Source organism: Pseudomassariella vexata (genome assembly GCF_002105095.1).
Source record: "Pseudomassariella vexata strain CBS 129021 chromosome Unknown BCR38scaffold_11, whole genome shotgun sequence".
In the NCBI taxonomy this organism is placed as follows: domain Eukaryota; kingdom Fungi; phylum Ascomycota; class Sordariomycetes; order Amphisphaeriales; family Pseudomassariaceae; genus Pseudomassariella; species Pseudomassariella vexata.
Genome location: NW_024467966.1, coordinates 228,270 through 362,587, shown reverse-complemented (window position 1 = coordinate 362,587; position 134,318 = coordinate 228,270). Strand labels below are relative to the sequence as shown.

General features: G+C 51.0%; 31 protein-coding genes and 2 non-coding genes across 33 annotated transcripts; 18 read left to right on the top strand and 15 right to left on the bottom strand.

Moving 5' to 3' along the window:
* Window positions 1-2,769: 2,769 nt before the first annotated feature.
* On the bottom strand, window positions 2,770-3,167 carry BCR38DRAFT_349458 (uncharacterized protein; the record flags this gene model as incomplete). Its single annotated transcript, XM_040856493.1, has 2 exons — window positions 2,770-2,978; window positions 3,044-3,167. The coding sequence occupies 2 exons, from the start codon at window positions 3,165-3,167 to the stop codon at window positions 2,770-2,772; spliced, it is 333 nt and encodes a 110-aa protein (XP_040712827.1).
* A 1,984-nt stretch (window positions 3,168-5,151) lies between these two features.
* BCR38DRAFT_42561 (uncharacterized protein) lies at window positions 5,152-6,154 on the top strand. Its single transcript, XM_040859724.1, has one exon. It carries the CDS (start codon window positions 5,358-5,360, stop codon window positions 5,862-5,864), a length of 507 nt encoding a protein of 168 aa, XP_040712826.1. The 5' UTR covers window positions 5,152-5,357; the 3' UTR covers window positions 5,865-6,154.
* Window positions 6,155-9,666: 3,512 nt separating this feature from the next.
* Window positions 9,667-10,427, top strand: BCR38DRAFT_441651 (uncharacterized protein). Its single transcript, XM_040860778.1, has one exon. The coding sequence runs from the start codon at window positions 9,676-9,678 to the stop codon at window positions 10,039-10,041; it is 366 nt and encodes a 121-aa protein (XP_040712825.1). The 5' UTR covers window positions 9,667-9,675; the 3' UTR covers window positions 10,042-10,427.
* Window positions 10,428-12,558: 2,131 nt separating this feature from the next.
* Window positions 12,559-13,811, top strand: BCR38DRAFT_459644 (acyl-CoA thioesterase II; the record flags this gene model as incomplete). The annotated part of the gene is made up of 5 exons (XM_040862314.1): window positions 12,559-12,663; window positions 12,727-12,813; window positions 12,864-13,501; window positions 13,561-13,711; window positions 13,770-13,811. 5 exons carry the CDS (start codon window positions 12,559-12,561, stop codon window positions 13,809-13,811), a joined length of 1,023 nt encoding a protein of 340 aa, XP_040712824.1.
* Window positions 13,812-18,710: 4,899 nt separating this feature from the next.
* On the top strand, window positions 18,711-19,890 carry BCR38DRAFT_349843 (uncharacterized protein; the record flags this gene model as incomplete). The annotated part of the gene is made up of 2 exons (XM_040856521.1): window positions 18,711-19,054; window positions 19,128-19,890. The coding sequence occupies 2 exons, from the start codon at window positions 18,711-18,713 to the stop codon at window positions 19,888-19,890; spliced, it is 1,107 nt and encodes a 368-aa protein (XP_040712823.1).
* Window positions 19,891-24,398: 4,508 nt separating this feature from the next.
* Window positions 24,399-27,241, bottom strand: BCR38DRAFT_349233 (glycoside hydrolase superfamily; the record flags this gene model as incomplete). The annotated part of the gene is made up of 3 exons (XM_040856476.1): window positions 24,399-26,825; window positions 26,903-26,971; window positions 27,185-27,241. The coding sequence occupies 3 exons, from the start codon at window positions 27,239-27,241 to the stop codon at window positions 24,399-24,401; spliced, it is 2,553 nt and encodes an 850-aa protein (XP_040712822.1).
* A 1,103-nt stretch (window positions 27,242-28,344) lies between these two features.
* Window positions 28,345-32,361, bottom strand: BCR38DRAFT_459641 (Oxysterol-binding protein-domain-containing protein; the record flags this gene model as incomplete). Its single annotated transcript, XM_040862313.1, has 3 exons — window positions 28,345-29,538; window positions 29,591-32,177; window positions 32,342-32,361. 3 exons carry the CDS (start codon window positions 32,359-32,361, stop codon window positions 28,345-28,347), a joined length of 3,801 nt encoding a protein of 1,266 aa, XP_040712821.1.
* A 1,435-nt stretch (window positions 32,362-33,796) lies between these two features.
* BCR38DRAFT_526191 (fibronectin-binding protein A N-terminus-domain-containing protein) lies at window positions 33,797-37,382 on the top strand (the record flags this gene model as incomplete). Its single annotated transcript, XM_040865345.1, has 2 exons — window positions 33,797-34,137; window positions 34,200-37,382. The coding sequence occupies exons 1-2, from the start codon at window positions 34,105-34,107 to the stop codon at window positions 37,380-37,382; spliced, it is 3,216 nt and encodes a 1,071-aa protein (XP_040712820.1). The 5' UTR covers window positions 33,797-34,104.
* Window positions 37,383-40,314: 2,932 nt separating this feature from the next.
* Window positions 40,315-43,150, bottom strand: BCR38DRAFT_459639 (uncharacterized protein; the record flags this gene model as incomplete). Its single annotated transcript, XM_040862312.1, has 4 exons — window positions 40,315-40,460; window positions 40,517-41,230; window positions 41,716-42,813; window positions 42,886-43,150. 4 exons carry the CDS (start codon window positions 43,148-43,150, stop codon window positions 40,315-40,317), a joined length of 2,223 nt encoding a protein of 740 aa, XP_040712819.1.
* Window positions 43,151-51,750: 8,600 nt separating this feature from the next.
* Window positions 51,751-52,817, bottom strand: BCR38DRAFT_495944 (uncharacterized protein; the record flags this gene model as incomplete). The annotated part of the gene is made up of 1 exon (XM_040864746.1): window positions 51,751-52,817. A coding segment is annotated over one exon (867 nt), but the record flags the coding sequence as incomplete, so codon positions are not given.
* Window positions 52,818-59,162: 6,345 nt separating this feature from the next.
* On the top strand, window positions 59,163-60,023 carry BCR38DRAFT_411734 (uncharacterized protein; the record flags this gene model as incomplete). Its single annotated transcript, XM_040858606.1, has 3 exons — window positions 59,163-59,202; window positions 59,383-59,408; window positions 59,619-60,023. The coding sequence occupies 3 exons, from the start codon at window positions 59,163-59,165 to the stop codon at window positions 60,021-60,023; spliced, it is 471 nt and encodes a 156-aa protein (XP_040712817.1).
* Window positions 60,024-60,633: 610 nt separating this feature from the next.
* On the bottom strand, window positions 60,634-63,430 carry BCR38DRAFT_411733 (uncharacterized protein; the record flags this gene model as incomplete). The annotated part of the gene is made up of 2 exons (XM_040858605.1): window positions 60,634-60,926; window positions 60,985-63,430. The coding sequence occupies 2 exons, from the start codon at window positions 63,428-63,430 to the stop codon at window positions 60,634-60,636; spliced, it is 2,739 nt and encodes a 912-aa protein (XP_040712816.1).
* Window positions 63,431-70,153: 6,723 nt separating this feature from the next.
* Window positions 70,154-71,781, bottom strand: BCR38DRAFT_459638 (peptidase C1-like family protein; the record flags this gene model as incomplete). Its single annotated transcript, XM_040862311.1, has 3 exons — window positions 70,154-71,085; window positions 71,144-71,511; window positions 71,591-71,781. The coding sequence occupies 3 exons, from the start codon at window positions 71,779-71,781 to the stop codon at window positions 70,154-70,156; spliced, it is 1,491 nt and encodes a 496-aa protein (XP_040712815.1).
* A 794-nt stretch (window positions 71,782-72,575) lies between these two features.
* BCR38DRAFT_348622 (uncharacterized protein) lies at window positions 72,576-74,460 on the bottom strand (the record flags this gene model as incomplete). The annotated part of the gene is made up of 4 exons (XM_040856439.1): window positions 72,576-73,198; window positions 73,290-73,434; window positions 73,579-73,824; window positions 74,155-74,460. Coding segments are annotated over 4 exons (1,320 nt in total), but the record flags the coding sequence as incomplete, so codon positions are not given.
* A 4,908-nt stretch (window positions 74,461-79,368) lies between these two features.
* On the top strand, window positions 79,369-82,764 carry BCR38DRAFT_526185 (uncharacterized protein). The gene is made up of 4 exons (XM_040865344.1): window positions 79,369-79,453; window positions 79,531-81,354; window positions 81,422-82,131; window positions 82,219-82,764. Exons 2-4 carry the CDS (start codon window positions 79,728-79,730, stop codon window positions 82,276-82,278), a joined length of 2,397 nt encoding a protein of 798 aa, XP_040712813.1. The 5' UTR covers window positions 79,369-79,453; window positions 79,531-79,727; the 3' UTR covers window positions 82,279-82,764.
* A 1,493-nt stretch (window positions 82,765-84,257) lies between these two features.
* Window positions 84,258-85,496, bottom strand: BCR38DRAFT_349277 (uncharacterized protein; the record flags this gene model as incomplete). Its single annotated transcript, XM_040856479.1, has 2 exons — window positions 84,258-85,112; window positions 85,191-85,496. The coding sequence occupies 2 exons, from the start codon at window positions 85,494-85,496 to the stop codon at window positions 84,258-84,260; spliced, it is 1,161 nt and encodes a 386-aa protein (XP_040712812.1).
* A 342-nt stretch (window positions 85,497-85,838) lies between these two features.
* Window positions 85,839-86,246, bottom strand: BCR38DRAFT_411728 (uncharacterized protein; the record flags this gene model as incomplete). The annotated part of the gene is made up of 1 exon (XM_040858604.1): window positions 85,839-86,246. One exon carries the CDS (start codon window positions 86,244-86,246, stop codon window positions 85,839-85,841), a length of 408 nt encoding a protein of 135 aa, XP_040712811.1.
* Window positions 86,247-88,819: 2,573 nt separating this feature from the next.
* BCR38DRAFT_459635 (S-adenosyl-L-methionine-dependent methyltransferase) lies at window positions 88,820-89,993 on the top strand (the record flags this gene model as incomplete). Its single annotated transcript, XM_040862310.1, has 3 exons — window positions 88,820-89,177; window positions 89,239-89,443; window positions 89,504-89,993. The coding sequence occupies 3 exons, from the start codon at window positions 88,820-88,822 to the stop codon at window positions 89,991-89,993; spliced, it is 1,053 nt and encodes a 350-aa protein (XP_040712810.1).
* Window positions 89,994-93,143: 3,150 nt separating this feature from the next.
* On the top strand, window positions 93,144-94,815 carry BCR38DRAFT_348777 (O-methyltransferase; the record flags this gene model as incomplete). Its single annotated transcript, XM_040856449.1, has 4 exons — window positions 93,144-93,386; window positions 93,549-93,594; window positions 93,650-94,587; window positions 94,672-94,815. 4 exons carry the CDS (start codon window positions 93,144-93,146, stop codon window positions 94,813-94,815), a joined length of 1,371 nt encoding a protein of 456 aa, XP_040712809.1.
* A 1,005-nt stretch (window positions 94,816-95,820) lies between these two features.
* BCR38DRAFT_476517 (uncharacterized protein) lies at window positions 95,821-97,343 on the bottom strand (the record flags this gene model as incomplete). Its single annotated transcript, XM_040863041.1, has 2 exons — window positions 96,239-97,343; window positions 95,821-96,165 (listed from the first exon to the last, which is right to left on the bottom strand). The coding sequence occupies exons 1-2, from the start codon at window positions 97,292-97,294 to the stop codon at window positions 95,821-95,823; spliced, it is 1,401 nt and encodes a 466-aa protein (XP_040712808.1). The 5' UTR covers window positions 97,295-97,343.
* Window positions 97,344-99,275: 1,932 nt separating this feature from the next.
* Window positions 99,276-101,073, top strand: BCR38DRAFT_441518 (uncharacterized protein). The gene is made up of 2 exons (XM_040860777.1): window positions 99,276-99,533; window positions 99,599-101,073. The coding sequence occupies exons 1-2, from the start codon at window positions 99,301-99,303 to the stop codon at window positions 100,674-100,676; spliced, it is 1,311 nt and encodes a 436-aa protein (XP_040712807.1). The 5' UTR covers window positions 99,276-99,300; the 3' UTR covers window positions 100,677-101,073.
* A 1,288-nt stretch (window positions 101,074-102,361) lies between these two features.
* BCR38DRAFT_487639 (S-adenosyl-L-methionine-dependent methyltransferase) lies at window positions 102,362-104,343 on the top strand (the record flags this gene model as incomplete). The annotated part of the gene is made up of 3 exons (XM_040864180.1): window positions 102,362-103,606; window positions 103,666-104,071; window positions 104,135-104,343. The coding sequence occupies 3 exons, from the start codon at window positions 102,362-102,364 to the stop codon at window positions 104,341-104,343; spliced, it is 1,860 nt and encodes a 619-aa protein (XP_040712806.1).
* A 439-nt stretch (window positions 104,344-104,782) lies between these two features.
* Window positions 104,783-106,072, bottom strand: BCR38DRAFT_348984 (pectin methylesterase family protein; the record flags this gene model as incomplete). Its single annotated transcript, XM_040856459.1, has 2 exons — window positions 104,783-105,355; window positions 105,413-106,072. The coding sequence occupies 2 exons, from the start codon at window positions 106,070-106,072 to the stop codon at window positions 104,783-104,785; spliced, it is 1,233 nt and encodes a 410-aa protein (XP_040712805.1).
* Window positions 106,073-107,459: 1,387 nt separating this feature from the next.
* Window positions 107,460-108,978, top strand: BCR38DRAFT_495924 (glycoside hydrolase family 28 protein; the record flags this gene model as incomplete). The annotated part of the gene is made up of 4 exons (XM_040864745.1): window positions 107,460-108,011; window positions 108,094-108,603; window positions 108,699-108,800; window positions 108,856-108,978. The coding sequence occupies 4 exons, from the start codon at window positions 107,460-107,462 to the stop codon at window positions 108,976-108,978; spliced, it is 1,287 nt and encodes a 428-aa protein (XP_040712804.1).
* A 285-nt stretch (window positions 108,979-109,263) lies between these two features.
* Window positions 109,264-109,981, top strand: BCR38DRAFT_374064 (glutathione-dependent formaldehyde-activating GFA; the record flags this gene model as incomplete). The annotated part of the gene is made up of 2 exons (XM_040857320.1): window positions 109,264-109,520; window positions 109,643-109,981. Coding segments are annotated over exons 1-2 (453 nt in total), but the record flags the coding sequence as incomplete, so codon positions are not given.
* Window positions 109,982-110,228: 247 nt separating this feature from the next.
* On the bottom strand, window positions 110,229-110,299 carry BCR38DRAFT_t252. The gene has a single exon. It is a non-coding gene; the product is annotated as a tRNA-Gly (tRNA).
* A 1,968-nt stretch (window positions 110,300-112,267) lies between these two features.
* On the bottom strand, window positions 112,268-112,370 carry BCR38DRAFT_t251. The gene has a single exon. It is a non-coding gene; the product is annotated as a tRNA-Thr (tRNA).
* A 921-nt stretch (window positions 112,371-113,291) lies between these two features.
* BCR38DRAFT_41633 (uncharacterized protein) lies at window positions 113,292-114,349 on the top strand. Its single transcript, XM_040859094.1, has 5 exons — window positions 113,292-113,765; window positions 113,823-113,851; window positions 113,905-114,081; window positions 114,138-114,200; window positions 114,281-114,349. The coding sequence occupies exons 1-5, from the start codon at window positions 113,588-113,590 to the stop codon at window positions 114,311-114,313; spliced, it is 480 nt and encodes a 159-aa protein (XP_040712802.1). The 5' UTR covers window positions 113,292-113,587; the 3' UTR covers window positions 114,314-114,349.
* A 1,187-nt stretch (window positions 114,350-115,536) lies between these two features.
* BCR38DRAFT_487635 (uncharacterized protein) lies at window positions 115,537-116,473 on the top strand (the record flags this gene model as incomplete). Its single annotated transcript, XM_040864179.1, has 2 exons — window positions 115,537-115,732; window positions 115,773-116,473. The coding sequence occupies 2 exons, from the start codon at window positions 115,537-115,539 to the stop codon at window positions 116,471-116,473; spliced, it is 897 nt and encodes a 298-aa protein (XP_040712801.1).
* A 1,863-nt stretch (window positions 116,474-118,336) lies between these two features.
* On the top strand, window positions 118,337-121,090 carry BCR38DRAFT_374061 (glycoside hydrolase superfamily; the record flags this gene model as incomplete). The annotated part of the gene is made up of 5 exons (XM_040857319.1): window positions 118,337-118,705; window positions 118,762-119,209; window positions 119,313-119,741; window positions 119,878-120,640; window positions 120,974-121,090. Coding segments are annotated over exons 1-5 (1,842 nt in total), but the record flags the coding sequence as incomplete, so codon positions are not given.
* A 1,695-nt stretch (window positions 121,091-122,785) lies between these two features.
* Window positions 122,786-125,902, bottom strand: BCR38DRAFT_298527 (amidophosphoribosyltransferase; the record flags this gene model as incomplete). Its single annotated transcript, XM_040854525.1, has 14 exons — window positions 122,786-122,950; window positions 123,115-123,194; window positions 123,264-123,377; window positions 123,471-123,569; window positions 123,736-123,981; window positions 124,051-124,064; window positions 124,221-124,509; window positions 124,568-124,627; window positions 124,707-124,873; window positions 124,987-125,015; window positions 125,182-125,254; window positions 125,396-125,453; window positions 125,679-125,693; window positions 125,812-125,902. Coding segments are annotated over 14 exons (1,500 nt in total), but the record flags the coding sequence as incomplete, so codon positions are not given.
* A 2,098-nt stretch (window positions 125,903-128,000) lies between these two features.
* BCR38DRAFT_459628 (RmlC-like cupin domain-containing protein) lies at window positions 128,001-128,734 on the top strand (the record flags this gene model as incomplete). The annotated part of the gene is made up of 4 exons (XM_040862309.1): window positions 128,001-128,041; window positions 128,077-128,383; window positions 128,420-128,597; window positions 128,634-128,734. 4 exons carry the CDS (start codon window positions 128,001-128,003, stop codon window positions 128,732-128,734), a joined length of 627 nt encoding a protein of 208 aa, XP_040712798.1.
* Window positions 128,735-130,643: 1,909 nt separating this feature from the next.
* On the top strand, window positions 130,644-131,588 carry BCR38DRAFT_312429 (DNA glycosylase; the record flags this gene model as incomplete). The annotated part of the gene is made up of 1 exon (XM_040854665.1): window positions 130,644-131,588. A coding segment is annotated over one exon (945 nt), but the record flags the coding sequence as incomplete, so codon positions are not given.
* Between the last annotated feature and the right edge of the window lie 2,730 nt (window positions 131,589-134,318).

Genomic DNA, 134,318 nt, shown 5'->3' with positions numbered 1-134,318 from the left:
CTATCTATCTTCGAGATGAGATTCTGGGGGTCTCTGGATTGGGGAAAGCTGAGGGGAAATCGTTTGTGTCTCGTCATAGTTGATAAGTCACTCACCAATCAACCGTGTTTCGCTGGGCCTGGGCGGCGGACAGAAAACGATCCGCCGGCGGCAACTTGCAACCTGCGGCCCATCTTATTCTTTCCGCTCACCGACGCGGTAGCTCGAGCGCCATTGCCACGGCACCCTCGTCAGAAGGCCAGCTTGGCTAGACAAGGCAGCGTGATCAAGTTGCAGGGTCTTCCCTAGAAGGGTTCCTAGAAAGGGGAATACAGTTAGTTCACGCCGTGTCACATCGAGGTCTTTTCTGGGGGCTGAAGTGTGTGAGAGTTGCGAAGTGTTGGAGATGTAATTGGGGCGTGGGTGCGTGGGGTGTGGCTGGCTGGCAGGCCCCTTCCCTCCGGTTTATCAGATTGTTTCTTCCCGACGCCAAATCACTCCAATGCCCGCACGCTATCTTGTCACGATATGTCGCTGTTTATCTCTCGTAAAAGTGTTGGCTTAGCTGCTATCCTCGTTTCCTCGGGCCCTCCTCTTGCTTTGGTGGTTGTTCCCCTTATCGTGGCGAAGAAGACAAGCCGAAAGTCGGTGAACAAGGGAATTTGGAATACGATGGATGATGCCCCGTCTCCAACGTGCTACACGGCGCAGCAGTCCCTAACAGAAACGACGGAGCGCGGCTTATCAGCATGGAATCGTCAGCAATAGAGACCCGATAATATGTCCGAGTTGCCCTGTCTGCTTCTGCGCTTTGCCACGGCTTTCATGCGATAACCCTGGATCTGTAGATTGATCTCCTGGCGTTTAGATAGCGTGGGATTGGTTCACTGATTCAGACCCTTCTTTGGAAACAGGGGTCTCGGCACCGCCCAGCCCACCAGAGAACGCATCGACTCTACGACGTCCCATCTTGCCCAGCCATCGTTTTCTCACACGAGATGCTGAGCGCCTTGTCGGGGGGAATGTTTGCGGACTGCCTCTTTGAACGCTGACCATCTTTTGAGATGCTACCTCGAGCTACCCCTATAATACACTGCCAAACAACGCCAGACAGACAGACCCTGGTGGATGAATGATAAGACACCACAAAACATTGGAAGGAAATAGAATTATACGCCATCAAAATGTGGCCGCTGTTCCGCCATATGAGTCACCATTTGTGCCTAGAAGCTCTGGACTCGTTTCCTAAACAAACTCCGCTGTAATGCAGTATATGCCAATGCTTGCCTCAACACCCGGATACGTACCCTTCCAACACACGGCCCTTCGCCCACGCAATGATACTCCTCCTCTAATCTCTTTCTTTTATAATGATGAACATATCATGACTTTGACAAAAGCTTTTATGTATCCGCTGTAAAACCGTCCTGTATAGAACTTTCCGGTCGAAAAAGGTGATTGCGTCTCTGTAAACGTATTATGACATATTCTGAGCGATAGGAACCCATTCATCGCCGTGAGCGCGTCTCGCCATCTCGTTCGAGAAGTAGGGTTAGTTGGCTTTTCGAGCGGCCCAAGGGAACGGTCGGTGTAGTGCTAGGTTGTGTAGGTGTGAACTGGGCACTGCCAAAGGAATTCAGTGGCCGCTGGACGCATTGCTCGGCCTCATCATCCTGTTGTGCCCTCAGGGCACTCGTGACCGCATTCGCCGGGGCATTTTCGTCGAATTCGATTATAGTTCCTTGAGCAGCCACATTCGACGTTGTCGTAGTGGTTGATGATATCAAGCCTTGCGTCTGACGGGGACGAAACTGGCCAGAAACATCTTGAGTCCTAAACCGAGGAGCGCCGCCTATGTCAGACCTTGAACGAGTCATAGGAGGTGCAGCGTTTGGCGCCGCGTGATCCTGTACATCTTCTCGGCGGTGCGACGTTGCTGCGTGCAATTCTTTTATCCGACTGGACTCGTAGGTCGGCTTCTTCCCCTTCTTGTCCGAAGCGGTCTTAAGTGGTTGCGCAGTTGCGACGACGTCCTCCGGCGCTGTCCCGACTTGAGCTCGTGAGCTGGCACTTTGCGAAGCTGACGACTTGGTGGCACTAGATTTGTCACTTGACGAGCGTACAACGGCTAGCCGCTTTCCAGTAGCCTTCGCACTAGGCTGTGCGCCAACTCCATCCGACTTCGTATCCGCTATTTTGCTAGGTCTCTCTGCTATTGGAGACACGAGCCGATTTGATCCAAGGTGCTTGGTCCCCATGGAGGAGTTCCCTTCCTTGGAGCCAACGTCGGAACCACCAGCAGAAGATTGAGAGCTCTGACGGCGAGGCATGGCGGGTCGACGCTTGGATGCGGTGGATGCGACGAAAGTTGCCGTCTTCTTCTTGGAAGTACTGGTGGAAGACCTCTTCTTGTCTTCTTTCGAGGCAGAGCTGCCTGGTGGCTTCGTGTCCAAGCCGGAGTTCGCCGCTGTGCTACTCGAGGAGGCAACCTCGCCATCCCGGTTGCCATCCTCTACTTCAGAACCGGCTGGCGACACGAAGCGAGCCTTGTTGGGCCGGGATCCAATTGCTGAGGGTCGACTAGGCTTCTTCAGGATTGGGTGTGGCGGAGTGGGCCTGGAAGAAGACGACTGGCTAGGCTTCAAGGGCTCCTTTCCCTTGGACTGCGATCCCTCATCCCCGCGTCGTGAAGCTGCGGGCTGGCCAACCGAGGCAGCAACGATAGCGGCAGCACCTTGCGGCTGCGGCGAAGGCTGCAAACGCTCATTAGCCTCGACGAGGTACTCCAGTTCAGATACATACCGGAGACGAGGGCCCCTCGTATCGATTCGCTGAAGACCGCAAAGGAACAAAGGCAGGCCCCTTGGAGATATCCTCGAAAAGCCTTGCAAGTGTGGGACCGGGAAGAAGACGGCGATCGCTACCCATGACATGCCACCAGAAGTTCTCAAGTCGGTTGGCCGTAGGATCGATGAGTTTCCGAAAAGTGGTGGTGTAGACTAAGGGTGGAATTAGTTTGGTGGTCAAGAAGCCGAGGAGCCGGGTGGGTTTGTCGTGTAAATACCCTTCCAGTACTGAATTATCTTTTCCGGTGGGACAACCGGATAGCTAGCCACCTCCTTGTAGATGTAGTCGGTGTTTGTGACTATGCCCTTGGGCAGGATCATGGGCATTGGTGGTGCCGCCATGCTGGGCCACAGTCAAATTGTATCTCGTCGGTTCCAGCCAAGGCTAAAGGCGTATTGCAATGCCTCCGGTGCAGACCTGACGACTCATAGCTAAGAAAATGGGACCCGGACTAATGTGCAGAATATTGCATTAATATGGTGACCGAGAAAGAGCAAGGTAATAAGTGAGTGTGGACGTTAATACGGCTGAACCATCATGGCCTTCATCCAGTTGTAGGCGTCTCAAAACGCGAGTGCCCGTATAAGAACGAGTCTAATAAGTGGTGGTGGTGGTGATGGTGGCGGTTGGAACGTGGTTTAGCTACGATGATATGACATGGAAGACCAGAAGTGCTGACCTTAAGACTTTAAGGTAAAAGGTACTTGGGGCAGTAATGGAAAACAGCAGGCGCGTTCACAAGCCAACAAATTTTCTGCGCTACAGGATCTCCCCGCTAAAGCAACTTCCCAGTGCTCCAGCTGTGCGGTTGCGGGCCACAACTGCCACTTTCGGGTGAAGCAGAGCTTGCAGAACTTGCAAGAAGCTGTGAGGGCGCTAGTTAACCTGGGGCTCACCCCCCCCCCCCCCCCCCCCCAAGAATGCTGCAAGGAAGGCTGGACCTCGTGCTGCAGCTCCAACCCTAGGGGCACTGTCGCCATATAAGTACTTCTATATTGCAATATCAGGTAATTATAAGGGCGACAAGGGAACCTCTTCTGATCGGCTTTGCTAACTTTGAAGTGATAAGTACAAGTAACATTCGTCGATGAGGGCCCCGCTGTCTCCACACTGTCAGAAGCTTCAGGGTGCTGGCCTGGACTGCTGGTCGCTGCAACCTACCTACTTTACTCGAAGGTTGTGAGAAGCTAGACCTCGCTCGAGATTCGGCAACTCGCCATTTCCGAATGGACTCCATCCCCCTGCTCAAGACTCACGACCAGGTGGGTTGAGAGACGGGCCAGGCCTTTTTTTGTACGAAGTGCACAGCTGCAAGCGCTGACTCGGTTACGGCACTTAAATACGGAGGCCGAGCCCCTCGCCTTTTCCTGTCTTGAGCATCAAGGTCTCATCAGACCTCAGAGTCGAGGCTCATCTGTGGGCACCGAAAAGCGGCTCATTCGAAACTTCCAAACTCTGCCTTCAAGCCGTGTGGGGCCGTCCCAAGATTAAGACCTGCTAACAGAACTCTAGCTGGTTGACAGCTGCTTTACATGTGGAATGTAGTCGGTTTCCCTCTCCGTAGCGGGTCAACAAACAGGGAAATTAACAAGCCAAGCACACAAGTCGAAGATGCAATACGGAGCTGACGACATGCTGACTTTGACGACTGCACGTCCTTACGGTGAAGGCAAGGAGACGTTTTTTGTTTGTTTGTTTTTTTGGAGGGGGGGCTCAAGCAAGAACCCTTGGCTAACAATGTTTGTCCCCCACATCTATTTTTCTTGGGCTGCCTTGATGGATTCCATGTCTGTTCTAGAATGGTTCGTTGGGATCATCTGGGAGCAAGGATATCGGATCAATACTTTCAGTTCCCCAGGAACTCCGCTTTATTGCCATGTGGCCTCGGGATCCGACTCAAGGTCTCAAGTCTTCACCTCAACTTAGTAACTCGTAGTCGACGTTTCGTCCTGTGTTCAAAACGGGACATGGCGCACAAATGTTTGATTCAAATAGTCTGCTCGCCACTGAGATTAACAGCACACGCTCCGTACCATCGACAACGCCGGGCCCTTCTCTTCGCTCGAACTCGTCAGCATGACTTCATTGCATCCGACCCCCAAACCTGCAATGGCACATAACATCGTGGACGTCTGCTGATTGTTGAGCTTGAGTACAGTCGCCCCAACTCGGCGAGGCCTTGCGGTCGACAACAAGGTCACTTTCAGCTTCGTGTGCCATCCACCACTATCTTGTGACCAGGGTATCATTTCCAAGCATTTGTTGCCTGGTTTCTTATAGCTCAAGGAGCCTGAACGGACATTTTTGGCCGGCGGACAACAGAGATGGTGCTCTAACCAAACGAATTGGTAATATGGTACGTAAGGAACCCAGCGAGCTTCCCAGGGCTAGGTTTCCAACCCCCGGCCCAATGGCGTTGCAAACATTGGTTTCTTTGCCTCCAAATCGTCGTTTTCTCCTCATTTGAGAGATCCTATGATCTAGCCCTTGCGGGGGCACTGGGACGTTGTGTGACCGCTTTTAATCCCGGTATGATGCTCGGACATAACTATTCGCCATTGGCTGAAATCATGGCAGCAAGCAGGCAAAAGTATTGTTGTCGAGACTCGAGGATGAGCAGGCCTTTGCAGTTCACAAGGCCAGTGACACGCTTCAAACTGAAGGAAACCTGTGCAGATTGGTCAGAATCAAGTCATGCATTCCTTTGTGTTGTTAGAGTCACAAATGATGTTGGGAGGTGGTATTCTGTCGAATCCCGCCTTTTGCCGATATCGTACCATTCATCGCCATGCACAGCTTGCCATTGGCGGATTGGACAATGTCAGTTTGGTGCCTTCTTTGGCAAGTTACACACGTCTACGCTGGGCCACACCGACTCCCCTGTGTGCGGAGCTGAACCGTCATATGACCAGACAGGCGCCTCCACGCTGCTACTTAGTACTATTCATTATTTCCCCACGATTTGGGGGCTTCCCCGGCCACTAATGTCAGCAGGAGCGCCACTATCCCAAGTTGATGGCCTGCCACCTCGCCCTTGAGAGTTTTTCCAAAACCCCCCATGCTATTTCGGATATAGTTGGTCATCATTCACACGATTGTTTGCTGCTCAAAGGTGTTATCAAACACACACTGGAGAACTTCCTTTTTGGGGATTTCCCCCTCCTTTCGCCTGACACTTACATTTATGTACATACCAGGCTTCAATAAACACTTCAACATGTTTCAAAGGGGGTTCGTCGGTTCGTCGGTTATTTCCCAGTATGCGAGGGATTTTTCATCAGGTGGTCGGCGGACTCAGAGGCAAACAAGCCTCTGGTTAGTTGTCTTGTTCACTTCTCAACCCTCACAGAATATAAATTGTGTCTCGTCCTCATCAGCCAATATCCGCCCAGCCTCGATGCTTACCAACCGTGAGCTTACCCTACCTAACTACGGCGCATTTTAGATTGCGTTTATATGAGCAACACTCCAACTTCTCTGCAGGAACGTAGTTGCCGTGCTCAGCTGACCCTCTGACCCGTCATTTAAGGCTTTCCACCTATACGGACCGGTGAGAGGATGGCGCACCAGTTGACCGGTTCAACGGTGTCTCTGACTTGTCAGCTTTTGCTTCAGATACTTTTTGATCCAAGGCGCCCGCCCTCCCACCACCACGACGGCCCGCTCGAGGTTGCATGTATAAGGCTCGCTAGCCTGGGATATATGCAACCTTGCCCACACCACCAGGGCGGCGCACTCCAACTCCAATAGTTTCTACTCCCACCTAATCGCATATGTACTTTATCGATCTCCGGTCATCAACAGGAACTTCTAAGTGGGGCGGATCCGGACTGTCCTCCGGGAACTAGAAGCTTAGGGCCAAAACTGACGGACCTCTCCGTCTTTGCATCCGAAGTTTCATGCGATGACAATTATAAGGCCACGTAAGATGGTGGAGGGATTCATTCCCCCCTGCTTCTAACCACACTTTCAGTTGCTCTGGTCCGCGGGATGGGGCTCAAGGCACCGCTTGCAACCACTGTTCGTCCCATCGCGACGCCCCGCCCGCTGCTAAGTACTCAAGTGAGGAATACTTCTCTAGTTCAAAGGATCTCATGTACGCAGACGTATCAGGCATCGCATGAACGAGCCAAGCCCTCTGGTGCTGCTTTGGACTTTGCTAGCTTCGCAGGAAGCTTCCGCAGCTACCATGATGAATGCAAGCAAGACCTGCCAGAGTTGAAAAAAAACAATCGGTCTAAAACATGCAAAATTCACACACGAGTAGGGAGATAGGCTCTGTCACATGTAAGCAACGGGCGCAGTCTAATGCAGTGAAACCTCAACTTTTGAGGCGGTTGGCTGGCTAGACAAGCACGCGATCTGGCTTTGGCTTTTAGTGAAGCCAATTCATCATTTCCAGATGTTAGTCCTATGGGCATGTGTTCCTAAGGTTAAACCCGATTGAAGAGGGGCCTTCTCACAAGTTCGGCTTATATCATCAATCGGATGCAAAGAAGACTACATTCGACATCACGACGATATTGTATCATAGCTACGCGTATGTGCATACTAGAGCGCGAGGTGTGGCGTAGGCCAGGTGTTCTGGCAGACTCTGTACGTCGTTGAGAGTTGACAGGATGATTACTGTCTCATTCCATCAATACTTACATGATTACATACTTGTTGCTCAGGGTGGAAATTTTCAATTAGCTAGCTCGAGACTGTTCCTTCCGAAGCGGTAGCTACTTCAGCTATTGGACTCCGGCTGCCGTATATCTGCATAGTGCCTGGGAAGTGATTCAGAAGGGTATCAAAGGATGTTGAGTATGAACACTTCTCGAATATTACTAGCTGTATATCATCCTCTACCAAGTGAACCTCAACCTCTGTTATTGGTATCAAGTTTCGACTTTCAGACGGAGGGTAGGTTCTTCATGGCGCACCAATTAGACACAAGTAACATGGGCCTTTAACCCATGCTAGAGACAAAGCTATATTGTTGATGTATCATCCAGCAATTGTTTGACTGTAAGAGCTCTCGATACTAATTTCAGGTCTACCAGGACATTTATCACTAAGCCAACATGATGATTTTAAACATGTAACTAAAGCACACATGCATTCAGGGGCTCCCAAGTATACCCAAGTATACCGCGAAGGTCCTGCCCTTGCCATTATTTCGCCTTCGGGCATGAAGATAAGTGTAACAACGATGGTATCGCCGATTCGCTTAGCGTTGCCACCTCGCCTCCATTATAATTGGGTTGGTTATCTGTATCCATCGGTTCACGGTTCGAGCCAAGTGTGTATATGAAATATGTAATTTCTTGCACCTTTTCTTCTCATTTCTGAGACACTCTTATGTATTATGCCATGGGACTTTGAGTCAAGTTACATTTCTGGAATTCAGGAAGCTCCCCAACCCCACTCCGCCTCCTCTTCTCACCTTTTCTCCCCCTTTTGTCGTTTCTTTTTTACATATTCCGGTTGGAGAGCGCATGGGCTACGTCTCAGCGGTGGGCAGTGAGGCACGGGATGGAGTTCGCTCCTGACAAGAGTGAGCTAATGCACTTTACTAGGGCCCGAGAGCCCTTGCCGCAAAGTATTCGCCTTGGGGACGCCACAGTGTCGCCGGTAGTCTCAGCGAGGTTCCTAGGAGTCTGGTTCGACCGCAAACTGACGTGGCACGCCCATGTTGAGCGTGTTAAAACAAAAATGGCAACTCAAAAGCTAGCCCTGACAAAGCTAGTCAATATGTCGTGGGGCTGCGATCTTATACGGGCGAGGTTGTTATATACGGTGGTTATCCGTAGCGCGATCGCCTTCGGGGCGACTGCGTGGCATACTATAAGTGAGGAACCGGCAGGGCCAGCTAAGAGCCTGATGGGGATACAGAACGAGTGCCTCCGGGTAGTCTGTGGCGCCCACAAAGCGACGCCGGTTCGCCACCTGGAAGCAGAAGCAGCAATCCCGCCACTAGACCTCTATCTTAGTTCCCGGGCTGCTAAGTTTGAAGAACGGCTACGGCTTAGCGGGAAGAGAAATCTGCTTCGCAGCGCGAGCGCTAAAGCGTCACATATACTCCGGCAGGATAGGCCGGCGAAGAGGAAGCAGGCGTCGCAGCTACTCCGACCGGCAGGGTACACTATGGAGAAGGAGGCCCGGGGCTCCGAGTGGATGAGTGAGGAAAAGGAGGTCCCGGCTGCCCTCCTCGGCCACTGGAGGAAGAGATGGCTCACCGGAGCAGAGCATCACGATCGCCAGCGACGCGCCATCGCTGAGGAATCGGAGGGCCCTTCGATGCAGATACCGAAAGGGGGTAAGTATTTCGGCCTGAACTGACTGGAAGCGTCTACGCTGTGCCAGATCAGGACGGAAAAAATAGGACTAGCAGCCTTCTTATTCAAGACAGGGGCTTTTGGCGTGTACTCGCCGCTATGCCGCTGTGGCGACGCCCCTGAGACGGCAGAGCACGTAATCCTCTTCTGCGGGCTGTTGGAAGGACCGAGGGAACGATTACGGGCCGCTATCGCACCACGGCCACTATACTCTCGCAGAGACCTCGCAACGGCAACAGGAGAACCAGTAGTTAGTGGGACTATTGTAAGGTGGCTGCTAGGGACGGGTCGGACAGCTTCAAGGCCCAGATAGCATCGATCTTCTCAGGGGGGACTTTGTTGGTAGGTTGAGAACCAACGTAGTATAGTAGTGAACGCAACGCAGTCGCCAATAGGGCGAACCGACGACGCAGCGTATGTATTTAGTCCAGCCATTAGGGCACGGTTTGACATACGGGAGTACTAGTAGAGGTACCGGGGGCTTCGAGCCTACGGCGTATTTAATAATAATAATTTTTACGTATTATGCATGTCAATATCAGCCCAATTGCAAATGGGATATCGTCCTGAGGTCCACGAAATATTTGGAATTGCCAAATACACCCTCGCCGGCCCCGAGATTACAGCTTATTGCTTACTCACGAATATGGCCACAGATTCTGCTCGTTACATTCATCGCTTCGTTAGTCCAATCCTTCATCATCAACTTGGACATTCGTCACATCTTCGCAACCACTTCCCCAGACATGATCACATTCGTTACCTCCACCAACAAACACATCAGTCCTTCTTCTCCCGGAACCGCTTAAGCAACATCTCGCATGCGTCTTCTCTTTCAAAGAAGGTAGCCTTAACACCATCCCCTCTGTTCTCCAGAATGAGAGTAGTATGGTAAGTGCTGTGCTTCTCCGCCAGCTGCGTGGTTCTCGTAAACAAAACCTTCAGAAACTCGACGACTCGTTTCAGATTTGCCTGATTACATACCTCCCAGCTGGCTAACCGCATTGACAACCTTTTTGCATGCACCTCCATTTTACAGGGTCTAACTGAATCAACCTAAATACTTCGTCCAAATTATTTATATACAGAACATACTTAATTTAAGTGTCCGAAGACTTAGATATATTCTTTCGAGCCCTCTTTTTAGGAGGGACCCTTCCTTCGAGAAAAGTATCAATTTCTAACTGCTTATCCGGTAAAATAGGCCGTATTCACTTATTTCGCTTGTCCTGGGCTGTTCGGATCGCTGATAAGTTAATGAATACTTTATTCGGGTCTGGCTCGACGGGCTGGCGTATATCTGGAGCGTATTTATCGAGTTCTTTATATAGTTGCTCGTTTTCGATACGTAATTTGGCATTCTCGGCGGCCTGGAGTGTAAGGGCCTTGCCCGCCTTGCCTACTAGGGTACGAATCTTACGAGATACCCCGCCCTCGGCTTTCTCTATCGACTGTAGTTGGCTAGATAGTTGCTGCGCTTTCTGAGGAGTAAAAGCAACTAAGGGTGGTGATATATGAGGCGGAGGATCTGGTGTATGAGGCTCCGGAGGATCACAAGATACGTCGACTAGTCCTTCAGAGCCTAGGGGCCATATACCAGTCTTCCGCCAGCCAGATTTAATATTTTCCGTAGTAAAGGCTCTCTCCGAGGCACGTAGATATGCTTCTAGTATACGTTGCTTGGAAATTGGGGCTGTAGCCTTGTAGGAAGCGTAAGCCCTGAACTCTTGGCGGTAGTAGGTCTTCAAAGGTGAGAACGGCCCGACATCGCACGGCTGGAGATCGTCACTGCAGTGTGAGGGTAAATACAGCACGGCGACTCTATTCGAGTAGGCTTTCCACATAAATTCGGCATGAATATGTGTCTGGTGGCCGTCGAGGATAAGGAGTCGCCATTCGGTACCCCTGGGCTTCGTCTCGGGGAGAAAAACCTGATCTAACCACCTACTTGCGATAACTTTATTACTCCAGCCCTTACTCGTCGCGGTGTATTCCCACTCAGGGATATTTTGGTCTGGGAACCACTGTGCTTGGACTCTCTTGCCGGAAAATACGCAGATAGGTGTACCCCGTTGGGTATGCGAAATGTACTCTAACCAGGAGCACCACGACGAAGCGTCCGACTTTGATACGCGTACCCGGCGTGAATTAGACGTCCCAATAACCGTACCATGCCCAGATTCCCCCTCTTGAACACCTGTCTCATCCATATTATACTCGTTGTCGGGTTTGATACGATACTTCGTACGTAAGCGTTCGAGGAGGGTGTAGAAGTCTCGGATCTTGTTTGAATCGGACGCTCTAACTCGGCTAGCATCTACGACGCGCCCAATTTTGGTACGTATCTGTGGATGGCGGCTAACGAAGCGATCCACCCAGTGTTGGCCAAGTGTATTGTTATCCCCTTGAGCAAGGAGGATTTCGGCAGCGAAGTCGGCCACATAACGCTTGCTAGGAGCCCGTCCACACACTTCTTCGTGTAGGATCCAGTTCACGATAACCTCCTCTTGCTCTGGAGTCAACTTTTGTTGCCTGGAGGCGGCGTCGCGATGCGAATTACCGTGACGAATACGGTAGGACAGTGTAGTCCCCTTGATACCGTACCGATGAGCTGCTACGGCCTGGGAAGAGCCCTGACGGACAAGCTCTTTAGCGCGTTCGATTCGCTGCTCAAAATCGTCCAGACTATTCTCCACTGGATTAGCCATTTTGTACGTAGATAGGGAGCAATTGCGAGGTAGATTAGAGACGTCGTGTTGTTGAGGCGTAGAAATTCCCTGCAAAATGGGGGTGCATGCAAAAAGGTGGTCAATGCGGTTAGTAGTTTCCGTAAGAAGTCAATGTCCGAAACCCACCATTCCTATGAAAATACCTCAATATACACATCATGTGTGGAATGACCGTGGCAAGCAAAGGACTTACGGACGTTACTCACCACCTCGTTTTGCGCTAGTAAAACTGGGTTCTTTTCCTGTTCAAGTACGAGATTCACAGTTGCTCTCACGAGCCGATGATGATGACCAATGGAGGAAGCTTCGACGCCATTTCCCACCCTAGTTGATGTTGCGAAATTTAAGAAATGGTCGGCGAGAGTCAAACTCCTGTAGCGTCGCCGCATGATGAGCCAAAACGGCGGCGGCGAATGCCGTCCACCCCTTTTTTTTTTTTTGAAAGCTCCGTCGACAAGTGAGCAAGGGCTTGGCAAGGCCGAGCCTCGGCAAAATTTCACTTCAGCTGCCTACGACGTATTTCATCAAAAGACACGACTCTGTTACCAGAATTGCGTGAAAACCTGACTTGACTGCTTGCAAGCCTACCCGCCGCTTACTGCTCATCATCCGCGCTGACTGTGAATTTGTGTCTTAGCACCGGGTTACTGATCGGTCGCTCACCCGGCGTCGCGTCACCCACCATGGCCGACCACCGCCCGACTCTCATCAGGGCGCCACCGGAGGACCCCACTAAGTCGCTGGTCGAGAATTGTCTCGAATTGACAGAATTGGGGATCATTGCGCCTGTGAGACGCCTCCCGCAGTAGCATGAGAATGCTTGCAGCAACTCATCTAACGCTGTCTCGTAGGACCTCTTCACGAATACGCGCGAACTATGGCACCCGCCAGGCGCTAGGGGCATCTACGGCGGCGCTGTCATCGCACAAACCCTGGCCGTAAGCTCGACTGACATGAACACCAAGACCACAGACTGACAGGACTTCAGGCAGCCCAGCGCACCGTGCCGCCAGACTTCGTGGTGCACTCTTTCCACTGCTACTTCGTCCTGGCTGGGGACTCCTCCACGCCCATCCTCTACCACGTGGAGCGGGTGCGCGAAGGCCGCTCCTTCTGCACGCGCACTGTGCAAGCCCGGCAGCGCGGGAAAGCCATCTTCACCGTGACCATGTCCTTCACGAAGGAGGATTCAGGCGGCCCCGAGCAAGTCCGCCACGCTGTGCCCATGCCCGAGGACGTGTCGCCCCCTCCCGAGGACTATGAGGAGGACTTACCGGGCGGCATCACCTCGCCTTTTGATACCTACCGCATGCAGATCACCGACAGGGACGGCCCGCCCGAGCGCAAGAAGACGTGCCATTGGGTCCGAGCCAAGGGCAAGATTAGCGAGAGTGGTGGCCATCAGGCCCATTTGAGCGCGTTGGCGTATGTAAGTGACAGCTACTTTATTGGGACGGTGAGCAGGATCCACCAGCTTTGGCGATTTCCGTTCAGGTTTGAAGAGATGGAGAATTTGCCTGAGGAGGTTCGGGGGCATGTTACCAAGTTGAATGACTGGGAAGGGTTAGGTGATCTGGAGAGTATGAGGGGGAGGCCGCAGGTTGGCATGATGGTTTCTCTCGATCAGTAAGTTCCGACCCCGATTCCACCTCGAGGATGCAGCGATGCTGATGGATAATTCGCAGCACCATCTACTTCCACAATCCTAAGAAGGTGCGTGCCGATGAGTGGATGTACACAGAGATGGATTCTCCGTGGTCAGGAGACGGCCGGGGCGTCGTCACGCAGAGGATTTTTAGCAAGGACGGTACCTTGCTGGCAACGTGTTTTCAGGAGGTCAGTCTGGCGTATCACATGTTTACGGTCATGGGCAGCTAATCTTTTTTTTGCATAGGGAGTGGTTAGACTGAAGCAAGAGCCAGCCGCAAAGTTGTGATTGGAAACATGGGGTCTCGCTCGGAAAGATCCCGTAATACTCTAGGAAAAAGCATATGGAGTTGGCAGAGAACATGAAGATCTCGGAGCATATCAAGTTTCTTCAAGGGGATGGGCGTTCTTGGCGAACAAGAGAGGGTAAGACATACGTTTCCTGACGTCGTTATAGATTGTATCATGTGTAACTGTATAGCGATGTACGATCGTGTATGAGTCGTGGCTCTTTTCCCCAGCACCGCCAATCGATCACATTACAGTTGTTGGCCCTCAAGTTCGGTGAGTATAGCCTGTCAGCACGGGGTTCTAGCAGTGGATAAGTGGGATGGTTTCATATTGAGACTGGGAAATACAACGTCGATCTTTCAAGCAGTCTGGTTGACCTTGCAGGCACAGCAGGACTGCTACCTGTCTACCTAGATACCATCGACAGGTTGGTGGGCCAAGTCGGTGGTCGGGTCGCTTTCTTATCTCGTAGAGCGACTCAGATAATTGATCGTCGATTTCGTAACTGTCTTGATACCCCGTCTTCTTCATTGAGTCGTGCTGTCGTGCCATCGTGCCATGTTTGCCGTGAAACCTGTTCTGACACTTGACAACAGGCCAATTTGGGGTTGGTTGTGAAAAGGGATTAAACGCCTGAGGTGGAAATGCTGGAGTAGTTGGGGGGGGGGCTTTGTTGGGGCTAGCAGGCTTGGGAACGAGTCAGTTGCAGAGATGTGCCCTATACTCTGCCCTCCAAACGGCGATGGGTTTCCGGGAACATAGCCAACAGCTAATTTGCACTGCCTTGACGGTTACCACAGTTGTAAGAGGATATTAGTCCAATTTCTGTGGGAACATCATTGGACGACACAGGGCGTTGGCAGCTCGATAGAGTGCCAAGCCGGGTTGAGCCCTATTTCCCTGTCGTCCTCTGGGTCGGGAGAGGAGGCCAGGTGAAGTGTATCTTCAGGTCCATGCTACATGCTGGGTCCGGGGCTGTTAGTTCGTGACAGCTGGTTTGGAGAAGTCGATCCCACTATCTGCCAGGGGCCTGCTCAGCGTTCGTTCCTGACGCGATCGCCGAAGGCTAGACCCTACAACAAATCTTCATCAGTGATCGGGCGCGCATCGGATAATGTGGACGACAGCCGGTCGTGTGTAGCTCCCAAAAATACGTTTTCAGGGGGATGCAAGCGCAGACATTAATTCAAGGACGCTAAACTCTAAATCGCCCTTCCCCCCACCCCCCATTTTAACTGACCAAGTTACCAGTCGGGAAGGGTTTAAGACGTATTGCGCTCGCCGTTCGATGTTAGGACGGCGTTTAAAACGGTCTGGGGAGACCAAGCAAACGCCGAGCATTCGGCGATTGAGGCAGGAGGAGACACGAATACTTTATTGCGACAAGTGCGAGAGCTTCAGCTTCGGCGAACACAGCCTTTGGTGTTCGCGCGTCTGACATGCAGGGAGGTCCTATCAAGCATTTGTGGTAAACACTTCATGATGCATTTTAGCCGAACCCTATTACGGTGTTGCATGCGCAGGCCGTGGCCGCATCATTGAATGTCTCATATGAAGAGACGAGCAGCGGCAGTGCGGGTATTCATGTCACCAGCAAAGCTAATTGAGACTAGGGCCAGTTTACCAAGATCCGCCCGTTGCTCAGAGCGCGAGGTTGGCCCGCTCCCGAGCTGAGTCTCATTGTGCCCCCTGCTCCCAAACACCCGCAGTCAAATCAGCCACGATGTTTGCCCAGTTTCTTCTCCACTTTGTCTTTGTCCGCTTGTGGAATATGGAATTGGGAGGAATCTCGATATGTCCCATCGCACCAAGCTCTCTTTCATTGCTTTCCCCATATCGGATCAGGCTCTGACCATGACTAGTACGATATGGAGACAAGCAAGCTCCTTCTGTTCAAGACTGTGGCTTGGTCTCGCTTGAGGGGGGGCTCCGCTTGGGTGCATTTATGCTTCTGTATGAGCTGTCGCGAAATGACTTCCTCACGGAGAAATTACAAGACTTGACCGCCCAGATTTGCCACATTAACTTTCATGAGAAAGGCTCAGCGTGATCTTGTCTGTACTCGACTTCGTACCCGTCTTGTCGCCCATCGGATGGGATAAGATGAGATGAGAGGAGATGAGATGAGATGCTCGATGTTGTTGTGGGTGAAAGTGGGATGATTCGCAGTGGAAATTGCCTGTGCATGCGGCGAAATGGGATGCCCGCATCGGTTCCGATACGGCAGTCTTATCTTACGTACATATTGCCTCTGACGGTCATCGACCTGCTGCTTCTAGAAACCTTGGAAGGAATTGGTGGCGTTCCAGTGTAGTTCCAGTGTAGTTCCAGCGCAGCTGAGCGCTGATCCCCCTCACCCTCCAATCGAGGCATAGCTGACATTTGAAATCATCTGCTTCATTGCTCTTATCGATTACTTTTTGGGCCTGTCAATTTCCCAAAAGGGAAATGCTCTTTTTTCCTTTCCCCTCGACTCGGGCCCGGTCTGAAATGTGGCGGTACACTTTAGGATTCTGACGGTTTTCATAGCATAGCTATTAGGGGCAGCTACACGTAAAGAAGTACCGCGATCGTTCTCCACCAGTCTTGAGATCACTTTTCACGAGTCACGATGCTAGTTTATCTATGGAACATGATCTCATCATTATTTCGCGTAGGAAACCTGCCAACTCCTCAAGATGATGGTGTAGATGCTACTGCACCTTGTCAGCTACTGCACCTTGTCAGCCACCCCGGTCAAATCCAGGTTCGCTTGGCAAGATGGTGCCAGTCTGATGGGATTCTTCCATCACATTCAGGTTAGTAAGACTACTATAATGACTCACGACCCAGGATTAAGCGACTGCCAGTGACTCCACTGCCGAGATCCGCAGCATAGGAACGGATGGCGATGTGAGTCGAAAATGGAGTGTTCAGTTGGTTCAAATTCCGTACGATCTGATACTAAGTAGTCTCTTTCCCAGCGGCGGTTGGCTTTGCAATCAAAGAAGTTTTCTGCCTTCTAAAGCCTTTTCCCTTCTCGTGAACTCAAATTAAGCCAAGATGTTGACTCACGCTTGGCTTGCTCTTGTAATCGTGACAGATCAAGGAAGTTTCCTAGACCTAGCGCCACCATGTTAGCCTGTCCTTTAAAGCATCGAGGTTGACACAAGAGCGTTGAAACAAGGTCCAACCTGGCTTCTTAACAGTCTGCCCTATCTAATGGGCCACAACAGAATGCGAGCTCTTACCAAACAAATTTGCAGCCCATGAAGCCAATTTGCCTCTCAAGACTCCAAGCTACGAGTTGGGTGACGTGCGGGCTACCTTGACGTAATGGATGCAAGCAATCAAAGCAATCGGGAAAGCGAATCGCAACTCGTTGCTCCACGATGCAGCAGCGTGTTGACGGCATTTTACACGGCAACGCAGCCACGGTGACAATGCCGTCAGAGGGTTTTCAGTGCAGCCCGCTTTTTACAGTTCGCGTCGAGCGCTCGCAATGGCTGCATCCCGAATACATGGACCGCTTGGAAATAAAATAGAGTGGCATCTCGCGATGATGAATTCGCGATCGCGAGGGAGTGGGGAAGCTTTGAACAATGGATAGAAAGTCGGACGGGTGGGTTCCGTTCTTCAGAGTTGTGCAACTAGCTGCGAGGATATCTCGGCATTGGGGACTCGGCGTCAGGGCTGGGTCAGGGGGGGTTGCAGGCAGAGTGGGAGAAGTTATGCTCCAGCAGGAGGATGCCATCCAATGGCGCAACAGCACCCAAGCGTAATACAGGCATATTCACAAATGAGCGTCAGTGCTCTGGCGTCGACAACGTTTTGCTCCATTTTGTCCATGTCACTTGAGCGTTGTCGCAGGCCCCTCGGGGAGTTTCCAGAAGCCCGCGGCTGCAGGGCTTACTGACCGACAAGCCCAATCACTCGGTTGATGGACTGGCCATCTCGACTCCGATGTAGCAGCATGTACCCAGCGGTACCGACTGCGGATGCCCAGACAGAACCCGCACCCGCCAATACACTATTGTCCTGGCAAATGCATCATAATGGCATGGCACTCAACACGTCCACTGTCAGACATGTTTCCCAGTATGCCAGGAGGGGGAGATATAAGTTGGGGCGAAACGCATCATCACATGAAGCTGTCATGAACACCTGAGTTGTCACATCCTCTCTTCCCTCTCTCTCTCTGCGAACTCGGCCACTCTATTTACTCGCAGTTCCCATTCCATCGTGCTCGATCGATAGCCTGGCACCCGTGATCGAGTACTCTCTGACTTGTCACTATACGTTCAACATAGACGTAGCCACGATTCCCCATTTCTCAGCCCAGTACAACAACATCAAACCACTCTTGAGGGCGGGTGGATAATCTGCAGCCTGTGACATTGGAATTGATAATCGACGCTGCTCGCATCCACCAAGCTCGAGATTCTCCCGGAGACTTGCAGAGACTTGCTGGGATCGACGAACCGTCAGCACCAGCAACTGACCAGCCTTCGGATATAAAGCGCGGCCGACCGTTTTACGCCCACCACCCTGCTTCCTGCTCTGCTTTCCTCTTCCGTGCAAGGGTTGAGCTATGAACAATAAAAGCGCCGGCATCATCACATAATCCTTCCGCTTTTCTGAGCTCAAACCGCATTATTAATGCGCATCGGTCGTCTCTCATAGTCAACGGGGGTCCTATTAGGTGCCCTTCAAAAACGTTTCCAACCCTCATCCATCTCTCGGCTTGATTATACTCTCACCCTGAACCTCTTCAATAATACGCCGGTGACCAATTACACACACACACCCGCCCGCGCGCACCAACCAACATACTCGGAGTTGGCACTTACATCACCCCGTCCAACTTTGCTGCTACCCCTACACTCGGTCCAGCTCACGCTACCACTGGTTGCTCAAAATGGAAAGAGGAATACCCACACCTCCCACGGAGGACAATATGAAGTCATCTTCGGGTCCCCGAAGAAACCCCAGCTCCAGTAACAAAGTTGTAAAACCGATACATCGCAATTCGAAACGATCCGCCAGCCACGCTTCGCATTCTCCCGTTCACGACCATGCACCTCCGTCACCACATAGCGCCGGTGCCGACCGACACAAGCGGGTATGGAAAGCCTGCGAACGGTGTAGGATGAAGAAGACGAAGTGCGACGGCGAATTTCCCTGCAAGCGGTGTAAGGACGACGGGCTTGTCTGCACGGCAGGGACGAGAAAAAAGACGGAATATAAGCAACTACCCAGAGGGTGAGTAGAACCCATTGCACGCCAACTTTGTGTGACCTACGATCGATAGATAAGCTAACGCTCCCCATCATAGCTATGCCGAAGTCTTGGAAAATACTCAATTTGCCTTAATTGCTACGGTTCACAAGCTATACCACATGGTTAGGAACGGGCAACAATGGGAGCTTGGCGAACCCGAGCTCAATGACAGAGGTCAACCGATAATTCATAACATCGCCACAAAATTGGGATGCATCCGACCCAACGCGGACGCCGACCTCCCTCCCCACTCCGTCTTCCCTGAAGACGAAGCCGGCTTGGCGAAACTAGCCACGGAGCTAGAGGCGCAACAACGCGAAAGAGACTCTCACGCCGCGGAGCACAAGTCGGAAACAGAATCGACTTGCAATAGAACAGATCGATCTGGCTCATCCGACGTCGAGCACTCCGATTTTGAGCAAGACTACCGAAAAGTGTTGATGGCAGGCCAAAACCCAAGAGAAGTGCAACAGACCATGTCGCCGCAGAGCTTCACATCCTACAACGACTTCGACACGACCAGCATGGCCAACGACATCGACCCAGCTACGACGCTATTCCCTCTGCTGTCGCCGCCAGGGCCGGGGTCCTACCAACCGTGGCATATGGCGAGGCCGGCGTCACTGGAGATGCCGCCGCATTATTTGCAGCACATGGATATCAACATGGCGGACATGATGCTGAGCCAGGGGCTCGTAGAATCGGAATTCGGCACCATCAAGCCGCATATGCTTTCATGCCCCAACCCGGAGGTTATGCTGGGAGTCGGGGACCCGATGATTTACTCCGGGTACAACATGGAATCAATGCGATCTTGATGAGATGGCGGAGCAGGTACGCGAGCGTACGCAATCGAGCGCAACGAATCAAAGGGGGGAGTTCCGGTACGGCAATGGAGTTAACAGGCATGTCAGGCACGCCATGACAGGAGGAATTTTGATATTCTTATGCTCACAATACGAGCCCGGGGGGATGGGCCAGGGATGCCCGGGAGGGGGGAAAGGCGGGCAACGGGCTACAGGGACTCGAACTATGCATGATTGATTCAACCATCATCGTTGGTTGTTTACTATTACTGCAGCACACACAAGCTGCTTAGAGAAAGGATACGCATTGCAGGTGTTGGCCGCTATATACCACCCTCTCAACTATTTGACCTGCGAGTATTTTTCTGTTGCATGAAAGGCATTATTGGTTAAACGAACATAGATAAGATACAAATCAAAGCCAGCTAAGCTACACACACACGTGCGCGCGCACACACACACAAGGGACAAGTTGCACAAATACGTGATGTCTTGGGCGACAGAAGAATCTCGGAGCTTATTCATAGCCGGCCCTGCCAGCTCCGATGCCCGGGCCTCGTGCATATGGCCAAAGAGTGGTTTATATTCGAGGAGGTAACACAGCTGTTGCAGAAATAGCTGTTTTCCGTAGTAGGCAAAATAGCCAGAGCATAAATTTGCTGACGCGGGCCATCGTAACAAATTAAGAACAATTAAGAAAGAACCACGCCGACATGTATGGATCTTACCTGCTTCTGGTGCTACCTGAGTTGGCAGCTAAGGATCATATCATGTACGGCACGGCTTCATGGTCATCAAGCGGAGAGTCTGGGTACCCCGCCGTCAGACTGGCTGACCGCGCTGTAAACCAACCGACCTGGGCCAACCCTGGATTTGCAGAAACGACGTGTCCAAGTCACTCTGCCGGCCGGGTGGGGGAGAGGGGACAAGAGGAGGGAGAAGAAAAGCAAGCAGAATTACATGGAACCAATAATCCAAATTCCACCACCAACCTTCTAATCATCTGCGCGTCGCTCTCGCATCTGGCTACCAACGTCCCGAACTGGGTAAGATCTGATAGAGGGAGCGGATAGCCTCAGCTCCACCATCCTACAAGGGCAGTACAGTGTCTTTGCCGGTGACAAATGCTCTCGCCGCCAGCACATGGCTCAGCCGCCAAACAGGACCAACGAACGATGGAGGAACGTTCCATGTGTGCGTGCCAATTCCCATCATCCCAGAATCGTGCCATGACCGTTCACCGTGCTCCGTCGCAAAGAGAGGGAAGTTTGTGTGGATCGCATCGCTGCGCCCAGTTGGCCCAAGCCAAGGGGGAAAGATGGGGAATCTACAGAACAGCCACAGTAACTAACGGCAAAACGGATTCATGACGATCTGCATGTTTCGTTCCTGGCCGAGCTCGACCTCGATCGCAAAGTAGATGATGAAAGCACGTGCAGGCTCAGTGCTGAGCAATACGCCGCACGTCATCGTCCGTCCGTGTCAGCAACGACCGAACCGTATCCCAATCGGGCGGAGCTGGATAATGAAGAACGAGCGTCGGACGGGAGACACTCGACGCTGTGACGGGTTGATTGATGGCAAACGGAAGAAGTGCTATGGGAAGTGCGCATATACTAGAAATGGATCCGAAACAGCACATTTCCAGAGTAACACGACGCTAGCCGAACGCGGGCAATGGTGACAGGTACAGTAGTCGGTCTGCCTTGCCTCTCCTCCCCGCCGCCCCGGGGTAAAGAAGGTTAGCGCAGTATAGGGTAAAGCCAATTCTCTCCTAGGGCTTTGATGTTGATCAACAGCCACGCTACTGTCGAAAATTGCGCGCAGGACACTGACTAACGTAACTCGACGCCTGGCGCCACGCTAGTAACCATTACCCTGGGGGGTTGTACCAATACCGGAGCCTGGCGGGGATGGGGAAGGGGGAAATGCCCCTCATCCATTTTAAGGGATGCGAGGAACCCGAGTTGAGGAGGGGCGGGGGCTCGCACTCGCGATTTCTGGTTGTTACAGGTTACGCGTACTCAGTGCTCCGTAATCACCAACCACACGTTTCAACGCCAGTTCACGGTCGAACATGGATGTTCAGAGCGTCCGTCGAAGACGCCCTTGTTTGGTGTTTCCTGGAAGCCCAGGAAGGTGGAGACGACTGGATCGATCCGCCTCCTATATTTTTCCTTTTTCTGATTGCGCGATTGGTTCTTGCTTGTGGCCGCGTAGATGATGCATCAACTGCATTCCCGCTCTACTGCGGTGAGCTCGGCTTCGGTGTTTACAAGGCTCCTAATTCCACGCATGTCACCAATCCTGCTTGCTGTTGGCTGGTACCTGAACACGCTCGATGGCTGCCTGTGGAGAGAGTAGGAGTGCCTTCGGGATCTATGTGGGTAAGGTGAATGACGGCCAGCGATTGTGATAGCGTGGGGTAGGGGTCATCGTATTTCGTAAATCTGAACCGCAGCGCTGGAATCTCGAACTCCACAGCCGTTCCCGACCCCATCGACGACTACATACGTAGTAGTGCGCGGTAGTTTATTTTGTGAAAGTTCAGGGATGGCGTTTACCCGGGAGGACTGCTGTCATTTGCTGTCATCGCGGCTCACGTTGGCCAAGCCAGCATCCGTGGTGCTTCTCTTGGTAATCGAACCATCCATTACTCCAATTGGTCTCTAATAAAACCGGTGTCTAATTTTGTCCGAGCCAGCGCACACTATCCTCAAAATGTGCCCCCCCCCTTGGGTATCGAATCAGTAGCGCTGTCCTCTCACATGCCTAGAACATCAGCTTCCAAAATCTATTTTCAGGGTCCGGTGCTTGTCCTCCAGGGGAGAAAGGCACCACCCGTTGATAGACGGCGGCTTTCACTTCCTGACCGCTTACCGAGATTGCAAAACGCATGGGAAAGCTGCCACAAACCTACCGGGGCGGAGGGTCGTTTGTTCCCACTCTCGTGGGAGAGTGTGCGTGCTTGGCAGCGAGCGGAGGAATTTTGACAGGTACTTAGGGTACTTCGGGTACTTTGGGCAACATCTCGAGCTATGGGTATGCTGGTCCCACGGTATATATAGCATATGTGCCAGTTGGCCTTTAGAGTTTGGCTGGTCCTGCTGGACATTGCGAATACGCTGCCTTGGTTTGGAGAACTCGCAAACTCAAGGGGTTACATCTTGGCAATGGGGGCGATGCTTTGTCGGTACCCAAGAGACACAGAGATACTGCACTGCACTACCGCCAATGACATGCCCAGCAGTCCGATGCTGTCCAATGCCAGTGCTGAATTCATCGCAGCTAGCTGGGTTGACAGAGATCTGCGGCAAGCTTTCTGTTACTCGCCATAGCAACCGATGTTAAGCATTCCAAGTCGTTCCCATCACCAGCTTCCCAAACTCAAAGGCTCGCGACAGTGCGTTCTCCCCATTACCCTCAGCTTGTTTCGAACCCTGTCCAGGTTATAGAGATCTGCAATTATTAAATCTTATCCAGGCATCTCAGAAACACGAAGCATGCGTTGGAAAGACCGTTCCCGCCCCTTACTGACGCCGCCAAGCCTTTCTGATCGTGTCAATATGTACGCAGCAGATCTCTCGCCGAGTGGGCTGTATCCCCGAAAGGACGGACGGTCGGTCGGTCGGCTCTAACGGACATACGGGGTATGCAGAAGAACCAACACCGTATTTGTCAGCGTGCGAATATGCACTCAAATCCGTGTTGTAGTCAAAGGAACGGCGGAGCGAGCTGGCGGCATAGTACCGTAGCAATTGACGCAGGTGGCAATGTGAACGGGGGATTGCTGACTTCTATGGCTTGTGTTGGGAAACACAGTCAACCCTAGAAGATTGTCCCTCAAATACGGCTACCTCGGGGTACCACAACCTCGAAGATTATCATGTTCACTTATAGAAGGTGAGCTGTATCTTGCTTGGCCCCCTTTGAAGTGAATCACAACGGACGCAGGCTCAGCCAAGAGGATTGTCCCTCAGGCTGTAGAAAGGGCAACCCGTATAATATGTAGTGTCATCTCACTTAGAGTACCTCTATGCGGCTTATTCTTCTTACAATATTTGATTTGGAGAAGTGATAGGCCCATTACATGGATAACTCGTCTTGCTGCAGCAGTGCTGTAAGATTGCCTTGTGGGATGTCAGGGTGCTGTATTTTCAATTCCCATGGACGCCAACCAAACAAACAATACGCCCCGCCCCCTTGCATCCGTTCGTTTCGAGAAAGCCTTGTTGATGGTGGGGTGACTGCGTAACTGCGTGCTTAGTTGTTGGGATCGAGCTCCGGGTACGGGTTACTGCCTCCGCATACCGGCGATGATGATAAGCCGACGCTTAAATCAGAAGCCCGAATTTTCAAACACTGCACCCTCATCCAACATGTCTCTTCGCTATGAGATCTAACTCGTCAGGACACAAGCAACCATGACCGGATGCCTTCCTCTGTCCGTGTTCAAACGTAATCTCGTAAATTCACAACACTCTATGCACACTTGCACACTTGAGTCCTCAGCACAATATCTAGGCAGCAAAGGCCAGCTCCTCCTCGACCGTCACCGTTACCGTCTGCAAAACATCCATAGCCGACTCTCCCAAGGAGAAGTCATATTGCCCCTTCTCGACAACCCACTTCCCCCTCGCCTCATTGTAGAAGCCCAGATCCCGCACCGCAGCAGATAATTGCACCTCCCGCCTCTCACCAGGCTGCAACCTGACCTTCTCAAAAGCGGCAAGGCCCTTCACGGGGTGCTTCTCGTCCTTCTCCTTCCTCCCAACATACACCTGCACCAACACCCCACCAGCCACATCCCCCGTATTCGTCACCTCGACCGTGACCTGATATGCATCATCCCCAGATCTTCCGCCATTGCTGACCTTCATCGCCGCAAACGCAAAAGTGGAGTACGACAACCCGTATCCAAAAGGAAAATTAACCTTGTCCCTGCCCACACGATCATAGTGTCTATACCCGACAAACACACCCTCCTTGTACTCCACCCTCAACTTGCTCTTCCCATCCCCATCCCTATCCTCGACGTACGCCCCGGGGAAATTTCCATAAGCCGGCGTGTCCTCGATCCTAGCCGGGAAACTAACCGGCATCCGGCCCTCAGGGTTCACCGCTCCCGTCAACACATCCGCGATGGAATTCCCACACTCCTGGCCGGGGAACCACGCCTGCACCAACCCCTTTATGTTGTCCAACCACGGCATCGCCACCGCGACGCCCGTCGAGTTGACCACGATCGTGTTCTTATTAGCCCCTGCGACGGCCTCAACCAGCTTATCCTGCGACCCGTCCCGCGGCAAGTTGAAAGAAACCTGATCCTGCCCCTCGGTCTCCCACTGCGGATCGTGCCCCGTAAATACGACCGCATAGTCTGCTCCCCTCGCCACATCTGCCGCCTCGCCCAGCAAATTCGCGTCGTGCTCCGCTTCCAGCATGAAGCCAACCCGCAATCCGGCCTTGCCCTCGAGGATTTCTAGTCCGGTGGCTTTGGTGCAAGGCTGCGTGCGCACTCGTAGCCGGTAGGCTTTGCCCTCCTTGAAAGAAAACGTGAATTTATCCTCGGACGTAGCCCCGAATAGGAACCCCATGGCGTCGGGCGTGGGATCCTTTTGCTCGTAGACGAGTTTCTCGTCGATGAAGAGCTGCGTAGGACCTAGGCCGCTGCAGGCTAGGTAGTGCTTTCCCGATTCCGAAGGGGTAAAGTCACCTTCGTACTCGACGGTACGCTCGCGGACGCTGGCGCCGCCAATGGGGGAGAGGCTGCACTCGGCATTGCCATGCTGCGTTGAGACGAGCTCCTGGGTGTCCATGTTGAACTGCTTGACTGTGAATCCCGGTCGCCCGTCGAGGCCGACTACCTTGCCGCTTTCGTTGCTGTCGCACACTGGGGGAAGTAGACGCAGGACGTGCCCCCCCTTCGCGTAGACGATGTCAACTTCGTCGCCTAGCGTAGCTTGCATTGCGTCCCACGGACTGATCTTGTAATGCGTGGTCACGCTTGCAGATCCGCCGCCGTGGGCGAGGGGCGTCTTGGCCAGCCCGATGAGGGCGATTTTCTTACCCCTGACTTTGTGCTTGGAAAGGGGCAAGACACCATCCTCATTCTTCAACAAAACACATCCCCGCGCCCCGGCCTCCCGGATGAGCGCCCGGTGCTCGGGCTTATCAATAGCCTGCTCCGGAGGTATCGTCGCGTCCTCGAACGCCTTCAGCCGGTTCAGAAACTCGAGCACATGCCTAGCCCTGTCATCAATAACACTCTCCGCCACTTTATCCGCCTTGACTGCCGCCACGACATCAGGCACCTTCCGCTTCAGCGTCGGACCGGGCATTTCAAGATCCAGCCCCGCGACCAGCGACTCCGCCGTCGAGTTGGTCCCGCCCCAGTCGCTCATCACCAGGCCATCCCACCCCCAGTCCCCCCTCAACACCTTCTTCAGCAGAAATTCGTTCATATCCGCATGCGTCCCATTGATAGAGTTATAACTCGTCATCACCGCCCACGGGCCCCTTTCCTCCTTGACGGCAATCTCAAACGGCCTGAGATAAACCTCCCGGAGCGCCCGTTCGCTGATGACTTCATCCACCGTCATACGGTCCGTTTCCTGCTCGTTGGCCGCAAAGTGCTTGATTGTCGCCGCCACCCCCTTGGACTGCACACCCTGGATCACCTGCGAGGCCAGTTTCCCTGCTAGGAATGGGTCTTCGGAGAAGGACTCAAAGTTGCGGCCACCTAGGGGGTGCCGGTGGATGCACGTCGTTGGTGCGAGAAGGCATCGCGCTCCTTTGCTCAGCGCTTCTTCGGCGAGCGCAGCCCCCACGCGCCGCGCGAGGGTGACGTCGAAGGTGGCGGCTACGCTGCAGGCGGCTGGGAAGCAGGCTGCTGGTGTGCCGCCTGTGAAGTCTGCGCCTCGGGCTCCGTTGGGGCCGTCGGTTGTCTGTAATTATTGGTAAGTCTGTTCTGGTTCTCCTCCACCTCGATGGGAGTGCAGAGGGTGGAAGTTCCTGGACGAACCTTGATACAAGGCACCTTGCCGGGAACAGGGACCGTTTCCCAAAAGTTCTGGCCTGCTAGAAGGGATATCTTGAGGACTTATTAGCAATGACTCGGACAATGAGTGAGAGATGTTGTCATATGAACTTCCAGACCCCTTCCCGCTGGAGTGGTAAGTTGCCTGGCAAAGCTGGATACTAGGTGTTGAACCAACTCAATGGCTCCGAAAGGGTAGGATCAGATTCGAGGGGCGACACTGATCTTCGTCGAACAAAGAAAGAAAGCCCCACGTCTATACCATACCTTCTCCTCCAAAGTCAGCGACTTCAACACCGTCACCAGGTCCACCTTAGATGCCATGCTTTCTTTCCAGCTGCTTCAAGATATTGTCTTCGGTATCAAAAGTTCAAAGGCCAAGATTCAAAGTCCTCCTCACCGACTATGACAACAAGAGAAAGGAAGTGGCTGCAAGCAGGGCAGCGGCATATTTAAACACAGCATAGCCAGAAACACCACTTCCACCCCTTTCCTCCCCAAGACATCCCTCCCAAGAACTCCGCACCGCAACCCCTCGGCGAGACAGGCAAAAGGTGGACAGAGGTGGGTAGTCGGTTGACCGCTCAGAAAGACTAGTATCCACCTTCTGTATCCCGGGCACAACCCGGGGGCCTCTTTACTGCACCTCTCCAGACACGCAGACTGTTAGCGGATGAAATACCCCATTGTAAACGAGTGATCATCGCATTCAAGTCGTGTGAAAGGTCAAGTACTGGTTTGTTTGGACAAGGGTACCGTTACCCTTGAAAGCACTGAAAACGAGGGGAAGACCAAGCATTATGGGGGTTGTAATACGCTAACAATCCCCATGCCTGGAGAGCTGCATGTAGCCCAAACCGGTCACCTCCATCCAATCATGGCTCTCTTCTGACCCGGTGATATACCGTCTGACCCGAATAAATACCGAGCGCCCTATGAAGTTTGTCCCGGTGGGTATGCTGCGTCAGTTGATATAGGTCTGACTCCAAGGTTTATCTGTCGTCTGGTCTGGTACTTGCTCGTCTTTGGCTGGCTGGAAGGATGGATGGATGAGTCCATCAGTTTTCTTCTATCCACATGGGAGATGGGAGAACATGAGAGGCCATGGGAGTGAGAATTTGATACCTAACGAGTACAATGTGAGCCATCGGGGTCCTTCCTGTGCATGTTTTCTCTGAAAGTAGTACATCGGGACTCGACCACAATCATAAACGTGCTGAGCTGAACTCTGTATCAAATGAGAAAATCCTGTTGTTTTCCGATAACGCAATACCTCCCGCCCCTCCCCCAGGCATACCGTCATTCCAAGCCTATCCCCACATGTTCATTCAACTCCCTTACTTGGATATTCAAGCAAGACGTACCCGCCAACCTCCCGCACGACATATTTTGTTGCCCTCGCGATCCTGCTCCCATTGCTCATCACATCATGAATCCTGTTGAGGCACGAAAAGGGGCTCCAGCCCATCCCAGGCGTGTTGATCCCCGCTGCCGTACTTCTCCCGCTGCTCCCAGTACTTGCCTGTGAACTTCCAGTACTCCTCACCCGTCGTAGGGCACTTGGCCTTCTCGAACCAGGCGGGAGTAAAATGCTCCCCGTGCTCTTCGCGGACCCTCCTCCGCTTGCGCTGGTCGTTTTCGAGACGATCCTTCTCTGCAGCTGCGGTGTCGTACTCGCCATCCTCCATGGCACGTTGGTCTGGGCGGTACCGAGAGTCGGTTGGTGCGATCCATTGCCGCAGATTCTCGTCGAGGTGATTGAATGTCAAGACGAAGGGCGTCAAGTTGAATGGAATGCCTTCTGGTCGCTCGTGGGCTTGCCAAAGGAGGAACGCCTTTTGAGAATCACTGATGCTCCCGCGGAGAATCGATCCTCCATCTGTGGGCTCCTCGACGGTAGCTTCATATCCAGGCGTGTAGCGAGCGTAAAGCTTCGAATTCCAGCGGCCTCCCAAGCTGAAGCGTGGTCTACCATCGGAATCCATAATCTTTCCGTTGAGGTGGTAGGCACTTGAAGCTTTCCAGCCGCGAGGCTTGAATTCGAGTTTGCATTCTTCGCCGGTTGTCCAGTTCTTGATTTCCATAGGGCCATAGTTGTCGACAGCTGGGTTTCCAGTTATGATTCCAACAACGCAAGAGGTGGGTTTCTTCCAGGTGTAGAAGTCGGGTTTGCCACCGTTCGTAGGCCGTAATTCCAGGAACCATGTGCCAAGATGCTGAATATCGAACGTTCTGCCCAAAAATTTGGACTTGACGTTGGCTTCGCCGTAGTATGTCCACTTGGCGGATTCGGCGAAGGCTGCACCGATCGGAGGATGATGGCTGACCTGCTCAATGAAGAAGCGGTAGCCCTTGTCCGGTCTTGCATACTCAAAAGTCTCGCCCAGGAGCGGATTGAACGGCTTTGCAACACGTCCGATGGTCGACGCAAATTCACTTGCTGCAAAAGCCGCCACGTACAAGAGTCGCTCAATGGAATCTGAACGGTCTGCTGCGAGGTCGAGGAGATCCGCGTACTCCATATCTTCACCAGTACGATATAATAACGATGTGGGTTCGTTGAAGGAAACCGGAAGCGTCATCTTGGTCATGTCTTTGCCAATCATTGACTTCAAAATACCCTAGTGTCCACGTTAGCACCCATTTCCGACAGGAGGGTTTGCATTTACGTACCCATAAGCCAACCTTGGGTCGGTTATCACTATCCAGCTTGAGCCTTGTCCTTACGCCATTTTCGTAACCCTTGTAGGTGCTGCTGACATCCAGCCCGCCCGAGACGACTACTGCCTGTTCGGCATTACCCAGGTTTGCCGATTCAGATGGAGGTAGTTCTTCGACATCGACCTCGCCAGCATCCACTGCGTCGAAGAACTCCTCCTGCTCAGATTCCGAGTCCTCTGAGATGTCGACCACCTGAGAGAGCGCAGTCGGGCGCCGAAGAATACTTTTCGTCGACGGTGACTTCCTCCCTTCAGTGACTTCCTCTTCCGTTACGCCAGTCGATTCGGCGGGGACGGCGGGGACGGCAGGGGCTGCGCTGTAGCTGCTACCAGGGCGTCCGCCATCATGGCTACTTTCCATAACCTCCCGGAGGGCACGCTTGGTAATCTTGCGTTTGTGTTCAGCTTCTCCAATTCGAGCCTCGAGGATTTCTTGCTCCTTTGCGACCTTTGCCATGCTTTCCTCCCACATTTGTCGCATCTCGATCTCTTGGTCCAGACGGTACTGCCAATGCGCGTCACGGTCTTTGGATATCCTTAGGAGATCACCCATAAGACCCTTCAAACTCTTGATAGCGGCGTCATATGTCGCAAGTGCCTGCGCTGCTTTGGGATCGGCCATCGACATGCCTGGGTTTCTGTTTGCCTCCGCCTGTAGTGCCGCGCTGACCTGGGCCAATGTATCGAGCTGCAGCTTTGCCGACTGTGCGGTGATGTTGAAAGCGTCTTTGGTGGCGGTGGGCCTCTCTCCACCGCTCGACTCCTCGTCATCGTCCTCATCATCATCGTCGTTGTCGTCACCAGGGACTGTTGGGGCGCCGTTGCTATGAGCTCGCGACAAGTCATCGGCCCCTCCAGTTTCGGCAAACTCATCGTCAATACTTCCTGTGGTACTAGCGTGTGACAGTCCAGTTCGAGAAGTGGACAGCTTGGTCGAGGGAAACCTGGACAACTGGACGCTACTCCGCGCTTCCCCCACACTGGCAGCCTCACTCGGGTCATTGATAGAAGCCTCAGCTGACTTGGAGGTCAGTTGGTCCTTCGCCTGACGGAGGTACTCGGCGGTCTGCGCCTTTTGCTTCTGCTCCTCTTTGGCTTGGTCTTTCATCCACTGGATTGCGTTGTTCAGAGCCCAGAACCATCGCTTCGCCTCGACCTCGTGATTGGCCTTGAGAGTATATTTGACCGAGGACTTCCCAATGATTTCAAATTTGGTCTTCTCGTCCGGGCTCATATTAAGCTTCGCAATGCGCATGCTAATAGCACCGCGGCAAGCATTTTCCGCGTCGTCTTGGTGTTTGTAGTAACTCAAGACGCCATTCTCGAGGACGAACCATCGTAATTGGTAACCCTTGCGGTAGTTTGTCCACTTCTTGAGGTAACCCTTCATGGTCTGCTCGCGGCCACCGAGGGGATCGGCGGCAGTAGGCACAGCCCCACCTTGCGACGCAGCATGCCCGAGCACGGCTTTCTCCTGGATGCCCCGTTGCGCCGCGACTGCGGCAGGGGACTTCTTCAGCATGGCGCGGGTCAAATCGTCTTTAGTCACATCCTGAGGCAGTTTGCCTCTGCGGTCTCGTTGGAATGGGTCTGCGCCATGTAGAAGCAAGGCTTGGATGAGCTTCGTGTCCTTTCTGCGAGCGGCCTCGTGCAGTAGGGTACCTCCTGCTTGCACTGTGATAATATCAGAAGGCAGCTCGTTACTGTTGATATCCAGAATGGTCTTGACTCGAGGCTCCTCTAGCACCTGACCGAGAGTGTCGTAGTCCTGACGTCTAACGAGGTCCTGTACGTGCTTGACTTTGTCCTGAACAAACAACGTCCGGGAAAGTTGCAGTTGTTGGAAGATGTCGGGGTTTCGTGCGACGTCCAGAGGCAACTTTCCTTGGTTGTTCGCAATCGCATCGTTTATATCTTTTTGCTCCAGGAGCAGCCGGACTATGGGCCCACGACCCTGAGCTGCGGCTATGTGTAGTGGAACATTGCCATCTTTGTCACGAGCATTTACGTCGATATACCCGGCACCATCTGACATTACGTATTCGACAACATCGAACTCGGCGCATTGTATGGCAAGGTGGAGCACTGTGGTGTCCTCGAGTGGAGCAATATTTGTCGCATTGATCGAAGAGGTGCTGATTCTCGTGGGGTTCTCTGAGGTCTCACGGATCGCTTTAGAGATTGCTGCTGTGTTGCCGCTCCGCAAGGCTTCCACGATTCTAAACTTGCGAACCGACTGTTCGATAGTGGTTGCGCCTCTATCACCGATGTTGAGGCTCGCTCGAGAAACCGCCTGCGGGTTGGCGGCCGGCTGAGAGGAGACACGGCCAAGGGACATTCTGGAGTTGTGTCCTTTGACCGACTGCTGATGGACGGGTATCGAGGTGGGGGACTGGGCCGTTGTTGGACGAGAAGTGAGACCCAAAGTCGCATGCGACACAACGTCTTCGGATGGACTGTTGTCGTCGTGGCGGACGTCTTTGTCCTTGCGACGCAGCAGAGAAAGTGCCGCCGAGGATCTTGACCGCTTGTGTTGACTGCTTACAGAGCGTGTCTCGATTAGCTACCGCGGAGAAGACGACGCGTTCATGGTATTGACAAGCACAGGCGCACACAGGAAGCTGTTGAGTGGGCAATAGACGGGGCGCACGCCAGCAAGTGGTAAAGCTTGATGGTTCACGTTTGTTTAGATGTGGCTACTCACCTATCCCCTGTGTCGGGCATGTCGAGCAGATTCCACCGAGAGTCAGAGTTTATTCACTGTAATTGTGGAGAGGAGGGGAGATGGCCATGGATAGGCCGACTTTTAGGAGTGCGTTTAGAACTGTAGACGTGGGACGGGTGACGGGATGAAAAGCGATCGTGGCTCTTGAGGTATTCCCCCTTCTGCAGGATACAGGATCGTCTCGAAATGACGTCTGGGTTGATGACGCACGGACTCTGACCATGTCCTAATCCGGCCCGGCAGCCCAGGATTAGCTTTTGCTGTGGACTGGGAATGCTCACAAACAAGGAAACATGTACATGTGAGTTGTTCATTGTAGTCGAGTCCATTTCTTCAAGATACGGTGACATAACGTGCGGGATCGAGAACACCTTGCGTGTTACGTGGTGATAAGCCTCGAGCTCTTAATGCCCCCAAATATACCGTCGCTAGCGGGTCAGGGAGCACATGAGAGGAAGTCTTTAATCCAACCACCTTCGGGGTGTCTCAATATAAGGCCGACCACTGTACAGAGCGAAACAAATCAAGTGGATTCTGGGTTATACCAATAGCTATGGTTACATGCCATGTTCGTGCTTGCGGCTACTCAACCAACAGAGGGAATTTTGGCCGTTAGAATCAGTATTCTTTGGCAGGATGACAGGGTGGCAGGGTATGGCAGGGTATGGCTGAGTGTATATAAACCGATTTCCAAGCTGTCTTTCCATTGGCCGGAATGTTGATGTCCTATTCTGCAACAAACAGTGAGTATAAGGGAGTTGACTGATCGACATGATCAGTTCGTAGCCTTACTTCGACTGCCTGACCATGGACATTGTTCCAGGAACTCATCCTGAGCCATGATATAAGTCGGCAATAAGCTTATGGCCAGCTCTAGATGTGTCACCTGTGATGAGGAACACCTTGTCTTGTTGGTGCGGGAGATAGCTCTCTGTACAGGAGAAAAGGTCTGGGCTCAAATGTTCACAGTTCCTGTTTGCTGTCCCGGGCTTGGAAGAGATAGTAATGCTAATGCTAGAAGCAATTGGGCAATTCGAAAATGAAAGAAGTACCTTAACTTTAGCTTTCACATAGATAGCTGGGTAAACACTTGCTTGCGCCCCAAAGCACATGGTGCTCAATCGAACAATCATATGCCGCCAATAACTCGAGGCTGAAGTGATGGTTTTATTGTGATTGTCAGTATTGGCGTTTTCAAGCACACATCTTTCGCCGAGGATAGTCATTGTTGGTGTCAACAGCCAACGTACGGTTTGACGTGACAAGCCAGGTAGTAAACGCCGCCATGAGGCTCTGATTATGAAGCTCAGAAGCTCAGAAGCTCAGAGCAAGGTCGACTTCTGAATAATGGAGGGCACTCACTTCGAGCCTTAGGCGACGTCATCAGCCAATAATGCCCCACGGGCTTGTGTCATTTTAGCCCCATCTAATGGGAGAAAGTATGGTGCTCCGGCTGAGTCAGCAGACCGTCGTTGAGAAAAATTATAATACTATTCATTCAACCGAGAAACAATGAAAGCTGCACTAGCTAAGTCAATACGTATTCGTTCCCGAGGGAGGTTTGTAGAACAAAGTCGTGATACATACACAGCATGGTGGTCAGCCCCATTCCGAAGCGCCGATTCCTTACCATTTACCCCGCCAAATCTCCATACCTGCCGAGAAATCCTCATTGAATCAACTGAAGCGTATAGTCGGAGCTTCATGCCAGAAGCCATACAATATTAACTTTAAGTCGCAACATGAAGCAACGCTTCTCCTCCCTAGATGTCAAGGTTAGCTTCCATAGTCCCTACGGATCTTGGGTCGTCGTCGAGCTGACTCGAACGCTTCGCAGGTCATAACCCATGAGCTCTCTTCGAGCTTAGTTTCCTTGCGACTGTCCAATATCTACGATCTGTCCTCCAAGATCCTTCTGCTCAAGTTTGCGAAACCAGACAACAAGAAGCAGCTCCTCATCGACTCGGGCTTCCGATGCCACCTTAGCGACTTCGCGCGCACCACGGCTGCGGCTCCCTCTGTCTTCGTCCAGAAGCTCCGCAAAGCCCTCAAGACCCGCCGGCTCACTGCAGTGTCGCAAATCGGCACCGATCGAATCATCGAGTTCCAGTTCAGTGAGGGCCAGTACAGGCTGTACCTGGAGTTCTTCGCCGGCGGCAATGTCATCCTTACCGATAACGAGCTCAGGATTCTCACTCTGCTGCGCCATGTGCCCGAAGGAGAAGGTCAAGAGCCCCAGCGGCCTGGCCTGATGTATTCGTTGGAGAACAGGCAGAACTATAGAGGCGTACCTCCGTTGACCAAGGAGCGAGTGCGTACTGCTCTGACCACGGCTGTCGAGAAAGCCGCTGCTGCAGCTGCGTCGGCCGCAACTGCGGGCAAGAAAATCAAGAAGAAGCCCGGAGACGAGTTGATAAAAGGCTTGGCCACCACCATGCCAGAGTTCCCGCCCATGCTGGTTGACCATGTCTTCAAAGTGACCGAATTTGACTCCACCACACCGCCAGCAGCTGTGTTAGGAAAGGAAGAGCTGTTGGATCACCTACTTCGCTCCCTCGAGGAAGCTCAGAAGATTGTTGGTGACATCACAAGGTCAGGGACGTGTAAAGGTTTCATTCTCGCCAAGAAGAAGCCTGACTCGGCCAGCGATGACACCAATGAGTCCGATCAGGGCCGGCCTTCGAACCTGCTCTATGAGGACTTCCATCCATTTCTACCTCGGCAATTCCAGGACGACCCAGCTTACACGGTCGTCACTTTCGACAATTTCAATAAAACGGTAGATGACTTCTTCTCGTCCATTGAAGGACAGAAACTGGAATCAAAACTATCAGAAAGAGAGGTTGCAGCCAAGAGAAAGCTCGAGGCGGCTAGAAAGGATCAAGCGAAAAGGATAGAAGGCCTGCAAGAAACTCAACAGCTCAACATTCGGAAAGCGGGCGCTATACAGGCTAACGTTGAACGTGTCGAAGAAGCTATGGAAGCCGTCAATGGCCTCATAGCGCAGGGCATGGACTGGGTAAACATCGAAAAGCTTATCGAGAGGGAGCGTATGCGGAATAATCCAGTTGCTGCTCTGATATCACTGCCTCTGAAGCTGTCTGAGAACAGCATTACTCTTCTGCTAGGAGAAGCGGAGGATGTAGAGGATGACGTGGAGGCGTACGAGACCGATTCCTCCGAATCTGACAGCGGCTATGCAGGCACAGAAGCCTCGAAACAAAAAGCTCCAGACAGACGATTGGCAGTTGAAATCAATCTGGGGCTGTCGCCATGGGCGAATGCAAGAGAATACTATGACGAGAAGAAACAAGCTGCTGTGAAGGAACAGAAGACGGCACAACAGACAGCGATGGCCCTGAAAAATGCAGAACAGAAGATCGCTGCAGAGCTCAAGAAGGGGTTGAAGAAGGAGAAACCAATTCTCCAACCCCTCCGACGCCAAATGTGGTTCGAGAAGTTCGCCTGGTTTATATCTTCCGATGGTTACCTTGTCCTTGGCGGCAAAGATGCGATGCAGAACGAATTCATATATCGCCGCCATCTCAAGAAAGGAGACATATATGTGCACGCTGATCTTCACGGTGCACCAAGCGTCATAATCAAGAACAATCCAAGAACGCCTAATGCTCCAATACCGCCTTCGACTCTATCTCAAGCCGGCGCCCTGTCTGTTTGTTCCTCCTCTGCGTGGGACTCGAAAGCCGTCATGCCGGCGTACTGGGTCAACGCTGACCAAGTGTCCAAGTCGACGGAGACTGGAGAGTTTCTGCCCACCGGTAGTTTTATGATTCGTGGGAAAAAGAACTTTCTGCCTCCAACACCACTTCTGCTTGGTTTCGGGTTGATGTTCCGAATCAGCGAAGAGAGCAAGGCCAAGCACGTAAAGCATCGGCTCCACGACACGGACGAGGTATCGGTACCGGTGGCGATGTCTTCGACTGCTCAGGCCAGCGAAGAAGCTGATTCGTTAATCGACGACAACGATACCCTCGTAGACGGCGAAACCGTACCGGCTAGTGACTCGGAGCCCGACGTCGGCGACGCTGAAGGCAATGCTTCTGAGCAAAGACAAAATCCGTTGCAGTCATCTAGATGTCAAGAGAACGAGGATGAAAGTGTGGATATGGAAGAACCTTTACTCTCAGAAGACATGCAAGGCCTCAAAATCTCCGAAACTTCTGGGCCAGGCGATGCTGAACATGAGAGTCAAGATGCACATCAAGAAGATGAGGGAGATGATTCCGATTCTGAACCCCCTGTCGCCAATGTCACGACTCAGTCTGGGAAACCAGTGCCGCAACCCCAAGTGCCGAAGAAGCAACAAGCGAAGCGCGGTCAACGCGGCAAGGCCAAGAAAATAGCAGCCAAATACCGCGATCAGGATGACGAAGACCGTGCTGCCATCGAAACTTTGATAGGCGCCACCGCTGGCCAGAAGAAGGCCGAAGCAGAGGCGCAAGCAAAAGCAGAGCGCGAAGCCGCCCAAGCCGCAGCCAAAGAACGCCGCCAGGCCCAGCATCAGCGCCAGCAGCGTGAGACGGCTAAGCACGAAGAAGTGCGCAGGCTGATGCTCGAGGAGGGCATTGAAACGCTAGACGACGACGACGAGGCAGACCAGACCACATCGTTAGACAGCCTCATCGGCACGCCACTCCCGGGCGACGAGATTCTCGAGGCGATACCCGTCTGCGCGCCGTACGTGGTCATTGGCAAGCTGAAATACAAGGCCAAGCTGCAGCCGGGGAGTCAGAAGAAGGGCAAGGCGGTCAAGGAGATTTTTGACATCTGGCGCAGGGCTGCGGAGAATAAGGGCGTCGTGGATGAGAACAGTCAGGATTCAGAACGCATGTGGCCGCGCGAGGTGGAGCTCATTAGGGGGATGAAGCCAGAGGAGGCGATCAATTCGGTGCCGGTAAGGCTGCTAAGGGTTATGGTGAGTGGTGGTGGAGGCGGCCATGGGAATGGAGGGGCTAGTAAGGGGAAGGCAAAGGGGGGGCAGAGGGGGAAGAAGAGGTAGGCTCTTAATTGAGCATAACCAGAGTCAGACATCGAGGTTATTACCCAGTTGTCACATCAGGTGCTACTGGAAAAGACGATAGTCCATCTGTGCGACGGTACCGACCAGCAGAAGACTGTGTAGAGATATAATGCAAGGACATCTATACTTGGCAGCAGCATAGTCTCCTAGTATATAGACTTGATGATATAAATATTGCTTGGTAAACAGCTGGTATAAATGGATAGAAGCTGAATGTACTTAGTCACTCCACGAGTTGCGATCTGACATGACCGTAGTTGACGTATCCGACAGCACCAGGTAGGGAGGATTTGTTACTTGACCCAGTTGTGAATTTATCACCGATTGATATTCTTAAATTGGACTGTTACTCTGGGAATCAAATTCAATCCAAGGTACTGTGCTCAGCTACTTGGTGTCGCAACATAATCATGTATGGAAACAGAGTATCCTGGAGTGGAGCAACCCCTTGTGAGTCTAAGAGGAATACCCTATCCTGCTTCATCCGTCGCTTCTGCACCTGTGATACGAGGAGTAGCACCTAAGTAAGCAGAAATACTATACCTGGTGTGATTAAACACGTGAAGACACATGCGACGATGGGCAATATCACAAAGATATGTACATGGCCATTTTCTATCTTACAAAGCATGTATGATAGGCAAGGCCATCTCTATCGAAATACACACAAATATCAACCACTGTTCATGTTGTGAAGATCATGTTTCACATCAGGCCTAGAGAAGCATGGTTCTTTTCGCTCTCAAATTTATCAACAGGCCAGAGAACCCAGCATCATACTGGAAAGTCAACATACGTATGAGCAGTAAGTTGATCTCTTTCGAAGCTTCAGTGACTAAAAAGCCAAGTCATCGAGAGCATCACCTACCCCATAGCACACGTCAGCAGAAATGTAAAGCTTTGGATAAGGAGAGTCCTATAGTAGCTATTCAATCTGACATATTCCCCTTCACCCAGATTGCACTGCCATCCTGTCGACGGAACCAACATCTTCAAGCCTGTGACGTTTCTGATTTGAGTCCCCCCCCCTTCCCAACGAATCCAAGGCTTAGCTCGTGTGAGAGAAGGGCAAGTAGGTAGATAGGCGTTTCGCCTTTCGCATTCAAAGTATCGAACGCCGACCTCTCTCCCAAGACAACGGCTTGTAGATACCGTGAGAGCCAAGAGACTAACTTCCCACTAGACCAACGTCGTAATCTAACGGCATGGGAAAACGGTAGTGAAGTTATCACAATATGAGCCATATCGAGAAGAACAAGACTACTACTTACATTATACATGCCCCGACACCACGCTACACAAACTTGACGAGTCAAGTGATGATAATCCACCGAACATGTAGGGCATGGGTGGGTAGCTTAACTAATAGAATTCAAGTTTCAAGAACCATGAAGCCTTCATACTTTAGTAAAGTACCGCCTAACCACCTACCTGTCCACCTATCGGGATGCATGTTGTGACACAACTCTACCCTACCCTACCCTACCCTATTGCAACTAAACAAGCATAATATTAAGGTTTTGGGGCAGCACTCGGTTCCTCCCGCATCCCACAATGCACTTGTAAAGTTGTTGTTGTTGTTGTTGTTATTGTTGCTGTCGTAGATTCATCCATCTCTAGAGCTGGCTCCAGCCGTCTATCCTTATCCTTACCTTTACTCTGACCCAAGAACCCTGCCAACCTAATCAACACAATAAGCCCTCGTGAACCGCGCCTAACTCTTCTTACTACCAGATGCCAACTTGTCAACTTGTCAAATATGCAGTGGGTGGTAGGCATGTGGTGAACCGATAGGCCTCGTGCCGTCTGGCCACATCTTGCATTGTGCGGCCGCTTGGCAGGCCCGCAGCTGCGAGCGAACCTACACCACACAACCTTACTGGCAAATGAATGCTTCAGTTGAAATGCAGATCTGGACAAGCCACGCCACAGGCAGGAGTAGGCCCTCACGCAACCCCAACCGGTGAGACTAAAGTAGGTATTGTGGTCCCCTCGTCTCGAATAAAGCCAAGCTGCGAATCGTTGAATGGCTTTCCAATCGTTCCTTTGGCAGGCACACCCTGGAACATCTAACTAGCTTTAATGGGAACGGACTAATGTCAACGATGACGTTCCCATGCGCCGATGCAAGACATCGGCACTGGGATCGACGTAACAGAGACCGGCCTCCAAACCAACACTGAAAGAGCGTGTGAACAGTTTTCAGGGCAACCAGAATATATTAAGAATGCAATCGGTGAGGTATAGGAGCTTGGTCCCCCCCTGGTAAGCACAACGTAGTATAGAAACAGCGCAATGCCAAACGTGTCTATCCCCTGGTACAGTGTGACTCGAAGACTCCTACATAACATCCTGTGGTATCTCCTCCTTGAGCTCACTTGGTCTCGTTTTTTCTCTTTGCAAACCGGTCCAAAGGGCAAACAAAAATCGTCTATTTTGAGGGTTGAGACCTTGCGCAAGCAAATCAAATATGCAAAGCCCAAGCCAGCTCGTCGCTCTGCTTAGGTAGTACCTCGTAACCGGCCAATTCGGGAAACACAAAAATCAAAAACAAGCAGACTGATAAAAGGCAGTCCAAATCGAAGATTCGTAAATTTGCCTGCCTACCCTGGCAAGTTGCAAACGTAACCTGTTTGCCGTATATCGAGGAGTCGTCTGACCATCATGTCGTCGTTGACTGCCAAAGTGGACCTTCAGCCGTCTATTTTTGTACGATTATGGTACAATGCGCGCGGGCGCACTCGAGTTGAACACTAAAACAGTGCAAGACAACGCGTGGGTTTCTGGTGGTCCGAGAAATTCATCGAAACAAGGAGCGTAATCAACGCAAAATTGGTTCCAAGAGAACAGGAAGCAGACTGGTGATATGAGGGACGGGGGATTACACAGCTCATCACAGCGAGCCCACTGATCACTCATCATCACGTTTCTCTCCACGTCGCATGCGTTCGCCCCAGCGTCTCTTGCCGATTCGAGTTTCGTAGTGAGGCGCCGCCGTCTTCACATCTTGCATCATGGTCTCGATGGCGCTGCGAGTTTTGTTGCGATAACAATCCACTAGTACGATTAGTTTGGTCCATGAGAATAGTCAGGAAAGGATTTCGGTGTCTTACGGGCTCTTTGCAGGAAAATGGTGCGACCTGCAAACACACGACTCTGCAACCACGCCATGCGGTAGCCCAGGTCGTTCAACCGAACCTCTCTGCCACGTGTGCCCTTACGAGTTCGGGGGATAGCAACCTCGGCGTCGGAGCCGTCGGCAGTAGGGATCTTGACCATGATACGATCTCGACTATTGTTGCCTCTTGATCGTCCAGTCCGGCCACCTTCGACCTCTACATCGTCGTCGCTCATATCGTCTTGGAAAAACCGACTTCCCGTAGCGCTGGGTGGCGGGCTCTGCATCTCACGCGGGAAGTAGCTGCGAGGGAACACGGATGAGCTTTTACGGAAAGAGTCTGGAATCTCCTTTGTGTCGACACTTTCTAAGGTGACGCGAACCCGCAGGCGGCAGCCTCGCTTGTTGTCTTCGACAAGAATGAACTTGCGTTTCTTAGCTTCAGGGATATCCGGAAACAAGCCTGAAGGGTTCTCGTCGTCCTCTCTGCTGTGGCGGTGGTTGGCGGCGATGGCATTCTGATGAGAAGAGCCGCTGATGCCGTCGTGGACCGGCGGCATGGACGATCCGGAAGCCGAGGTGCTGGGATACTGCTGGGGGTAGCCGGCGAAGACCTGGGCGGGACGAACGTCGTCCGAGCTGCCAGAGCCGGGCCCAGCCGGGGCTTGGTGGTGGTGATGATGAGCCTCATCCATATATTCTCCGTCCCCTATCCGAGAGAATCGGGTTAGCATGCCGATTTTGACCAAGAGGCTGTGGCAGGAGGTTTGGAAATCAGAAATCAGTGGCGACAGGACTCGTAGAAGCAACGTGACAACTTGCAATGACAGTGAAGGGGTTGCTGTGCAAAAACAGGCAATGACATGGTGATGTATGTGCCAAAGGTTTTGTGTGCAGTGGGATATGCAGACCAATGCCATGCAACTTTCGCCAGCAGACAGACGACTGGGGCGCCTTGAACCAGCAAAGGTCTAAAAGTGCAAGACAAGGCAACTAGATAATATACAGAACAGTGCCAATATCCCCGAGGATTCCCATGCGCGCCTGCGGCTATGTGCCGCTATATAAACAAAACATCCAAAAATACCAGACAAAAGCCACTAGGTATAATGATAAAAGGTATCATGTAGTAATAGCACAACAATGACAACGACAACAATAATGCATCAATCAATCACATCGAGTGAAACATACCGACTTCGTCTCCTCCACCCTGGGCGTTTCCTTCGTGCGCGTGGTGGTGGTGCATCTGCGGACCCATGTTGCTCATTCCAGGCTTCCCCATGGCTGGTCCCCCACCAGGGCCCATGGAGCCAGGGGCGGGGATCCCTGCCGGACCACTGGGGCCGGACATGTGCGAGGGATGGGGGGTCTGAACCGCCTTGCGATTATTCATCTTCGCCATGCGACGAACCCGGCGACTTCGCAGCCGCGGATCTTGATTGCTGTTGCGCCAGCTGTCAACTGCGCGCTGGATCAGTCCTCGCTTGCCGCGAAGAGAAGGGTTGAGCTGTGCCAAGGCCCACCCAACCGTGTTGCACTCTGTCTCATACTGCAGACGGTTGCCTCGATACTGATCCTTGGCGCAACACGCACGCGGGTAAACGCAGTTTTCGGTCTTGAACTCAGCCGAAAGCTCGTCCGTGTTCACCGATTCTACGTCGCAACGAATCGTGTACTCCATCTTGACGCGATCCCGAGAATACTCAAAGGCAATCCACTGGACACCATTGTTGTCCTGCCGCACCACGAGCGGCGTTGTCGCCGGAATAGGACCCGGAGCAGCGTTATTGTTAACGCCCGGAGTAGATCCCGTCGGCGTGGACAACGGCCCTTGGCCGTTCTGGCTGTGCTGTTGCGGCGTACCAAGAGGACCAGAGGCCGGTCTTTGCAGTTGCGGTGGTACTTGCGACTCCATCTTGGCGTGTCGCGGGCTACCCGTCATTCCAGACTGCGCGTGCTGACTCGCATGTTGGGTCATCTGATGCGGTTGTCCACCGTGCGACATCATCATGTTAGGTTGCGATGTCATGGACTGGTGCGGTTGCTGGGCGTGTTGTTGGTATGGAGAGGGAGCAGGTTGTGCCGGCATCGACGAGTACTGAGGCTGCTGCGCGCCATAGTACATGGATTGCTGTTGGAGTTGCGAAGGCGGCTGGCCGTAGATGCTGCGGTGCTGGTCGTGACCAGAAGGCGACGCGACGGAAGCTGGAGAATTGGATTGAGGCGTGTGATATGACATTGGCGGGTAGGGTCTGGGCATTTGTGCGGCGGCCATCATGTCGGAGGTATCTGTATTTGCCTATCAGTACGCGATTCGGCGCGTCGCCCATGCGCGAAGCCAAGTTGGTGTTGAAAACTCACCTGCGGATGTGTATCCGCTGGTCGTACCTGGAGTGCTATAAGGGCTCTGGTGAGCGTAGTACGGCAAATCCTGCGCGTGCTGAGCACTGGGAGGTTGACCCGCGGGTTGATAGGACGAGTACGCGGATGGAAGCTGCGGCTGCGGTGGAGGCGCCTGATGGTGTTGTTGGTGAACAATGCTTGAGGGTCGAGGATGCTGTAAGTGCTGGGGAGGCGCCGGACCCTGCGAGTGGTGGGGGTGGTGCTGCATAGAGGAGACAACCATTAGTTCTGAACTCTGAAGTGTCAAAGCCAAACAGAGACAACCATGGAAAGTCAAGAAAGTAAGAACGCGTCGATATTTTATTTTTTCGACACTGTCAAGGTCTGGGGAGCTTTAAACATCCCCTGGTGACGAGGTTCAACGGGTGAGGCGTGCCTGGGACAAGGGGCAGCAGGTGGATATATGACCAGGGCTCTGCCTACTACAGCAGGAGATAAAAGGAAGGAAAAGCGGTACCAGGTAATAACCACTCTGCAGAAGTTCTCGCTCCGCTCCTTGAAAGGAGCGAGTGGATATAGGTCGGAAGCGGAATCCGAGGGCCAAAAGGTTGATCAACTAGGTACTCCTCCAAGCTTATTTGGGACGCGACAATAACAATGCTTCGAGCTGACCGGAAAAGTAACAAGATGGGGCCGACAGGGGAGCACGAAGGACAAAAAAAAAGTGACCAGAGATTTGGAGATCGGAGCGAGGATTTTAGAATGTGACTGTGAAGGGGGCAGGGTCGGTGATATTTGAGGTATGGGAAGCGGGTTTGGGTAGGGAGTGAATTGGGGCCACGGTATGGGGGTTTTCTTGTTGTACCAGAGTACAAAGTACGTCCCAAGAGACCGTCCCGAGATATAGCAGGAACGATATGGATGCTTGCTTGGTACAAGACCAGTACGGGTGCAATGCCTGCGGCGAAAGCAGATTTGTTGGACGGGGGCAGACGGGGGTGGTGTGGTAGTGTGGGACAGCGCATGGAAGAAACGTGACAGGGGGCCGGGGGGAAGGCTGCATTTTAGATGAAATGGCCAATGGCGGCAGACCTTAGAGAGCCCGAGGAGTACGTCTTTACCCAATAGGGCAGCTTTGCCCCGGTGCTAGCCAACGGAGCAGGGGGAGCTCTTTTGGCGAGCCCTCATGGATCCAGGCGGTGTGTGAGAGGCCGAGTGCAAAGTACTTGGGTAGTCTATGCAGTCCTGCGGGGACATCAAGGTATTCCTCAAGTACTCGGAACGAAAGCATGGCATGTCAACGCCTCCTTGATTCCATCGAGGAATAGGTAGCGCAGGATATCTTTGAGTCTTCGCTGCAAACGCATTGCACTACTTTGCTTGCGATGTGTATTTGCTCTGCACAATCGCCTTCCCTTCCCTCCCCAAACAACTGTTGGGTCGGTGTCTTGCTGGAAGTCTGAATCAAAATGTCCCCCGCAGTGTGGGCTGGCCGGCTTGTGCGATTGCTGAAAGGTCGCTGTGATTGGAGAATGATGAAGGCCCCACTGGAGACCCCCACCACCGTCACCCACTAGGTACTCAAAAGTCTTTCTCCAGGTGGGTTTGGTAGACGCGTCGACAACTTTTCAGACCGTCAAGCTTCTTCTTGCCGATGCCCGACTGCTGTCTCCCTTCCATCCGTCCATCTATGTGAAGCGGCCCTTCAGTCAATGCCCGACGTCGACGGGTCGGTCAGCGTGCTTAGGCGCTCAGAGACATGGAGAGACAGCTTTTTTGTTTTTGGTTCTTTTCGGGTTGAAGATTTTGCTGACGTCGTGTGTCGCAACTGATTCATCGGGGCTTTTCCACCACACGGGACCGTTTTCAACTAGTCTCTCAATTTCCTCACCCGCCACGCAGGTTTCGCACTCGCGTCATGTTCGAAATTTCCTTTTCGGCTGTCAAATTGAGGATTCCGCGCCCTCGAAGATTGCACTGTGGCTAGTGCACCGCATAGCAATGACGAATCCCCAAAGACTCCAAATGTCCCGCATCTGCAGCAGCACACTGCACCAATCCATGCCCACTTGAGCTCGGACGTTGCAGTCACGTAAGCTTCCAGCAAGGGGTGGAGCCAAACATTTGCATCGCTGCCCTTGACGGTGGAAGCTAACGCAGCCCACACACGCGCTGTTCCAGAAGAGTCCCCCGGTCTCTTGTGAAACTGAGATCGCCCCTGCAATTCCCTCCATGGAGTCCGTACCTGGTCAAGCTTGCGACAGGCCTGCGATCTTCTGGGAGCGATAGGAATCGGTGCATGCTGTTGTGTGATCCCATGAAGCCCACCCAAGCACTACATGGGTACCCTGAGCCAAGGCATATCCTCGACACTCTTGAGGCTGATTGCCCTGGGCCCACGACCTCGAAGCAGAGAGCCGCTTGAACTACATCTGACGAGCAGGCCCGAAGAATGCTCAGACTTATCTGCGAGTACCGTGACAAGTGTTGAAATGCATACAACGCGTTGAAAAGTGACTACAGCAAAAACCTCAACTCACCGGATCGTTTGATTGCTCCTCCTTAACGTACGGGCCTGGAGCCTGCCGACGCTGGGCCATTTCCAAGAGCATCTGCGCGTGCCGCGTATGAGCCCTTATGCGATCTGTGACGAAAGTTACTATAAGTCAGCTGAAAGACCCAGCCGTTAGAGACAACGATAATCCATGACTCGGAAAGGCTTCTTCTCCACATGGCTCATCTCGGGTCCGCCGTTGGCAATGCCACGAGTTGGAGTTTTGGAGAAGTATGGCCAGTGGCTGACCGGCAGACAAGAAAATAGCCCTTGTCATCCAGGAATTCCCGGCTTCAGGTTGCCTGTGCGTAAAGGCACTCGACGACACTTTCGGCATGGATTGTGGGATTATGCTTCGATGGTGCCAAGGGAGGAAAACTCACATGACAGCCAATAATCCCAGTCCGGCTTTCCGTGATCGTGGGTACCAAACTGATGGTTGGTGTTTTTCCCTTCTTCCTTGGCTAGTGATCAGATGTGAAACGACAGCTGCGCTTGTTTCTTCTATTGACGATGTCAGTTTCGAAGAAGAATATTATGGAGTCGACTGAGACTCAGCGGAGTCAAGTATCTCAATGCACACAAATCATGGTAGTTCAATAAATACCACTTCTATGAATCGAACAAGAGACAAGCCTGAAGAATGAATTGTGGTAAACAAGTCATGCGGCACGATTCACTCTCATTTATCTTGGGAAGAAGGGTGCAGGGGGGTTGGATGGACACATTCCCATTGATATTAGGCACTCCAATAGTCGACAAGAAGTCAAACAATCAGCAGGCCTTACGATGGTGATAACATATTCAGATCATGGGATGACAATAACCGCGCTTTGCAGACATACCTTAAAGAAGAAAATTATGGCTGGGATTTACCAGGTCTGGATACCGTTAGTTGCGTGTTTGGTGAGGCCGGTTGAGTGCGTAAGAATCCGGTGTACGAAGGGCTAGACAAACCCGAGTTGCTGGATATGGCGGCGCGTCTTGGTCGCTCTTTTTGTTCGTGGTTTACAAGGTTGGACCCTTTCAGGTGATGTCTCGAAGTTGGAACTGCGTCGCAAAGACTCGGAATCGGAATTATGCTTTGATATACCCTTGCAGACAAGCGTCCATTCAGAAAAGATAATGAATCTGTCGTGCCGGGGCTGAGGATTTGGGTTTGGGTACTGTGTCGCTGAATTAGTCCATGCATGCCAACCTGGTCTAGGCTGCAAACGTCAAAAGAGGAATCAACAGGGATAGTAAACATTGTCCAAAATACAGGATGAGATGCGGCTTGGCAGGGAAATGTATAGAGCATGCAGAGACCAGGGTGGTTTTGGTAGGGGCTGCTCAATGACGCAATGCGCATCAAGTCGAGGCTTGTGCGGCCGCGTGCTGCTAGAGGTAGGAAGACGGTTGGGTATGGCGCAACTGGCACCAGACGTTCAAGGTCGTGTTCGGGATTTCATGTACAGGCATCAAAGTAGTGACGGACCATGCAGAGAACGGATGCTGATAGACCACTGGGTCCATTTGTGAAGAGAGAACGTATGGTGAAAGAAAGGTGCTGGGCAAGGGTGATGGCTAACTTGTAAGTTCCCTGCCTGCGAGACCTGGAAATAAGACGCCGCGTAAATAGTGCAAGCAGGGGGTGACAGTGGGCTTTAAGAATCCGAGATATCTCAGGCTTGGGAACAAATTATTTGACTTTTGAGAAGCCACAGCCACTGTCCCAGTATGCCTTTCACATTGCAGAGGGAGGTAAAATTTGACTTACGGATTGTTTCATGCGTTAGGATATTTTGTTGATAGTTTCCGCGAGCAGTGAGTAACAGAATACTTGGCTAGTGGGCCGTTACTTGTCGCTGCTATCTCTCATTAGTCCAGGGTTGCGGACAATGTGTGGGCATGACTCTCTCATACTCACTCTCATTTGTGTTGGGTCTACAACCCGGTGAGCCCTGTTAAGCTTGAGAATCGATATATGCTGAAAATGGCCTGCTGGCAACAGGAACGAGCTTTGTGTTACGCTGATGGCTGTGAATAGTCTAACTCAGCCACTTGTAAGCTCGATCGTCGTTCCAATAGCTTGACAAAACGCGGAGAAGGTCGACGGCGACCTGCAGTGAAATGAATTGGGCTGAAGTCGGGACGACGCTGCGACCTGATTGGACCCGGTCCGCGCTGTGCGATCTGCTTCTCACTCAGATATATACGCACCTACCCGTCGTGTGGTGTCGCCAAATATAACTTATGTAAGTCGCAACTTGTCGATCAAGAAGCTTGCCACTTGTGATTCTCGACTGTAGCAGGCTGGGAAGACTCGGGATGACGTGTGCTAGGTATTTCCTCCTTCGGATATCAGATAGTCAATCGACTTGGTTGCGGGTCGCGGTGAAGAAGAAATCTTTGAGCTGGCTGCTCAGGGGGGCTAGGCCCAGGGTACGGGAAGGTTGCAGGGATAACCGTAGTCGGTCAAAAACCTAGTCGAGACAACAACAGCTGCTGGGTGTCAGAAGGTGACTAAACATTTTAAAGTTGTGGAAGCTAGAAGGAAGGTACATAGCATATATGCGACGGGGTGGACAGAGATGGGAACAGAGATAGGACCACAGCATGACACCACTGCATGTACCAGAACACGCTGCCATTCGACATCTCGCAGGGTAACTCGACACACATTGTGTTGCTTGCTCTGACCAGGGAACGTGCAGGGGCGTTTATGCGAACAAAGCCAAGATCCGACGTAAAAGTGAAGGCGCGCGTCGCTGGCGCGTGCCGCCCACGCGCAATTGACTCAGGTTTGTCCGCTTCAATGCAGACGGGATCATGAAGAGAAACGAGGGACATGAATATTGCAAATCAGAAAGAGTTTGTTATTTCGTACATACCTGTAGAACGCAGTGGACTCAAATCTGACAGAGACCTGGTATGGATAACGGTCGTCCTAGGATCTGCTGCTGTGTAGAAAGTGTCGTGCACCTCCAAAAGTCGAGATGGTTTGACTGCAGGTACTCGATGCGTAGTACGATACAACTTGGGACAGCAGCGCCGCGTTTTGTCGCAATCTGCGTGTTGAAAGTCAGAATATCGGAATGTAACAATGGTGGCTGGCGCTGGGCAGAAAGAGAAAACGCGAACTCGGGCGTTAATGCGAGCAATTGCCTCTGGAGCTGAACAACTCGTAATCTGGAAGATTTTGAAGTCATCACAGGAGGTTATATTCGAGCGGGGGGCGCGACGCTTTCCCATGGCTGTGACGTCGGAAGCGTGCAGGGATTCAGATAGAGGTAGAACTTACGGTTCAGTGTCTTGTCAGCCGTCGAAAATACTCATCAAAGTGTCAAAGGATTGACGGAGCGACAATGAGGTTGGTTGGTACGATGTCGTTGCTTAAGTTGAGCAAGCGTGATGGCTGGCAGTTGTGGCAGGCGCAGAGAGAAGACGAGTGCGCTGGGCAGGTGCGCAAAAACTTGTCAGGCTGCTTGAATCACGTCAATGCCCTGTAGTGAGGAGAGAAACAGGCGATTTGCAAGCTCCCTTAGCAAAGATTAAAGTCATAGAAATGGGAAACTGAGTACGTACCTGAGATACCAGACGATGAGATTTGATCGGAAGTTGTCTTGTAATTTTCAGGTTTGAATTGCAACCTCAAAACTTTGACCAGGGTCGTGAGAACGGGCGACAAGGGACCGTGGTCAGTGGAGTGTGCACCGGTAGCCGTTGAAGCGGTTCAACGGCGGCTGGTAGACGTGCTATGTCAGGGGGGCCCACGACAACACCCAGGCAGTGCAGACGACAGGACTTCAAGAACCTTGGAAGAAGCAGGGGGGATTAAGGTCCCGCCAGTGCAGGAACCCTTGCAGGGTAGGTGGTCCAGTGAGCTGAGCTTGCGATGCGACAGGCACTGAACTGAGATCTCACGAAGTCATTCGTTCGGCCTGATGGATGCGACTTGATTCAGTAGAACGGGTTTGAACTGCACGGGCGTATATGTCGCTCACGCACGCGGGATAGGGCTGAGATGCCAGAAAGATTCAACGGCTTCCACTGTTGAGTGCTGTCAAAGTTTTGGCGTCCACTGGGTCGGGTGGTTCATGGGTTGCTAGTGAATTCTACCGGGTAGCGTCGAGTCTCGACATCAAAAAAGCTTCGAGGTCAGCACAGGGATTCATCAGACGGGGCGATAGGAAACGACTAATAACGCACGAATGCACGAGTTTGACAGGCAGGAGCGAGGTCAGTTTCAGGGTCAAGGGTGGAAGGAACAGCCTAGACTTTAATATGGATATCCTTTACCACTTACTTGCCTTGCAACTCGAATATGAATTAGCAATGCAAGTACTTCGTACTTATGTAGGATTCCAGCAGCTCGGGTACGGGGCAGCGCAGCACGACATATCAATCACACTTGGCCTCGACGCCTGGTGCCTTAATGCTGTCAACACCAGCTCCAATCAATATATCTCTACAAGCCCACCTAGCCCACCACAAAATGGTAATGTGATGCAGATGGCGGCGCCTCCTTGGCCTGCCTGGCAAGGCGCGGCTCGTCGGGAACGCCAAAAAAGAGTTGGAACGGGCGGTGATTGAAGAGGAACAAGGAGTGCGCCGCCAGGCTCCACCTAGGGAACTACTTCGGACAGGAGGGCCAAAAAGCGACACTCGGGCACATGAACGCGGGAAGAAATCAAATCGCTGGTGGTCTGAAGTCTTGCGGTGTTGGAGGGATCAGTGTGCCGTGCGAATGAATGCCTTATCTAGTATACGGTACCCGCGATGTCGCCCTTGTATTTCCCCGCGTGCAGGTCAATACCAATAGTCGCGACCTTCCAGGGTACTGTATACGTGTTGGAAGATACCTAGTGTCACGGCTGCGTTCTTCCACACAGTCCAGCAGCGGTATCTCCGTGGTCAAAATACGTTCTGTGAGGTTACGCAGCATCAGTTGCGGAAGGAGGGTCCCACCGACCCGGTCTCCACGGTTGGGAGATGTTACAATTTGACACATGCAAACATTGAATCGTGGCATTCTTTGCTTTTGACATTGCTATAACAAGTCTCTGGAAGTCCAAGCGCTTGTTTCTGTTTGAGACAGGCTTATGAGCCGTGCCTCTCCCTACCGCGCGTCTTTGAAGAAAACAAATGTCGTTACAGTCGGCATCGCTCGCTCTCTCCGCTTGGTAATTCCCGCGTGCATGCCATTAGCCATGCTAAGGACCAAATGGGAAGTTGTCGCCGCTGCGACAATCTCGTCTTGGGTCTATTTTTAAAGTCGCCCGTCTCTCCGGTACCTTGCTGTGTGAGTGTCCCAATCACGCACAAGCCATCTTCTTCCCATTGAGGGCGGTCCAATCACGACGGCCAGCGTCCCGAAGTAGACACGAAGTTGCCTGCACATCCCGTCGGTTTGTTGGAATTAGATATATGCACAGGGTTGGGGGCTGATCAGAAGCCAGCAAGCAGACCGATCCAAGGGTGTATACAACATTATTAGGTACGAATCATGCAGAGCCGGAAAGCAGATTCCGCATTGGTGTCGATGCGCCCGAAAATGATAAGTGGAAATTTCATTGCAAATTGAAGTCTATTGCTGCGTAATCTCGATCATAAATGCTATGCAGGTTTTGCTGAGGTGAATACGTAAGTCTTCACACGGCCTGGAGTCGCTGTCATCACCTCTGACGACCTTCCGCCTTGGGTAACGCCCCTAGAGTAGCTGCTCTAGGCCACCTTTTGGCAGAAGTGATGAGCAGGCAGCTTGTCAAATCTCTGGCGGTCGTATAATGCACTAACTTCAATTGCAGACAGGGCTCGTGTTTGATAAACATGATGCTATTTATACGTAGGCGATTCCCATCTTGACTCCCACCTGCATGATTACTAAGAATCATGACCGGGACATTACGTTGGCTGTTCTCAATGCTCAGCGCTCAGACTATGCACTCTGCTCCTTGTGCCGAGCAAGCCCTGGCTGGAGCCTGGCGGTTCATGATAGTAAATAAGTGTAGGTAATGACAAGCTGCCTTGCATCGAACAGCTGCATCAAAGCTGGCTGCATCAACCCATGGCCGGCAGATCTCTGTTCCTTGACGTCTGCCCACCGAGTGCCTGGCTCGCCTGGGCCATGGAGTCATCGAGTTCGCTCTAGGTGAGGTGCGGCCCGGTTGGGCACGCAAGGTTCTGACGCCCGTGGGACGAACGTCAAGTGCCTGACAAGCCTGGTGTGTTTGGTACCCTGTCGATTGGATCGCAAGGTGAAGCTGGTCGACAACTCGGAGATTTTGCCGACCTTGCACATTTCTTGTTCCCGTTGTTCGGAGGCTTATTGTTCAATTGAGTTCGTCGTAGCAAATCCCAGCAAAAACTTCAAGCCACACAACAGCCCGTCCCAAAGTTGAAATGGCAAGGACGGACAGTTGAACCCTGACGATTTGACAGATCTGACTTGGAGCATGGCATGGCACCTCCAAGATTCTAGCTACCAACCAACTCCCCCAACTTCGCCAAGCCTATCCTAGTAGTTCCCAGAAAACCAATCCTTACCTCAACACACCCTCAGGGGATCGGTTCTAATTGGCGGCTGGTATGCCACCACGGTCGCGTTGGTCGATTGAAGGCACGAGTATCCCGCCTTGAATCGAATGCATCGAGCATTCTTGTTTGCGACATTTGAAGGATGCTCACGCACAAGAAGGCGCATGAGCAAGTAAACGGTCTTGCAGATTTTTCGCTGTTGGTTTGAGGACGCGTCGAGCACCCAATGGCAGCACGCCGATTCTAGAGCTCCGGTCTCAACTGCATCTAATGACGCTTCGATTGCTCTCCAACTTGCACCACCTGCAAGCCCTGCACCATCTGCACCGGAATCCTCGCCAATAACACTCCCCTGTCCACCCACAGACAGTCGGTCAAGGATCATGCAGAGTGAGACATCAGGTTTTTCGTCCAGGATACGAATTACTACTCCCAACTGCACTAGCACGATACCACGGAGCAACATCAGGGATGGGTTACCCCCCATCCGCGACCAGGTGCAAGGTGTGAGTGGACTCCTGCTCCTGGCCGGCGTGGGAGTGTCGACGCTACACCATTTCGCAATGCAGCCATGATGATGCATGGCTTCCATCATGCCTGTCGCCCACCCTGGACCGTTGCTCACGCCACGGTCGCGATCCAGGTCGCTGAATCTCAGACCCACGAGCCACAATATCAACTGCTGAGCATATGTGAGCCCAACTGCCAGAAGCCGTTGGAGGCATGAGACACACCAGCCGCAATGTAGAAGAACAGGGTTCGACATTTGACGATGACCTTGCGATATGCAAAGCCCGGCTATCGTGGACTGCCTTTGCAACTGGGTAAGCCCAGACAATAGCCACGCCAAACGTGCAGAAGGTGCTTGCAACGCGCTACGGACAGCGTATGTGGTATAGCATCTGCCGCCGAATCTTGGACATGACCGGCCCCAAGATTTAAGCTCCTGCCCCAGCTACGCTCGAGTAGGGATGGGGCCTGTCAGATGTATACACGGTAACGGTGCTGGCAGGCAGCTATCACACTCACTGTGGTGTAATTACACTGACTCTGCGTCCAATGTGACCCTGTCTCCCGCACCGCACGCATCCGACGATGTCTGCCACTATGGATATTTCTTCGAGCAGTGTGCCGCTAGCTAGCTCGTTTCTCACACGACCGAATACATTCAAGTCACGATTAGCAATCCACTCGGGTATGATCTTCTGTTCTGAAAACAATATTTGTGTTGGCGTCAAGGCGTTATGATTCAGCCTTTCCTGATTCTGACAGCTTCGCCGCCCCTAAGATCGAAAAGAGGCATCATCTCCTTGTTTCAAGGAATCGTCGATTTCGCGGCAAGTTGCCGGTCGACCCAATGCGCACCACTTTATCATTATATTCGTTTTCTCCAACAGCTCTCTATCCAACACGGGCACCGCGACGGGAAATGGTCTATCCGCGATGATCGTGGCCCATCTTGTCACGGGTGGACCTTGACGCCAAGGTGATAACGATGCCGTTTGCTCGTTTCACTGCAATCGCGCTGGTAAACTCCACATTTCTCCTGCAGCTCGTCGCATTGACAGTTTGACGAGATTATGAGTAGGAGGTTCGTCGTGCTCACTCTACAATGCTAAACTTTATTGGCCAAGGAACTCGATCAACCATCCAGATTTCCGTGCCGTCGGAGCTTGCAGCGGCTGATAGGAGCCCAAGACGTGTCATGGTACGAGTGTGAGGATCTGGGAAGAGCCGCGTCAAGATACCAACTGGATGGTTGAGGAAATGATGACAGCACCACTACCCTCAGAAATGTTACGACTAGCGCATGATGTTCCACTCCGAATTTTCATTGAGATTAACAATCGTGCATTACAGAGTCTCATAGGATGCTAAGTTGACATGACAGCAGTCGTCTGGGGTTGTTCCACGGTTCGGGCATGTGGGCTTGGACTCGATGAGTTGAGCCAAGGTTGTTGGATTTTTGTCTTTTGGTTTTCAGGTCAATTTCAAATTCCCGATTCTCTTTTTTGGAGGTGGTGTTGAAAAGTCGATCCATGGGAATAACCACCAACCTGGAGAATCCCTGATTGGCATCCGCTCATCAGGAATGCCTGCTTCCAGCCCTACAGAGCCTGTTCTGAGGATCTCGCGAACCATGCCGTACCATGTAGGTTTCTGAGAAGTCCTGGCAAGCCTGGCTGTCGAATCCCGGGCGGTTTACTGGGCATCGACAACCTCCCTGGACGTCACTAACTAGGGTCAGCCCACTCTCCCTGCTGTGGCTGGAGAGGTGGCCAAGGGCTGTATTATAGTCTGGGGCCCCTATATTAACTCCGCAACAACACTTACCCCAAGGAATCGCAGAAGTCAGAACCATCACAACATCTTCAGTTGACATTCGTCCATAACGAGGTTGCCGAGTGGCCGTTCTCAATCATGCCCGTGGCCTAGCAGATCTTCAACGGCCATGGGCACTGAAAGCCACAACGGTGCTCATGAGCTGTTCTGCCTTGTGATTGGAGCGTTAACTAAATACAAAAGAAGCAAACTTTGTCCATCTTGCTCTGGGGGAATACGAGACAGTCAACGTGGCAAGCGTGGGTGAAGTGGCCTCTTTGTTTTGTGGCGCGAGAAGATAACCACCCGCAGACGGCTCAAGTCAGCTGCATACGGCCCCGCTCCGCTGCCGATGCCGGGAGACGACGCAGTAATTAGTCGAGCTTATCACTGGTCGAAGAAGTCACATCCGCCGGCTCATCCTGCTATCTCGGGCGTGCAACACAGCATTCAAGCCCCGTGGTGGCATGTGACCAACCAGCCGACCTAGGTGCGTCTAACACGTGCAGCCACTTTGATTCGATAAAATCCAGCCTTTTGAAGGCCTCGCCTCTGCCGAGTCAGCCGTGGTCTGATGAGTGTTGAAAGCAGCAGATGCTGAACTTGGAGGTAAGCCTCATACCCTCGTATGTGGTGGCGACTGTCAAGTGCCAGCCTACTGCTCTCGCAACCCACACACATCATGATGGAGACAACGCCATTGGACAAGCTTTAAGAATATGCACTAGAAAGCTGGTTTGGGCGTTGGGGGCCAACATGCTGTGCATGTGTTTTTGATATCGTCAGTACTACGCAGGGCGAGGTCAGCAATTGGCAGTCCTACCTGTAGCCCATCTATTCTTCGGACCGAAGATGGAAGGTGGTCACGAGTTGGATGATATGCTGATACTCATTCAGTACGAGGACGGAAACTGTCTACCTAATATGGACTGAAGAAGTACAAGATACTTCAACAAGTGCTGGAGTGTTGAAGAGTGCCCATACTAGAAGCTGTCGATGACAAAGCTGCACGGTGAACACACTACACTAGTATAATGCTCGTAGTGATCCATGTCAACTTTATTCAATACTCTACAACTTACTCGTAGAGCTCTCAAAGAAGTGTGGCGCTGGCCTATCGTAACCAGCACAAGCGGCTGTTCGGAACCACCCCTTGGGTCGAGTCAATGGATACCTATCACGTACGAAATAGATTAAAACCCAGCGCCGAGTCTGTGATGGTGTTACCGTTTTCTGAGGAGCCTCGAGAGCAAATCAACGTTTGGTTCTTCTATCCACAACCTCGGGGCTGTCTTTGGCACACTGTGTGGATCGGTGGATGTTGGATGTGGACTTTCAAGTCAAGTCCGCCGGTAACTCCTGTCGGTTGATAATCATGATTACGATTACGAAGTACTCGTGCAAGTCTCACTGTCTAACATCAGTCTTCATTAGTCAGTTGTTCCACCACAAACTCACCACAAACTCAAAATATCGAGGACTTGTTCGCACTTCTCGTTGCGATAACGAATTTGTTTCATCTTCAGAATGTGGCTCGTTGCGTACCAGACTTGTCGAGTTCATGGTTCAGCATGGGGGAGGCTCAAGTCTGCAATGTAGGTACGGAGTACTACTCCCTCCCACCCAAATCGTCCCCTGGTCATATTTCAAGGGCAAGGGAGAAACGCAGCACCAGCCTCCCACGCATCATCTTATTAGCCAGCACAGGGCACAGGGGAAGAAGGGGAGGAGGGGAAGGACGAGGGCCTCGCAACGTAAGCGCGGGGAAACCCATCCCAGCAGTCCAAAGGGAGATCCTCCTGAACCTTGCATGTGAAGTTGGAGTATGAGAGAGAAGGCAGCGGCGAGAAGGTGGGAGGGAGAGAAATGTTCGCGAGGAGAGAGCTCTCTCCAAGCTTGATGTTACAGTACGGCTCAGCAAGGCTACGGTACCATGTCGCTGCTTGAGTGCTGATGGATGGGCTGGCTGCCGCTACCAACAGCGAGAGACCAAAAGAGAATACAGTGCTCCCTTCGGCTCCTCTTTGCCGATTTTGTGACAATCCATGTTTCCACTGACGTTCCACCATCCTGAATGCTCCTCAATCTATTTTCTAAACAGAACGGCCATGTGTGCGTACGTGCCTGCATGTGCCTATCATATTCCTTGAGAAAGAAGCCCTCCGGTCACTGGCTCGTGGCCGCAATCTCCCTTCTCGCCCCCCCTCTCTCTCCATTCGGAGAGAGTTTTACGAAAGGTGTTCAAAAGGTACATACATACATGTGTACATCATATTCATCATATGGCAACTAATGAGAAGCTTGGTGGAAAAATCATCCCGATATTATGCATACTCAGCCGGCGCTTTTGCAGATGGACATCCATCACTTGGACGGCCATACTTCACCTGTACCTCGTTTTCTCCGACATCCAGGCCTTCTGCGCCACGACGCGTTGAATTGCGCATGACGCGTCGTCGAACGGCGGCCCCCGGGTGTTGCATTCGGGAAACACTGTTCCTGCATCGTGGGCAAGGTCCAAGAAGCACCCTTGAGTGCATCTATTTCCCTTTTGTTCATTCCACAAACATCGTCTGTAGGTACTGCTTTCGGTACTATGCCTGCTGCTGCCGTTTTGCTAGGTCTTTGCTTTCCTAGGCGCACCAACAACCCACGCACCCACGGTTCGTTCCAAGGATGCTTTCCTCATGGGTTTGGGCTGGTCCTGGGCTTGTCAGGTTTAAAATTGGGGTTTGGTTCTTGCATTTCACAGGGGAGGGGACAGTGGAGACGTCAAACGGAATCGGGAGTAATTTCAGGGGGTCAGAGATGCAGGACAAGGGGACAGAGCAGAGCAGGGTAAAAAGGGTGGGAGCCAGGGTGCCACCGCGGGCATTCTGACGTTGTGGGTAAATATGGCGCTACGTACGAACTCAACAGGGGACGGGGGAGTCGCGTGCTTTTCCCTGGCGAGCGCGAAGTACAACGTGTGTGCTTTTTCTTGAAAAAAGAGGATCCTGCAATCCAGGAAGACAGAAGCCGGTGCCGAGATGAGAAGAAAAGTATTGTAGAATACTGAATAGGTCATAGTGTATATACATCCCATGCAAGTCTAGGCGAGCCTTATTATAGGTGGAACACGCAGATAACTTTCAAAGCAAACGCCGCCAAGACTTCCAATAGTCTCAAGGAGGTCAAGCCAACGCTCACCTCCAATGGGATAGACAGTCGACCGTGTCCTTTTCAGTAACTCAATCGTGTGAGACCCGGCGCGTTGGGAGTTGACGTGTTGCAACCTCGTGCCTAGGCCGGTCAATATGGTTGGTGTGTTGTTGTGTCAACGTCACACAGGAGTTTCAACTTATCAACTTGATGTTGACAATGGCTTTGAGTGCTTCCGAGCTGTGCTCAAGCAGCGCAGGTCATTGCAAGTAAGAATCGAGGAAGGCAGCATTGTTCTCGTCCAGTGCCACAGTGCCAAGCCCCTATTTCACGACGCATCCAACGTGTCTGAGTTGATAGTGTTTCCAAAGTGTCTGATGTACTTTGTAGACGTTGTTTGATGGCAGGTTGGAAATGCTTGAACCAGCTGTGATAGTGTTCGCAGAGAAGAGAGCATGACGTCAATCAGAGTGACAAAATATTCAGAAACTCGCACTGCTTCCCTTTGAGTTGTACTTCGATGCGGTTGGAGAGTAAGCTTGCTTTCCCTCGAGTGGATGTGACTCAACCATGCTGTACACCATCAGACGACTTATAGATTGTCAAGCCAGCAGTTCGCAACCATTCAAGAACAAAGGAGACCAAGTATCCATTTCCCAATCCAACCGCAGGCCATGTGTAAAACTTCCCCATCATCAACCATCTCCCTTCGCCTCTTGATACTCTCAAGCGAACAAGGACCATAACTCCTTGCCAATCCCTCGTCTCAGATCCTATCATTCCTAGAAAATGCCGCAGATCCTCCCTGCCGCCCACTTCCCCAACCGCTTCTCGCCCTTCCAAGCGTGCAGACTACCAACGGTCTGTTCACCAGGCTGCGAGAACCACGGAATCTCTGTGACCGACAACTAGATCCGGCACAGTCCTCATCTTCATCGATGATACTGAGATCGCGGGCCGTCAAACGCTCCATGAAGGTCTTCTGTTCCCCTTCGGTAAACATGAACTGCAGCCCTATAGTTGGCTTGACAGGGTCTGCAGCTGATGGGGACGGCACTCAAAATGTGGCTTTCATTTAGTTGTCGACACCGGTTGCGAGGGATAGGGAGACGGGCTCGAGTGACAGAGATGTCATTTTGAAGGGATGGGTGGCTGGGAAGGGAGAAGAACCGAAGTAATCGGTTTTATATGTGTACTAGTGGCTACTACAACGAGTGACAAAAGAAATCGAAGTTATCAGTCATTAGTTGGCGGGTGAAGAGTGGCAATAAGTATTTTTGTGCTGTTGCAGATTCGTTGATATCTCAACTAAAGTTGACTTGGTACTAAAACACTTTAGCCCGTAGCTAATCAGTGTCTTCAGTAGCTTGTAGAAAGCAATGTGAGATAAGCCTTGCTACTAAAGAGAAACCTCGGGCTAGTTAACTCTGTGTGTCGTGAGCTTCTAGTTCATAAGTAGAGTACATCATAGTGGAATTAGCTTCTGTCTACACAAATTATACAGTAAATACTTACGCAACCAAATTGACTAGTCTCCGCCGTGAATATATAAACATCGAGTTCGCTGGTTATACTGACAGCATGACCACAGTTAGAATCATTTGCCTACTTTATGGTTCATGGGTCAACAATACAACAGCTTGATGTTGAACTGGGGGTTTATTTGGTCAGGGTGTACTGGTGCTGATATTCAACCTCGTCTCCAACCACACCTCTGTGAGTCGAAAGGCACAGCAGGTTCCTAGCCGTTCTCTCCGATATGTCAGGAAGCCGTTGTCCGACTGTTAATAGCTCGAAAGGTACGTGAAGGTTTAATTAGAGCTTCCTTAAAAACGACGACACCAGATAAATACAAGACCAAGTCTAAAACTAAACTGAACGATATAGTTAGACACACTCCAGCTCCTCGAAGCAGTTACACGAGTCCCTAGAAGTAATTAGACTGTCAACTAGATATTAGATATTATCAAGGGATATAGCTAATCCAACACATCAGTCTACTGAGGTATATGAGCCAGTACACAATCGAGCACTATTTATGTTAGCAAGTGTTCAGGACAAATGGAGGCACTACCTGCGTAACCTGGAACTTTAATACGTATCAACTGCAACATTTACTACAAGGCGTATCGTCTTGAGTAACTATCAACAAGCAGTCAACTACCCAAATATGCATCTCAACTATACTCTCTATGACTAACGAACCAAACCAAAGGCCTTGGGTGCCAACAGTCTGAACGTGCAACATACGGGCACAGCTCCAACATTATCTCGCTACCCGGTTGCTGTCCTCCTACTGGGCGGCTTGCCCAACGAACAAGAAACCATCAACCACAACGCAGTCCCCGAGCAAGTCGAGATAAACCCCACAAAGGAACCTCTAATCTGTTGGCTTCTGCTCAAACAACCCACTGGACCAAAGTGCCCTCGTAATCGTCACCGTCGGGCATCCAACCACGACAGTCGCCACCCAACTTCGCCACTAGCGGCTGGACACAGACACAGAGCAGCAACATACATTCTTCGCCTTCTGCCAGCGTGGAGCAAAGCAACGTTGCCACGAGCATGGCGGATTGTTGGAAAACATCGAGAAGACCGTGCCAGTGCCAGTGCCAGATAGTTTCTACGCGTCGATGACTAGGTGTATCTAATTACTTGGGTTTGCGGCGGTCGGAAGAGGCTCATAGCACCGCCCAGGTACGATTCTACCCCTCCTCTCGTCTATACATACATGCGTACACACTATCCCACTATCCCACTTTTGATAAGTACGAATTCCAGCTCGACCTCTCTATAGCTTCCTTCTCCATCAGTAATCCCACAGAAGAAACCCCAAAGGCCGGCGAGCTGGGCTGTGGTTAGAACAACACATTCATGTGGAGTAAGAATATGGAACGATGTAACCACGACGTAAACAGCACATCACACATAAACGACATTACAACCGAAAGACATATCATAGAAATATCAAATAAACCTAGACAGCCAAAACCCTTCAGAAACCTTAGCCACTCGACTTGTTAGGTTGTCAGATATACAAAACTTTACTCAGTCACACATACGCCCTTAGTACATGTTCTTTGGTATATCCTAACAAACAAACAAACAAACAAAAAAGCGAAAAACCAAAAATCTTTCGCCAGATCGCTCCAAATGCATCAAATGTCATCGTATATGGCTGCACCTCTTCATCTCTTCTCGTCGACTCTATTCACCATGTAACCTCGGAATTAGTCTCTATCCCGATGCGAATGCGAGCGAGTATGGTGACTACCATGATCAAGGTAGTCATCCGCCGACCTTCGCTCCTCTTCCTCGACATCCGCGTCATATTTGTGGCGACGGGTGCGACCCCCACGATCACGGTCGTAATCTCTGTCCCGGTCTTTGCGATCATCGTCCTCCTCGCCACGCTCGCGGCGGTGACGGTGTCGTCTCCTGCGCTCCTCTTCGTCATCACCACGATCTCGGTCATCATAGCTCCGACCCTCATTCTCCCTCTCATACTCCCTTCTTCGCTTTTCTGTGATATGTCAGCAACGGGCAACGGCTGGTAGCCTCATACTGATGATTTTGCTCACCTCTAATTTGTGCAGTTGCAGTTGCATATCCTTGAATCTCTTCCTTGCTCAGGACACGCAGAACGATGACAAAGTCGTCGCGGACCTCATAACGTTCCTTACCAATGGTTAAGGCTTCCGGGTTGACCATCTTACGACTGATCTTGGTCCAGCGTGCGTCGGGCGGGACGTCTTTCTTTTTTTCGTCATTTTTATGAGGCGCAACGCCCTCACGGACGGGGTAGGGCTCTTCAGGGAACTGTTCCTTGGGCTGCTTCAGGATGCCCTTAATGGGTTTCTGCTCTGACTTGTCCCGAGGTGGCGATACAACCCGGACTTGCTTTTGTTGATCGAAGTCGACAGGCGCCAATTCACGTCCTCGAGACTCGTCGTCTCTCCCACGAGGTCGCGAGGCGGCCGATTGTCTCTCGGAGCTCGAGGATACAATGGTGTCGACATCAGTAGCGCGATCACGCTCACGCGCTGATAGCCTCTCCTTCTCCTTGGGCTTCTCAGGGCCGTCAATGGCGGCTAATTCGGCCTTCAGATCCATTATACCTCTCGTGTCAGTGGGGTTGAATGGGGCAGCCGAAGACGCACGACGCCGTCGTTGAGGAGCCATAGCAGGGTCCTCAGTTATGGGCGAGCTGTCTCTGGTGTTGAGAGGACCGCTCAACCTCGCTTCGGTCTCGCGCCGGTAGCTATCTCGCTCGAGGGTCCTCTCACGCTCCCTCTCATGCGAATTGCGGTCGCGTGAGCCGTCGGTACTTGAACCGTCACGAGGATCGGTTCTTTCCTTTCTGGCTTCTCGTTTCTGCTCCACAATGGTGGGATCCTCACGGGGAGAGGATTTCCGCTCGACCACGTCCGTCTCACGAGGCTTGTACCTTGCGGCAGCGTGGGCACCGACGGGCTCCAGGTCTTCTTCAGATGCTCTGGGTCGACGAGGAGACCCCCTGCCGTCCCTCGGGTCTTCCTCTTCTTTGGATGCTACAGCGCCAAGACCAATAGCTGCGGCAGCGGCGCCCAGGCCAGCAGCTACTTTGTCGCGAATCTTGCTATCCGTGTTGTCTTTCCGGTCCCTGCTCTCCTCCATACGGGGCCTGAACTCTATGCCCTTACGCTCATCGGGCCCACGAGCTCTGTCCAGGTCATCATCAGACCGGTGTCTTGGCTCGGCGTCCTCATGCTCCCTACGGAAGCGGCGGTCATCGTACTCTCGTCGATCCGCAGTTTCAACGTGGCGACGGTGATCTGGCTGCGGCGGCTCAACAAGTTCTGGACGAAGTCCAAACCCACGCGAAGCTACCACATCATCGCGGAAGAACTCATCACTACGTTCCCGGTGATCTCTGTGTGCGCGCTCATCGTCACGCGCACGATACAGCTCATCTGGCTGCGACATCCGAGGAGCCGCATCTTGATAAAGCGAGACAGGCCTTGCTCGCCCTGCACTCCATCGATCGACCGTCGGGCTTGCGGCGGCATCAGGGAGGCCAGACCGACGAGCAGCATCAACCGGCGGAGGGGGTAGCGCAGGTGGTAGAGAAGGCAGGGTGACGGTTGGACGATCATAGATGCCGGCGGAAGCGGCAGCGGCAGCAGCAGCACTGCGGTTGTACCGGTCGATGGCGGAGGACGTGGGTGGTGGACCCCTACGTTCAGGGCGACTGACTTCACTGCTGACCACACTGACAGATGGCCGATAGTAGTTCCGATCAATGCTCTCACGCCGGCTGGCACGAGTTCTGGATTGGTCATGATCCAGATCGTATCTTGCGAGTTCACTCGGCTTCGTATATTCGTATCCATCGACTGGATTGAAGTCTACCAGCGAGGTGCTGTTCCGTGGTGTGTTCACGTACATGGACTGACGACTGTGCGGGTGGTAGGGGTCGGCTCCAGTCCCGATGCTAGGGCGAGGCGCCCGGAGTCTTTCATCGCCCTGCCGCTCCCACAGTCGGTAGAACTCATCATTATCCATAGTCGCACTCGAGCTGTGGTGACGGTTATGGCTCCGCGAGCGAATCGAGGATGCCGGCTGAGCATAGTAGGTTTCGTCAACGCTGCGATGCGCATCTCGCGTAGGACTGCTCGCTCTGGCGGTGGCGGACGAAGCGTGCGACGATGGATTGCTAGATCGGCTAGGCGGATGGTTTGTGGTGACGATGATGGGTTTGACGTGTGGCGCGGCGTCGACAGTCGAAGGACGATGACGGTTGCGGCTGTGATCGCGAACACTTGAGCTTCGCGTCACGGGATCCTTAGTAACATTGTAAGTCGTTATTGTCGTTGTGCCGCCCTGCCTTCGTGGGACACTCGAGTCATAGCGAGCAGTGGGGATCGCATGTATATCCCCGCCATACGGGGAACTATACCCAACGCTGAGGGGCAAAGATGCCCGCGCCGGGTTGAATGTAGGGGAACGTCGGCCCGAGGCCGAGTATCTGTAATGCGGTTCGGCCATGACGTAGCTTACGGAAGCTTCTTGGTGCCAAATTTGTGGCGACGGCGTCCACGTAGCTAAGAAGCAGTGGCTGTTTAATCGCGCTTTTCTCAATTTCAATTGTCCGAGGAGGAGGGGCTTCGACGGATAGCGTCAGCGCGCAAATGAACTTCCCAGCGCGGGATGGACGAAACGTCACCAATCCCGCACGTGAGGTAGCGTAATTGATTATGCCGCAGTTCGAAGTGCTATCGGTGGAAGGTTGCGGTCAGGGACAAAACGTTGGCAAGTCGGTTGCAGTCCGTTGAGTCATATGGATGGGGCTCTCTGGCACTAGTTAAGGCCCGTCAGTAAGGGTAAAGGAAAAGTGCAGCTGGGGATGTCGGCCGCGCAAAGTCGTCGTAGACTTTTAGTAGTTTGAAGTTTCCGGCTCACATACCCAAAGTTAGCCAGACACCCAATAGGGTGATAAGGGTCCAGACTATGGTGGTGTATCGCGGGGTAAAATAATGGTGTCGGCGCCGTCGAGATGTCCGTTGATCTGCAGACAGCGGGACGAGGAGACCAGCGGTGAGGTTTGGGCCACTAACAACCAGAACCTCGAGTTTGCTTGGATCCAATTGGAGGCTTAAGCCGCGTTGACGAAGGAAGGGGAATTGCCGCTGCTCCCGCCGTGTATCGTTGAAGAACGAGGTGGATTCGGATATGGGCTGGATGATCAAATGACTGGGCGTGTTGAATCAGATGGAGGTGTAGTTGAGACTTCCAAGGTCGACAGGAGGGTGTTGTTGGTCGTCACATGAAGCCAAGACTAACTTGGTGGATAATGGTGCGGAAAAGGCTGAGGCTCTTCTCTCCAGACCAATGCGCAATCGAGATTGTCAAGCTCGAGAAGTGCTACGAACCACGGGCCGGACGGGTTGCTGCTTGCTGCTGGTTTCGGCTGCAGGCTATGACAGGCGGACGGATGCTTATCGAATTGTTGCGCTGTTTCATTTCCGTGGTCTCGTGGAGCTCGTCTACAACACGGCGTGCTAATTCAGAAACGGGCACGGGACGATGGAGGGTCTTGATTCCCGCAGGTGACGTCGACTACGTATAACAGGGTAACTAAATGCAGCAGAACTAGCGGCGGTAGTGGTGGCTTACCCTTATTATGCACAGAGAAACGACTGCGCTCTGCACGATGGAAGTGGGGTTAGTTACTTCGTAGAAGGGGCAAGATGCACTTTAGTTTCGCCCAGCTTTGCAGGGCAGGTTTGGGTTGCGTCCTTCCCATGAAACGCTGTCAGAAGCGACAGAAGCTGGGAGACTGGATGTCCAGGTGGAAATGGGGGAGAGGAGTGCGATGACGTCCGTTTCAAGGGAGAAATGGCATGCGTCCCCTACGCAATTGCTTGAATGAACAGGGGGTAAGGAGGGGGGAGGTGATGGGCGGGGTGGTAAGCACGTTGGTGGTCCCAGAGGGCCGTTCCTTGCCGGGTCGACAGGTGCCACAATGTGACCGGTTCAGAACGACTTCTCACGTATTGGGAACTTCCTAATTGGCGTCGCAGGATTGCAGAATCTTGGCTGGTGACGATCGACAGCAACTATGTCCCCAAGTTGTCCGTCCCGTCATGGAAAATGGAACTCAATTGTGCTGTCGTGTTGTCGTGCGTCGTTGCGTGGTGCGTTCGGTTGCCTTGTTTCTGTACCACGGGTGCTATCCGGCGTAGAGGATTGGGGAAGGGTGCCACGGTGCTTGGTTGCTTAGGTTTGCTTTGCGTGCTGCAACCTGGGGTGATACCGACGTCAGCACAACCTTAGACGGCACAGGATGAACGTGCACCTCGGATAAAAAACAGACTGTGTGTAGTCCTCGAACGATGTGCGGCGCAACGTCTGGCGAGCGGTATTTGACGATGCGCCGATTCAGCTTAAATAGGCCGGGGCTTCTTCTGTTGTTCTAGCCCCTAACACCAACCATATTTTGATATTTGTTGACTTATCGTTGTTTTGGGGGATACAGAAGAGTCACCGGGTGATGCAGATGGCGAATGGAGGTTTAGCTATGGTGTTCGGCAGCCACGTAAACCACCGATTTCATCACATCGAAGGCTATCAGCCTATTAATAGCTAGCCTGTTGCTAAATCGTTGAATCCTCGAGTCGGAGCTTGGATTCGTTCCCGTTGGCTTCTTGCGGTGGCGACCCGCCGGTGACACCTGCCGGAGCAAGTACCGCCAGTCAGGTCACAGCTGCGCATGCTCCTAAGGTGTGTAGGTTTCATCTGGGCCTGTCCCGTGTTCCTCTCCACAGTTCACTCAGCACCAAGAAAAAGACGTTGGGACCATCGCTTGTCGCCTTAGCTTTGGGCAGAGTCCATGCTAGAAACCTAACTTCTTACTGATGCTGAGATCCGCTCATTACCCCTTCTTCGTGACAGGCTTGGTACCTGGTGCTTGTAAGTCGTGATGGGTAGCGTGGGTCTGGTTCAAGCTATCCCGAGTCAATTTACCATGCGAAACATATCAACTCTCCGCGTGAAAGATATCGGTAGATTACCTCCAGCTAGGGCGTAAGGGCTTGTAATTACTTTTGCAAAGGACAGCAACTATCTTGGCATATGTACGACGCACAGGATTACAGCAGCGCAGTTGCGATGAGCGAGATCCGAATTGCCAACGGCCAAGTATAACGCCCGGCGCCTGCATCCGAATTTAGACTTTGGTGCATTTCCGAGTTTTCACACCGTTTTGAGCTTTATCCCAAGGATCTAACTCTACGCCGCGGAGCGCCAGGCTTTCCTCGCATGTCACCACCCGTCAAAAGTCTCAGTCAGACAGATTGCATAGTTGCCTCTTGACAATGCTGTGGCATCAGCAAAATCGGCGCTATGGCCATTGCTGACGGTGGTTGAGGCCTTACTAGGTTGCCCTCACTGCTTGCTTGACAGTCGCTGGAATTTCTAGACGCCTTGGCTTGTCGTAGACGTAGCAACCCATCTGAAGCTTTCAGCGTAACAAATATTCTACTTGATAACTGGGAAAATAGCAAAATGGAGTCATCTCCCGCTCAAACGCTCCGACCATACTGGTTGGGTTAGGTTGCCATGTGCTTTTCTGCCCAATTCGCCACTGCGACTTACAACCAGCCTGCTGCCAGGAGGGTTGATCCCAGCACGAAAAATTCGACCTAACCCATCCAGTGGTGTCCACCTCGTCAGAAGCAAAGAGTCCAATATTGGTAGCAGGGCGAGACGCAAATTCCATATCCCTCAAAAATCCATGTTCGTCCGAGACCCTAGCTGATCGAGGTTCTTCTCAGTTTGCAGAGTTAGTATTGGGTAACAACCAAGGGGGTATACACCTCCTCCGGCATGGGGAATGTTAGTGCAGTTACGGCCGCACTACCTACACTACCATTAGCTAGTACAGCATGAAGTATCCCCGCATACAAATAAGTATGAAAGGCAGTTGATAGCACATCTTTCTAGCAACTTCGTATTACGATGATTACTCCAAGGCGCCTTTTACGAAATAAGTTAGTGCTTACTAGCCCCAGTGTACAGCGAGTTAAACAACTACAAGACCTTCAAAATCATTCAGTGCTTAAGGAACGACGTACTCCTTGCAATAGGAGGACTGGAATCGCACCTTATTGTAAGCATTTATTACGAGAAGACCGCCTGGAGTTTCGAGTTCTCAAGAGCGTCGTCGGCTGGACCTATTGAGAACGTGTGGTTTTGGATGCAAGACTGGCTATTGAAGCATTACGACCTAAGTTTTGGGCGTAAAGCAGCTGGAAATGGCTATTGTAGCTGCTTGGCAAGCCGTACCAGAGGAATTGTTAGAGGCGTTAGCAATGTCGATGCCAAAACAAACGACTGCAATGGGTGCTTGAGTATGACAGCAATTTATGTCGGTTTTGACTTGTATGTACCTTTTCATAGAAATTTGTATGTGTGGTTACGTCTGGAGAAAATATGGAACAAAGAGGGCTATGTATTGCACTAACATTTGAAATGCTGGAGGAGGTGTAGTGATTGGGTTGCAACTTGGGATCCCATAGTGGAGTCAACTTAGGCAGATCTCATATCCCGTAATCAAGGTCGCAAGCTCATGGGATATGTCATGGTGGATCTTTACTATAATTTCTCAGGAGCGTTGCCAAGGGGTTGATGTTCCCCGTAAATGGTTTCATCCAACTAAGCAACCTATGCCGTTTCGTAACCGCCTTCGAGCATCGTCTCATGCTACTCGTTCCAGAACAACAACAAGGCAAGGCAACTCCGGGTTGGGCAGAAATGTTGGCATAGAAAAGCACCCGTGATATGACGTAGCATATAGCCTATGCCCCGTCAGGTAACTGGGCAAGGTTAGCAGCCTGAAGTACTTGGGGTATGTAGCATCGAGGTCTGCGAATAACAGACAGACGGCGTCTTGGTAAATAGCAGTCCTCAGTGAAGGCCCCGTCTTGGGCAGCCATCGCCTTGCCATTACTCGACTGACTTGCTTAGACTTCTCCCGGGCGCTCTCCGAGCTCTCCGATGCAATATCAACGGGCATAAGGCTCCACCGTTGAGCATCTAGACGGCAAAGAAAGGAAATACTCAGCATCGATCCTACGCGTAAGTTCCAGATCGCCGTCATCAAGGGGAGGCGGTCGTTCCCGTGGCTCGCCCGAAGGTTGTCCCTCACTGCATACGCGTAGAGCAGACGCCCGACGGGTTTCACCCGGGGGCGTAGAGCTGCAACCATGCAACCGCCTGTGCTATAATACTTTCCGCGTGTCGGATCAGGGCGATGGCATCTTCGTCCCCTGGCTGCCATTGGACCATAAGTGCCTTGCAAGTGCCGTTGACGTTCAGGGGTCTTGACGAAACGACCACGATGTCCCTAGATGCCTTCCCAGACGTTGATGCGTTGTTCCCATTGAGATTAGGCCGCGCCGTAGAGCTTTCCTGGGTACTGAACACTGGAAACAGCTACGTGACGATATAAGATGCGAACTGGTACTTCGGGGTACGTTGGCTTGGCTGGGACGACACCTATCGGCAAGATTCTTTCGCTTGGCTTGGCTTGAGACTCGCCCTGTTTCTCCGACTGGCTACCCTGAGTGTGACAAAAACAAGAGGCACAGAAATGGTGTGACAAGCTAAGAAAAACGGTGTCTGCCACATATTTTCAGTAGATGCCCAGTAGAGTAGTCCGCTCGTATCCGGTTTTGTGGTTCACTCTTGCATTTTGCAAGAGCCGATGTAAGACGACCTTGGAGAGCCAGACTGCTTTCTCACGTCCACTTGCAGGATAAATCCAGTTAAGTCTAATATCTGGTTATAGGTGGGCATTCATGCTTGCTGCTGATATTACACAAGCCAGGTGCATTAACTCAGAACTTGTACAACCTCAACATATTGGCAACTCCTGCGCCCCTGGTTTACACATGTCGTGAAGCATCAGAGCAGAAAGACAAATAAAGCGAAAATATGGATCCTGTTCCGTGCTTTATGATTGGGGATGCTTCTATAGCCAAAGTTATTGTGGGACTATGCCTTGATAACTTACTCAAATACACTAAGTTTATATGCCGATCGAAGTCATCAGTCATATTGGTCTCGTGTTCACTTCGTGTTTATTTGATCACGGTCTCATGAAAAAATAGACCTAATCACACCCGGATCAAATGCATTGAACTTGACCCACTGTAAGCTAGTAAGCTTCACTGTAAGTCGGGTTGGGCTCCTGTGGATCTGAATATTCTTTACTACCAAAAACTAGACATTACGCTTGCCATAATGCTGAGCAAAGCTCCCCCGGTTACACTCGATTCAACTCGAACTGACTCATTGTAAGCTAGTCAGGTTCGCTACGAATACAGTCAGATACTGTTGGGCCTCAGTGTCCCCTGAGAGTCTCCTCTTGGAAGAAGCTAGACATGCATTGCACACTCACCGGAATGCAGAGTGAGCTTCTCGATTTAGCCCAATTGGTTTGAAATGAATCCTTGCATGATGAACTGAGTCATTTGAGAATACAGCTTGGGCAATCATGGCGAGTGACGCGCTGTTATGTGAGACCCAAATTTTCTTCTGGAAAGGGGGCATCTAGCTACGATTGAGAAATTAGGAAGACCTCACCTCGCTATCGTATAGATCTCACTGGATATAATCTATGGAAAGACTGTCAGGTCTGAAACAAAAATAAAACCTATATGGAAAACCACAAGGCCCAGTAAAAAAAACTAATAATACACAATACATCTGGTAATATTGAAACGCACGAGTTTCCTAACTGAACTTTGCGTACCTGTTATGACCAAATTGTATAGTCCAGCACTTGACCCTAGCAGAATTTCTAGTACTTAAGTAAGCAATTAATTACCAAGCACATACGGAGAGTACGATTATTGCGAGTTATCTGGTGAAGTTGAGATACTGTCAAGTTTGCATAAGTGGATGAAGTTACTTCGAGTTCATTGGAAGATGCTGGGCATAAACGGACCCTATCAAAGCGTTGTCCTTCGTTTCTTCATCTTATCTATATTTATGACCGTGAAGTTGCCCCCTTTTGGAGACGCGGTCAAGCTTGGAGGACAGAGCCAGCGACGATTTCGAGTAGAGGTATCACGTACCACGTCATATTAAATCAAATACTAACTCTGTGTGTAAAGGGCGCCATTGACCGACTGACAATTCCATGCCATTCCTCATATCCTATCAAAACCCGCGAGCCATCGCTTAATCTCATTCCACAATTCCAGTTCAAGCCAAAGACCCCATTGGATCCCACAACGGCAAAACGACAGGTTCCTTCTTAAGCACATCCTTGACCTCCTTTACCAAGAACCTAGGATCGATAACAGCCTGGTACACAAATTCGTCCATCCAGCGGTCCGACATGACAAACCAGCCCTTGTCGCCGGCCGCCTCACCCCAGCTGTTCTGCACTCTCCACCTGACGCTTTTACCTTCGCCATCCACATGCACCGCCGTCAAAACCATAGCGTGCGTCATGGCGGACTCGCCCACGCGTAGCCGCGCCGCCTTGTCCAGGCCAAGCATGTTGATGTTGAAGCCGAGCTCGTAGTCGATGAGATTCAGGTCCATGATGCCCGACGTCGAGTTGCTGAACTTGCCCACGTCGGAGCCGAAGAAGACGGGGAGTCCGGCCTTGAGCATGGAAATACAAGCCTGCTTCAATGTTGGGATGGACACGTTGATGTAAGTGATACCCCTGCCGCCAACAATATTGCCCAGCCGGTCGACAGTCATCAGCGTCAGGGGTTCATGCCGAGGGTCATGGACGAGCGAAACCATGCTGGAGATGGCTGAATAGTTGGTGAGACGGAATTCAGGAGACGCGATGTCCTTTGCGAAGTCCAGGGGCGACGCGCGAACGCATCGTGCCTTGCCGTTCTTATCGATGAAGTTCCACTCAAACTTGTCCGTGGAGCTAGGGGGTGGACCAAGAGTAAGAGTCAGGATGAGATGGATCTCTCGCATCATCTTCTGCTTGGTAACAGCCAGGGTTGCGGCTGTTGTGGTGGATGATTTGAGCAGCTTTCGCAGGGTGAGTGCGTACTCACGCAACTTGGCGATGACGATGTAGTTCACGGTGCCGCTCGACATAGCGTTGTAACTGTCGGGATAAAGAGCTTGGGGAACCAAGCCGTATTTCTCGACCAGATTATAGACTGAAAGGGTGTCAAATAGCCAGTTAAAATCAAACTTGGATTAAGAATATGCCCTTACCCATGTCCCATTGCCCACCGTCGGATACAGGCTCAGCTAGAATGCGCTGCACCAGTCTGCTCTCGAGATCTTCATTCGCAGTATCAATGATGTTCTCAAGAAAGTAGTTTGACTTCTCGAGCTTGTCCCAGAAGAACAAGTAAGCCTGCGACAGCTCGAACGAATCAAGATTGTAGCGCTTCATGAGCGCGACACGAAAAACGTTGGTGGAGGCGAACAGCCAGCACCGGCCCGACGAGCGCTGGTTCGTGATGGGCGCGCCCTCGAACGGGATCTTGATATTAAAGACCTGCTGATCCTCGATCTTGGCCGAGCGCTGTGTCAGGATCTCCTTGGGGTTGTTAGCGCTTAGGGCCGAAAGCGCCAATCTGTTGCCAGCCACAGTCACATCAGTGTCGGTACTACAGGAATGGACACGCATGATTGTAGACAAGAGAGCAAACAAACCTATTCTTGGGGTCGTCGAGGAGCCTCGACTGCCACGACGCCATGAGGGAGACAGGGAGGCCCTCGGCATGCCGGTCGAGGCGAACATCGCGGCTGGCCTTCTCGTCGCCGACGTGGACGAATTCATCCTCAGCCGAGTCTTCATTCAGCTGATAGGATTGAAGACGCTCCAATACAGCCTTTTCATGCATTGCAGTCTCGGGCGAGACCTTGGATGGGTACGCACCCATGGCTACCTGTACTCGAGTACGGAAACGAACTATATCACTAACGTATTATGGGAACAAGACGTGAACAACTGGAGACGCTGTTTGACGATGGCGAGGACGCGATCTTCTCAACTACGAAATGGAAAGAACACGGCGCTGAAGATGGGCAGCTTATGTTGAAATATCACAAGCAGATGTTCAGTCAAGCTGGATCAGCTTCCACGCATGAAGTGGAGAGGTTGCGACACACGCCATACCCGCGGTAGCAAGTCATGCATCTTATCTTGTGGGGTTTGTAAGTCAGACATCGCAGCTAGCCATTGCTCGATCCTACCGATAAGACCAAACATTGACGTGATTGGCTGAAGCTATGAGACGGGAGTTCGCCGGATCACTTCTGCGCACCTTGATGTACACCTTTGCACACCCTCTCCCCCCGGCCCCCCCATGAGCTTCACACCGTATGTCGGCTGATCATCTGGAGTGAAAACGCGCTGGCGTTCATACACGATCAGAAACTCAATTCAACGCATTCATGACTCGCGGGGATGAGATGAGCGAGAGTGACACAAACATACACTAAACACCTCACATTCGATTACCCTCATGTACAGAGCTACCTAATCTAATAAGTACTTGGCAAACCATCCTTTTCCAACCTCCATTAGATCATCAACATTGCCCTCTCTAGTACATAAACGAGATTCTCATGTGCGCAATACTAACTCACTTCCACTTATACCCGTACACTATGAACGACGAAATGATGCACAAGCTTATAGGCGAGATCCATGGACCGTCTTCATGTCGACGACGAGCTCACGGCCATTGTCAGCAAGGACAAGCACGCGGACGCTGCCACGGCCCGACTCGAAGGCTGTGTTCAGGCGGTTCCAGAGTCCGGATTGGTCAATAACGGGGAGGCCACTCTTGACGTCGCCAGTCTCGGTCATGGCAATGACCATGCCATCCTGCATGTCGAGAACGCGGTACTGCTTGAAGATGGGGCCGAGCATGGTTTGGACGACGACGCTGGGGGCCGGGTTGGAGACCGAGGACGACTCTTCGTGGAGCTGCTTGGTGAACAGGTCGACGCCGAGGTAGCGGTGCTGGCCCGTGGCGGCCGACGTCGAGATCCGGATAACTTGGCAAGGGCGGCCTTGGAGGATAAGGATGTCTCCCATGCGGATGTGGTGGCACGGGATCGTCACCGTGTTGGGGACCGGAGCGGCGGGCGCTGAGAATGTGTGAGCCAATGGAGCAACATACGTGGGAGGGCCAGAAGGGTCACGAGTTTCCCGGACTTCCGTGATCTCGATGATTTCCTGTTTGGGAGGGTGGTGGTGCATCACTTTGTCTGCCAATTTATGGAGACCATGGCGGAACGAGTGGTAGTGACCTGAAGATACACGTGAATAAGCCACTTGGCCTGGTATGTTGGTGGGAGGGAAATGGGGGTAAGAGGGGAAGGAATGGTGCTCAAAGCTTACCATCTTCGTCGTAGTAGCCCATCTTGGATTTCTGGTGAGTAGAGTTGTGGTGAGGGGGCTCAACAGATTCTTGGATGACCTTGGTGTCCTTGTGGTACGAAATAAGGGCCTTGGGGGTGTCGACTTTACTTTCCGAGATACGAACCTTCTCGTAGACGGGACGAGAGTGGTCGGATTGGGAAGCGTCGAAAGTGCTTTCGGAAACGCGAACCTTCTCGTCGTAAACGGGACGAGAGTGATGAGAGTTGTGGGAGTGGTGGCTGTGGACGGTGAGGCCGGTGCTACTAACCTTCTCGTCGTACGTGGGACGAGAGTGCTGGGAGTGTTGAGAGTGATGAGAGTAAGTAGAAGGGGCAACAGAGCTTCCGACCACGGTTCCGATTACGCGGCCTTGTTCCTTGTAAGCCGGCTGGTATCGAGAGCGGTATTCACGTTCGATCTTGTCAATGGCGTTGTAGTGGTCGTGGTGATGGTTGTCAAACTCGACGTGTGACTCGTGTGCCTCAGTGAAAGAGCTGTCGGGGTAGTGAGAAGGCTTGCGAGCAGGTCTGGAGAGTTGAGCGTGTCAGTCGAGGTCTTTTAATACAAGAACCGTGTCATGTTGACTTTTTTGTCAACAAAGCTTGCGAACACTGTCCAAGCGCCAACATGGATTATAGGGTCCACCGCTATCCCATAACAGACCACAGTGGGGGCAGTGAAGCTATGTTCCAATCCACTGGCGCCGCCCATGGAGATCCCAAGGAAGGCCAGCTCAATAGTTTCCGAGGCTGATCTCCAAGGCCCTCACCGCCATGAGGGATGGATAGGTATATATATGTGACCCAATTCGTCATTTGAAAAGTGAAAAATAAATAATAGCTACTGACCTGCGTTCTTCGTAGTGCTCGCGATGGACACCGGGACGGTGGTAATGTTCCTCTTCACGTGTAATACGAACCTCTTCTTCGCTGAACCGTGGCTCCTCGCGAGGAGGCAGGGGGGCAGAGTATGAAGAGTGTCGACCTTCCCGTCCGGCTTTCTTCTCGGGGAGCTTGATCTCGACCTCTTGATGGGTCTGAGTGGTGGTCTCGACCTTTTCAGCCTCTTTGTAGGTAGAGGGGAAGATGCTGAAGGGAACGGGTATGCGGGCTTCAAAGTCCAGGTTGGCGACCTTTGGGCGCGAGAGTCCTCTCCTCGACAACCTTTCGAGATACGAAAGGAAGACAAGAAGATTCCTCTTGCTCTTCTTTCTAAAGAGAAGAAAAGAAGGGAGGAGGAAGCGGCGGGTTGGACGCGCTTCTTAACTCGATTCTTTCCGGCTAAAGGAAGACGTGGGAGGAATTGGGCTGAAGTTGGGGGAAGTGTTGAGTGAAGCGGTGCAAGTGGTTATTGGAGAAGGAGGAAGGAGGAAATGCAACAGAGCGGGCGAAGTGGCAGTGGTTTGGGGTTTTGTGTGGACGAGTTGAAGGGTGGCAGCTGAATGCAGGGTTCTAGTGGCCCGTTGTTGTTTACGACGGGTGGAGCTTCGAGCTGCAACTTGTTTATCCCAACCAGAGAAAGTTAGGAGGCTGGGGGAGATGTGGACCTGGGCAGAACCTGGCGAACCTGGCGAACCTGAGCAGAACCTGGCGAACCTGCAGATGGCGAACCTGGCCTTTCCGAAGCTCCTCCACACAGTCTATCATGTTAGTCGCGGGCACGCATCTGGACGGTCGCCTAGGTGGTCTAGAATTCAGTTTGGACAGTTAACACCATCTTTTTCGGTTCTCATAAAGGTCCATTTTTGCTAATCGAGATGATGGTGGGCTCAATTGGCGGACTGGCACCTCGAGGCAGGCATTCAATTGAGTGAGTGCACGTCAAACAAACTCTTGCTGCTTTGTCGTCCTGTCAGATTGTAGGTTAGCTACCAAGCTGTCACCCCTAGGGGCAAGTGGCCGCCGTTGGCAGCTCTTCGCGCCAACAAAGTGTCCATTTGAACCATTGACACCCTCGGCACGGCGCCACCAGCAGCTGTCACACTCAATTGAATTCTGTCATATCAGATCAGCAGCACTCGCCCTCCGTCGCGCCTCGTGTTGCTGGTGCACCGTGCTGTTGCTTCTACTAGCCCGCACTGAGACGACATAGGCTTCAGCGGTGGTTGGGCTGCAAGTGGATCTCAACTTGGCATGGCTGGGAGGCAGATATCGCCTGTATGAGCCTGTAACTTGCTCTTCAAGTGGCTGGGTATCACGGCTGCTGCTGACCAATTCATCACTAGTCTTGCTAATCCCCAACCACGTCGTCGAGGCTTGCAGACGGTGAGAAAGCATCTTCCATGGAACGCACATCAGCGTGGATCCCTCTCATTGGGTTGATCCGTGCAACACACCACCACTCATGCGGCCCCGACCTCATAGCGAGCCTTCGGACCTCGTGGTCCCCCATCTTGCCGTCTGCTCCAAAATGGAGCTCCCACAGTGCACAGGACAGGTTCCACAGATCTGGTGCTGTATTGTCTGTGATACGATGGCACGCACCGAGTCGATCGATGACTTTGGTTTAAAGAGTATTCCTTCGCATCTTCGCCCATTTTCCATCTCCATACGCGGCTGCAAAGCTAGCTGTTGATTGCTACCGTTCATGAAAAGCTCCAATTCGCCATGACCCCTGCGAAATCAGGCTCGTTGCTATAACAACCGGGGGGTGTGAGCGCACTAAATTTGTGTCGAATGTTTTGGATCAGATCCAAATGCGGAGACTCGGGTATTGTCAATTGATTACGACCTTGGCTTCATCGACTCGAAACTCATTACTCCGTTCACATGCTAGAATCGACCTCACCGCAACAAATTTTGACAAGTCTGCCAGGGTGTTTAAGAAGAATAACTAGCGATAATTGCGTTGCGTCTTTATTGGCGAGGAAATCAATTGAAACGAAGCCCCGCGTACCAAGTACAGCAAGGAGAAAACAACTCTCGTAACCACTCCATATCATCTGAGTACCGTCTTGGCAGCTATGTGGACCCAGGACGGCCTCGTTCTGCCTAGGTACTGAAATTACCTGTGCGAACCTAAACATAGTTTTCGGGTTTCCTTCTTTTCTGGACCTCTCCAAATGCCAACAGGATTGGAATCCTACTTCCCGGATTGTGAGAGCCCATGTGGGGCATCAGATGTCGTAATGTGATATGATACCAGCCTTTGCTGCAAACAAAGAGGGTGTTTGGTCTGTCATGAGTGAGTTTGATACCGTGTTCATAACAAATAATAGTCTCATGACAAATGTCTGCTGGATAGAGTCTTGGGGTTCTCTCGGAAGGTCTAATGTTCTCATTCTGTCACAGCCATGCCTCGCTCCTCGGGGAAAAACCCCCATGTAAAAAGTTTGTCATCTGACAATATGATATGTTGAACGCAATGTCACTATTGCAATAGACTTTACAGTCAAAGGATAATCATTACTTGACTTGGAGATAAGCTGGGAATCCAGCCGCAATATTTGTTTTTTCCGTGCAGTTGTAAGAGACCTGGCTGGGCGCATGGTCGATCATAACAACTTTAGAAATCCGAGATTGACAATTGAGAACCTTCGCCACGCCGTCTTCTATGGTAAAGAGACTAGTCACATCAGTATTGCTAAACATCATTAGCGACTTCAGTTGATTATTGTCGTCTCTTATTTTTCCTGTCAAATCTTCAGTTCTATGAAAACCGCGGACCAAGCCAAAGTGACGAGACGTCAATCGGATTGCTCCAACCACCCAGCTCCCAAGCCCATCGACGGCGAAAGCTCGGCGCCTCTTGCACCGAAAGCCTCAAGGAGTTTGAAGATGGTACACCATGTTTGATCGTATCCTACCAACTTCCCACGTCGCCCTTCGCCCTCTGTCTCTCTGTACACGAGTATTTGTAAAGAACTCTGTGATTATACCCTCATATATGCCCTTGCCGTTCCGCTATGTCTTTACGCTTTCCGTTCTTCGTGGAAAAAAACCTTTGGTGACGAATTTCAAACTGGGTGTAATGAGCTGTGGGACCAACCATGTCTTGCTTAATGGTCCCACTAACAAACCCACGCTGCTTTCCTACCGCGAGCCTACTGGCTCAAAACCTGCTCCTTCTCATTCATCTGAATCGTCCAATCCAGGTCTTTCATCTATACCAGCTGTCAGATCTGTTAGATATCCAACCAACCCCATTAGATTCGGGCCAGGTTGCGTGTTGGGTTGAGTTTCCTTGCTTATCTGCAATTGCCGTATCTTTTTCAGGGTGAAGCAAGCTGAGATGCTCCAAAGACATGTTTGCTGACCTGGGCGCGTTATAGCCTTGATGTCTAGTTTCGCTTCGAAGTACGATACCCAATCCAGTCGGCGCTCTCCTGTCAACTGGAGAATTCGTAGCTTCGGTGAGCGCCCTAGGAAATCGCAGAGATGACCACGTCGTTGTATCTGAGGATTGCCGATCTCAATCCGCAGTCGATTATGTTGAGTTACAGCGATTTGACTGTTGGTTCTGGCCGAGGCTTCAATATATCGCTTAGCTCGCGTGCTAGAGTCAAGGAATTATAACTGCAATCCCGTTGGAAGACCAAAGTCCGGAATTCTGGGGGTGTGAACCTGCCGACGGCTCGAAGCCAACGCGATAAATCTAAATTTTTAATCGTATTCAACTTCTCTTAAATATGAAGACCAGATACTGAAGCAATCAAATCAATGCTTGAGGCGACCGATGGTGCCCAGAGCTTGTCCAAGGCCTAACATATTACAAGAGCATTTAATACACCAAATACTTGAAGACTAAGATAGATTAATCGGCATAATGCAGATAAAGGCACTTCAGAGGAAGTTGCGAGAGCATAGTGAGTGGCAAAGCGTTACTGTGTAAGATGCACTAATATCCTGGGCCAGAGGTTGTCTCTCCCCACGATCTTGGCAATGGGTAACACAGTCGTGTTACCACCAAACTGACCCCAGACCTAGCAATATATCTTTAGAGATAGAGTAGGCAGGGTATTGACAGGTCTCTAAGGTATCCGAAATATTTATTCTCCGGGGGTCCAGGAATTACGCTCGAGGGGGGCTTCGTCGAGCTTGCAAATCTTAGTTGGCCCCAACACTTTTCGGATATAAGTATAGGGTATTATTTGGGATGACACTCAATAGTTGATTAATTCGAACTGGATTTGAAAACAGACTTCCCATGAAAATGGGTGTACAGCAAGGTATCTGGTATGATCTTAACTTGAATACACATTGTTGAAAGCTACCCCGGCTCTTGTGTGGTACGTTGTCATCTGTGATGGGGCCATGTCTTGGCAGTCAGATCGTCTCCGTTGCCATGACCCGTATAGCATAGTGTGGAGGGACACGATAACCTCAAAATTATGCGAAAAGAATAAAACTCCTTAGGCCTGTGTAGTGGTGTTAGGCTCTGTAGATCGTCTAATAATGTATATTGTTTGTGCTGCTAGATTGAGCCCTGTCTTGGAACTAGTATCAAAACACTGTGAAATACTAGACTGGCTAGAGTGACTATGAACATGTCACTTAGATCTAGGGAGGGAAAAATTCTTTCCTCTATAGCCTGCTAAAGGGCACCTGTTGCTACATGATCAAGACCCAAGCCTGCAACAATATGTAAGAATTGAGATCAGACACTTGCGAGCGTCGGTTAACTGCATCATCAAAGTTGCCAGTGAAAGTCTATATAAGTGTTCCTGTACAGTCAATGTTCCTGAAAACTCGGTAAGCCTACCGTAGATTCCCAATATAACTGAAGGGAAGGTGCAACCTGTTTAGAACTCGGAAGGATCAATGTATCCCAAGGTGACTGACTACCCAAGAACCATTTCATCGGCAATTTCTTAATATCAAGGTCAAAGGGTAACCCAGTACATGTGGCCATTCTGGTCGTTCATATGACGGAAAATTTCAAATGCTTAGCAACTTGCTGAATGACAGCATCCCTCACCGCACCATTACTTAGGAACCAACATTGTGATTGCTTTGTCTCACGACGCGACCGTCCTTTCTCCTACGAACAGCAACAGCGCCCTAAGCGTATCTTCCCTTCGAGATTTCTTGGTCCCGGAATCACTGCCCATTCCTTTCCCGCTCACCCAAAAATCATCCAACACTTCATCTTCCATCGTCCTCCACTCCAAATCAGAAGCAGCCTTGCTTACCGACACAAGAAAGGTAGGTCACATACCGCGTGTTCTAACTGATGTTCTGTTCATTATTCTCCTCCTTTTTTAACCTGTTGAAATTTTCAGGACTTGGATAAGATCTTCAGAGGGAAATCGCCACGCGTCGACGTGAACAGAAGTCAGTGTTACCCCAACTCATCGCACCTTCCTTGACCCCTAATTACAGCATCGAAATACTTGTCCCATGCACGCAAACATTCAGTGATGAGTACTAATGTGATTTAGAAGCAGAGAATCGACCTGAAATACCTTCGCAAGACACAATGGCCTTGGCGTCTCCTTCGGCGTCTCCTTCGCTGTTTGGGAGCAGGCTTGCTCCAACGGCAACGTCGTTCGAGTCTCGTCCGGCTCCCATCAACACCAGCAAGATTATGGATGCAACTTTTGTCACGCGCTCGCCTCCTGACGTTAGTCGCAATGCCAGCGTCGTCGGTCTTTGCGCCATTCCCTGCGAGCGAGCCGGTGCAGATGACCTGGGTTGGCACATCGCCGACTTTTTGGCCTTCAAGACGCTGCTCTCGCCCATTGTCCGTCCGGCTGCCCAGACTTGGATTTCGCACTGCGACGTTGCAGCTGAGGTGAAGAAGAACCCCGAGAGCTATACGCATGGTGGACGTGTTGTCGCCGCCGCTGCCAACAACAAGGTTGGATCAGAGAACGGCAAGATGTTCGACGACGAGATTAAGATCCACGTCGAGCCGTCCGCTACCAAGTTGGCAACTAAGTTCCAGATCGAGGTCTATCAGAGAGCTAAGCGCGCCCGAGAGAACAGGCAGCCCTTGATCATCATCATATGTGGCCTTACAACTCTTGAACAGGACATCTATTTTGGAGACCAGAAGTACAGCGTTTGTGTTACGAACGAGCAGCTGCGCGTTGCCATAGGCTCCGATGTTAAAGCCACGCTCTTAACTCCTTCTTTGACGTCGGCTGGCTGGCAGGTCAACCCTTCCATCAGCCTGCAGCCCACCTTGCCGTCAATCTCAACCCCAATAAAGTTTTTGGCTAAGCAATGCGGTGGCGTATTTTCAAGCTTTATCAGTCACGAATTCCTCAGCTGGAAGTCGCCCTTCATCGATCATGATCGGGTGGACGAGGAAGTCAAGGCCACTGAAGCCTTCCCAGGTCCTCCGAAGCTGTCTGAGGAGCAACAAGCTGCTCGGGAGGAATTTCGAGATCAGCTCCATTCGCTTCTTGCTGCGCGACTGATGCGTCATCATGATGACCATACCTTTTCCTTCGATAGCACGGAAGATGACTGGGATCAGCTCATCGGCCCTCGCAGAGGCCAACGGCTTGAAGAATATGCACTGCAATGGCGTCAGCTCGACGACGCGACGACAGAGACCGACCCTCATCGACTTAAATTCCTTGGAACTGCCTTTGGCGGTCGTAAGGAATCGCAATTGAACCATATCAAGCACCTGGTCCAGGAGTCGTTCTCCTCGTTTCCTGGATACTATGAGAGCGAGTTCGGAAAGCGCCTTCTGTCGGAGGCTAAGCAATTCCCGGGAGACAGTCATCCCAATGAACTCGACTGCCGCGCGATGTTCAACACTATGGAGCACCGGATGTCACAGGTTTATCTTAGTGACCTTATTGTGAAGTATGCCGGCTTGCATCCGGCATTCAACCAACGATGCCGCGATTGGGATGAGCCTAAATGGACCCAGGTCGCTACGGAGGATACCAAGCGCATCGCAAGCGAAGTTTTTGGCTCCATCATCCGGAACCTGCCTTCGATCCAGATGCCCCTTGGACGAAATGTCAACTTGCAAAGCAAGTTACATGCCCCTTATCGAGTACCGACCTTCTATTTGGCTGCATCTTTGGCATTGCGTTACAATGCCGGATCTCAGCTTGAAAGTGCTCTTGATGGGCTTTTGAATCGTAAGTTATTTCACCCATGTAGTCTGCGCTCATTCTCCAATTGGGCCGTATTGACTAACATTCTCAGTGATCGACCAAATCAGAGACCACCAAGTTACCTTGTTGATGAGCAGCCCTGAGCTTGAAAAGAAGGCCAAGGCTTGGCTCGACTCAGTTAACGTTGCTGCGCGTCAACCTCGCACGAACAGTATTCATCAGTTCAGCAATGGCACTGCTAACCGCTCCGCTAACGGCCTCAATACGAAGGAGATGGATGAGAATATGAAGCTGACTGAGAGCAACGGCTCCATTGCGCTGAATGAGACGGTTTACACCTCGGTCGGACATCCTAACGATATGTCATCGAAGGAGAGGGTTGTGCACGTCGTCATGACTAACGACGAAACCGGCCTTCGTCGGCCCCTTGCGACCACTATGACTACTAACAGTGCCGCTGCTGATACTGGTCGGGAGTCTTGCTCGCGTAGCCCAGCCGAGGCCACAGGTCAACAGGAGGAGGTGAAGATGCGGGGGACCTGGGTGCCTCCACACCTACGCCATAAGATTCCAGTAAAGGCCGAGCCTATGACAACTGGATCTTTTACTAGCCAGACCGCGGGAAACGAGACCAGCCCGGCACCGCTCGGAGGTCCCTCTGAGGAGAATCACGAGGCTAGCACCATCCAATCTGTTCCGGCAGATCACACTGAGGCTCAACTACAAGAGCCAGTCAGAGCGATCGCGTTTGGAAACCGCCTTCAGTCCAACCAGAAGCCCACCCCCGAAGCCACGGGTTATGTGCCTCCTCATCTGCGAAATAGAGCGATCGCGTTTGGAAACCGCCCTCAGTCCAACCAGAAGCCCACCCCCGAGGCCACGGGTTATGTGCCTCCTCATCTGCGAAATAGAGCACCTGGCTTCGTTCCTCAAGTCTCATACCGCTAAAGAGGCGATGTTGTTTGGCGATTAGTATTTTCCACGTGTGTTCAGGAAAGACCTGCCACAATCGCCATCGGAATACCTTTTCCTTCTACACCACAAGCTCATGACCTCATGTCACATGGGCATGATCAGGGCATACGATGACTTCAACCTTTTATGCCGCTACATGCCGAGATCTCCTGATGAGCTTAGGCTTGCCATGGCGTTTTCACCAACGATGGAAAGTCTTCAACGACTGACAACCTGGAGAGATGATCTTCGATCTAGACTTGATTGCATCATTTCCACGGTAAATGGAAGACAAGACTGTTCTGGATTGAGATAAACTCAGAAATTGGCGAGGCGAAATACGAGAGCATGATGCGATAATTTGCTAGGGAAGGGAGACCGGCCGAGAAGAATGGCTATCCCAGTAGGTAATTCATTAGCCTCGCTGAGTCCATGATTCCGATGATTTGTGTTAAAAGATCCTGCCTTGTGACACATCTTGTAAAGTCAGTAAATACCACGAACCCTTCGGGATAGTCCCTGTTACCTTAAGAGAACCTTATGATGCGCTGCTGAAGTCCATGTTAAGAAAATTACGTTCAAAAAAGTCTGGCGCACATGCACCCCACTTCCGAGGTCCCTACCATTCAACACCATCCATAGTTACCAGCTCAATTGCTTAGGCAGTCCTCAGATAAGTTTAATAATAATACGTTCATCTTTATGATCTGTTTCTGCTCTTCAGTATTGTGTATACTTGTCGCGTACGCGACGTAGCTCTCTGACGCGGTTAACAATGGAGTCGAAGGGCCTGTGAGACTACCAACGACGCCTCCGGAATCTAGTCTCTTAACGTCTCTCTGTTAGCCTTGTTATCCTTAGAGAGCATAAGTTAGGGTGTTTTTTTTATGAATTTAGGCCTCCATATGGCGCTACAAATGCTCGATTAGTGACTGATCAGGACTGTGAGCAGGCTAATCGATAGTCTATATGCTGTGGGCTTCTAGCCACTCTTGTGAAGACCTGTAAGTGCGCCTTCTAGCGTTATCTTGCTGGAAAAAGTCGCATGGAGTGTTGATACGTGATCCTAAGGAGGGTGACTCTGTAGCTATAGATAAAATAAGGTGGGGAGCCCAGGAGGGCCTTCGGCCAGCCAGATGGCTTAGCTAACCAAGCTTCCCCAATACAACATTTACACCCTATTTGCACTCGCATCAAGTGTACACTGGTAGTGAGACCTCCTGTAGGGCCCACGTCTACCGGTGTGACCTCTCTGTGAGATGGCTGTGACTTTGAAGTCGCCAGTCCAATTGATTGTTGTTGTTATGTGGAAGGCCCCCATCAGAAGGCTCTTCGGCACTGACCCAAGTGGCTGGTAATCTTAACCCCACTCTATTGGTGACTCACGTGACCATTGTATCTGCCATCTACGACTGGGAAGAAAAACTGTTACGCGCTGCGCACGCTACGTTAGAATTCCGCTCTATAATGGCGATGTTAGAGCCCCCACCTTGTATATGGCCCCCTGAATTATAATGCTAATAGCCGGCTTGCCGTGATCGGTACCGTTAATTATTCGCTTATCAAATCGCTTATTAGGCATTCGCTAGACCTAGCCGGCGCTAGAATTCGTCATATTTTGGACCGTATATTCGGTACTAAAGATGTCCGTCAGCCAGAGCACATGATTGATATTTATATACAAGTCCTCGGTGGATTTAGTTAGGTCTTTAAGGGGGGCTTCTCCCACAAAACTACGTTTACGTACTAATGGATATATCGCACTAAAGTGCAACATCTCAGGAATCGCAGTAGGTTCACTGAGCTTGAGTTCACTCTGAGCAACGTCGGTGACTGATTACCGGTGACTGGTTATCGGCATGAAAAATTCCGACTCGCATGGTATTTACACATATTCTCGAATCAGCGTAAGTTACATTATCATCTCGAGGCAAAACTTACCTTGACACGTTTGTTTTCCATCATTGATATTTTTAACTGTCCTGGCCCTGACCTATAGTCTTGGGCGGTGCCCTCTCGCCACTCTGGAAAACGAACAAAGCTTCGTCCTTCCCCGGAAAACTGGGCAAAGGCACCTGGACAACTTTCGTCCACCCCGGCTGCTCACGCTCCATGTACTCATCTATACTCATATTCTTGAACCCTGTGTACCCGTTATGATTCTGGGTACCTACGACAGCGACGGTATCTCCTTTGTATTCCCTAAGCAACCCCCTTGTAAAGCCGCCCTCCTGCCCACCAGCGATGCCACCCCCGACAATGGGGTACACAAGCAGGAGAACGGCGTCCCTACCACTATCATGGCTGCGTATATACGCCTCGCCATCTGCAATTTCCGTATCGGACACCCAACTTACCCGCCAACTGCTCTGCGCATTGTCTACCGGCTTCACGACCAGCCCGTACGCCCGTAGCATGAACGCCCAGTACCCGTTTCCGCTGCCCATATCCCAGATCTCTCTACCCGCGGCGAGGACTTTTAGTATGGACAGCGCCTCGTGCGAGGGGCATACGCACCCAAAGTGATGCATAAACACAGGTAAAACATGGTGCGAGCCTTTGAGGGCTTCGGAAGCCGGGCAAGGGCCTGCCCATTCCAGGTTCACACAGGCCCAGGAGATGAAGTCGAGATAGGGATTGGGCGGCGCGGATTTTTTGGACCGCGGGATCTGCAGTGCGGGGAGGAAGGGGTGCAGATATCTTTTTGTGATGAGGTAGGATGCGATGGATTGGCGGAGGGAACCCTTTCTTGCGTTCGAGGAGAAGGTTTTGAGAATGTTGGGGGTTAGAGTTTGGGGCGCGAAGATGGAGATGTAGGTTTCGATGTCCTGCTTCGGCGGCGGGGGCGGGGAGGGGTCTGGCAACTCTCTTTGCTGTTGTTGTTGCGACTGCTTAGGGATGGCTACCGATTCGGGCTTTTCATTGGCGGAAGGGGGTTTCGGAGAGTAGTACCAGACGTGCAGGCCATTTGCGTTGCCTAGAGAGATGACATATTGGACTTGTGCGAGGGAGACGCTCATGTTGGCGTGGTATGTGTAGCTGTCGCGCGTGGGTAGGGAGAAGGCGGTTGCGATGGCGGATGCTAGGTCATTTTCGGCGAGGTGGGCGGCGACACGGGCGTGGAGCTTGGTGTCGGAGACGTACGCCGCTGAATCCCAGTTCGAGCCTTCGCAGGGGCGGATGAACGGTTTGGAAGATTTAATCGGAGACATTGCTGGGTATAATCGTACAATTACCCCAGCTGATCCTCAAGAGGCTTGGAGAGTTTCAACAGTTGTAGGTTTCACTCAGAAGAGTCTAGCTTAAATAGGGATACAGGGATACTTTAATGACGTATTAGCTAGAATTCAAAGCAGATTGACAGGGGTAGTTACTACCGTACCTCTAGGACTCGACGTCCGAGTTGACCAGGGGGTCCAACTCTGACCCCTATCACACCAAAAAGATACTTCGATATTGGGAACGACCAGCAACTTGTATATGACGGGTTAGTGGTTAGGTTTAGTCCGGGTTGTCACCATGTTCAACAACTCGCGGCTCTGAACGATACCTGCCTAGCCAACAGCAAACTCAGTCCCGCCGCCACGTTCTGCAGGATTGATAATATAGGACGGCAACGAGGAGTTCAAGTTTCCCCATACGCTATATGTATCGGGCTCGTAGAAGAAGTACCATTGCCTATCCGGACGTATAGCCCAAGCTTCACGAATCATAGAGTACATCTTGGCTTTACCAGCCGCTTCCAGATCGATACGCGAAGTATAGGTCCCACTGGGATCGTTGCCGCAAAAATTAGTGAGATGGTTAGGAAAGGAGGCGCACACGGCGTGCATCAGATAAAATTCTTGTTTCAGAGGCAACGGTATGGAACGGCTCGTTGTTTGCCATTCGTAGATATCAGCATAACCAGGATGGTTGTCTTGATGGTACTCCCCATGTTGGGCGCGGTCAGTCCACAGCATACTGGCGGAATAGAGGACGGCGAAGGTAAGTATAGAACAAAGGTAAAAAGAATTGTTGCATAGACCTTGTTACATTGGATGGCTCTGTCATTGATTCTGTACCTGTCTACTGAATCCATTCCCGGCTGTTCGTTCCCTTTACCTATGGTGACGGTGGTGCGGAAGTGATGACCAGGGATACTTGCAAGTCGCTTGGCCTCACCGATGGTTTGGGGTTTATAGCTACAAACACCGGTAAGTTTGTGGCCCTTGGCCGCTTCCAACCGTTGGGCAGCTCGTTACGTCTCGTCTCACCAAAATGTAACATCGTCCACGGCAGTTCGTCTTTCCTCTCAAGCCGACTGGTGAAGTCTTCTATATATTTAGTGATTGAGTCTCGTCAAAGCATGTCGAATAAGTCCACGGCTCGTACTGGGTTTCTGAGGTAAGATATGAGGTTTTTGCTGAAAACAAAAAAGACGAATATTACTCGTCTATCATAACAGAACGTCGACGGCAGTTAGCGGGCAGTTTTACACAGAACGCACGCAATCTTCCTGGACCACAAACATGGTGGAACGAAGAAGAGGATACCGGACGTGTGCGACTAGCCTTACGGCCGACAAAGTAATATTCGGCGGATGTCTCGTCAACCTTGCAAGCAAGCACCCATGAGCCAATGGGGCATATTGAAAGCACGTTCATGAAATTTCAACGGGTAAGTCGTCATTTCATCGCCATATTTCAGTATGGTATGGTGCCGTGCCGCAATATTGCTGACTGTCTGCTAGTTGAGAGATGGACAAGCGAGCTTGATATCAAATTAGCACGTTATGCTGTCATCAGAACTGCGACCTGCTTGAGTAATCTTAAGTGTGCGGCCGGTACTCCTTGACTAGGTGAACTGTCGCGATCACTCTTAAACCTGCATGCATGTTTCAAACGTTCTTCTTTCCCAAGTCGTCGGTACCTCAGGACATGGTGTGATTGGTCTTTTGCAGACTGGCAGCTATGCGGCTCAATGTAGCCGTAGGAGAAAAGAACTTGTTTGCAGCTTGCAGAAGCTCATCACGATCTTTGGGCCCAAATGGATGTTTTCCCACCTCGGTTACCGTTCAATCATTTTCCACTTTCCCAAGATGCAAAGGGATGTACGTCGGAGAATGGACTGCGGCTATCCGTCAGGTTGGTCTGTAAGAGGAGCCGAGGAAACGAAGTGTGACTTGGGCGGCATGCCTTCCGTGGCGTAAGAGGTCAGCAGTCTGAAGCCCTTGCCTCCAAATAATTGTTTGCTAACTGACCCCAAAAGAATACTTCGATAATATCTACGAGGTTCCGATCTGAGGCCTTCCCATGGCTAGATCTGAAGCCCCCTATACGGCTATTATACATACTGTACCCCTGTTTCAATGCTCGTTGAGCCGTCATCAAGTTCAGATCGATTGGCACTATTGGGGATGAACCATTATGATCTGATAATTGCGACCTACTCCTCTTGGGTCTTTACAGTCGACGGGTATCGCTCATGCAGACAACCGAACAAACCACTACGACGTGTTTCAGCAACACAAGATGTTCTAATTTGTCCCTAGCCTCGTGGAACGTGGGTTATTGTGGCGTTCGCTGAGGGGAAGAATATGGCGATTGAAGAGGGATGTCGTCGTGGCAGTCTCCGATAACCGCAGATACTCCTAGGTTTCTCTCGAGTTCGTCAATATTTTCCACCGACTATGAAACCCTCCATATCCCCATAATTGACCCTGGGTGATTACTACGAAATCAGCCTAGATGTCTTACTTTCAAGAACTGCAACATAACAACAAGACAAGAGGATAAAATATTGTTGCGTGGGTCTCTTCACGATGGCAAACTTTCGCCATGGGTCAACCGTCATCGCCCACCCAAACGCTCACTACTTTGGGGGCAACATAGACCCAAACTTTCGCTACCTTGGTTACCAGTCTGATGTTCCCCTTGCATCAGCCGAGCCTCAGCAGATTAAACGTACAGACTCTTCTAATACGCACTTTTCGAACGACGAGGAGGCTGCGTCAGCGGAGGAGCGCCATGCGCAAAACCTGAGACTCGAGACACGGTCGGCGCCGCCAACATCTTTCAATTGTGGAGTTCGCCTGGCGCTCGATACGTCACTCAAAACTCCAACAGAACGCCAGGATCGCCCCCTGTACCGCCATATCGACGATACAACCCCCAAAGCGGAGCAGCTGGTATGGTCGTACACATCTGCACAACTACCACGATTAGCACAGCCAGGCCCAATGAATCGTGAAGACTTCCCATTCGATGAATTAGTCCACGCTGAACCGACACCCAAGAAGCGGCGAACGGAGACCGGTTCTTCTTCTCAAGTCGATATCAACAGTGTAAGCCCTACTGTCGAGTCGTGGCTCGCCTCGTACGCACCCAGACCGCCCCCCACCCCTGTGTTAGGTTTCAACAGTGGCAACGAGGCCAACACCACCAATGTCTATCCTACGGTAGAGCAGAATATTCCTTGTCGCCCAGCCTCTTTACCTTCTACTCCTGGGCCGGGGCTGAACGGCAACGAATTCTTCTACGATTCATATGAGGGCATGACGGAGGAACAGCAGGCGCAGGAAGATGCCGATGCAGTTGAGCAGGCCGAGGGAGGAATCATCGCTGATCATGAGTCAGTGACCGATGGGGGATACGAATCCGATACGGTGTCGAGTGCTTCGACCTCGATATCATCCAGTGTGAGAGACTTTTCATTCGAAAATGGCAGGCGCTACCACAAATTCAGGGAAGGTCGCTATAACTTCCCCAATGACGATAGCGAGCAGGAAAGGGAAGACATGAAGCACAAAATGCTCACCATGCTGTGTCAGCAACTCCACTTTGCTCCCATCGGAGACAGCCCGCACGAGATCTTGGACATAGGCACGGGAACAGGGGCGTGGGCCATAGAAAGTATGATCGGACCCCAGCTTTCGCGGGAATTGGTTGTGGCTAACACGATGGTTTCCCACAGTGGGTGATGAATTCCCAAGCGCCAATATCCTGGGCATCGATCTGTCCCCAATCCAACCTGACTGGGTGCCACCAAATGTACGCTTCATGGTCGACGACGTGGAAAGCCCTTGGTTGCATCCTCGGAATCACTTCGACTATATCCACTCCAGACACACAGTCATGGCAATCAGAGACTGGGAAGCGCTGTTAAGGAGATCCTACGAGTGAGGTTTCTCCAATTCCCGTGGTATGAAACAGAGGCTGACAATCTTGTGCAACGACAGACACCTCAAGCCAGGCGGGTGGGTGGAACTCCAAGAGATCTACCACTTCCCCATGAGCGAAAACGACACAATGGGCGCCGACCACCCCGTGTACGAATACTGGAAGCACATCGGCGACGGCCTCGCCGCCCTGGGCGTCCACTTTGAGTTTTCCGGCCACGGGCAGATTGCCGACCTGATGCGGCGGTGCGGATACATCAACGTAACGGAGCGTGTCTTTCACGTCCCCATCGGCACGTGGCCCAAGAACCGGAAGCTCAAGAGTGTTGGTTTGTATTGGAAGACGATTTTATTGGATGGCGTGCAAGCCATCGCTTTGGGACCCATGATGAGGGGGTTGAGGTGGCCTCGGGAACGGGTCGAGATATTTCTCGTGGCTGTGAGGAGGGCGTATCATGATAATTCTTGTTTGATGTACATGCCTCTGGTCTGTGTTTATGGCCAGAAGCCACACCGGAATCTTGTGCATGAGAATGGAGGAATGAATTAGCGGCGGTTACACGAAGGGAGTGGAAGAAAACCCATTGGCTGCATGGGGCTTGCAAGTTCTAAAGGGGATAGTCTTATCCGAGGAGGCCTTTGGAAGAGCCGAAGTACTCGGGGCCGGCCAAGCTGAAATGCGTAGGGTTGGTGCTGCAGCTGACTGCGGACCTGCCTGGGCTGTTAGTAATTGCTACCTAATTCTTTTCTCGCAGTCCAAGCGCAGCCCCATCAAACTTGCAATGCTTCAATTGGACCGGCTAATTTGATTGATACGCAATAAGTTGACTACGGACAACTTTGTTAAGCCTTCAAGGTCTGCCGAATTAGGCATAGTCATGGGCAGTTGATGTGATGTCGCAGATACCAGATGGCCGAAACAGGAAAGAGCAGATCCCCGCCCATGGCCTGTGGCTTCCCTTATGAATCCGTCCAATACAACCTGATCTGGAAGCGACGGTGGTGGCACTCAGCAAACATTGCTAGCGTCAAAGTTTTTCACACACTAGGATTTGGGTTCTGGTTGGAACAGGCTGGCTTCTAAGTTGCCAGAAGTAGGCCTTATAGCACTGCAGTGATACCCAAAGCGGCGGATGACAGCATATGTGACTAGGGTTCTACGAATGCATCATTCCTTCCGCTCCTATCTGACAGTAAGCACCCTTCAACTGTAATAACCACAAGAAACTGTGCTGTCCTGGTGCAAAGATTCCCAGCCTATTGGGTCCATTTGACAGGCCCAGTTGGACAAATCCGACCATCAGACGCCACTCACGATATTCGACGATAGCCGTGTCTTATCATCGCGCCTCTTCCCTCGTTGCAGGGAACCAGGTCTTGCATGGCGGCCAACCAGTAGACCGTCTCCCGACCTGCATACACCAGGGCGCCTTCGGATGTACAATTCCGCTGTCAACTCAACGATGTCATGCACCCCATTTCAAACAAGGTTAGCACTGAATGCTTTATATAAGTTGGGCTCTTTGATTTCTACCTCAGTTCCAATGAAGGCGGCTGTGTACCTCAATCGGCCATGCCGTGTCACGGTATAGGTGAGCGGGTGGTCTGACTCCTCACTTCGTGCCTTGAGCCCGGGAACGAATTGGACCTTTCACGGTTTCCATATACGACTTCCGCAAGCACTCTGCCGACTACTAGAAGACGGCCTGTGAAGCTTACCAACGGCTACCTCCATGGTCCTCCATCCAACACAACGTCGAGTGCCACCGCTTCTTTTCATGGACTTTTGATCGGAAGCCAACTCGGATGGGGTGAAATACCGCTAGGCTGACTTCCTTATTGTTGGCAAGACTTGGGAGGCTCCGACATAATATGTCTTCCCTCTGAGAGGCTGCACCCATAGCCTCTCAGTGAAATTGCTGGGATACTTTCAGCTCAGAAAACTATATAGTCGACGGCGATACATCCTGGCAAGAAAAAACCCCCGGCATCATCATCTCCGACTTGGCACTTGATTACGACAAATATCTTTATCAATATTATGTTTTATCCTGCACCTTTAGCTTGGTCTTCGGCGCTGGCACGCATACATCGAGGCCGCTTGAAACCTCGTCATCAATCAATGCTGTTCTTTTTTTTTTCGGCCATATCTGGCCAGATTCATCCTGTATTGTACACAGGGAAACATTTCAGTCTCTTTTAATCCTCGGGTCGCTTCTCTGTTGCGCACTCAGGATTGGGGATTGAGCCGCCTTGTTCTGTGTCACGGAGGCGACGGTTACGCTGACGTATGCACATAGGTGTCAACAATGCATTAAACATAGAACTGGCACTATAAGAATACCATGATATCATATCTCCTCCTTTTGCATAAGTGTACATCACAACCGAGAGGGGGATGGTCTATATCCTTCAGTATGGAAAAGTGGACCACGGTCTACTGCAGCTTAGGGTCCCCTATTGGCACCAGAGCTGCAACTTTGCACGCCATTTCGCCAAAGTTCTACACATGACGGCGACCACAACAGACGGGCCCCCTGCATGCACACATACGACGGAGGCGCTGGGGGACGCAGGCCCAGCGTTGATATCATCAAGGTGCAGACGGCCGAGAGAGAAGGGATAACTGCGTCAGCAAGATATTACCCTTAGTGCCCCAACAGCGCACGCCAAATTCCAGGAAAATACTAGTAGCTTGGGTCCAATCTCCTTCATTCACGTCATTTGAAATCTCCTTTACCGGATACAACTTGCCAGATCCGATTTGACAAATACGACGGGTTATACACAGTGGTACCTACATCGTCGGTGCTGCTTGTCTTTCGTTACTCGTCTTTGCTGGCCCGTCTCATTTTCCCTCCAGAGATTCCACCTTCTCCAATCGCCTCTCTGCCTCTGGAGTTTCTACCGTGTGACGCCCCACAGACAAACACCATAGGAGCCCACTACCAGGGACTTGGGCCTGTCATCAGATCATCTGCCTAGGACTCCCTGGGTTGAGGATCTAGTCACTGCAGTCAGAACGTGACTGGCCCGAGCTGGTGGTATTTCTATCATCTGAGACATTAAATCAATCTGGATCTGAGTTGGTGGACTCAAGTGGATGTCCACTGAACGGCCTTCTCTCTGGCCTGTCAGTTTGGAGACCTGGATATTTTGAACATTGGCAAACACGCTAAGAAGCGAAATATCAAGCCAACTACATCTCCAGTTTTATATGGCAGTAAAACTAGGCCACTGTTTACGCCTCTCTGCTTGATTGCCTGTTACCCGGAGTTGGGAAAGAAAAGAAAGATGCTGAGTGAATCTGATCTGACCTTCACTTCACCTTCCCTTACCCTTATAGCCTGCTTGACTTCGGCTCACGATACCATTCAACCCAAGCCTTGCAGGAACCAACATTCTCACGTTTCCTGTAACGATCAAGTCTTGACACAACCGGATCTTTCAGCACCCACCGATCTTGAATCTCCAGACATAGTGAAGGAATACGCTCAATACAGCCAAGATGATCAGACACAAGTTGGGATCATGGCTCTACTTCTCTGCAGACCAAACACCACATAAAAAGGAGACGAGAAGAAAGAACGGCGGGTCACAATCTAACCACACACCGTCCTCTACAGCTAAGGCAATTACAGAGGAAACACACCAATTGGAGGTGCAGCCAGCTGTGCCCCCAGAACACGCGAAGAAAACCATGAAATTCCCATCTAGCATGTCCTCTCTGGCTCAAAAGATCAGTAGAGAAACGGAAAAGGTCGAGATGTACTTTCGAGACCGAGGATTGCCTCTCCCCAGCTTTGATGCTGATGCTCCCGGTGACTTCGAAAACTTGCCCGAGGATATCGCAAGAAGTCGCAGAGAGGTGATTCAAACAACGAGCGAGTTACGAGATCTTATGGTCAGTCCGAAAGAACGTGTAAGATGGCTGGCTTGGGATGTAAGTTTTTTTTCCTTTCTTTTTTCTTTTCTGCATTTACACTCGCCTGCCCAACACTCGCTTAATCGTACACTGCATGCGAGATTCGCCAATCTGAAACAGATAGATGCAGCCACAAGACGTTCGACTTTGAGAAATTACTAACTTCATTTACTTATCCAGTTTCTCGGTACACAGAGCTTGCAGTTACTGTCCCATTTCGGGATACGTAAGCCGCTATACTATGATTGTTTATTTGGCTGTGAACTGACAAAAGGGGCTAGCGAAACTTGTTCCTATCGAGGGTACAATCACGCTTACAGAACTGCAAAGCAAGACAACCCTCGACCCCACCAATCTCGCCCGCGTTCTACGCCATGCCATGACAAAACGCATCTTCATCGAGCCGTCGCCTGGGGTCATCGCCCACACAGCCGCCTCGAGACTTCTTGTCGAGGACGAGAGCCTCAACGCCTGGGTTGGTTTCAACACGGAGGACATCTACCCAGCCTCTAGCCACGTCCTCGAAGCTATTACGAAGTATCCCGAAGCGACCAACTTGACCCGCACCGGATTCAATGTTGCCTTTAACACGGTTGACCAGGAACCCATGTTCGTCACGTTTGGCAAGGACCCCAAACGTGCCCGACGCATGGCCCTCGCTATGAGCAGCCTAACTGGCGGCGAGGGATACGAGGTCTCCTACCTAGTCAACGAAGATATCTTTTCGGACATCGATGCGCGTGGGGGCACGCTGGTCGATATGGGCGGTAGCCACGGCTTCATATCCGTCGACCTAGCCAAGCGATACCGTAACATGAGATTCATCGTACAAGACCTACCCAAGACAGTCAGCAGCGCCCCCAACCCCATCAGTGACGACACTCAGGTCGTGGAGCGCGTCGTCTTCCAGGCGCACGATTTCTTCACCCCGCAGGTGGCGAAGGATGCAGATGTGTATTTCTTCCGGTGGATCATCCACAACTACTCCAAGCCGTACGCGGTGCAGATCCTGCGGAACTTGATACCGGCGCTAAAACCTGGGGCGAGGATTGTGATTAATGATATTTGTCTCAAGGAGCCCGGCATGGAGACCCCGTGGAACGAGCAGCTGATACGGAGCATGGATATGGTTATGATGACGCTGCTGAATGCGCAGGAGAGGCAGGAGTGGGAGTTTAGGGAGTTGTTTGAGTTGGCGGATAAGGGGTTTGTCTTTAAGGTGAGTTTTTGCCAAATTTTGTTTTCCCTTTTTGCCCGCTTTCTCTCTTCACTATAGGGATCGGTACTGATGTGATCTATGCAGGGCATCACTAGACCGAAAGGCTGCCGATTGAGTATTGTGAATGCGGTTTGGAAGCCCGATGAAGTTGGGAAGAACTTCAGCTTGGGCTTGGCTTCGGGTTTGGGTTCGGGGGAGGATAGGAATGAAGTAAACGGCAAAATTTGATGATGCTTCCAACTTGAGGTCTGGGGAGTCAACTCTGGAAGGCATTTAATGGCACAGGAAAAGGATGCGAGAAAATTCTGCATGATGCGTAGAGACGCACCGGACATAATTCAGGGAAAAGGGGACGGGATGAGAAGCACTTGATTTGAGCATAGAGCCAGTACTTCTTGGCATCCTGATGCATAGCGATACTTGGTTGTGTTTTCCATGTGTTCTGTGGAAAGCTGGCGCTTTTATTATTATTGATGCGAACGCATATAGGTAGACTACTTGAATATCTCGCTATCTTTTATTCCATGAGTGGCGAGAGACTGACTGGGGGTGTTGACATCCCTATCTCAGTAAAGTGAACAAGGTTCGCTTCAGGCTTGCATTCTATTCTTTGGGGTGAATGCGCGTAACGTCAAAGCTGGTAAGGTGGTCAAATGAATGAACATGGTTTGCTTTTTTCAACGCTGATTGTATATCATACTCTGTCATAATCCTGGATTGCTATGTAAGAAGCCCACTTCTTCCTCAAGTTTTGCTGCCCGAGGGAAGATTTTTCACTCCTGGCCGCCTGCAAGCAGTGCAACATCCATATCATCAGTCTTTAAAAATCCAGAAATGCCATGGAGAATACCGCATTTTGCCATCTGGTTCCCTAATCTTGGCTCAAGGGCAGATAAGCAGCTACTACCTCGAGCAGTGTGAAACTCATCTCATCCTTCTTCAAACAAGTAGGAATTCTAAAATACCTCCTGTAGCACCTGTTTCTCCTTTTGTGGCTCGAGAAAAAACCTCAATGGGTGCTATTTTTCCCTTCTCGAAATACCGGTGATGCAAGGAGGAAAAGAGCTTGTGCCATCTGAAATGACCTTTAACAGCATCTTAAAAAAAGACCACCTCAATGCAATATAAGTCGATGACCCTTGCCGGCTGAAATGGAGTTGACCTCAGCAGGCTGGGCAAGATTCTCTTAATGACACATCAATGACTCCTTATGCCGCACAGAATCGGTGGCATTTAAATTTTGTAAGCGACGTAGTCATAGCGCGAAGGCGCTCCGAAGACTCTCTCAAGAGACCTAACGACGCACGTTCGCTCCGCCTGCTCTTCCTGCCGGGTGGGGACTTGAGATCCGCCAGAGCTCCAGGAATGAACTCTCCAGTACGTCACTGTGACCTTCTCCTCATTGCGTCCGTTCTCGGCCGGGAGTGTACCAATGACGAGCTTCTTCTGTCTCCAAACTGGCTCGCTGATTTGGTGATGGTCTAGGATTCGCCAGATGTCGAGTTGAGTCCCCTTCGTTGCGTTGATAATCTGCGGAAAACGCTGGTCAATGGCCTTCTGGATGTTGAAGCAGGAGTGCTGCATATGAGTTGTCGAGTTAGTGACTGACTATATCAAATGGGAAGGTGTAGGGGTCAAGAGGAAAACTCACGCAATGGTCATCGAAATTGCTGATGCGGCGGAACTGTGGGCGAGCTGCCAGGTCAAGGGGATAATCCAATCGGCTCGTCTTGGTCGACTCATATCGGTTACACTGATAGAATCTCTCGAGATTGATCTCGCGCAGGTTTGGATACTGCCATCGGAGCAGTCTCCATACACGTCCGAACTCTGGAAACGAGATGGGAGGGTCTTCAATTGTAGGGACGATTGTCCAGCCCGCAGTGGTGATTTCAGCTTCATCCCATTGCCCCACATTGTTCGCGAAGCTCGAGAGGGCAGGCGACAGCTCGGGGATACTGATACGCTGTAGTCTCTTGAACTGCTTTGGGTGGAGAACCATGCCAACGGCGTTGTGAACGGGGACTCGCACGATATCCAGATCGAAGTTGAAGTAACAGACTGAACCTCCTCCGGCAAGGTAAAGAGCTTGCTCATAGTGTCGAAGGGTCTCGGCCCGTGACTCCTTGTTGATGAAGAGGCTGGGAGGAGGTTTGGTGGCACTCCACGTCGCCGTGTCAAGATACTCTCTCGGCTTTGATGGCATGTTGACATTGATGCCCCAGATTTGACGGACCAGTCGAGATGCATAGATCCGCATGAGCCGATGGCTAGACTCGTTACCTGCAGTAATGTCTTCGATTTGATACTTGGCACCGTGCAGCACAGTTCGGTAAATGTAACGTGATAAGGTCACGGTTCGATGCTCCCAGGTTTCCCGCCAGATGTGGCAGCGGATCTCGGAGGGCAGATCGTTGAACCGACGGAAAGTGACGCCTATATGGAGGTTCTTGAACCTCAGCGCCATGTTGGTAGTGACGTCCTTAATCGATGGACATGTGGCACGAGGACGCGACTTGTAGACGCGAATTTCGGAGAAATCACCTGTCGCAGGGGGTGATACGATCTCGTTGCCTTCACCTTCCGGGGCGGGCGAGGAACTAGATTCGTGATTTTGAGGCTTATGAATGGCGTAGATGCCAGCTCGATATTTTCCTGGCATAGAGAGATCGACTTCATGCTCCATAGCGTCATGGCGGGGCCTCATGATGATGGTGGGTTACGTGGTGATGAACAGCAGGCTCGACAACAATCTGATGTTCGCAATAATGCAAGAACGAAGGATACGGATTAATAGCGCGAGTAACGTCGGGAGTGAGGTAATTGAAAAATACAGAATGCCGTGAGCTTTGGTAGTGTGCAAAGTCGGTGAGGAATCATATGGTCCTATTGCTGTTTGAGAGTGCGCGTTTCTGGTGAAGAGGCGTCGATGTTGGTGGTTGCCGACCGCAAGACCGGAACCAGGTGTTCGAGACGGGAGGATCACCAAAATAAGATGTTGAAGGGTTGGGCACATAAGACAGAAGGCGCAAACGACGCACAGCAGAACCAGTTGCCACCTGAGGCAAAGGTAGTCCAAAGTCGTCTGAAGTGATAACATCGCCCTCAAAATAAAGGTAAAGAAACTCTGGTCAATTGCAAATTCTTGCACAGCGACCAAACACACGAAGTTTACTTTTCCATCATGTGCCTGAGAAGCAACTACAGTTCATGCTTATTTAGCCAGATTGTTCCAGTACTGTTCCACCGAGATAGAACTATTTATGCTACGTTCATCTCAGCGTACTTTTACATATGTATATATATATATGAAGGATGTATTTTCAATTCCAGTGTTATCCCATCCCACAGGAAAACGACGTCTAATACTTGGTTAGATATAAGAGATGACGATTGGATTCCCTTGTCTAGTCCTGCCCGCTGTGCATCGCGTCCCCTTTGCTAAAATGGAATACCTAGTATCACGTATAACGACTATCCAGACTACTGTAGAGCCCTGATTTCTGCTACCCTTTTGAGTGGTTTCTGATTGACACCTGTTCGATTTTCCGACTAAATGCAGCCACAACTTGGTTATTCATATGTAAACCACCATACCGTATTTACAAACAACAAATCCACATCATAAAGCACACGCTGTTATCACAAACAACAAATCTGGTACCTGTTCGGTCGAGTCGCGGGATTATCTCATAGTGCGTATGATGGGTACGTGACTACACCCTCACGAGCAATCAAGTCCTGTGATAAGGCTCTAATGGAATATTGGTGAGTCTACATTCCCTGGAGTAGAACTTTGCCAGTCGCCAAAATTGTGGCCAGACACAGGTTTGATTCCATAGATGGCTGGCTTGAAGCTGCGGGAGTCTTTCATGTTCGTCAATCTGTCCCAGACTGAGACTCCATCTCACTATCATTTTCTTCTTTTCTTTACGTCAATCGAAACAGAAATAGAAACTTAAAGTGAAAAAATGAACTCATAGGATTGATACCGAATATTCTGTTCTATTTCTATAAATTGTGGTTCCGTGAGTATGAGCAGCATGAAGTAGAATCAAAAGACTGGTAGGATGAAAAGGAGCCGTGGTAGACTCGTTCATCGGAGTGGACATAGTTTATGAGAAGTTCACGGATCATCACGGAGTCCGCACAATGTAAAGAATTGGAATTCTCTTCGTATACAAGAATATGAGTTACTGGATGGACTATTTAGACGAAGCAAGCGATAGGAAGCAATAGGAAGCAATTAGTCACGTCGTTCCACCCAACCGTAGATGAATTGGTGGAACTTGAAACAACCAGCATTTGTTGCCAGGAAACGATAGATTCTGGTATTTTATTCTGCATACCCGTTATAAAATGTGGTTAAGGACGAGACAAGCGTAGTAGTAGCTTCAGCAGGTTCGGCATCTTGGGTCCCCCCTGGCAACAGCTGGTGGTTTTAATATGCAGGTTTCAGTGAGACGACTTGTTCATAGTACGTTTTGGCCGCGGTCTCGCCAATGCTTCAACATACTTCAAAGCAATATTTCAGACTTCCAAACCGAAGAACCGTCTGCGAGTTGGGACATCGAAAAGGTTAACAGGGATTATGCATGAACATACAACCGCCCCAGGGCGGGGTTAGCAAATATCCCAGCTCATACAAGTCCCACAAATATCAATCCTTCACCGTATACATGCGCCACCTTTCAATGATAATCATGAGATAAGATGCCAGAGAATATTTATACCATCCATACCTCAACTCTATTTGACCCACAGAGGAAGAATTTCTTCAAAAATGTGTCAATCGTCATCGACCCGCAAGCCGGTGTGATCGTTGATGCTTATCAGCGAGAAGCTCAGCTCTGCAAGTTGGGCGCAACCGACGTCGACCTTCGGGGCAAAGTGGTGATGCCCGGCTTCGTCGATGCTCATACGCACATATTTCTGCATTCTTACAAGTAAGAACTACCCGAGCATAGCTGTGCAACTCGAGCCCAAAGCTGCGTCCCTGACAACTCCACAGTGAGCGACCAGCCGCAGAGCAGATGCGTGACGAGAGCATCGTGGAACGAGTTGTCCGTGCAACCAACCATGTGCGCACCGCGCTGCTGGCGGGCTACACAACCTACCGTGACTTGGGGTCTGAGGCGATGCAAAGCTTCGATGTCAATCTGCGGGACTCCATCAACCGTGGGCTGATACCTGGGCCTCGGCTCTTTGTTGCGACTCATCCGCTGGGCAGTACCGGTGGTTTCGAGGTAAGGACCGAGAACTTCCACGGTGGCGTGCGGGCGCCGCCTGCTTCCGATCCGGGAGATGGCCCCGAGGGTGTCAGACAGGCGGTGCGTAGACGTGTGGCCGAAGGCGCCGACGTTATCAAGTTCTACGCGGACTACCGCCGGAAGATCATGCGGTTTCCGCCCAAACAGCAGCATCCGTACAAGTTGAGAGTGCAATTCCCGCCGGCGGATCCCAACCCCCATGTGCCGCTATTCAGCCAAGAGGAGATGAACATGATTGTCCAGGAAGCCAAGCTGGCGGAGTTGCCGGTGGCGGCACATGCTGGGGGGTTCAAGGCAGCAATGATGGCCGTCAAGGCTGGCGTTACATCTCTCGAGCATGGCTTTGAGACTACGGACGAATTGTTTGACGAGATGAAACAGCGAGGATGCATCTTCGTGCCGACGCTGGCAGCCGCAGAGATGTTCAATAAAGATGGCATCAAGGGCATTCTAGCACAAACAAAACGGGCGCACGAACTTGGCGTTCGTCTAGCAGCAGGTGGTGATACCGGGGTATTCTCACATGGCCAGGGTGCACGAGAGATGGAGTTGATGGTGGAGGCTGGCATACCCCTCAATGATGTCCTGACAGCATGTACGATTGGCGGCTGGGAGAGCTGTGGGGGTGATTTATGTGGCTTCAAATTTGGCTGGTTTGGAAAGGACAATCGCGCTGACATTATCGCCTTGGATTCGGACCCGAGAGAAGACAAAACTGCGCTGCGGAGGATCAGCTTTGTGATGAAGGACGGCAGGGTCTGGAAGAACGATGGTATCGCTGTTGATATGATTCAAAACCACCATGCATGGGACTGCTGACCGCACCATCCCATCTTAGCGATTCCCTAATACGGCCCAAATTATGGAATGTGATGCAGGTGCGATGCTGTACCTAATGGTTTATCACTGCCGTCAAAACTGGTATCATCCCAGGTTTTGTCCTTATCAATCAGTTGTAAGTAGCCAATATCAGACTGTACTAGGGTGTGGTTACGGCATAAGCTACCCTCAGAACCACCAACTCGTTCCACTTGAGCAACAGGCTTACATTATGTGTAGCCCTTTATTATGCTTGATATATCTAGACTTGTTTATTTCACAGATTCGTTTTATTATCGCTTTAAACATCATGATCCAGTTACTTCGCAGTCATATCTCGTCAAGTCGATTGACGCCTCTTGGCAGCCGCTGTCAAGTTCTACCATCTGTCTTTGTGGTTTGAGGGTCACACTTTCAATACTGTAATATCACCTCACCCGCGTTGCTCATATATATTTGGTGTTTGAGTTTCATGGGGTTTTCCTGTTTCCTTTAACGCGCGTCTACGCTGTCGTTCGGTTGCGATCTCATCTCTTACGGCATATATGTAGACTCAGGGACATCACCCCGCCAGTTTCTTCACGTTGCAAGGGCCGGTACAGAAATGGGATGGCCCAGGACACAATACTTACACTGAATTCCTCTGTATGCTAATAATTTATGAGAGACCAGATCGAAAATTTGTTTAAAGAGGTTAATATTCCACTTTGATTAGGGCACAGCGTCATGCCACTTGAATATGTTGTTGAAACTGTGTACTCATTAGGAACTGATGATTTCCAAGAAATAGGTAAGACACGAAGTGAACTCTTATATTTCGTTCTTGAACCCCTTTTTATTCCGAAATCAAGGCTCTTGAGTAGTACTTATACACAGTTTCATCTCTATCAAACGAAGGAGTATGGTAAATACTACCATTGTGTCTTCACGCCCCTGAATTCTCCAAGGTGCAGGTTTCACCCGAGACAAAGCAGTTTACTTAGAAAAATGACTTATATAACCGTGGAAATTTCAAATCCTAGCGATTAGCGTGGCCCACGAGGCAGCGGAAGTTACTGTATCTTATTTCGATTAGTTGTAGTAGCTCCAACGGGATACTCTGTAGTTCTAGTTGGGAAACACTTTTGTAGGCAAGAAGTCACTCTTACCACGAAGCCCAGAACAATAGCTATACAGGAATAAATACGACATTGTCAACAGAGCCTCAGCCGATGAGATGGTCGAGTTACCATCGAAAGTGAACATGATACGCAGCAACTGTATTGACTCTCTCTCCATTCTTAGCCGCAGGTAGTCAAGAAGACAGTATTATCTGTTGTTGAGAACCTGGATCTTTCTAGCGAGTCTAGCTACATCTTACCTTGGCGGCGATTTCCTGTTAAACTCTGCCAATGCGGCTTTCAAGTGTTTTATTATCTGATGCCCTGTAATTACCTTCCTCGTACCCGCCTTCTGATTCCCTGAAGCTACCACCAACTACGAGACACCAAATCGTGAACCGATATAGGTCCGCGGACAGCCCAGTAATCTTTTATTGTATCTTCTGTCTTTTGGTCTTTCTCTGTAATAGTTTTAGAAGGTAATATTTCTCAGATTCGCACACTGCGCCCCACCCGTTTTCTTTCCCATACGCACCAACCCGCTGCTACATCTTCCTCGCAATTGCGACCCTATTCTCTGTTCATATGGATCGCCAATGGCTCCAGGGCCAACAAAGGTCCTTCTTCGACAGATACGGGGGCTTCGGTTCAAGCGTAGATGACGTGATGGTCATTGATGATGACCAGGACGAAGGAACTGCCGATTCCGATGTGGAGGGAAATATCAACCCTGGCCAGTTCGATCGCGATCACCGCCCATTCATTGAGAGATTCAAGAACTTGGGCCAAACCAGCCGTACACCTATTGTCATCGATGACGAACAGAACGAAGAAGCAGAAGTCGAACTTACCGAAGAAATCGCCGAGGTCATCGATTTGAGCGTGCCATCTCCATCTCTAACGCCTGACCTGCAGCAAGCACAGCGTATCACACGAAACGCGCCGATTGCAGCTGATCTCATCCGGCCGAGCTGCAATCACAATGGAATGACCATCGAGAAGAGGGATACTGTAGAGTTTGACGGACTCGACGAAGCGAACCTCTTGGCCACATTTCTGAAAGTCGACCTGGTTTGGATGTCGGATGGCCACACCAAGCTTAGAGGCATACTCTACGCTCGCACACACAATACCAAGGCCAAGCTTCCTTACAAGCGAAACGAGGTTGTTCAAGTACTGCACGTTGACGAGAATGATCGGCGCCCTTGGGACGAGCAGGCTGCAGTCGACATCATGGCAGAGACCGTTATTGGCAAGCGAGACATGCGAAGTACCAATGCCTTGTTTTCACAACACGCCCTCAAGGCCTCCCAATATGCATCCAAGCTCGAGGCTTACGAGATTGGACCGCTGATGAACAGATGGAAGTTAGTAACCTTCTACAAGGACGCACTCCAAAGAAGGGCCGGCAAGCAACGTGGAGTGGCTATAATCCATCTTCGAGCAGAAGATGTCCCCGAGGCATTTCGAGTGCCGGATGACGTTGTAACCAATAATTCGAGAGGAGGTATTGTTAGAGGCGGATCCTACAACCCTGGCCAGCTTGACGGGGTTGTTTTCGACCTGGAATCTGCCCTCCTAAACCCGAACAGTAACCAAATTCGTCTCCCTCAGGGCCGTTTTCAACAATACACCTACGCAGATATCTTCTGCGGAGCTGGAGGAACTTCGCGCGGTGCGAAGTCCGCCGGCTTTCGTCTTAAGATGGCGTGCGATATTTGGGAAGCAGCTTGCCTTACGTACCAGCGCAGTTTTCCAGAGTGCGACATCAGACAGCTAGATGTTCATCACTTGATCCAGTACCTTTCGAACACCGAACAACGGCCCGACGTCCTACATATTTCACCGCCTTGTCAAGATGGTCGCCGGCTCATACGCGTCCTGGTCAGAACGACGACACGAACCTAGCCGCGTTGTTCTCGTGCTTCCAGATCATCAAGAAGCTGAAACCAAGGATTGTGATGCTCGAACAGACATTCGGCATCCTCCACCGCCGATTTGAACACTACTTCAATCTACTCAACAACTGCTTCACCAACAGCCATTACTCCGTTTCGTACCGAGTTATCCACATGGAAACCTGGGGCGTGCCTCAGCCTCGCAAGCGACTCATCATCATCGCGTCCGGCCCCGGCGAAAAGCTGCCCAGCTTCCCTCCCCCCAAGCCCGGAAGACCCACCGTCGCTAAAGCCCTCGCTACTATCGGCCGCCGCGCAACGCTTCATAACCCTGAGGAGCTCAAGCGAGGTGGACGCGCCAAAGGAACTTACCCCAAAGCCCCCTGGGACCCGGAGGGTGTGCTGCATAACACCGTGGCGACCAGCGGTGGCCGGAGCAACAACTAACACCCCTCGGGAGAGCGAGCCTTCACGCTTCGCGAGTTCGCGGCGTTGCAGACTTTTCCGTCGCACCATCGTTTCAAGGGCCAGGCCATCAAGAAGCAAATTGGGAATGCTGTGCCCCCTGCCGCGGCGGAGTGGCTCTGTCGCTACATTCTGCAGCACTTGTTGCGCGATGACGGAATGGAGGCTCGCGTCGAGGACGACGATGTAGTGGTGCTGGACTAAGTACGAAAACTTGCCTCCGATGCGGACAACGCAGTACCAGGTCGATTCAGAAAAGACAGCTCAGTGGATAAGATTGGTATCTGTAGGTAGTTTGTATGATGTTTGGAATCGCCGGCTTAGAAGGTACGTGTCCCTATTTTCTCAAAACCTGGATCAAGTTGAAAACTGGTGATTTTCTCCAGACCTGGCCTCGATATTGGAAGAATCGCTAACTTCTTTACGAGCAATTTACAGACTTGATCAGGGGATAATGAGGTTGTTTGCTCCCTTAAATAACAATCATGCTTCATCAGGCTGGAGGAAAGGCATCAATTGCACCTATCCCACATTGGGAACCTCGAGAGCTCACTTTGATAGATAATAAATCGCTACGAAACACAGTATCTCGTTACGTTCTCGTTCTTCCATTCTTTCCCCGCTCAACGTAGAGTCCCCTCACTCACCTCTCCCCGGACCCCAGCGTCGCCGGATCAATCCAGGCAACATCCGGTTGCTCCCCCGCCGGCGTCATGAAAACATCCACTGGCCTCACGTAAGGTTCAATCTCCTCATCGTCAAAAATCATCGTCACATTACTCTTCCTCTCCGCCACCCCATCGTACCCCGGCCCATACACATCCCACACCGCCATCGTCGTGTTCACCCCTATATTCCCATTCACCGCGCCGCCCCACGCGGTGTACCCCGCTGGTAAAATACTCGAATCAAAGTAAGTGTCCATGAATACACTCCGGTGCAGCGCGTTCCAAGGCCGGCCGAGCGAACACTTATCCACGAGGGCGGGCGCGATGGAGGAATTGGCGACGAGGACGCGAGATGAAGAGATGTAGACACCGTATTTGTTGGCGAATGTAGTATTAGTCCCCTTCCAGGCCGTGATGCCGCCACCGCAAGCGCGCAGTGACAGAGTCGATTTTGAGATCCAGAACGTGCCGAAGCCGTAGAGGAAGTCAGTTTCCCCGGCCACGACCGTGTCATACAAATATGCATTTCCCAGTTTGCCGATGTATATCTATATCCATATTTGGTGTCAAAGTTCACGGTCATGAGTTCACAACTTATAACTTACAGTGTCTTGCCAACTATAAAACCCGCAAGAATAGAACCCCGCATTCGCCCTACTCACCCCCAACGCGTGCGCCGGTCCATTCGAGTACGGAAACTCTTCGTTCCTGAAATCGATATTATACGCCCGGAAATCCGTGCAACCGAAGGGCGTATCGTCTGGCACGGGGAATCCCGTCGGACCTGAGCCGGTAAGCGTGGCGTTGAGGGTCGGCCCAATGGTCAGGACGCCTGTGTACACATTATCAGTGAAGACGGCGTCGTTGTTGGCTGAGTTCCAATACACTTGGACGTCGTTCTCGTGCGGAGTGTCGTAATCGATGTCGGCGTATGACTTGTTTTGCCATGGGAGGTTTGATGCGCCTAGTAGCGTTAGGGGGCCGCCGCGGGTGACGTTCAGTTGTTCGATGTAAGTACCGGGGGCGATGAGGATAGTGTAGGGCGTGGTGTTGTTAGGGATGGAAGAAATGGCGCTCTGGATTGTGCGGAACGTTGCGTTCGTGTCGACTTGGCTCACGTAGAGGGTCCCAGGGGGGCAGCCTGAGAGTGGGTTGGGGGTCTTCCTCTGGCAGTTGGCGAAAGTTTGGACTGGGGTGTTTGTTGTCCTCGCTGTTGTTGGCAGCAAGAGGGAAGCGATGAGTGTAAGTGGTTTGACCGTCAACATTATCACGACTGTATGTTACTTATGGCGATATATACATTGTGAGTTGACTGCCAATAATTAGCGCTCTCAACATAGCATAGGATTCTTTCGTATATTCAAGGAGTAAGATCCCACAAAGAAAATACGATCGAAGACGTTAGATTTCCTGAACCTGGACCGACAATATTAATAATAATAATATTAAATACGCCGTAGGTGTTAATCCTCGGTACCTCTACAAGTACTCCCTTAAGGGGCTATAGATGATACAGCGGGCCCTTAAGCCTAAGTGCTACAACCCCTGCCTGAACTACCGATAAGTGTGGTAATGTGGCACTTAAATTCGTCCTCAGGGGTGGGATGCTGCTGATGTGCAGAAGATGCTCGACTATTTTTTGTCGCGACAAGTCGTAGTATCTGCTAATTGGGGTTCTCGTCGAGCGTATACATCTCAACCATACGCTCAAGTGGATAGACCGTAACGTGGTCTAGACGCTCGCAAGAATCACGGCGAGAGGGCGTGCTGCGCGCCTTCTATCGTGAGGGGACGGGTTCGCCGACGAGCGTTATGTATAGGCGAGGTCCGATAAGGGGTCGGGTTAACGATTCGAATTCTGGACCGGCTGTCGAGTTATATTCCGCCAACGTAGTGCTTGACGGTCGACTGGCTAGGATGCTCGTAATCCTAAACTGCACCAATCTCCCTATTATCGCTAGGTAGGCGAAGTCAACAAGGTGGGCAGCGCGCCGTAAGGGTTGACTAAACCCCCTTGTGTGTCAGCTGCGGGATTCGCACCCGCGACTCGTCACCGACCCAAGTGGGCGAGGCTCAATTCGGGACTTATCTACCAGCGAAGTGACCAACTACACCAGCCGACCGACAATATTAAAAGCCCCAGATGTTGCCCCAGCTGCCTTCGTAACTCCTTCGTAGCTCCAGAGGAGTATAGTGCGGGGATGCAAGCTTCCCCAACTTTGACCCCTGAAAATATACTCAAGTGTCCCCAATGCCAAGTATTTAAACCACTTTATCCGACTGGGACTGTGGCGCTAATCAAGGATCTTTCAGGACTGGATGTTGTTCTGGGCATTGTAGCCCGGTGAACTGGGCCCAAACCAGGAATAGCTGCGATGATCTTCTGTTGACGAGGCGTTCTCACTGACGGAAAAATCATAGATGCGGAAAAAATGGATGGAATCTATCGATCCGGGCACAATGGGTCCTTTGTCTCCAATCATTACGAACTGTCAAAATGCATGGTGACATGGTAGCTTGGACAGGCAATTGGATCGACTTAATCATATATACCAGCACGTAGATTTACTTTCATAGGGCAATATGTCAATCAGGGTCGCAGTTGGTCTTAGTCGTGGCTGGATCTTTGAAAAGTCATAAATAATCCCCACGATGGTGTCAAAAGTCATCACCAGCGCGGTCGTGGCCGGTTTGGCAGTCGCATCTAGCGCAAGACTTGCTGGCAAATCCTCGATATCGCGGCCAAACATCGAACCGTATCCGAAAACCCTCAGTCATCCGCTGCCAACGTCGCCTCAGAGAAATAAGACCTGCTCCGTCACCTCCAGAGGTTCTGGCGACGATGATGCCTCAGCCATTCTGCAAGCTTTTAACGATTGCAACAATGGAGGCACAGTTGTTCTGGATTCAGACTACACTATTGGCACGGCGCTGGACTTGACATTCCTCAACGGCGTCGATGTTGCACTCTCTGGCAGCATCACCTTCACCGACGACATCGATTACTGGGTCGAAAACTCGTTTAAGTACGATTACCAGAATTCGTCTACATTTTGGAAGTTTGGCGGCAAGGACGTAAATATATATGGCGGTGGAATTGGGTTGCTAGACGGCAATGGTCAGGCCTGGTACGACCAGTTCGCAGCAGAGCCGACTCTGCTGCGACCCATCACTTTGGTGCTCGACGGCCTGCAAGGCGGAAGCGTTGCTGGCATCAACATGATCAACTCGCCAAATGTAAGAAGACGCCGTAATGCATGAATTTCCAGTGACTGACATGAAGCAGTGGTTCAACCTCATCGCCAACAGTTCCGACATCCTCGTCAGCGACGTAACAATCAACGTCGGCAGCACATCCAGCAATCCAGCCAAGAACACAGACGGCTGGGACACCTTGCGCTCCGACTCGGTCGTCATCCAGGACTCTATAGTCAACAATGGCGACGACTGCGTGTCCTTCAAGCCCAACAGCACCAACATCGTCGTCCAGGGTCTTTCATGCAACGGATCGCACGGCATCTCCGTCGGCTCTTTGGGCCAGTACCCCTTGGAGTACGACATTGTCGAGAACGTGTACGTGTACAACAATACCATGTCCAACGCGGGCGACGGCGCGCGCATCAAGGTCTGGCCTGGCATCGACACTGCGTTCGAGCCGGGGCTGAATGGGGGTGGTGGTGCTGGGTATGTGAGGAATGTTACGTATGAGATGTATCATAATGTCAACAACGACTGGATAATTGAGCTCAATCAGTGTTATGGGCAGTCCAACACGACACTGTGCCAGATGTATCCTGTAAGTTGGGAGGATTTCCGCTCACTCTCCAATCTTATGCCCCCGCCCCCTCCCCCCTCCCCCCTCTTGACAGCCGTCCTAACGATCATTTGCAGTCTAACATGACGATATCGGACATTTATTTCCTCGATTTCACGGGCACCTCGTCCAAGAAGTACGACCCGAGAGTTGGCACTCTCGTATGCTCATCATCCGAGGTTTGTTATGGGTTCTCATGTGCGAAGTTGTGGATAATGCTAACTCGACTGGTAGCAATGCTACAACATCCACGCTCGCAATATTTCCATCACCCCGCCGAGTGGAAAGGCACCTCAGTGGATTTGCAATGGATTTGACACGGTTGACTTGGAGGGGTTCAACTGTACTTCATCTTAGGAACTGCTGGGGGGTCGACCCCCTTTGGCTATCAAGTAGTCTTCCACCATACTTTAATGAAATAATTGCATTAGTAGTGAATAACAGCAGTCTTAGTGCTCAAACCCCCGAGGGCGCCGCCAAGACGGCTACCTACCCGATACGGCGGAAGCAGCCTGCATTGCTGCTGCTTATTGGACAAGCCAAGCCGATCTATTGCTCTTTTGGGTTCTTTAGAACAGTTACACATCAACATTAAGGCGCATTCGACATGTTGCTGATATGTCACCACTGCGACGCCTTCTCAAACAGAGAAGCAGCCGCTGAAATACTTAGAATGCCACAGCTGCGCCGACTTGAATCATGTCAAGTAGTTTCCAGGTTGACCAGGAAACTCTGAACGACATCCTCCATCTTCCACCAAGTATAACAGCCAATTGACCAAAAGGATGCCACCCACTCCTGACAACTTTGCCAAACCCGAGTTCGTCACCGGTGGCTGCCTCTGCGGCTCGGTGAGATACAAGGTCGATTTCCCCCCGGATCACGACTTCTTGAAAGCGGTAGGCACTCCCTTGGACCAACAAGACCGCCTTCAGGGACTTCCTTGTTGCTCTGAAGTCCTGTTCAGCATGCCTTGCCTCCAGTCGAGAAAACGTCATCGAGCTAACCACCCACCCCACAGAGCGGAAGCTGCCAATGCACGCAATGCCGCCGCAACACGGGCTCGCTTATCTTCTACGCCCACGACATCCGCAAGGCGCAGATGTCCTTCCTCACATCGACAAGCACGCTCGAGAACTTCGAGGCTACGCCGGGTTGTCAGCGCAGTTTCTGCACCAAATGCGGTAGCTTTCTGTATTGGGCCGACGGCAAGGGCGATGAGGTAGGATTGGCCGTTGGTACTGTGGATCCCGAGTTTTTGGTTGGCGATGGGGAGAAGGGCGAAGATGTGTTTGCATTTGCACTAGCAAATACATGCGGTGCGAATTTGTTTTGCGAGAATGAGATTAAGGGCGTTACGGCAGGGATCGTCGGTAGGTATGGGAAGAGGTTTGCGAGAACTAGTGAAGAGGGGTTGTTGATGAAGTAGGGCTTTGGGGATGGGCTACTCAGGTTTAAAAGTAGTGATAAAAAATAAAGAGAAATTGCCGCACAAGCTCAGTGTGTAAAGACGCTTCAATGTCGTATATCCAAGTGTCGCAATGGAGCAAAATGAAGAGCTAAACTACTGATGAGGTTCAACGGTGATAAAAGTAAAAATAAATCTTTGCACTAGCCGCGAATCGAACGCGGGGCCCATCGATGGCAACGATGGATTTTACCACTAAACCACTAGTGCCTGCAATTAACCCGGAAAGGCTGCTTCCAAGGGCCGATGAATGAGTTGGTCTTTTCAAAAAATATATCGATGTTCCATTAGTGCGCAGTTGACCCACTCACTCATCGCTAAACTGTGTGACTCTCACCACTGCACTTAAACTGTAAGAATGAGTGGCAAAAAGGTCTCATCACTTATCGAGCGTGGGAAAGCTGATATATTTACTTTATTGAACAACTTAGCGCTCATTTGATACTCAGCTACCATACTAAGGGGTGTAGATGGAGGTGCATACCCATGTAGTACCTGTGAATCAGCTAGACATTAGAAGTGCCTGGGACAAAAGTAGTAAACATGACGCACCCAGCTTCTTAATGCTAATTATCCTAGGGGTACCCTGTGACTTAAAGTAGTGAACCGTAGATTGAACTGGACTTTGTCCGCGCTCAGAAAGGTTCCAACATGAGAATGCAGTAGATAACGCCCTAATAATAGACCGTGGCCTCAGGAATCTTCAGGGATCGCTGCATACTTATGATTCAGATGAGGAACTCGCCCGACGCAGAATCCCAAACCCAAGCAAGGGCAGAGAGGACTAAACCAGCTACTCCGCTGTATACAACCTTCGGAAAACGAAATACTCGGGAGGATTCGAAGCTACAGTCAGGCTCCAAAAGTCTGGGGACACTCCACTTTTACTACAGCGCTCTTTAGGGGACTGGGATTTTAATATGGCATGTCTCTATGAATATATAGGCTACAGGTATTAAAATAGAGTCATTTTGAAGCTTATAACCCGTAGATTAATATTTTGTAATATCGATCTTCTCAGGGGGACTTTGTTAGTGTCAGGGTACGGCTAGGCCGAAGGCAATAGTACAGAGTGATGGGGAGTAACGGGCGTCCCTCCTACGTAGCACCGGGTGGTCACTGGCGGTCTCAGGTAGGGGTGCCCACGGTGATGCATTGATCTCTGCTCCTTCCCTATCCTACTTCGAGATGGTCCTTATATAGATAGCTAGGCCGCCGCTTGGACCCGGCATAACAGCAGGGTCGGCGATGCCAAGGATCTTGACTCTCGTCATCCCAAAGCTTCACATAGATTGTAATCATGACTCGGGAGTCTTTTGTCCGAAACACCCCTCCGGCGCCCCACCGGTGTCTTGCGTTCAGTGTCCTGACACCCACTGGTGCCTATGGCATTCTGTTCTCTGACAGTTAGTAGGGTGAGAACTAACATAGTATTGTGGTGGATGTAACGCAGTCGCTAATAGAGCGAACCTACGTAGCAGCGTATGTATTTAGTCCAGCCATTAGGGCACGGTTTGACATACGGGAGCACTTGTAGAGGTACCGGGGGCTTCGAGCCTACGGCGTATTTAATAATAATAATATTAAAATAATATAATATTAAATACGCCGTAGGTGTTAACCCTCGGTACCTCTACAAGTACTCCCTTAAGGGGCTATAGATGATATAGCGGGCCCTTAAGCCGCGTCGGGCGGTTATACAGGTAAACTTGTAGCCAAACGACTACTAAACCTCCTGTCCCTCCCTAAGTCTGTGCTACAACCCCTGCCTGAACTACCGATAAGTGTGGTAATGTGGCACTTAAATTCGTCCTCAGGGGTGGGATGCTGCTGATGTGCAGAAGATGCTCGACTATTTTTTGTCGCGACAAGTCGTAGTATCTGCTAATTGGGGTTCTCGTCGAGCGTATACATCTCAACCATACGCTCAAGTGGATAGACCGTAACGTGGTCTAGACGCTCGCAAGAATCGCGGCGAGAGGGGGTCCGATAAGGGGTCGGATTAACGATTCGAATTCTGGACCGGCTGTCGAGTTATATTCCGCCGACGTAGTGCTTGACGGTCGACTGGCTAGGATGCTCGTAATCCTAAACTGCACCAATCTCCCTATTATCGCTAGGTAGGCGAAGTCAACAAGGTGGGCAGCGCGCCGTAAGGGTTGACTAAACCCCCTTGTGTGTCAGCTGCGGGATTCGAACCCGCGACTCGTCACCGACCCAAGTGGGCGAGGCTCAAATCGGGACTTATCTACCAGCGAAGTGACCAACTACACCAGCCGACATAATAATATTTTGTATACCAGCCGCGGGATTTAATAATAGCGCGGAGCCTATGCTCTAGAGTGTCGTATGTCACGACCTGGGTTGCATCGCATGGGTATAGACCTCGATTAGGTGCTATCGACCAAGATTCTACTCTAAGGAGCGAAGGAAAGAAGATGACAACTTAGGTTTGAGGGAGCGCGACTAAGTCATCCACGCTTGGCGGGGCTCCTACAAGGGTTATGATTGGCTTCCCACCTGGCACTGCCATGGCAGGTGTTCCAGCTGTACGTCACCTGGTTGTAGTGAGTCTGCGAGGGTTGACCGTCACATCGTATAGCTTCTTAATCAGCGCTGCCGGTACTGCCTTCCACGCTAACTGCAGCGCAGCTTTAAATTTCTCAATATTCAGCTAGTCTTTTTTAGGATAAAGAATTCAGGGCATTCCCTAGATAGATACCTCTTTAACCAGGCCCATACGTGCTCTATAGGGTTGAGATCTGGGGAATGCGCTGGCCAGTCTATTAGAGAAATAGCGTGCCGGCCGAACCACTCCATAGCTTACGCCGAGAGGTGTATCTTCGCATTATCTTGCTGAAAATGCTGCCAATCCTTATAAAATGGGAGTAAGCCCTACCTCAAGGCCTTAAGATAACGCCAGGTATTGTAGCCCTTCTGTCTCTTACCCTCCTCCTGGGGGGGTCGCTCCATCACGATCAGGTCGCTCTTCTTCCCTACTCCTCCCTCGACGTAGATCCCACCCCAGACCATAACCGAAATATTCGCTTTTACGTGTGCCTTAAGATTCACGAAGTCCTTATTATACTTCTCGCTCGGAAATCGGAAGACCCAGGCGGTCGGGGATGACGTAGAATTCTGTATAGAGGACTCGTCGGAGAAGATTACCTGTGGACTAGATTAGCGGGGGAACCCTCGGTACGCCGGAGGCTATACCGTCATCAATTCCTCCAGATTTTCGAGCTAATAAGTTGCAAATGCAAGGCGATCGGCTGCTAATTCTTTGGTGAGTGGTATGCGCTTAAGCGCACGCCATTTCTTCATATTAACGGCGCATAGGTACCTCCGAAGGGTACTCTTCGAAACCTTGCCACTCATAGATTGCATAAGCTCCTTATAAGTCCAATTTCGATTACGCTTGCATAATTGAACGAGGAAACGCTTACCCCGACGTGAAAATCTAGGGCGACGACCGCTTCGAGCTAGCGAATCGAAGTTATGGCGAGATTTCCAGGACACCAGGGATTTCGTGACGGTCGATCGGTGTACGTTAAAGAGGCTAGCCACGGTAGTCTGCGGGATACCGCACATAACTGCCGTTACCATGGCCGCCCGTTGGACTTGAGTATACTCACAGCCAGGCCGATGATCAGCCATTACTTGCTGCGCAAATTCGGTGAGATTCGGCCTCATTTTGATATAATTGTGGTGGTTAAAATGTTAGAGGGTGTAGGTGCGAAGTGCGCGAATTTTCGCGTTGGCGTAAAGTGTCCCCAGAGTTGTGGAGCCTGACTGTACATACTGAAGAACGCTAGGGGCATTTTCCTGTGTGTAAGCTGGTCCAAGATGCAGAAGCGTATCGTGGAGCATCCCGAAAAAGCATTGAGAGCCCAACAGGGCAAGACGGGCAGTTGTGTGACGAATGGGAGAAGCCCGACATCTTTGATGATATACGTGAATGCACTCAGTTCATCATCTCCCATTTGAAGTGGGTACGTAGGCAATCCAGTCAACAAATAATAACTTGAGTTGCGATTAACGGGAACAGGCCATTGACCAAGAACCACGCAAGACAGCCCTCGGGGGCTACTTTGATCCGTCTGCTTTCGGTGTACGTTATCCCGCTATTTGTATATATACTTGTTGTCTACTGTCCACTGTTGCCGCTGACTCAGTTTCACCGCAAAAAAGGAAAGCTTCTCAGATGAGACACATATCGACTAGCTTGAGGCTTAGTCCGATGGGGAGTTCGACATCATTACGCACCGGACTCGATAGAAAATCCGATGAGGAACAGCCAACGGGGCGAGCGGCCTCCCAGCTCGACAGAAATAACAATAAGGTTACGCGTCGAACAACATGACGTTGGATTATTAACACTGCCGCTTCAGTCGCAGAAGTCTAAAGGACCCAGCTCGGAATGGGCAGTTTCAAGACATCAGGATCAACCAAGCGGCTATTTAGGCGTAGTCGTTGGTGGCTGCTAGTTGCTGTGTCGTGGAAGAGTGCTGTCTTTGATATACAATATATACAGACATTATCCATTAAAGCTAACTACGTATATATGTAATTAATTGAGTAATAAACTGAACAACATCTAACGCATTCCCGGTTTGAAGTTGAGATACCTTTACCCTCTAGATAATCTATTTCTCTCAGTGCGGATAGCCTCATCGATCAAATAATGGTTGCCTTTACGCCCATTAAGGTAGCACATGTAGGTGACATCCTTGCGCTGCTCGCAGCGCACACTCTGGTATATACTGCTTAAGAAGTATTCTCTACACTCATGTTATAAAGACGGAGCCACCTGGAGCCAAACGGAACATGGAAGCATTTGGGGCCGAAGTTTACGTAGCACTGTCTCGAAGCGGGTAAATCAAGCCAGGATTCACTGGATATTTTCAATAGATGTGATTACCAAAATCTAGTATTTCTAAAGTTAAGAGAAAGAACGCGAACTTGGAAGCCTCTGTGTTGCACATGCGCATACGTAGCCAAGTCACGGCGTATGTATCGGACGGGTGACCTAGTGCGCCAACAGCCACACGGTACAAATGTCTGTGGGTCGCAAAAACTCGCAGGTCAAGATTCGTGGGCGGCGTTGTGAGACGTTTAAATCGAGCGACAGGTCTTCCGGTACGCTCGTGTTTCCCAAGCCGCCGTGATTCTTGATGAGACGACAGGAAAGCGCAATAAGCATCTGGTTGCTTTGCTGTCTCTGTGCAGGGTGGATGTCGACGTTGATGCGCCCGGCTCCGGCAACAATGAAACTGAATTGCACTTACTGGAAGACAAAGTCACTTCGCGAGCAGTGATAGCGTGGGCATCTTTCGGAATCCCAGCTTAGCTCCTCAAATTGCCTAGCACCGGTCGCCGAGACTCATAGCGAGCCAGCCAACGTACTGGAAACCCAGCTTCGGAACATATGGGCCAATGTGCTCAACATGGCGTCAGAGTTGATATCGACCAACACATCATTCATACTTCTGGGCGACGACTCTATCTCGGCTAGGCAAGTCATGGCCAGATGTCGCTCCGACGGGGTTGGATCGGTGGCGGTGCAGGACGTCCTCAAGACGAAAGGTTTTGCCGCGCTGGCTTCTCTGATCACGAACCGCCTGCAAGCTGACGGCAAATACCGTGAAAATCAAGTTGAAGAAACTGACCACTGCCCCTTCAGCCTCTCGCCGGTGCAGCAGTGGTTTCCCCCCATTTTCCAGGGGGCTCGGACGGTTCAACCAAAGCAGTATCCTGCAGCCCAGCCGGCGCGTCCTGCCTACAGACATGGCCAATGCCATCACCACAGTTGTCGACATACACTCGATGCTGCGAGCTCGTTTTCATCAGGACAGGAGTACGGGGGTTGGGGATCAAAGCATCGTCCCGAGGGAAGAAGTCCCCGGGTTCTTTGAGACGCACCATCCGCGAGGTACGGAGGAAATGGCTCCCATCATGAAAGCAACTGAGAAGAGGATCGACATTCGCCAGGGCCCAGTTTTCATCGCAGTCCTCCTCGAGATGGAAGGAAAACAGGATCTGCATTTGACCGCTCACCACCTTGTGGTAGATCTGGTGTCCTGGCGCATATCCTCTGGGATCTGGGAGACTTCCCTCAATGATTGCCAGCAGCTGCAAAAGCCACCATTGTCCTTCCAGGCTTGGCTCAAGAGCAGGAATGGTGTACAAAAGCCTCCCTGCAGTTATGATAACGACACCGAATTGGTCAAGGGGGAAGAAAATTTTTCGGAGTTCGGGGGGCTGGGTCAGAGAAAAATCACGTTTGGTGACGCCATGTCCCGCCAGTTCCGACTGTCAAAGGGGACAACTGAGACGTTGCTAACGTCTTCGTCGTCAAACAACGCTTACCGCGTCGAACCATAGGAACTTCTAATGACAGCCGTGACGCACTCATTCTATGAGTTTTCCAGGGCCGTGGCCCTCATCAGCTATTCACCGAAAGCCACGGGCGGGACCTTCGAACAAGCTATGGAGACGTCATGTGCGAGGCCGTTGGATGGTTCACAGCCTCGCATCAGGTAGTTCCGGAAGGACAATCTATGGAAATTTGGCAAACGGTGCGGCAGGTTAAAGACCAAGGCCGACTCCAGATGAACCCTGGAACGGACTACCTCCGCCAGTTCTTGGCTAACGCTGCGAACGTGGTGGCCTGCGATACCGTTGACAAGGGAAGAGGTAAATGTCGCCCGGAGATACTTTTCAACTTAAAATAAATCGGGAAAGAACTACAGTGATCAGAAGGAGTGAACGAAGAACACGTAGAGGGAAGGAACAGACATTGGGTTCACGAAACAGGGTGAAGTATACGCATATACAACGCTAAGGTAGGGCAGATGCCAGAGTTGATAGCTGTGTGGGGACTCTAGTGTCGTAGGTACATTTAATATCCATAGAATTGTTTTCAAGATATGGCCGGTTGTCAATGATGTTCGTTGTTTGGCCGCTGACTTAAGTAAAGGAACGTAAGTACTTCGGTACACGGTGCAAAGTCGCAGCTCCATACATTGGACCGACCCAAAGGAGTGCAACCGGGGTACGGGAGTCATGTGGAGATTACTCGGAGAGTTGTTTATTGAGGCTGGTGCCTGGTGCCTGAACTTTGCCTCATTCGTGCTTACTTTTTACACTAGTGTTATTTTCTCGTTGTTCATCAGGCCCATCGGATACGAAGTACTCGATCCCGTTGCAACGTTTCTGTTTTCAGCGGGCTAACGCTGGTGCGTATTAGTTCACCCACCAACAGTTACTGAGGAAAAAGCCGAGCTGTTGGTCATTTCGGGCTGTTCGCCCCGTCTCACTTGTGACTGTGAGGGGGTGCCTGTCCAGAGCTTCATGTGAGCAGACGTCTGATGCGTTTTGAGAATCAACATCTGCGATCATTCACAGCCAACAGGCAACGACGACATGAGAAGTGCTCATCAGAGGAGGTCGTAGCGTTCGGGCAATAGGTGCGAGACTGGCACCCTCTTGAAAGAGCCTACCTTACCGGGCACACCCACTTTCACACGATTGCTTTCTCTATTGGCATCACTAGGGCGCGTAGGGCGCAGAATGGTGGTATCCAACTGATATGCATGGGATATTGGAGTAGGGCATCGCATGCTTCCAGGCACAGCTGCGTTTCCTTACTGCTTGACACCAGCGCAGGAATGAAGGAAAAGGATAAATGCATTTAGACATACTCGCACACGACGTCAACAGCTCATCATCATGGGCATAGCCATGTCGGCAACCAGTGATGATCTTTTCCTCTAGTTCCAAATTCTCCATCGAACAAGCTCACTCTGCAGCATCGGAATTGGACAAGATCTCCTGGCCAAGATGTGGTCAGTGTTCTCGGATTGCTTCCCGACGCTGAGGCGGCCCCTGGCTGGGAATCCAGATTTCCCAATTAGAAAAGGGCTGGTCTACTTGGCATTTCTCTATAGTACCCGTCTACCTATTTTGGCGACTAGTCATCAGCTCATCCATACTCCTCTAGTCTGTGGTGGACCTGGTTGCTGAGGGAGACGCTATTCCTGTTCCTAGGATTTGATATCACCAATATTGACTGTGGCGTTCCTAGCGTGAGCTGCACAACTAGAATAGCCGGAACGACCGCACAACGACCAGCTCCCCATTGTGAGCTTACCGCCGCCCAGTGGAAAATACGGCAACGGGCATGGGTTTAGTAGGCGCCTCGTCTGTGCAGGGCATAGGCTAACTACACTGGACTTTGTTTTAGTCGGGGGTAATGACCTACGCCCAATTCGGGGTGCATGGTCGTGAACTGGATGGGACGAATGTTCTTATTATACCTGCCGCCTTTCTCTTTCTCGACTTGCCTTCCCTCTCTTTTATCCCCATCTCCAGCTTGTTGAGTCGTTAATACGCGGTCTGATAGCCAGCCGTTGCGACCGTTTGGTTTGCGTCCTTTTATTGTTCTCGTTGATCACTACACTCATTACCTACCGGTTTCGGCCACTTCACTACCTTTTTTGTCTATAATAATCGTAATCACTCATTCAAATGCATTTCACAAGATCACTTGCTGCGGCCGCGCTCTCGGCCGCCCCGGTCCTGGCCACAAAGTCTTACAAGGTTAACACCTATTGGGCAAGTCACACTCATCAAGAATAGTCTCCAATTTGGTTGCTGACAGTTGGGAACAGGGACAAGCAGGTGTTGGTGACACCCTCGGCCAGTACTGTGAATCGACTTCCATCGACTACATTACCCTTGGCTTCGTGAACAACTCACCTGAACACGGAAATGGCACTCATTACCCAGGAACCAACTTCGCTGCACACTGCGCGGCCGATGTCTATGTCAAAAATGGTCAGAACTCGAAGCTCCTCAGCGGTTGTTCGTTCATCAAGGACGACATCAAGAAGTGCCAGACCCTAGGCAAGAAGGTTCTGCTCTCGATTGGTGGTGAGATGAACTGGCAAAGCGACTACTCCGTATCTTCGGTTGCCGAAGGCGAGTACTTTGCCCAATTCATGTTCGAGGCTTTCGGCCCTTTCCAGTCTGGCTATGAAGGCCCCCGACCATTCGATATCGGCGAGTACGACCATACCTGTGTTGATGGTTTTGACTTTGATATTAAGACCAAGTTTGGTACGTTGTCATTTCTGTGTAACAACATGGACCTGCTTGCAATGGCCCTGCAGAGACCGTTGACCATTCCCTTTCTAGTGCAAACCACTAACATACCGAGTAGCTGACCAGCAACCCTACATCGCAATGATTAACAAGTTGCGTGAGCTTATCAACAACTATGATGAGGACATCATCCTCACCGCCGCGCCTCAATGCCCCCTGTCCACCCAGTACTTCCAGATGGACAGCATCCTGGCTGAGGCCCAATTCGACAAGATCTGGATCCAGTTCTACAACAACGAGGGCTGCGACGCAACGACCGAGGCCTTCAACTACGATGACTGGGAGACTTTCATCGAGACCACTGCCAACAAAGACGCGGAGCTTTACATCGGTCTTCCGGGATCCCCCAATGCTGCCGCCTCCGGGTATATCACGCCTGAAGCGGCAAAGACCCTTATCTGCGACTACCGCTCCAAGGCACACTTTGGTGGTGTTATGCTGCGGGATGCATACTACGCGTCGCAGAATATTAAGGATAGCAAGACTTGTAAGCAACCGTCGAATGCGCTAACGTCCTACTGCGATTTCCAGAAGGCACTGCCTGTGGAACCGATTTAGAAGCCCCCGTTCAACCCCCCGAATTCCTAATTACGTATTAATTACTAATTCCTATTTCTAAACAGACTACGACTCAATTCACGAGGCTCTTCAGTATGGCGCATGCGATGGTGATGCTATTAGCAGTTCATCCTACGTTGTGTCTTCGACGACTTCGTCCAACAGCAGCTCGCATGCCTCCTCTACCGTGAGTGAGACATATTCCGGCACCTCAAATGCATCATCGACTGAGCGCACCACGTCTTACCCCATCTCATCAACAACATTGTCCGCTCCGTTCCCGACCATCACCGTACCTCCATACAGGAATTCGTCGTTCAGCATCCGCACCCGTACCTACACCAGCAGCTCAACCAGCTCTGATGATAACGACGATTACTGCACGGATGATTGTGACGATGAAACAACTGCCTACTCCGTTACTACGACGTACAGCTACCCGGCGACTGAGAGTTTGAGCAGTAGCTCCTACGCTATCACGAGTAGCACTACCGCCCCGGAGACGACCTCTAACACGTTGTCATACGGTGCTACCCCGACCATCACTGGCGACTCGCTTCCTGAGGACGAGACTTCAAGCTCATATACCATGTCGGAGACCTCGAGCTATTCTGCCACTACTACCTATGGTGCTTCGGAGACCACCACATATGGTATCTCTGAGACCACGACTTACGGTGCTTCGGAGACTTCCACATATGGTATCTCTGAGACTACGACGTACGGTGCTTCGGAAACTTCCGCATATGGTATCTCTGAGACCACGACTTACGGTGCTTCGGAGACTTCCACACATGGTATCTCTGAGACCACAACGTACGGTGCTTCGGAGACCACCACATATGGTATCTCTGAGACCACGACTTACGGTGCTTCGGATACCTTCACATATGGTATCTCTGAGACTACGACGTACGGTGCTTCGGAAACTTCCGCATATGGTATCTCTGAGACCACGACTTACGGTGCTTCGGAGACTTCCACACATGGTATCTCTGAGACCACAACGTACGGTGCTTCAGAAACTTCCGCATATGGTATCTCTGAGACCACGACGTACGGTGCTTCGGAGACCACATATGGTATCTCTGAGACTACGACGTACGGTGCTTCGGAAACTTCCGAATATAGTATCTCTGAGACCACAACATACGGCGCGTCAGAAACTTCCGCATATGGTATCTCTGAGACTACGACGTACGGTGCTTCGGATACCTTCACATATGGTATCTCTGAGACTACGACGTACGGTGCTTCGGATACCTTCACATATGGTATGTCTGAGACCACGAAGTACGGTGCTTCGGAGACTTCCGTATATGATATGTCTGAGACCATGACGTACGGTGCTTCGGAGACTACATCCTACCAGGCTTCCGTAATAGGAACAGCATCGGCTACGGAGTACACAACGAGCACCGTCTACACCACTAGGGTATATACCGTGACTTCCTGCGCACCAACTGTGACCAACTGTCCAGGAAAGGGAGGCGTCGTCACCGAGACGATCCCTCTCTACGTCACCATGTGTCCCGTCACCGCTACGCAAAATCCAACTTCAGTAGCTGTCCCCTTGACCACCAGCACTGTCTACTCGACCGAGATTAGCACTGTAACCGCGTGCCCGCCCTCAGTGACCAACTGCCCCATCGGATCCGTCACCACGGAAATCATCTCGTACATCACCGTCTGCCCCGTGACCGAGACAGAGAAGACTCATCCTAAGCCTACCGCATCCGCGACGACGTACCGAGCTGGCGGAAACGGTAGCTCTGGATCCGGCCCAACCAAAGAAATCATCGAGATCACGAAGACCGTCTCTCCGGTTACCACTTACCCGGCCGGTGGAAACGGGGTTTCTGAATCCACCCTCAGCCCCAGCACTGTCATTTCGGAAACCTACCCCGCTGGCGGCCCTGACTTTGATTCAGGCTCCGGCCTCAAGCCCACCACCACCACCAGCACCTCAATAACGGAAGCTTTCGGCGTCTATCCCAGCAGCACACCCTCCGACTTCTTCACCACTCTCACCGTACCCGTCTACGCCACAAGCAAGACAAACAGCACCGGCGGCGCCGCTTCGACTACGGGCAAGGACTCGTACATGCCGTCAACTATACTGAGTAGCAGCATGTCAAGGGAGAGTAGTGATAAGTCGGCGAGCGCTACCGCGCCTGTTGTCACTGCCGGGGCTGGTCGGACCTCAGCGTTCAGCTCATGCGCTGTGATGATTGCTGTTCTGGCTCTGGCTGTGTAACTTGGTTCTGTCCGGAGGGGTGAATTTTTGAGATAATTAAGTTGCTTGGTTTTATAGCGGTTTTGACAGCACCGTTACAAGCGTGATGATGAAACGGACACACTATAAAGCCCCGCCCTTGGTCTATAGTATTTAGTTTTAATGGATATAATAGGTTTCTCGCATGGCATGGCTACATCGGCGTTAATACGACCAACTAGAAAGTCCCAGGATTACCGTAGAGAGCACCGATTCGGACAACTGTCCATGAGCCAATCACGCCAAAACCATATAGGGTACTCCACAAGACGACAAAAACCACACAAGTTCCATCAGATAGCAAGATAGTGTAGTTATCACCTAGCCTAATCTCCTATCCCTGTGCACCTCCAGGTTTGGGTTGACCATACTGGATCCAGTGGGTAGCGAAGTAGACCACGACGTTCTCACGTCACATCTGTCTACAAGATGCATGATCTTTGCCTAACCTAATCTCCAATGCGGCATGGTCCTTGCCAGCCAAGCTTGGTCAATATTCCCTGATATGCCCGTCCTTAGCGTCGGTCGGCGTCCTTGGCAAGATTGTGAAGACTAATGTCTCCGCGGATGGGGGACAGCGGCACAATCCTGTCTCCCGCTGCCTCGCTGTGAGTCCCTGCGGTGCCATCGGCAATGCGGACTGGACCGCTACTTGCGACCTGGTGGGCGTCCGCGGCGGAAGAAGCGGCCAACTTGCTGCGTTTCTTCTTGCCTCGGAGCTCATCCAGATGCTCAAAATATCCATCGGGGACCGGCGTGACGTATTTGCCACAGAATACTCCCACTTCGAAATTCTTGGGGCCGTCTTCCGGTGAACACTCAGCACATGCTTCTTCGAGGTCTTTCAGATCCTGGTAGAAGACCTGCGGGAACAGATTAGCATTTGACATAATTTGAATGCCAAGCTAGCATCAGGAGGTCCTTGTCAAGTCTCAAGGCACTTCTTCCCAAAATAGACCTCGTTGGGCAGTTTTTGTCTTCGTGATAGGCTAGGAAGGGGCATTGGACGACAGTTAGGGGGACATACTTCCTCAGCACCAATCTCTTTGGCTATAGCCTGGCGGTTCCGGTCAGTTGCAATCAGGTCGGATTTTGCCGCCAAATCGACTGCATAAAAAGTAAGTAATTGTCACTGTGAGGTGGGGATGAGAAATTAGATATTCCGAGGTTGCATACTTCCAAAAATATGAGGGAACCGAATCGGCGGCGCGCAACTAGCAAAGTAGACCTTTCTCGCCCCTGCCTCCCTGGCCATCGTCACGATCTCTCTACTTGTAGTACCTCGGACAACTAGCTCATATTAGTGTCATGTACCAGAGCCCAATAATGATTACCTTTCCATTTAGGAAAAGGTTTCGGGTAAGTCAAAAGTGGTGGACATACTTGAGTCGTCAACCAGAAGGACACATCGCCCCTCGAACTCGTCCAGAACAGGGCTGAGCTTCTTCCGGACACCTTTCGTACGTTCTTCTTGGCCGGGCACTGTAGGAAACAGGTTAGCCATCACTACTTCAAGGTCAAGTACAAAAATAAGTTAGCGGCCCCGAGGCATGTTGAAAGAGCGGAAGCTCTTAACCAGCCACCGTGACGGAGTTCTCCACGAAATCCTAGAGAAACAGAGGACCAGATCATTTAGAATGTGACTTACTGATGAAGGTTCGGAATATATAACGATTCTTCACGAAGCCCTGACAATATGGCTTGCCCAAACTCTCAGCAACACATGCAGCAGAGGTGTTCGCAGTCTCTGGAATAGGGATCACCGCATCAATCTCCTTGATGGCCTCTTCACCAAGAAGCTCTCGAATTTTGTTCGCTAGCTTGTAGCCCATCACCTGACGACTCTTGTGCACAGAGATTCCGTCCATGATAGAGTCGGGACGGCCGAAATACACTGTGATAGCCCATATTAGCCTTCATTCGCTTTGGAAGTTGTGTCGAAGAGATTCTTGAAGCCGCGTACCGTACTCGAAGATGCTACACGAACGAGAGTTAGCTTAAGCTTCAGGGAGAATCGAGGAGGTGGTCATGGGCTCTTAGCCTTACTCTAAGAGCAAAGGCGCGCAAAAAAGCCACTATGAATTTTTGTTCTAGGGACAGGCTTGAGAGCCAAAGAGGCTGAGTGTTGCTTACTCTGGAGTGTAACTGAGAGCCGGTTGCACCTGTCGGAAGACTGGTCGTCCGCCCTTTTGGATGAAGACGGCCTCGCCTGGTTTGATATCTCGGAACTTTCCAAATCCAAGCTGACGTAGTGCGATAGATTCGCTTGCCATCATGTAGTCGATTGCGCCAGGTAAAGTCGCAGATGGGCGTTCGCCAATAATGAGAGGTCTGATGCCCCAGGAATCGCGGAAGCCCAAAACGCCAAAGCCAGCTATCATAGCGGTACATGCCCAGGCTCCCTTGCATCGTCCATACATGCCTTCTCTGACGTTAGTTAAAAGGCTACACGGTAGAGCACAAGCAGCAATGAGACTCACGTGAGAGTGCGTTGAACAAATCGTTCTCGTTAACACGAGCCTTTCCAGTGTGGTTCAGTTCTATGAAACAGAGTCAGCATTCAAAGTTTGACCAGTGAGCCGACCAACAATGGCAATTAGCTCACGTGGGAATACGTACCGCTCGCGAAGATGTTGAGCATGAGTTCACTGTCACTATCAGTGTTGATGTGCCGGTGTGCCTCCTCGTCAAGGAATGCGCGTAATTCCGGCGCGTTGATCAGGTTGCCATTGTGCGCAAGGGTTATGCCATAGGGCGAATTGACGTAAAAAGGCTGAGCCTCAGCACTACTCAGTGTCAGGGAATACTCTACAAACGGCTAGAGCAGCACATAAAGGAATGTACACCGTCCAGGGGTGAACAGTCCACATCGGGAATAGAGTTTAATAGGCGCGCTTACCTTGAGCTGGTGCCTGCAGTTGGGTACCGCTATTTGGCAACCAAAGTCAGCAATTTCTGCTTTGCGGCATTTGCGTTGTATGCCATATCATGAGGGCAGTAAGACTCAGACCCGGTTGGGTTAAAAAAAGGGGGAGAGGAAGGAGGGTGGGGTGGTGGGTTGAAGCCAAACCAGGGGAGCACAGATTATACGAACCAAATGGCCAAGTCCCATAGAGCCCAGCAAATGCTCAACACTTTTGCCGTTCTGGAACACATCCTCTGCTCGACTATTCCAACGAGACTTAGCAACAATTTCATTGTGGGTGCTTGTAATGCTCGGCGGTCTCAGGGACACTCTCGTCAGGGTTTTGCGAGACCCCTGCTCCTGAGACAGACGGAAAATATTTGCGACTGGAGAAGTTCCTCACCCATTGCCCTTGCATTGATAGATGCGGCCTCCAGCAGCGCATGTGGCTATACCGCAAGCTGGCAGATGATCGAGTTAGTTAGGTCGGGTCAAACCAGCGGAGGTTTCATCGGTAGGGTCCAGTGTGCTTGAAGTATGTGACTAGGCTAGAGGTCCATGCCTAGTCCTACCAGGGAATCTCTTTTCCTTCCTCAGCGCATCAACGATGTACGTTGGACCCTGCTCGAAGCTCACACTTGCTGTTTGGGCAATTGGAAAAAGGGACATATAGCTTGAAGACATACCATCTTGGCCTCGGTCTAGTTGATTCTCAGTGTTAGTACCTATTACTTGTATCTTGACTGCTTTTTACACAGTATATCACCCCTGGGACGCGACAAGTAGGGATAATTAATAAGGACACCGAGAGTGACGAACGCTGTAGGAAATATAATGCGTTGTGGAGATCCACGGCAGCCGGGACATCATCACCGATATGCCCAAGGATCAGGGCGATAATGCCACACATCTTCCGAGCCTGATGACAGTGGTTAGCTGTGCTCCGTACAGTTATGGCAATATAGACAGAATCGAGACGAAGGTAGGTCAGAGATGGTTAAGTATCCGCAGCATAATCTAGGCAGTCGAACATTTGAAAATAAACAGTGCTCATCATGAAATGGCAACGCAAATACTCCTCAGGATGTATGGATGAGCGTCTTTGCAGTATTGTGTCATTGCTCGTAACCACAAGCCCTCGCTGGTCTGATGGGATTCCAAGGGCCTGGGACGGGCTAACATCATGACCGTGGCCTCATGATAGTCCATAGATACATCGAGAGGAGTATGCGAGCACAGAAACTGGAAACAAGGCCATGCTTACCTTCTCTGATTGTAATGCGACAGTAACGCCAATGGCCAGGAATGGCGGATGGTGTAGCTGGGTTGTAAAGCTGGCAGTGATAGCTGCTGTCGAAGTCGAACAGTCAAATTCGTTGCAGCAGTGGTGAAGGACGACGATGAGTTGTGACAAGGAGTGCCTAGAATTCGCGGGGTAGTGGGATAGCTTCACGTCAGAATTCACGATCGAGGCAAAATAGTCGTCTCCGATAAGGATAAGCACCACGGCAGGTAATAATTTGGCTGAATGGTGGGGTGGACCAGAATAAGTGTGAACTGACTCAAGGCACACGTCTTGATTTGAAATTCACTCGAAGAGAAAAGAGTGCATATGCACTACAATAAGGAGGATATCTATGCAATACAAACATCATGGCTAACTAGTTTTCATCTGAGGAAATTTCGAATCTTGCTGACCAACTGGTTAATGTAGAGAAAAATTTAAAGTGGAGGATGATTGGTGCTGATCAGAAAATTCAAGTGAGCCGGATAAAGTAATTCTCCGAAACTTCGTTTTCATATGGAATTATACTTCGTACTTCCCATGAGCAAGCAAGTCTTTTTCGTGAATAGTGAAAGAACTGGCTTTCGTCAGCCTGAACCCTTCAAATTAAATCAACAATCATAAATCCACGATGCACATTGGGATTATCAAGCATGCTTGCCTCTTCCAATCCCCCAATTCCTTCTAGTGAAGAGGCTCGCGATATCGGAAGCAGCAAAAGGCGCCTCAACCTGACTTCCGCGGTTTAGCCATTTGCAACTTCCGAGGTCTACTGCCAAGGTTATTCAACTTTACAGGTAGGTATTGGGCGAGAACTGAGCTATAACTATGGAAGGCAACTGTTAAAGTTATTGCCTCCTATCAGAAAACATTGCAGGATTTAGTGATACCCGAGTGCGTACTTACATATCATGAGTGACGCTATATTGTCACCTGTAGGTAGTCGGTCATTTCGGTGTTAGCTACCTGTGTACTACCTATATACCTCGTACACAGTGTCTAGATCTCAGTGACAGGCATTAGCCAAAGCTCTTCCAAGTAAGTAGCTGGAAAAATAAATGGCACAGCGCAAGATAAATAACACGGGATTAGCGATATTCGAGTGTAGTCAACTCACCTGGGTTCGCCGTTTGGACTTTTATGGTCTTCGTCAGCAACCAAGCTAACCTAGCTGCTTTCGGTGTAGCGGGCCACGCAGGGATTAGTGTTTGTTTAAGCATGAGCTAATCGCCCATAAGCAACGTTAGTGCATCGCAATCCAGAATTGGAGCATTACACATTGCCACGAGCAAAAACGGTCGTAAGTACGCCATTCTGAGTAATAGACTATACGTACTATTTCATATTTGAAAGTAAAGGGATAGAGCTATAGAATAAGTTTTATCTTATCAACTTCGGATTAAAGGTAAGTCATTACCTTCCAATCATCTGCCATTGCTCCAAGATCTCGCCCGATTACCCTAGAAGCCCTACCAGAGGTCTATAGATGACACCCTTCATTCTTCTCCCCTCCATTTTCGTCATTTCCATGTTATTGCTTTCTATACACGATACACGACATCAAGTTTGTCATTCTACAGAAGCTTCTAAGTAAATTTTTTCACTTTATCATCCCCAGAGTCACGGACACAGTCAAATCCACCATTGCACTTGATACCTTCACATATCCACGACCAAAGGCCGCTTAGAATTAACAAAATCCATAAAACGGATCAAGAACACAATGTCCAATGCTTTTTCTCATGCAAAATTCACACCTCATTGGTCAGGTACCCGCGGGCACTCTAACCATGGTTGAGCACTTACCAAAGCTTCAGTTTCGCTGATAGGTATGATCCGAGGTTCTCTCGCTTTGGAACTCTCCATGTGTTGAACGAGAACCGTATCAAGCCCAGCTCGGGCTTCCCGACTCATCCCCACCGCGATTTCGAGATTTTCAACTACATGATCTCAGGAGAACTCACTCGTCGCGATTCTATGCTGAAAAAAGTGCCGAAGGCGGAGAAAGTGATTCTTTTCTACCCCATGTGCCGTGGTGATGTCCAGTTTACAACTGGCGGCACTGGAATCGCGCACTCTGAGTACAACGAGCATCGGAAGGATCCAGTCCACTTTCTTCAGATCTGAGCTATCCCATGGAAGCGCGGGCTGCCGCCGAGATACCACACTCGGCGCTTTGATGAGGATGAAAAGGGGAAGGCATTTTTCCCCATCCTGAGTCCAATGAAAGGCGGCCGCGAGGCCTCGATTGAGGAAGAGAACAACGCAGAACCCTCAATCGCGAGAACAATTCCCATCTATGCAGAAATTCCAGTGGACGGTTGGTGACAGGGCTACCGAAACAACAAGAGGAAAGTATTCGTCCATCTTCCAATGACCAAGGCCGGCAAGGCCGTAATTTGGTTGGACGGCAGAGAATATTTTCCCAGGGATGGCGGTGGAGTATTGATAGAGTGAATGCTGGGTACAATTGGGTATTGAAAGTGTAGGCGAGGTTGAAGCTGAAGTCATTGTACTTGACATAGCATAGAGCACTCGAATTCCTGATTTCTTCTATAGATGGTTTCACAAGGCGTTGTTAGGTCATGCATTGTAAATTTGTTTGTTCAAAGTTGGTACTCATTTGCATATTCTTTACACATCAAAAGAACCATTGGATGTCAATAGTTGTTTACTTACAAAATCAAAACTACTTGTGGCATTTACATACTTCACATAGGCTTATCTTTTCAATATTCCACTTCAATGATTCTCCCGGAATTATTGGGCCTGTATCTGGTGATTGGAACGGGGAGCATTGTTTCAAAGTGCAGACTGGATGGAGATCGGCCAAACCCACAAACAGACTTGCGTTCTCAAATATTGTTATGTGTTCAGGTTATTTGAGGTTGGTACTTATCAATTATTTAAGCCCCTGGGCTTACTGAGACAGGTTTTGAACAAGAGGAAGCTGCGGTTCATTTGATGTCTGAAGGAAGGAGCAAGCCTCAACATCTGAATCCACTAAAGCCCAAATACTTTGGCTCAGATAATTTCGCCCTGCGCTCTTTCCTTGCCAAGTATCACCACTACAAGGAAATCGCCAACTTTGTACATCTTAACAGAGGCATTTATTCACTAGGTATTCATGAAGTTGTTGCTTGAATTTTCTCCTTCTTTTTCCTTTTGTGCAAATCAGCCATTCACTATCTGTTTGTTCTCAAATTGCAAGGCAGATTCTGATTCACTGTCTAACTCTGGACAAGGAAGTCATGAACCACAGACATTGTGTGAGAAAGTATCTTTAATATTATTTTCTTACTATTGAGGAGCCGCTGATTGAGCTCAGTATTCCTCTTGGGCATCACAAGTTCGTTGTCGACAAATTCTCGCTTTACAGGAAAATTCACTGGAGCCTGCAAGCCCATCGTATCGTCGAGTCTACTCTACGAACTTGAATTGAGAACTCCCCAAGCAGCCATTGACCAACCACTCCTATTCTAAAAGTTGTCGGCCCTACCTTGTCGCCTTATGAAGAAGTCGCCAGTCAGTCACTGACCAACCCTCATTCTGGAGTCGTTGACTTCGCCTTATCACCACTTGTTACATATTCGCTGAGTAGTCTTCAATCAACCTCTATTTAGGAGTTTGTGGATCAGTAATTATCATCCTCACGATGCAGACTCGTGCTGCTGCCAGGAGGGCAGCCGAGGCTGTACCAGTTTCATCATCAACGTCACCACACACAGAGATACGCTCGCAGGTTGAGGAGGCCCTCCAGTCACCTCTCGCTCCGCCACCATCTGCACCATCTGCTAAGTTGAGCACTGACAGCATTGCTGTCATTATCAGAAGTGAAGTCAGTGTAGGCTCACCACAGATTATCGGACCCAAGCGGAAGCGAGTTTGCAAGATGCCTTCTGAGCCTATCCGAGGTGGTTGGGATATATTGCCTCATAACCTTGGTCGACTCTGGACGCCTGGCACTGCCAATACATCCATAGGTGCATTGGTCAGCCCCCCAACCGGTAAATCAAGTGTTAACACGGAGGCTCCTATCATAGAGTCAAAAGTGGAGGTCATGACGAATGACATACTGGCAAATACGACCATTACCTCAGTTGATGCGACTGAAGAGTCTCAGGGGGGACAAACACAATATGGTCTGCGATCCAGAAACGTCAAAACATTGGTGGATCAGTCTCTAGTCTCCGCCACAGTCACCAGTGAGACCCAAACCGAGGTGAACAACCTGGAGATTGAGCAACCACGAAAAAAACGCCGAAGAGACGTGGCGAGCATAGTGGTTAAGACCGAAAATAAGCCATCTAATGATGCCAATGAGCCCGACGCTCAAAGTGGGCAATTGAGGCCAAAGAGACAAAGCAGGAAAAGCAAGGACAACCCGTACGGCCTGATTCCTGGAGAGACACCTTATCCGGACTGGGAGGGCCCGAGTGCAGAACAGTGTGAACAAGTCTATCGTGTCTTGGCTGACATACACGCCGATGTCCCTTCATTGCCCCCGGAAACAATCCCGGCTCCATCACTCGAGGTCGCTGGATGCGGGGAGGTGCCGTCTGTTCTAGATGGGCTCATCCGAACCGTCTTGAGCGGTTCAGTAACATTTGAGGCAGCCGATAAAATGTTGCAGGCCTTGGTGAAGAAGTTTGGCATACTTGAGGAAGGTGTCGGAAAAGGCAGTGTCAACTGGAACAAGGTCAGAACTGCGTCTTACGGAGAGCTATTTGAGCAGCTCAAGGACGGTGGCTTAGGAAGAATCAAGTCCAAGCACATTCAAGCAATCTTGAACATGGTTTACGAGGAGAATATGGAACGCCGGGCAGCATTTCTTGAGGAAAAGAAAACTGGCGTCGAGACGGACATTGCTGGGGCATCTGATAAGACGGAAGGTCAGAAGAATCTGGAGATCCTGAAGACAGATCAGGAGATCCTGTCCTTGGACCATATGCACGGCATGACAAAAGACGAAGCAATGCGACACCTTGTCAGGTATCCTGGAGTCGGTGTGAAGACAGCTGCATGCGTCACACTCTTCTCTCTACAGAAGCCATGCTTCGCAGTGGACACTCATGTATATCGCATGTCGAAGTGGTTACGATGGGTACCGGAGAAGACCAATGAAGACAACACATTCCATCATCTGGAGGTTCGATGTCCAGACCACCTCAAGTATGGTCTACACCAGCTGTTTATCCGCCATGGCAAGACCTGCCACAGATGCAATGACAAGAGCTTCACTGGGACCAAAGCCTGGAATAAAACAATTTGTCCCCTTGAAGATCTCCTCGATCGCTATACCAAGAAAGAAGTCAAGCCAAAGGAGACCGCGGTGAAGAAGGGCCAGGTTAAGAAGACCAAAGACGATGAAAATGGCGAAGTTGAGGATGCTGGAGAGAATGTGGAGGACAATCAAGGAAGCTATTAAAGTCTTGATTTCCCACCGGAAAGGGCAGCAGGGAAATGTGGCAATATTTGCTTTGGTTGTGGTTTCACATGGAGGTCTGAGGAGACTGCGTTAATTTCCGTGCGCCGGTCCAGAATTCGAATCGTTAATCCGACCCCTTATCGGACCCCCTCTCGCCGCGATTCTTGCGAGCGTCTAGACCACGTTACGGTCTATCCACTTGAGCGTATGGTTGAGATGTATACGCTCGACGAGAACCCCAATTAGCAGATACTACGACTTGTCGCGACAAAAAATAGTCGAGCATCTTCTGCACATCAGCAGCATCCCACCCCTGAGGACGAATTTAAGTGCCACATTGCCACACTTATCGGTAGTTCAGGCAGGGGTTGTAGCACAGACTTAGGAGGGACAGGAGGTTTAGTAGTCGTTTGGCTACAAGTTTACCTGTATAACCGCCCGACGCGGCTTAAGGGCCCGCTATATCATCTATAGCCCCTTAAGGGAGTACCGAGGGTTAACACCTACGGCGTATTTAATATTATTTATTTAATTTCCGTGCGCAAAGATTTGTGGTATTCACGTTGAGTTCTTTATTCCAGTAAATGGTCTGAGATTGGGCTCCGAGGTACCTATATAGCTTGACAATCCCGCCTCTCATATCTAAGGTCAATTCTTAACCTAGCGTTGTTGGGTGCTCAAGTGATGGGTAGAAGTCTGCTGTCTTATCATCGTACAGGCAGTCGGTCTCTTTTGCCAATACTCAGAGCTTATCGATAGCGCTAGGAGGCCCGGACAACAGGCTAGCGCGGCGTAGTGAAATGCCAAAAATGCTTTACGCGTCTACCCTTGCTGCAGTACGAAGTGAGTGCATCACCATTGCTCGTCTTCGACACTATCCTGGGCTCAACCTCACCACAGCATGGCTTTCAGATGTTGAGCCTTTCCATCCTTTTGTTCTAGTAATTGGAAGACCCAAAGGCCCACATACGCGGATTTCCTTTTTCATTTCTATTTTCCTTCGACGGGCTCTCGATCTTTACCCGTACCAACGCATCCAGAACCTTGACGCTTCATTGCGACCCGAACCGTAGGAGCAGTCTAGCTTCCGCGATTCGCTCTGCAGCTGCTTCGTTCTTGCCTGGAAAATTTTATGAATTTCCCCCGTATCAGACGCTCCTTCTGCCATAGGCAACTGGCCAAGGAAACGGTGCACCTGCAAGCTCGACCGGACCTTTCAGCCAGTCCACCCCAGCCGACCTGCGCAAAGCAATTCCGACGAGGACAACAACCTTGACGAACACGTCGGATACTACATCAGTCTGCTGCCTGGCCTCGAATATTTTGCCCTCTTAACCTGACCGAGATGCTGCGTTGCATCGCGAACCGAAACTACAATGGCGGACGCTTCAGATATTGAGCAGGTGCTAGGGCATGCTTGCAACGAATTTCTCACTTTATCCCAAGAGATTCACCTATTATGCCCCAAGGTTTCGGACGATGACGAGGAAGACTACGATGATGCAGAGGAGCCTGGGGATATTGGTGTTGCCGCCAAACATAGCAGAATTGAAGATGGCAAGAAGCGAGTAGACCTCGTCTATCGTTGTTCTCTGATACTGGGCTTTCCCAGGGAAACTGCCGCGGAGCTATACGACGAATTTGAAAAACGTACCACTACGTTTCTCACCACGTGTGCGGGCTGTGTTCGTAATTGGCATCGAAACCGGAAGCATTTCTTGAAAGAGCTATCAGAGTACGTTCACAACGCTCTTAACTCTCGATATTCCGGCACTTAGGTATTCTAACTATGTTCGGCAGGACCCAGCCAGATGCTGCTGTAACCCAGATGGAAGCTGTGCTCCTTGAGTTTGACTCGAACCGAATCTCGGCAGGCCTGCAAAGTGCCACTGACTTCATAAATGCCCATAATGGCATGGTTGACCAGAAGACATTCATCGAAGAGGAACACGCGGAGATGCTGATCGCTCTTTATGAGGCATTATGCTGCATTTCGTATCTAAGCCAGCCATCAAACCGCGTCAATTTCAACATTGTGTTCGAGAAGGTGCAAGAGAGGCGGGTCTTGAGGTTGGGCGAGGTCTTGCCAACAATGACCCATTTCCTCTTTGAAGAAGACAAGGTCCGGTACACCTTTGCGAGGACGGCATGGTCACGTATGCCTCGCGTTAGTACCGACGACTTCGAATGGGCAGTGAAAGACAGTCTGCAAGATGCTCTACAGAGAACAGCCATGACGACAATTACCACCCAGCAATCTCAGCACTTTTGGGAAGGATTAGTACTCATCCTGAAAACCCTGGGGCAAGACATTTTCGTTCCATCTCTAGGAGCATTGGATGCCCATACCAACATATACCAGGCTATGTTAAATCACATGGCCCTCAATTCCGAGTCGAATCTGGCTGTGGTGTTAAAGGTCTTTTGCATCATCCTCCGGAAAGGACCTCGGGGCCTATGGGGGACTTTCGCCAATTACTCCCCTGTATCCGTTGCCGAACAGGTCTTTGGAAGCCCAGCCTTCAGGCGGTTGCTTAATCAGACTCGGGAGTACTCGATATCGATGCCCGAGGATGATACGATTGGCGGACCTGTGGCCATTGCTTGGGTGAA

Excerpts from the sequence above, each read along its gene's own strand:
- BCR38DRAFT_441518 (XM_040860777.1), top strand. The coding sequence starts at position 99,301 with ATGCCAGAGAATATTTATACCATCCATACCTCAACTCTATTTGACCCA. Across the intron at positions 99,534-99,598 it reads ATATTTCTGCATTCTTACAA|TGAGCGACCAGCCGCAGAGC; the intron begins GTAAGAACTACC and ends ACAACTCCACAG.
- BCR38DRAFT_526185 (XM_040865344.1), top strand. The coding sequence starts at position 79,728 with ATGGCCTTGGCGTCTCCTTCGGCGTCTCCTTCGCTGTTTGGGAGCAGG. Across the intron at positions 81,355-81,421 it reads TCTTGATGGGCTTTTGAATC|TGATCGACCAAATCAGAGAC; the intron begins GTAAGTTATTTC and ends TAACATTCTCAG. Across the intron at positions 82,132-82,218 it reads CCCCCGAAGCCACGGGTTAT|GTGCCTCCTCATCTGCGAAA; the intron begins GTGCCTCCTCAT and ends GCCACGGGTTAT.
- BCR38DRAFT_41633 (XM_040859094.1), top strand. The coding sequence starts at position 113,588 with ATGGCGAGATTTCCAGGACACCAGGGATTTCGTGACGGTCGATCGGTG. Across the intron at positions 113,766-113,822 it reads TTACTTGCTGCGCAAATTCG|GTGCGAAGTGCGCGAATTTT; the intron begins GTGAGATTCGGC and ends TAGAGGGTGTAG. Across the intron at positions 114,201-114,280 it reads TTGATCCGTCTGCTTTCGGT|GAAAGCTTCTCAGATGAGAC; the intron begins GTACGTTATCCC and ends ACCGCAAAAAAG.
- BCR38DRAFT_42561 (XM_040859724.1), top strand. The coding sequence starts at position 5,358 with ATGATGCTCGGACATAACTATTCGCCATTGGCTGAAATCATGGCAGCA.
- BCR38DRAFT_441651 (XM_040860778.1), top strand. The coding sequence starts at position 9,676 with ATGTCAATATCAGCCCAATTGCAAATGGGATATCGTCCTGAGGTCCAC.